General features: G+C 37.5%; 1 protein-coding gene across 4 annotated transcripts; it reads left to right on the forward strand.

Annotated features, from left to right (window-relative positions):
* The first annotated feature begins 21,416 nt into the window (after positions 1-21,416).
* LOC119806700 (solute carrier organic anion transporter family member 1A5-like) lies at positions 21,417-102,533 on the forward strand. Of its 4 annotated transcripts, none has more exons than XM_038318596.1 (15): positions 21,417-21,435; positions 29,278-29,387; positions 33,857-33,998; positions 37,037-37,169; positions 51,250-51,356; positions 55,760-55,906; positions 67,480-67,578; positions 70,923-71,144; positions 83,360-83,524; positions 87,479-87,680; positions 89,344-89,509; positions 93,011-93,183; positions 96,846-96,910; positions 97,957-98,074; positions 101,137-102,533. In XM_038318596.1, exons 2-15 carry the CDS (start codon positions 29,328-29,330, stop codon positions 101,354-101,356), a joined length of 2,019 nt encoding a protein of 672 aa, XP_038174524.1. In that variant the 5' UTR covers positions 21,417-21,435; positions 29,278-29,327; the 3' UTR covers positions 101,357-102,533. The 4 variants fall into 4 exon arrangements, with proteins under 4 accessions (XP_038174524.1, XP_038174522.1, XP_038174523.1 ...); XM_038318594.1 differs by lacking the exon at positions 21,417-21,435 and adding an exon at positions 27,763-27,938; XM_038318595.1 differs by lacking the exon at positions 21,417-21,435 and adding an exon at positions 27,763-27,938 and having other exon boundaries at positions 29,282-29,387.
* The last annotated feature ends 34,532 nt before the right edge of the window (positions 102,534-137,065 follow it).

Below are 137,065 nucleotides of genomic sequence, written 5' to 3' on the forward strand. Positions count from 1 at the left end.
ATTTGGTAATTTCTGAGAAATATTTTGAAATACATTATCTGGATTTATGCAAGAGTTAGTGACTACATCTCTTCCACTTAGATGATACCAACTCTAACCAAATAATTAGTTGGGTATGTCTAATGTGGAACTTCCCTGCTTCCTAAGAAGTTAAAAGAAGGTATATTTACTTATATATACTCCTAACTGTTTTAAACTTGGAAGACTCTGAGATGTTTCATCACAGATTCAAGATTAAATAAAAATAGGTTTGGGAGAATTTTATATCAATATTGATGAGACATTTTCTTCATGATTCATTAGTGTTTAAAAAATAGAGTTTATCATCCTGTGAGCAGGAGTATCCACCTTAAACAAAGGAAACAGCTTTGTAAATAAGGTTTAAGGGTGTTGCCACTTCAATGGCCTTGTAGAACATTTGTCTTCCTTCTATAAACAAGTAGGTATTATGCTATTTAAGAATGTAATGAAATCCCCTGTAGGAAAATTAACTACAAAGTTAAAGTATTTGGCTCATACTACATCCTGGCCTCATGGGATGTTCACTGGGGAAGAAGCATAGCAAATTCTTTGATACAGGAAAAGGAAGGAATAAACATTGAAGAAGGTGAAAAATAAGCCTTTCATCTGAAATGTGGGAAAAGAAATTATGCAAGAGGAGAGTTGAAAGACAGACAAACATGCTGTCTAAACTGTGGGCACATTTTACTTTTGTTTTGTAAGTATTTTTATTTAAAGGAAACTGAAAATAAATTTTCTTTAAACTTATTAATGCCCATGTAGGAAGCACTGTGGTACTAAATATTCACATATCTTTGTTAGAACACAGGTGTTTAGACTATCAGTGGACTTACAAAGCAAGTGGACAAAATGTGTTTTATGGAACTTGCAAGGTGGCTCACTGGAGAAGGCATTTGCTGTCAAGCTTGAGGAACAGAGTTTGAGCTTTGATGTTAGGAAAAAACTGATTCCTGCAAGTTGTCTTTGGATCTCTACCTAGTAACATAAACACATGAAGGAAGGAAGGAAGCAAGGATGAAAAGAATGAAGGAAAGAATTTTAAAAGATACTTGTTTTTAAAAAGATGGGAATTTTAGGTGAGAATTTAACTGTTTTGTGCCTATCTGTGTCTTGTGCAGTTTGAAAGACACTGTGGACTCATGCCAGACTCATGCTTAAGGAATCCTGACTAGAGCTTGGGTCTGGACACTAGCTCTGTTGGTGGAGTACTTGCCTAGCGTGCCGGGAGCCCTGAATTGGAATCCCAGCACAACAGAAAATTGCTCACCTATACTTAAAATAAAACTAATCTGTAAATCTTAGTTAAAGAAGTTCAAAGTTGTCCTCAGATAATGAGTTTGAAGCCATCCTATTAATAAAAAGTAGATATGACTGATCAGGTGAAATGAAGAGGAATAGATTCAGTTTTAAGATTTTAATTTTTTATGTGTGCATTATTTATTTATTGTTTATTTTTTTATTTTGTGACAATGGGTATTTTACCCACATGCTTGTCTATGTCCCAAATGTTTGCATATAGAGGTCAGAAGAGGATGTTGGATCCTTTAGGACTGGTGTAGCCACAAGTTTCCTGTCTCAGAGCCACATGGTCCCAAATACTCTGTATTCGCTTTCCAAATTACCACACAGAGGCTTAATATAAATTATAAATTCTCAACCAATAGCTTATGTTTATTATTAACTAACTCTTACATTTTAATTCAACCCAATTGCTTATTTAGACTCTGCCATGTGTCAGTATGGTGTGCCCATCTTTGATAACAGCCCACGTTGGGCATCATTTTCTGTATCCCATGTCAACTACCTGGACCCATCTGGTTTATTTGTTCATGCTTGGTGGGAAGCATGAGGATTAAGAAGAGATAGAAAGAGGCAAATGATAGAATCAGGAGAGAATCTAGTAAATTCTGAGATTCAACTCATGTTTATTTTTCATAGGCTTTCTATACCCCAATTTAGAAAGGAGGGGGAAGGCAAAAGGCTTCTTTATCAAGATACAAAGAACAAATGAAGTATTTACCTTCTTAATAACCAAAAGATCAAGTAACCTCACTAGGTAAAAACACCCTGTTAGTAGCCACACCATATGTCAAACCTCCTGTCATATAACCTTGAGGGAGCAAGAATAGGTCTGAAGTCTCTGACCTTTGTCAAAGTGAATTGGATCCACTTCTGTGGGTTCCCACACTGTAACATGTGGGGCTGGCTTGTCAGGGTTTCTGTCCTGTTTAGTTCCCAAAGCCTTTGAATCTATCTTTCTGTATATCTCTCTCTTTTTCTGACCACATGAGTCTTTAGTTTTCTAGGCAATATGGGTAGGATTAAAGCCATGGCTTTGCTGGCTGGATCCAGCCTATTCCTTAGCTTTGTGAGATATCACCCTCATGGTGGAGGTACTGGCTGTAGCCACATTTATTGTCACAACTCTATGGTGTTTCAATGTCTCTGCCAGGAAGCAAGCTGCAGCAGTGTGCTTACAAACCACACTCAAATAATCTGTATTCGGACCACCTGCTTGAAAGTCAGAGTTTGCCCTGGCAGGATGGCCCAGAAAGCCGGCATTTTGAAATGGTGCAATTTTTTTATGTTATGGCTGAAAACTGAAAAACATACGGTCAGCTTTTTATCAACACTGTTTAAGTGTTCATGGCAGAACCTCTTAAAAGAGCTACAAGGTTTTACAGCTAAAGCTGAGTCAGGAAGCCTCTCTTAGATGACAGTGCTTGCTTGCCTCTAGCAAGTAGAACAGACCCAAGAAATTGCTGCTACCAAGAAAACATGTTTTACTCTATTCTTTTCTGTCTAGAATTACTTCCCAAGCTCTATCAGGCTTTAAGTGGATGCAGTTGTCTATGTTGGCGCCATTCTGTAACATGAAGTCCTGTTTGTTGGGGTTTATGTCCTGCCCAGTTCCTGCAGCCAGTAAGCCCCCAAAGAAAATCACACAAAGAGTCTGCATTAAATATAAACTGATTGGCCCATTAGCTCAGGCTTTTTATTAGCCCTTGTAGCTTATATTAACCTATTATCCTTAACTATGCTAGCCACATTGCTCAGTACCTTTCTCATTGAGGCAGGTCATATCTTGCTTCTTCTGTGATCTGGGCAGAACTGGGAGGAATGGGTTTCTTCCTTCCTAGAATTCTCCTGTTCTCATTGCCCCACCTCTACTTCCTGTCTGGTTGACCCACCTATACTTCCTTCCTGGACAATCACCATTTATTTAAAACATGATTGACAGAATACAGACAATTCTCCCATACCACCACACATCTTGCTCTCTCTACATCTGGCCAGTGTCTTCTGACTCCACCCTTCTTCTTCCCATCATCCTTAGTTTAGTTGGCCCAGCTATACAGTTGATCAGTCACTCAAGGTTCCCCTGTAATGTTGGGGCACCCATATTCAGTCTGCATGTCTAAAATATCTGACAGACTTTTTATGAAGTTGGAATTCTGAAGGAATTTTGTAGTGATAATGCATTTGTATTTTAATAAATAAAGCTAGCCAGAAGTTCAGAGGGTAAAACAGACCATGCAGTGGTGACACACAACTTTCACACTGTTTTGCCATATAATCTGGGTGGTAGTGGCACACATCTTTAATCCCAGCACTAGAGAGAAGTATAAGATGGAAAGAGACAGATCTCACATACAGTCTTATTGTGAGATACCTACAGCCAGGACCACCATTTCAGACTGAGGAAGAGGTAAGAGCCCATGGCTGGCTGTTTTGCTTTTCTGACCATCAGGTTGAAACCCAATTTCTGTCTCTAGGTTTTTATTAATCATGCTACATATTGTACCTTGTCATGTCAGATTTCAGCAATCACATTTTTGTGTGTCGTTCTTGTTCAATTTAGACAGCAGATTTTCAGTCACATGGCAAAGGAAGCTTCTTGCCTAGTGGCTAACTTTTGCCAACAAGAAAGTTAATTCTATAAGTAGTTTCTTCAATGCCCATCATCTACTCTGAGGTATATTGGATCTACCAGAACAGACATGTCTCATTGTCATAAGAAAACCTTATGTTATAAAACATCTTAAATGCAGTATTCTGTAGATCGCTAAAGTGTTTGAAAACCATCTCCATATTGAAAATATAGTGTTGTAGGGAATGGGGTTTCTTGTTCCAGCTGCCCAGCTAGCTTACACCTGAAATAATCACACAGAAACTGTATTAATTAAAACACTGCTTGGAAATTAGCTCTAGCCTCCTATTGGCTAGCTCTCACATCTTGATTTAACCCATTTCTATTAATCTGTGTTCACCACGAGGTCATGGCTTACTGAGAAAGATTTAACATATCTGACCTGGCATCTCCATGGCAGCTCTCCATCTGCCCTTCTTCCCAGCATTCAGTTCTGTCTTTTCTGCCTACCTAAGTTTTGCCCTATCAGGCCAAGCAGTTTCTTTATTGATTAACCAATGAAAGCAACACATAAACAGAAGGACCTCCTACACCAATATATCTCTGTTTGACCTAGCAAACATACCTAACAAGTTTGATTGTAATAGGTAACTATTAACCTGCATTTCTATATTATCCTAAATAGTTTGTAATAATAACATTTAAGGACTAGAAATTTACATTACAGTGTTAAATGAGCTGTATAGGTATAATGCCTTGAATAAGAGTAAAAACATATATACAGTATGTTATAACAGAAATAGCCTCCACAAAATAACTTCAAGCTGTATCAATATATAAAAAAACATATCACTGTAAAATTTTTACAACTATTAGTTGCTTTATTGATTAAAAACAGATTCAATAATCTACTTTTTTGTCCTATTATTTTATAGCCCCTTTTCTTTTTAGAACAAGAACCATGAATCTAATCTTCTTTTTTCCTATTTTTTCTTACCATTACTAACAACAACCTGTAACCAATCCCCCTAAAAAATGACAAATATCCATAACCAGCTGAACAAGTTAAAACTGCCCACCATATCTCTTGTGAGTATGGGTGTTACATTCTTTAAATTACTTCATGTTGCCTGGGTGATGCCCTCTTTAACTGACCTGAAAAAATTTGGAATAATTGTCAAGTCTTGGGAGAGTTACCTGTATCATTTGTTGTCCAGTCTCCATGTAATAGGAAAGTGCAGGGCTTATCTCAAGTCCCAGCTAAAGTAGTCTGTGAGGCTGGACCACAGCTAGCCACCTTGAAATTGTCTTGAGCAGTTTAAAATCTAAAGTTGATATGTAAGTGTTCTTTTTCTGCTTATTGACATTACTGCAATCCAGGTGAAATTGTAGTTGTGGGGCTCCATTTTCCTTTCAGATACTTCAAAAAGTTCTCTCTTAGGCATGGCCATGGTTTACTGCAGAAAATGTATGCATTTTAAATGTCTTATATAGCAGATCTTGAAGAAGTTAAAGGGTTATAATATATGTTCATCCATAAATTCTACTACCCGATAGACACTCAAACGCAAAATTATGTACAGGAAGGTAGATGAAGCCGTTTTCTAGAATTAGTATTCTCTATAAATTTACAGATAATATTCATACCTTAAAAAAAGTTGTAGTAAGGAGCAGGGCCCCTTGTTTGTCCTGGCAGCTCTGCTAGCTTACACACAAATTAACCACACAGAAATTGTATTAATTAAAACACTGCCTGGTTCATTCGCTCTAGACTCTTACTGGCTAACTCTCACATCTTGATCTCTCCCATTTCCATTAATCTGTGTATCACCACAAGGTCATGTCTTACTGGGAAACATTCAGCGTCTCTGACCTGGCAACTTCAGGGTGGCTCTCTGCCTCTGCTTTCTTCCGCCCAGCATTCAGTCCTCTTTTCCATGCCTACCTAAACTCTTCCCTATCAAAAGGCCAAGACAGTTTTCTTTATTCAACCAGTCAAAGCAACACAAATACAGAAGGACCTCCTACACCAAAAGTTTTAAGGAGTCAAACTAAAACCAAACACTTATGAGATTAGTGGCAATAAAATAGCCCTTAATTTTGATTTTTCTTCAGTCTCATATCAGGTGGCTTCTCTGATAGGAGACAGAGATTTGGGATTTTCTTTAACAAGCATGCTTGGGTTTAGAGAAGGAGACAGCCATGTTCCAACTTCAGAGTCAGCTTTAATTTTAATTGAACTGGAGCTCCAAAAAATTGCATTTTATGTATGTAAAGAACAATAGAAAAAAATTGAAATTTTTTTAAATAAAAATTATCCTGTTGAAAGTGTGATATACCAATAGGCCATGCTACTTCTTTTCTTAGGGTATTTTCTCTGGATGACTTATTCTTTCTCTTGAGATGTTTTATTTGTCCTGCAGTCTTCAGATTCCTTATTTGAATGCCTTTGTTCTCCTGAGGGATAAGAACAAAACCTGGCACAAACCCTAACTTTTGGGAGTTTCCCTTTTGGCAAGTTATATCTGATCAAGTGAAAAGAATTTGTTAGACTTATAAGTTAGTTTAGATTGAATGGTCATGCTGCTTGATGAACTATTGCCTCTTCTAATCAAAAGGTCTTTCTTGTTTGAATCTATTTTTTAAATCAATTTTGATGGTTTCCATAGCTTTTCTTCACCTGTGGAAACAAAAGCAAAACCTCTTCCTTAACATAATGCATACCCTAGTTTCCATTCTGAGGTCAACACATCTTTATTGTATAGAGGTTGATTTAATACAGTAGCTTTTTGCATTATCCAATGTCCCTCAATAGCTGTTGTTCTTTTCTTATTAGAATTTAGAAATTTTAAAGTTAATAAAGCATTGTGCATTCTGTCTCTGGGGAGGTCTTTAATGTTCCATTCTCTTTATTAAGCACATCTTTTAGAGTTTGATTAGATATTTCTATAATTCCTTGACCTGTAGAATAGTGTGGTGTACTCATAATATGTTTTACATTGTAATAAGCAAAAACCTGTTTCACTTTATTACAAACATGCATTGTCAGTTTTAGTTCTTATAGGTATTCCCATGTTAGTCAGAACTTCTAATGTATGTATAATTACAAAATTTGCCATTTTAGAACTCAAAGCAGCTGACCTTTGAAAACCTGAATATGTATCTATGGTATGGTGTATACTAATTTTCCAAACTTTACCAAATGAAACACTCTCAGCTGCCAAATTTCATTTATTTGAGTAGCCTTTGGATTACTTCCTACAGGTAGAAGTACTTGATTCTAAAAAGAACAAGTAGGACATTGCCTTGTAAATTCCTTGGCTTATTGCCAAGTGCACATGGCTTTTTTCCTTGGTGGTTGGTTGGCATCTTTATCCTTTAACAACTACATGGTGTCCTCAAGTGTATATAATTAATATTAAACCTCAGACTGGATATTTCATAACTGACTTTGGGAATGGGTGGGCAGAGAAAACCTTGTCTAGGGGACCAGTGGAATGAAGAATATGTGTAGCTACAAGGATGATTTCTAGTTCTTATAAGCAAATAATTAACAAAATCAATTCTGAATTATACAGAATAAATTCAGCAGTTTCAATATGTAAAACAACTCTTTCTGAATACTGAGAGTCAGTATCTATAGTAAGAGGTTCTGAAAAATCCAATAGTATCATAAAATAGCATAGAATTCTGACTTTTGAGTAGAATAATAAAGATTTGAGCCATTCTGCTTAAATTTTCTGACTTGTAATTGCCTTTCCTTTTTTTTGCATCAGCATGGAATGTTGTTCCAGAAATTGTGTTCCTATACATTGTAAAGAAGGGTCCAATTATAAACTGAGTTCTTTTGCTTTTGTAATACTTGTTACTAATCTCTACCAAAAATCACTTCAAGCTCTTTGTCAATGTCTATTTTCTGCCCCAAAAGAGGAAATTTCATCCTTAGTAAATGCTCCTACAATTTCTGATGGGTCTATTCCTGATAATTGACAAAGCCTTAATTTTTCCATTCAGAGTCAACTCAGAAACATTTTCTACTTAGTTCTTTAATTTTTGATTCTTTTGTGTGGTAAAATATCCATTGTAAGATATGGTCTTCTCTATGAATTAAACTTCCTGAAGGACAAATCATAGATACTAAAATAATCAGAGTACAATCAAGCTCTGGATCCAAACAATCCACATGAGCATCTTTTAATTTCTTTTCTACCAGAGATAATTATCCCTCAGCTTCATCTGATAATTTTCTTAGACTATTTAAGTCCTTGTCACATTGGAAGATTTAAAATAAATTACTTAATTACTTAATAAATACCAATTGTTGACCATAACTAGTTAATGTCTCCCAGCAAATTTAAAAGTCATTAAGAATTTACAATTGATCTCTCCTAATTTGTACCTTTTGGGGTTGAACTTTTTGTAAACCTGTCTTATATCCTGCTAATAGGATACCATCTTTGTATTTTTATGGACCAATTTGTAATACCCTAATAAGGCAAACTCTTTTTACTTATTCAAATATATACCCTAAGTTATTTATATTGAATCATCTAGTTAGATAATGTCTGTATAATGGAAAATTATAGATTAAGTAAACTGTTTATAAGTTGTTTCCAATGGTTGTTGTGCAAAATTCTGCAACAGGGTTTGGCAGTTTAACATCTCTTGTGGGAGAACATTTCCTGATATCTTTTAACAGGGTGCAGATTATTTTAAGTAGGCACTGTAAAGACAAACTTTTCTTTATCCTGTTCTTGTAAAGGTATGATGAATAAACAGTCTTTTAAATCAATCACTCTAATAGACCATCCTTTCAGTAACAGAGAACTCAGAAGATGTTTCAGGCTATAGATAGCTCATTAGCTGAATTATGGTATTTATGACTCTCAAATCTGTTAACATTCTCCATTTTCCCAGATTTTGTTTCAGTGACAAATATAGGAGAATTCCAAGGGTGAGTCAATCCTTTAATATGTCGAGCATTTAGTTGTACTTGTACCCACTGCTCTAAAGCCTGCAATTTTTCTGATGTCAAAGTCCATTTTTCCAGCTAGAGATGGTTGTCAGTTAACCATTTTAAAGGAAGGGATGTTGGTACATTTTAAAAATCAATAACTTTGTTCCCATTTATGTACAATGTTAATGGTCAGTTGAAGCACAATTAATAAAAACTCAGAGACAGAAATTGGGGTTAAACCTGAAGGTCAGAAAAACAAAACAGCCAATCACTGTCTTTTACCTCTACCTCAGTCCAAAGTTACAATATTTATATCTACTTTATCTTTTATCATAAGGAAAACTATAAATATAACAATCTATTCTTCAACTCCATCAAAGACTCCAGAAGGATATAATATTAGCCAAATAAAGAGCAAATGCATTGTAAGCTGTGGCGAACCCCCCTGACCAGCAGGGAAGAAACACCACCAGTTGAGGATTCTTCTCAAATCACTCTTTATTGGAGCCTCTTGGTTAAAGGGAGAGCAGGAAGCAAGGGGCCCCGAGAACGAAGTGGCAGCTGCTTATATAGGGGGAATGGACACAGGTCGTGCCTGCAGGAGGTTCTTTCTAGAGCCTTGCCTAGTATGGAGTTGTTTACTTGGCGCTGCAGGGGCTCAGCGCCATCTTGTGATGGTGGCTGGCAAATCGGCTCCCTGCAGTTCCCCCTTTTTGTTTTTATAGCAAAGTAGGCAACAAGGGGTCTTATTCCCATTCTGGCTCCCACCTCATGATGTGGGGGCCGATCAAGGGAGGCCCAGGCTTGTGGTACTCCTTCTCCTGTGTAATGGGCCAAACCCCTAGGAGGTGCAAAGGCAGTACCTCAAGCGTTGTCTCAGCATATCTTCCCTGGTGCAATGGGAACTAGCCCTACAGGGGTGCAAAGGCTATGCAGGACAAATGCCTACTGGTTCTTAAGAACTGATAACCATATTTTGGGGAGAGTCACCACACTCCAAAGTGGCTAGGGCCTGTAGGACAGCAACCTTATCTCTATTTGTTTGGGCTCGAAGATGGCAAATCAGCCACAAGCAGACCATGCATTTTCCCAGACAGCATGCCAGAAATATCCCAATCCCCACCCATTCTTTAAAAAGGAGAAAGCAGAATATAGCCAGTCAGAAAACTGTTCAAGGGTGATGGGCTGGACACGAGTATTGTTCAGGATAGTGATCTGAAACAATTGATTCTGGAGTAACAGCTCCGCTTCCCGGGACCAGTTCCCTGCCAGATACTCCCCAATTCTTCGTGACTCATTCCTGGAATTGTTAAAGACAAGAGAAGTAATGCACACATGTTTCTGATAGGAGACACATCCGATCTGGACCAGACGAGTCAATTCATCCACCTGGGTCTGTACATAATCTATCCTCTGATTGGCAGCTATTATGCCAGAAAGGATATGACTGTTGATTTTATTCAGGGTTTCTAATGCATCAGCTGTTCTTGAAACCACATCGTTAATTGTGGTCGCCGTTTGCACCTGATTAGCCATGGCTATGAAGTCTTATATTTTTGGTTGTGAGCCTAGCCTTTAACAGCTGAGCCATCTCTCCAGCCCCGTGACTCTGATATGCTACCAGAAACATTAAGGAGCCAAGTCCTAGTTAATTGTAGCATCGCCAGGGCTGAGATATCTGCAGTGGCTCCCATCTCATTAGAGAGCAGCCATTGATACCAGGACCATCCTGACCCGATAGTAGAATTTTGATTAGACTGATTATAAAGGTATTGGTGATGCCCTAAAATGAGTGGCATTTTTAGGGATGGATGTACCACCCAATGGTACCATGGACTCTATACTCATGGCCAAGGTGGTAGCATTGATGGATGTAGCATTACTGGGCCCTCCTGACCCTGAGGTGGCAACCTGAGTCACCTGGGCTAATGCTGTGCCCAGGGACCCTATCCCAACTTTACTCTGCATCAGGGGATCCATCCAATTGGTCAAGTTTTTGCATAAAAGCCTTATGCAGGGTCCCTTCTCCTCAAGGGAGAAGCACATAGTCCCATTTAGGGCTATCTTTGTAGCATTAAACAACTCCTGCTTAGCGTCTGAGTTAGGGAGACAGGGTGCCTCCAGATTGCAGGAGGTGGAAAACAATGTGGGCAATATGGAGGGGTTAGCATGAACAGGCATAGGCATGGGCCAGGCCCTCGTTACCGCGCATAACGTCATTGGACTCGTGTTCAGCAGGGCTGTCTCCATTGCCAGCATCAGCATCCATGTCGTTGGAGCCCTCATCTTCAGTTTTTGGTCTCAGGCACCCAATGAGGAACTTCTTGACTCTGTGGGAAAACACAAACAGCTCCCCTGGATCCTGCAATGACTGGATCCGGTCCATATCATTTATTATCCAACATATCTTTTCACATAATAGACACTCCCTTATCTTTGGGGGTCCTGTTAGCATGTCTATCAGCCACTGTTCGGCCTTGACCATCAAAAATTAAAAAAATAAATGTAAAAAGTGCCAAGGCAATTATATCCCTGGGAGATGCTGTTTCTGCTATTCCCTGTTTTTGTTAGAATATCTTTGAGGCTTCTGTTAGACTTTTCAATGATCCCCTGGCCTTGGGGATTATATTTCTTATAATATATATTATATTTATATATTTTATTATATATTATATTATATTATATTATATTTTTTTGTCCAAGGGCTATCTTTGGCCCTTTTCCCTGGGCTTAACTTTTGGATCCTTTTTCTTTTCCTTTTTCTTTTAGGCCTGTCCAAGTCTCCCCCTTTTGATTTTGATTCTGGTAAGCTGTACTGGTGTGTCATTAATGCCTCTCTACCTTTTCTAATTAGATCTGTATAATCACCCTCCCGTAAGCAGTTCCTCACTAGTTGCTATAGTGGCATAGTGCCGTGGCCTATTTTGTCCTCATGTTTAACTCTTTTTAAGTCCCATCCTAATTTTTCCCATGAGGGCAAGGTGAAATCCCCAGAGACCGAGAACCACGGTGCGTTCTGGTCAATGTCCCTCACAACCGCATCAATTGTGTTCTGAGAAACCTTCAGGCCACGCTATTTAATCAGTGCCTGCAAGGGGTTAATCAGGTCGATGGTACCAGGACCAGCACCATGAGTGTTGTCCATAATGCGCACTTATGCACGGGTGCCCTATCGGGAAGCAGCTTAATTTATGGCGGTCTTACTTCCCTCTTAGAGAAAAGCCGCTTTACCTATAAGGGACTTACTTTCGATTCTAGCTAGGGGGTGGTCGCAATAACAAAGGCACTCTCCTGAACAGGCTTATGGCAGCGCAACCAAAAGCAACACAGGAACACACAGATCACAATCACCACAAAAGTGAGGCAGAACACTCCAGGGCTCAACTCCAGCAATCATTATATCTGGGGGACTTGCTTACCTACACTGCCACTCTGTGTGTCGAGTTCTGAATCCTCCTACGGCCCCTCGCCCAGTGACCGAAAGATGTCCCGGCGTCCCGGGATTCTGGCACCAGTTGCAGCGAACCCCCCTGACCAGCAGGGAAGAAACACCACCAGTTGAGGATTCTTCTCAAATCACTCTTTATTGGAGCCTCTTGGTTAAAGGGAGAGCAGGAAGCAAGGGGCCCCGTGGACGAAGCGGCAGCTGCTTATATAGGGGGAATGGACACAGGTCGTGCCTGCAGGAGGTTCTCTCTAGAGCCTTGCCTAATATGGAGTTGTTTACTTGGCGCTGCAGGGGCTCAGTGCCATCTTGTGATGGTGGCCGGCAAATCAGCTCCCTGCAGTAAGCAACTTCCAAAACTCTAGAATTGACAGAAGCATCTTGCTGCCTGGAGTCACCCAAAGTTCTTCTGTATCACTTGTGCATCCATATCTGGCCTACCAACCCATAGTAAGTACCCAGCAAACTTTTCCATGAAGCATGAAATTTCACCATTTTTCAGGACACAATCAAAATATCATATAAAAGGACATATTGTATGTATGTATATAAGTATGTATGTATACATGTATGTATGTATGTATGTATGTATGTATGTATGTATGTATGTGTGATCATTCCATATTCCTTATCCTGGAATGTTTTTTTATGTGATTAAAATGTTCTATAAAGCTATTAAACAACATCTGAGGTAATGTTATGAAAAACCCAGTAGAAGACTCTTATCTCTGTGTGGTATATCCTTTTTATGTCCCAGTGACAAATCATTTCTTTGTGTGTGTCTGGTCTCTAGTCTGTAAATACTTGTGCTAAATAAAAATAGTTGCTATGGTTATTTAATATTTCAATTCATCATGCATTATAGTGTCAGGAATGTATGCTTTCATTAATATAGCTTTGATTCTATTAAAAGTGTTTTTTCTATATTTGCATAAAAAATAACATATATGCATTAAGGAAGGGCTCAGATATCAGACCATTTTCCATGTATTAGGCAGTACACTGACCATTCACCAGCATTCATAAGACTTTTCTGAGTCTACAGTGACAGTTCAGTTGGCAATGTGCTCACTTTCAAACAGGAAGATCAGAGTTTGGTCCTCACAGTCTGTGTAGAAAAGATTCAAATGTGGTGGAATAGATTTGTCATCCAGGGTTGGAGTGGTGAGGTTGTATGCACCCTGAAATGAACAAGCCAGCATTTCTTGTCTACTTGTGAGCTCAAGTCAAAGAGATACTGATGTGGGATTTTCCTTTGTATGCTATGAACACCATTGGTTAATAAAGAAACTACCATGGTCTGATAGGGTAGAGTAGAGCCAGGCATGGAAAACTAAACTGAATGCTAGGATAAAGGAAGCAGCGTCAAGGAGAAACCATGTAGTTGCTGCTGGAAACAGACATGCTGAAACTTTGCTGGTAGGCCATGATCTCATGGTAATACACAGATTAATGGAGATTGGTTAAATTAAAATGTAAGAGTTAGGAAATAAGAAGCTAGAGATAATGGGCTAAGCAGTGATTTAAATAATATGGTTTCTGTGTGATTATTTCAGGAGAAAAATGAACAAGCAGCTTCCTTACTACAAATTGGTACAGCAATGTGGTTGACTAAATCCACGTAAAACCTTAGAAAGCTTGGAAAGGAATTCTAGCCACTAAAAAGCAAAGGTTAGCCACATTCTTTTCCTGGATGGGCTCTGCTTGCTGGTGGTATACTGCAGCTCTTTTAAGAGAGGTCTTCCTGATTCAGAGGTAGCAGAAAAATACCATGCTATTTTGAAATGGCAGCTTCCTGGTCTGTGCTTCCAGCACAAACTCTGCTTTTTTTTTGGGGGGGGGGGTTAATGCCCACCACCCACTTCAGGTTCGGATGCTTATGTGACCAGTCAGGGTTGGGAGGAAAGTAGTTGAGTCCATGCCCAAGCTCAGCACTACCCACCTGGTCAGTTGTTGGGATCAAGTCTGCTAGGAGTACACAGGGAGGAAAGCAAGGCAGATTCCTGCTACCATACACAGAGATATATTCAGGCTGTGCACTATGCTACATGGTAAATTTAGCTTTTACTCAGATAAAAAGGATTTATATGTTGCACAATGATACCAGGAGTTGAGGTAGTGAGGATGGCTCCCACCCAGAGGTCCTAGAACCCGTGGTGAACTACCTCCACCATATTTAAAGCCTAAGATAGGCAAAGCCAGCACCCAGGGCTGCTGATACCAAGATGCTGAGCATTTTAAAAATACTTTTGGGCAGAAAATGATTTCAGATACAAAATAAGACAGGAATGGTGGGAAAGAACTCTTCCCTATTAGCTTTCCATGAATAAAATTATCTTTGGGTACATATGAATATTGAGTAGGGAGAGTGTACTATAAATAATAAAGTAAAACAATCAATTGAGTACATTGCAGAATCTGCCATGAAGTAACTAATGATTAACTATTCATTGTATTATTCTTGTTGAAATTATTTCTTGTAGTATTCATTTGAAAAAAATCTCTAATATTTTATGAAAGATCTCAAATATCACTTAGACTTAATATATTTACCTTTTTGGCTTTGAGAATGTTAAAATTATGAACACTGGGGAACCAGTCCTATTAATTAAAAAAAGGAAAAAAAAATCTTAAAATTAAGAAGTTGGAGGAATATTAGTTAGAATTTAGTAATTAGGTGATCTTGCTGGCAACTAGAGTAGATCATTACAGGGAAGGCTGAAGACAATGGGTCAGGTGGAGGGCACTGTGTTTCAAATACTCAGAAACACTGTAGTCTATGGAGTGGTGCATACATCTGTGGTATTATGCTTCTTTTCATCTTATTGATGTATGACAACTCCTCCTCAAAACCAGCATAAATAATTTTTTAGTACCTAAGTCATTTGTTGATGTTTTTGATTAACTTCTTTGCAAGCACCTCTCATTCATATTCTCAGAGTAAAGAGATCAGTTGGAGTCAGTTATTTCTCACTCACTTCTCTTTAACTTCTGTTTTTTTATCTTCATTGAGATCATATTTAGTTTTTTGTTCTACTTGAGCAGTTCATGATGCCTTCATCACTTGGATTTCTGTAGGCCCCATTGTTCCCTTCAGTGAATGAATGATGGCCACATACATGTTCTATTACATCCTTTTAACTCAACATTTCTTAAATTTAACTTACTTATCTTTTAAAAATTATTATTTATTTTATATGTGTTGGCATTTGGCCTGCTTGTATTTCTCTGTGCCATGTGAATATAGCAAACTCAGAGGACAGAAGAGGATGTTGGGTACCTGAATCTGGAGTTAAGTGTAGAAATGAACTGTGGTATTGAGAACTGAACATGAGTCCTCGGTAAGCACAGGTAAACCCTTAATTTCTGAGTTATCTCTCTAGGCCCCACTTTTCCTTTCTCTGACAAAGCCCACTATCCCTTCTTTTTTTTTTGTTTTTTTTTTTTTTGTTTTTCGAGACAGGGTTTCTCTGTGGCTTTGGAGCTTGTCCTGGAACTAGCTCTTGTAGACTAGGCTGGTCTCGAACTCACAGAGATCCGCCTGCCTCTGCCTCCCGAGTGCTGGGATTAAAGGCGTGCGCCACCACCGCCCGGCTCCACTATCTCTTCTTATACAAGGACTATGCACACAAAACAGGATATAAATGTACATGGCCAGTATATCTTACTAGCAGGTGAAAGGGATAAACATCAAACTGTTCATGGATGTTCCCAGAATGGGTGTTGAATACCTGGGGAGCATACAAGAGTGTCCATGTTTCTGTTAAGTGCAAGGATAGCATTTTATTGATCTCAATCTAGTTAAAGTTCTGGCTAAATGCAAAGAGGAAAACATGACAAAAATCCCACAAGCAAATTGCCATCAAGCAATCAGTTAAAAGATGATATTTTTTTTTCATTGCTGTAGTCTAATGAGCACAGAAACAATCAGCCAGAGGGTAAAGTTCTCAGAGAAGATAAACAGAATCAAACCCCAAGGCAATCACAAATACAAATAGGTACTGTCCTTGGCAAAAAAAATATGTGGCAAAAATTCAGTCAGAAGTTCAGGTTTACTTCAATGAACTAAGAGATGTCACACACTTATTGTTTGATGCAGCAATAATAATAATCTGGCACTGTTTCAGATTTCAGTCAAACATATTAGAAGAAAGCAAGATATTGAAGTAAGTCAGATTTTTAAAAGTAACCCAAATATGATAATAAATAGGAATAATAAAATAAATATTTTCTGTAATGTAGAAAAATTATTTTAATGCAGATCAGTGTGATTCATGGAGAAAGGTAGATGAGTGAAACAATCTCAGGTTCATGGTCCATGAGGACCAATGAAGGAACTATGTTGTGCTGACTAAGGACTTCTCTCTTTATTAAAACTCTTACTTTTTTCTGTGCAATTGCTATCTTAATCTTGTGTAAACAGCTTACAACTTACTGAATGTGTACTTTGTAGAGTGCTATGCCTTTCTTTAAAATTTATTCTTTTTATTGTGTTGAAGGGTACCGATGTGTACAGTGTGTGGTATGTTTTGTCTGTGTGTTACATGGCATGTGATCCATGGTATGAGTGAGAGTATGTGTGTTGTGTTGTGGGGCAAATGTTTGGAGTAGATTCTCTCCTGTCACCTTTATGCGGGTTCTGGGGCTCAAACGCAGATCACAATGCCATATGCTGTCATTTTTAGCTTATTTTTTTGCTTTCTAAAGTGGTAATTCATTCTCTTTATATTATTTAAGATATGCACTAAGATGAAAATGATATTAGCATTCAAAATCAGATTGTCCACGAGAAACCTCTGTCTCAGGGGGTAAATTTTCTGTACATTGAGAGGATTGTGAGCTGCACAGGTGTATTTCATTGGTTACTATGCTTCACAATTTATGTTTCATTACATATTAAGCTACAAGAAAATGTTAAATTCTTAGTTGGTTGGCTACTTAAGATGATATTTACCAGCAATTCTGAAAATTATTACCTGTGTATCATATGCTAGAGTAGATAGCATATAGAATGCAGATAATGGGTATCTATTTACAATGATGAAAATGAAGTCTACAAGTACAGAAAGAAAGACCACTACTGGATCAGAACTGGAAGCATCAGTGTGTCCTCACTTTTATTGTTTTTATATTTATGTAAATATATATGAACACATACATCTATTTTCTATCTATGTATGACCATCTCTACATCTCTGTTTAAGTCTTGGCTCCTATATATTATTTTTTAGTGATGAAAATCAATTTTCTGCAGGAAAGTTTGAGTTGAGAGCTCTGCTGGGGAAAGGAAGAATAAATAAAACTAGATCTGTTGCAGGAGCCGCTTGTTCGTTCCCAGCTGCTCAGCCCAAAAATAATCACACAGAAACTGTCTTAATTAAATCACTGCTTGGACTATTAGCTCTATTTTCTTACTGGCTAACTCTTAAATATTACCTTAACCCATCTCCATTAATTTGTATATCACCATGTGGCTGTGGCTTACCAGCAAAGTTTTGGCATGCCTGACTCTAGTGGCAGCTCCATTGCTTCTCTCTCTCCACTTTACTTCTCCCAGCATTCAGTCCAATTTTCCCCACCTACCTAAGTTCCGTTCTATCAACAGGCCAAGGCAGTTTCTTTATTTATTAACTAAAAAGAGCAACATATACAAAAGGACCTCCCACACCATAGATCATCTATTGATATGAAGTGAAGAAGCTGCCAGTGGTGGGGACAGAAAATGAAGAAGTAGCCATCAATAGGAACAATGAATAAACAACTGGACAGTAATAGCAACTTTCAAAATGATATAAGAATATTTGAGGGTGCAGCTTCTGACACAAGGGCTTCTTTACATGTAGGAATTAAATTGAAATAACTTCTACTAGAAAAAGTTGAACATGACTTTGATATAGTAATGGCTAATCTTCATTGTCCACTATACTGAATTTGAAACTTCATGGAAACATGTACCTATGGGACAATATGTGGAAAGTCAACTGAGGTAGGAAAAGTGTGGGTGGCCCTACCTTATGGCTTGGGTCTCCCAGAATAAGTCCAAAAGAGAAAGTGAGCTAAACACTAGCTTCACAACAGTGGATGCAATAAGACCCCTCTCAACCCTCTTACCTTTCCCTCTCTGCCATGATGGACTACATCCTCAAGGTGTGATCCAAAATAGTTTCTTCCTTATATAGATTATATCTGTCATAGCAGGATCTTGAACTGCTCACTACCAAATCATCACACATAGACTTTTTAAATTCATTATGAATGTTCAGTCTTATTTTTGTTTTTCCAACTAGCTCTTATAACGTACATTTATCTCTTCCTCATCATCTGTGTTTTGTTTCAGAGATTTTTACTTTTCTTTTATTCTATATGTCATGCTTTTTTTTCCCTATATTTTCCTGCTTCTTCCATGGCTGCTTGGTTGGCTGGACCCAAGTGGTGTCTTCCTCTCTTTCTCCCTCGGTCTTTCTTCTCTTTCAGTCTAAATTCTTCCTCTTATTTATTCTCTGTCCACCAACCATGGATATTTCTCCATTGCCTTGCTATTGACAATTTAACTTTTTACTAGACTGATAAGGTGATTTAGACAGGCAAAGCAACACATATTTATATTATTAAGAAGCACAAACAAATGTAACACATCTTTCCATAGATAAAGAAATTCAGTACACCTTTACATAGTTAAAGTAACATTCCACAACATAAACACAACAAAAACAAATGCAACACATCTTTGTATAGTTAAAGTAATATTCCACACTTTATCCTTTTTGTCTAAATTAAATGAAAGACTTTAGCTTTAACATAGAAAAATAATATACGATAAGAACTATTATCAATAATCACATTTACAATATCTAGTCCATTTGTATCTGGCAAGTTCAGAGAGAAAATACTCCATTCTTTATTTTATCTTGATTAGTACTTTAGCTAATTTATCTTCTATTATAACTAAGTAAAACTGTATAGATAACTATCTAGTTTTCAACTTCATAAAATATCCCAAGAAGATTTATATTACTTGAGTAAATAGGAAGTACAGAGCAAGTCACTGCCATTTCCAAAACTGTAGGAATGGCAGACATCTTGCCACTTGTAGTGCAACCCAAACTTCCTTTGTAATATTGGGGCATCCAACTTCACCATACAGGCCAAGCATATCTGGCAAAATTTTCTATGAAGCAGGAATTTTAAATGACTGTACCACCTGTTTTGGTAAAGTCCTGCTGCCTTTTTTCATTTGTATCCTGCTTGTCGAGTTTGGATGGAATACTGTCACCAGTTGAAGCAAGGGCAGATCCTTGCCCAAATGAATAGCTTTGCCACAATGAAAGCAAACTTCATATGCAGTTTCTTTGATGTCTATTGTCCTTTTATGAAGTAGATTGGTGATTCCAGGAACAGATATTCTCACTGCCATGAAAAGACTTAGGTCATTAAACATCTTAAATGTTATATTCTGTAGGTCTCTGAAACATTTGACAATCACCTATTTATTCAAAATATATCTGTTTGACCTTGAAAAGATACCTAATATGACTACAATTTTGATTATTATATAATTAAATTATATAGCTAACATACTAATAATCTGTATTTCTGAAGTATGTTACATTTTAAAATGAACCTAATGAACACAATACCCCAAATAGCAGTAGAAACATATATACAGTATATAAAAAATAGTTTTAAATTTTTATCAATATACAAAAACTAACCAATGTAAAATATTTGACATTAATAGCTATCTTTACATATTATATCTATATACCCCCAAATGATGAAAAACATCCATAACCCATAAAATGACTGAAAACCACCCACCTCCCCTCTTGGGAATCTGAGCCCTGTGTTCTCAATAGTGCTTCCTGTTGTCTGTGGGTGACAGCATCCCCAGGGAACCATGAGAAAATGGAGACAATGGTCAAGTCCTGGGAAAACTAGTTGTAACCTTTGTTGTGCAGTTGAGAACTCTTCACATAAGTATATATGTCACCTTTCTTGTAGTTTTTGTTTTTTATTTCTTGATGTCTGTAGTCAAGATTTTCAGCAGGTCTCCTCTCATCAAACCTGATTTTTATTAACCTTGAGGGAATTCACAGGCTTTTGTTTCCACAAGAATGAAAGCATAACCTCTCTCCCAATGCTATTACATTTCTTGAATTCCATTTTAAAGTCAAGACAGCTGTAAGGTATCCAGGCTGGTTTTATTCAGCAGTCCCTTTTCAAATCCCATGTCTCTCAGCAGCTGATGTTTGGAAATAAGGGAAACAGTCTCCTATCACAGAATATCAGCTGCTGCATTTAACACAAATAATGGAATTTTAAATTGCCACCGAGTGCTAAAACTAGTGAATTAATGATATCCAAGAGACTGTGTGATCTGTAGAACTCCACACAAATGTCCTACGATTAAAATGGGGAAAATACCTTGATACTAAGAGAACTGGAAGCTACACATGGACCGCATAACCAATGCTCCTTTTACCAATACTGGGACAAATGAGCATTATGTACCTGGGCACATTGGAAAGGCATCAAATCATACCCACAATATTCCCACACTAGCAGTGTAATGACAGCCTTATCATGAAGGGACTTTAGATAGAATAGTATTGGAAGGTATTTTAAACAGCTGGCATTTTTAGAAATTTTAATTAAAAAACTGATGTGTGTGAGTATGTTTGTCTGTTACATGGGTTTTGGTGCCAAAGGAGGCTAAAAGAGGGTATTGAATTTCCATGAGCTGGAGTTAACGGTATTTCTGAACCACCTGATGTGTGCTCTGGGAAGAACAGCAAGTGCTCTTAACCAACAAATCATCTCTCAGGTCCATGATGTTCTTTTTAAATGGTTAAGAATCTCCCTCTTTCCAAGAAAAGACCAAGGCACCGGTTCTTACCCATAAACTACAGATAATCACCTAAACACAATGTCTGACATTGGATTTGTGCTGTGGGAGGTCCTTCTGTATATGTGTTGCTTTTATTGGTTAATGAATAAAGAATCTGGCTTGGTCTATAATAGGGAAAAGTACAGCTAGGCAGGGAAAACTAAACTAAATACTGAGAGAAAGAAGGCAGAGTTGTGAGAAGTCAAGGAGTCATCAGAGGAGAAAGACACGAGCTGCTCACTGGAACCTTGCTGGTAGGCCACAAGCCTCATGGTAAAATATGAAATAATGGAAATGTGTTAATTTAAGATATATGAATAAGCCAGAAATATGCTTAAGCTATTGGCCAAACAGTATTGCAAATATTATAGTTTCTGTGTGATTATTTCATGTCAGGGCAGTATGGAAATGAACAAGTAACCTCTAACAACAGGGTCTTGGGACAATGCTAAGAAATAATATAAAACAGCCTTTTCAGTGGTTCAGTGTGTAAAAGTCAGCTGTTGCCTGGGACCTACACCTGAATCACATCCCCAAAACCCATGTGGTGGAAGGAGAGTACTGACTCTTGCAAGATTCCTTCTGACCTATGCACAAATTCAACACACACACATACACACATACAAAATAAATTGTGATTTTTTTCTAAAAACTATAAAATGTATTTTTAGTACAATGGGTCTAAATGACATATAAAAAGTATACTATGTATTAGCTATTAAATTAATGTTAAATCTAAAATTTTAATGATCTTAATAAAACATTATGGAACAACACTGCTGTCTAAAACAGTTTAGATAGAGCTCTTCTTCATATAAATTCTCTTCATATAAATTCTCTTCATATAAATTCTCTTCATATAAATTCTCTTCAAAGTTGTCAGATTGTCTTATGTAAACAGGCATAAAGGCAAGCATTCAGCTAGATAGTGAATATATGCATCTTCTTAAAGAACAGGTATTTTAGTGTTTAACATGTGTGTTGGAGTGCCCTAGTCGGCCTCTGTATGCAAGGCCTGCTAGAGTATTGGGGCTTCCATAGTTACAAAAGGAGATTGTAGTTGGACCAATGCTGTCAATTCCTTTTGACCTGTAAACCCCTCTTAAAGCTTGCCATTACAATAGAGCTAGATGCACTGAGTCCACTAATTAATTTTTACTTCCATCTTTGTGCTTTTAAGGTCATTCAGTTAGGGGCTTCTGGGTTATTGTTTTGTGGTAGCTTCCAAAGAATTCACAATTTGGATTTTGGACTTCAAATATGTTGTGATGATGCATTGAGATGAAAATATTGGTCCAGTCTATTCGGATAAAATATTTTGAATGACACATTGTAATGAACAAATTTGCTTCTGAATTCCATTAAGACAAGAAAAGGATTGAACAGTCTCCTCATTGTTGGTGTCTGTTAAGTTTGAGAAACCATAGAAACTTCATCTGGCGTTGGATGGAGATAGTGACAGAGACCCATATTGGAGCACTGGACTGAGCTCCCAAGGTCCAAATGAGGAGCTGAAGGAGGGAGAACATGAGCAAGGAAGTCAGGCCTGCGAGGGGTGCGCCCACCCACTGAGACGGTGGGGCTGATCTAATGGGAGCTCACCAAGGCCAGCTGGACTGGGACTGAAAAAGCATGGGATCAAACCAGACTCTCTGAATGTGGCGGACAATGAGGGCTGACTGAGAAGCTAAGGACAATGGCACTGGGTTTTGATCCTACTGCATGTACTGGCTTTGAGGGAGCCTAGTATGTTTAGATGAGAACCTTCCTGGACCTGGATGGAGGGGGGAGGACCTTGGACTTCCCACAGGGCAGGGAACCCTAACTCCTCTTTGGACTGGAGAGGGAGGGGGAGGGGAATGGAGGAGGTGGAAAATTTTAATAATAAAAAAAAATTAAAAAAATTAAAAAACTGAGTATAATACAGTGACCCAGAAAGACTCCCAATGTCAACTTTAGTCTGCCACATGAATGCACAAAGACACATGCAGGATTACCTGCATACATACATGAGAACACATTTATGCTGATTTTTGACTATTTGCATGCTTTAATTTCTAGAGTACATAAACTCTTTGTCATATATTAATTCTATTATCTTTAATATTTGAAATTTGAAACTAGAATATTATTTGAAGGATTAAAGAAAAAGGTCTGATTATGGATAGAAGTAGAGGCAATTAGACTATAGTGTTTTAAATAAATTTTTAATAAATATCTAGAAGTATTAAAAAACTTTTCTTATGTACTGTCACTCAACGAACAACACACATCACACATACTACTAGTCCAAAATACTACTGAGCACTAAATAAGCAGATATTTCACAATTGGTGGCTTGTCTCAGTTGGCAAATGGACTTCTTGTCAGTAAGCCTCCAAATAGTTGGTCATTTCCTTGTGGAAACAACATACTCTGTGAAGACCTAGTGATTATTGCTCTTTTTGCAGTGATGGAGAAGGGATAAGCCCATGTGTTTGAGTCAATAAAAAAGTCAGTTGACTTGATGGCAACCCTTCTGTTTACTGTGGCTCAGAGATGTGAGTATAGGAAGTGAGTACTGCTGAAATATTCAAGGAACTGTCTCCTGACACAGTTGAAACAGCACTGTAGACTTTAAATCTACCCTGCAGCAGCAAACAACCTACCATTATCTGACTCTTGCTTGTGTGGTCATTTTATAATATGTGTTAAGATATTGAATTTGCTCCTCATCAGGATGAGGAGCAGAAGGAGGGAGAACATGAGAAAGAAAGTCAAGACCTTGAAGGGTGCGTTCACCCACTGAGATGGTGGGACAGAACTAACGGGTGATCACCAAGTCCAGTTGGAATGGGACTGATGGAACATGTGACCAAACCGGACTCTCTGAATGTGGCTGACGGTGGAGGCTGACTGAGAAGCCAAGGACAATGGGGATGGGCTCGGACTCTACGGCATGGACGGGCTCTGTGTGAGCCTTGTCAGTTTGGTTGCTCACCTTCCTGGACCTGGGGGGAGTTGGGAGGACCTTGGACTTAACATAGAGTAGGGAACCCTGATGGCTATTTGGCCTGGAGAGGGAGGGAGTGGGGGTATGGGTAGAGGGGAGGGGAGGGAAGGGGGAGGAGGAAGGGAGGAGATGGAAATTTTTAATAAAAAAAGATATTGAATTTGGCAGTGAGGATTATGGTTTTGTTTTGGTTAGTTTTTATCTGTTTTCACATCCGTTCTCTCCCATGCTCTGTTCATTCTGTATCCCAGACTGAAGACTAAGGTTTACTGTCTATCATATTCTGTTAGTATGTTTTACTAGTAAATATGTGTGACATTGCAATTGTGGAGAAGGGGGAAATGCCAGGGCTTTCCTAGCTTCCAGTGGTGGCTTTCTGACTTTGAGATCTCCAGCCTGTGCATTTCAGCTCTTTCACTTCCTGATTTAACTTGCTTCCCAGTTTGACTCTTCTTGAGCCTTGTGAATGTTTTTTTTCACATTAAATTATTTTGGTTTCAGTCACAAACTCTGTTTTCTTTTCTGTACTTTGAGGACAATAGATGCTGTTTTTATTTATGGTTAGAGAAACTGAGTGGTCTGTCCCAAAACATGCAGATAGTTTGCAAACAAATCTTCAAACCTGTACTTATTTCAAAGCACAAGCAGTTATGCTATTATACTGCACTCAGAGGACACAGGCATGAGAATGTTTCTCATTAATCTTCTCCCTCTGACACTAACTGCATCATGGCAATAGCTATCCATTACTAGTTAATGATCTGTCTCTCATAGCTTCTGAGACCTCTTGACGGTAAACACAAGCTTCATCTTCTTCATCTTCAATACCTAACAACTATAGCTGTGCTGGGAATTTAGTAAAGTCACAAACTGGCAAGATTGCTGGTGATGGGTTTGTCCAAGTTCCAGACTTGTTTTGCATGGTAGAATCACATGAATGGTTAATGTGCTTGATGTCTGGTTAAGGTTTCTCTAGAGAAGTACATTCCAGATACCTTGAATGTAGGATATAAAAGTTTACCCGTATGTGTTCGGCTCAATAATTGGAATTCAGTATTGTTTGATTTTACTCCTGACTAGAAAAGCTGACCAAGGTAAAATATTTTTTGGACTCAAACAAGTCACTGTTGATTCTCTATGCCCTTTCTTGGTTTGTATTGGTTGAAAGCATTTCAGCTGGACAACACCCAATAGGCTGTCCCTAGCAGTTAAGCACAATTTGAGGATTTCAGGGAAAAGTGAATTTCATAAGATTTGGCTGCTATGACTTTTTCATTTTCCTCAGCAGGAAGAGGACCATCTCCTAAGGCTTCTTCATGTATGTATTATTTGCTTTGCCATAGTAAACCAAATCCTTTAACTCATTAATTTAATAGTACAGAGTTAGGTGGAATGAACAGAAAGTATGTACTGATAACTACAAACTTCATGGATCTGAGTATGAGTGAGTGTGTTTATTCACTTCTATAGAGTTGTATTCCCCTGGGATTGAGATATTGTTAAGGGTTATCAACCAAAGGGTTCCCCCTCCTAGAGTTCCTGTTCAGTGTATATACAGTGTCAGTACTGCAAGGTAGTTACTGTTCTAGAGATCTGCTTTGTAGTATGCTCACCCACCAAATTTGCAATTCTGCACTGTGTTCTTAAAAATGTTTGAGAGAGAAGACATTCTGTCATACACTTTAACATGAAACAAACAATGAAAAATGTTTCAGAGCTGTAGACTCTTTTGCTCTAGAACAACAGTGGTATGTTCCTATGCTTCATTTGTGTGCTAAAGAAGGGGAGACTTGACAGTGTTGTCTGCTTAATAAAAGTGGAACATCCTGTTTTCATGAGCACTGATGAGTGAAACATATTTGTCTGTGATACTGCTTGATCTTGGGATCAGAAGCATTGTTTAAACACTTGAGCTAACAAAGGCACACTGTTCATGTGACTCCCACTTACTTGGTACACATTTCTCATTTAAGATCAATGTGCAAAACAGGGGCCTGTGACATGATTCAGTATTGGATTACACAGCTTTTACTGAATAAATGAAACATGTTTGCTTTGCCTCATTTTCTCTATAGACATGTTTGAAATACATCTGAAAAGATTAATGTTTTTCACAAAAGCATTGGCACAGTAGAGGAAGGTGTGTGTTAGTCTATTTACATTGAATCTTTTTTCAAGAGCTTGGCTTTGCACACTTTATTTACAGTCAAGACACTTGCTTGTAAAACTTCTCTGACAGAGCAAAAGCGTTTGGAAAATAATCTCAAGGTGGTGATAAAAACTACCTCAATGATTACTTAGTGTGTGTGGGAAAAGCCATCCAAAGATCTGGATGACACCTCCAGTTCCTCTTGGCTAAAATAATGAAAAGTAGATATAGAGAATGGTTACATTTTAAGACACTAAGGAAAGAGAAGACAGCTTTGATATGGGAGAGGAGTAAGCTTTCTTAGCGATGTTCATGGAGACCATCCTGGACTCAGAACAGGCAAGAAGGAAGAGAAGCTAGAAAAAAACTGATGAGAGTTTGCACTAGGATGAGGAGAAGGGGCAGGGAGGAGAGTCCAGAGGTTGATGTTTCATCTGTATTTGGTATAGATTTAAATCATGAGTCTTTTCTCTACTGAATATTGCCACTTTCTGCAATTCTTTTCTCAGTATGAGGTCCTCTCAGGAAGTTAAGTGGACCTGAAATTTTACGTGGGAGCCTTGAGTCTGGGATTTCATTCCTATGTCTGTTCATGACTGCCAATACAGTCACTATAATTTTCATTTATATCTTATGAATTTTCTTTCTTACTTGTACAATATGTGAGTTGTACCTCAGCCTATGTGACCCCAATCTATCCCAATGTACCTCTATTTTTTTTAAAAGAAATTGTATCTTCTTCAGAAGAAGCGTATGTTCCTAGGCATTTGAGACAAACAACTTTGGTGACTGAGGTGTCTCAAACTACTTCACTCCTCTATAGAATAGCAAGTTTGTCTTGTTCTTTGTTCAGTCTTGATGCATCATGAACATAGTACATGTTCAGTAAATATTTTTTTATAAATTCAAGGCAGTAAAGAGATCTAGTGTCATACATAATTATTCAGTTGTGAATGGGATTTGAAACTATGGTAAATGTTTTAAATGTTTTATAAACTTAGAATCATTCTGAATTACATGCTGAATGCTGTTCACAGGATTTTCATAAATTAGTTTTGTCGATATGGGTGAGAAATAATATTGTTAAGTTGAAATGAACATTCTAGAATAAGTATAAAATTAAAATGGTGATGAAAACATCCTACTTTCAAGACACAAAATAGATTGATGAGGCTGATACAGTAAAATAGACCTCAAGTTACCTTTCTGCATTGCATATTAATACTTGCACCTGCATAAAACCTATACAGAGAGGTGTATGTTTGTCCATACATAAGATGTAGTGATAAACAACCGTGCAAGATGTTTCTTTGGGTTTCTGGTATTTTCATATACCTACATTTTAACACTTTGAATCTTTAGTTTTCCCCCCAGATCATAGATGTATCTGTTGTTTATATTTATATTGTTTTCTTGATTAAAATTTTATGTCTCCCTTGGTTTCTGTGAATCAATATTGCCACAGAAAGTTTTTCTCATATTGAGACTCCAGGGAAGTTTAGAATGTAAAGAACTCAAGAAGGAAGCCTGGAAAGGAGCCTTTGTGAACTCAGTTAGGCAGAGGTTGAGAACAAACCAAGAGATATCTTTGAGTTCTTAAAGGCAGCAGCCTTCAAGTAAGTTCAAAGAGCATCATCTGGGTTTCTTTTGCTTTGCTAAAGTATTGAAAATTTATTTTAACCATATTGTCATTAGCTTAACGTCAGAGCCTAACAAGCTCTGAGACATGCTTTAATAACACCAAAGTCTAAGTACAGTAATTTGCATTGGATTTTTCAGTGGAAATCAACAAACCAATGTAGATTGAAGATATAAAGTAGTCTCACACTAGCACAGAGTTGAATATAATAAGAGATTCTTTATTTAGGTGTATTTTTACAGAACTTAGTCTTTTATACAAACAGGGAACAGGAACCAAATTCAGCCACCACAGCAGCAGCAACAGGAAAGAGAGAGACAGAGACAGAGACAGACAGAGAGAGAGAGATTGAAAGAGAAAGAGAGATATTTATGGCTACATTTATAGTATAAGAGTCCAAGCCCAAGTGGGCTGGTATCTTAAAGGCTATTGACTGAAGAAGTTCTCACAGCAATCCAAACCTTCTCTTATTGCATTATTTTCAAGATCAGACAGAATAAAAAACTTCCTATATAATTTTATAATATCCAAGGTATTAGATAAAGTGGTTATATGTACATGTATGTGAATGCAGTGAATATGTACATATGGATATGTATGTACATGTATGTGTGCAGGTGCAGGTGCACATATACAGATGTGTATATTATAGAGACCACAAGTCAATACTGAATGTCTTCCTCTAGAATGCTTTATCTTAGGTTTTATAATGGAGTCTTTTTACAAATTTGTTAATTGTTCATTTGGTTAATGTACCAGATCAGCACATTACAGTGATCCTGCTGTCTGGGTCCTCCCAGTGTTGGGGATACAGGCAGGTGCAGAGAAGTCCAGGTTTTCACTTGATTGCTAAGAATTCAAACTGAGGTTCTCAATCATAAGAGTCAAACACATTACCGACTGAACCACCTCCACAGCTGTGCTGAACAGTTTCATATCAACTTGACACAGGCTAGGGACGTTTGGGAAGGGGGACTATTAATTGAGAAAATGTGCCCAAAAGACATGGTCTTTTCTGTGGTACATTTTCTTGATTGAAGATTAATGTGGAAGGGTCTGGCTCACTGTGGGTGTACCATACCTGGGCAGGCAGTCCTGGGTTGTTTAAGAAAGCAGGCAGTGCAAGCCATGAGGATCAAAGCAGGAAACAGTGTTTTTGAGTTAAAATAAAATCTTTCCACTTAAGTTGATTTTTGTCCTGGTATTTTATCACAACAATGGTAATCATGACTAAGAAACCTATGATTGCTTTTATTATTTTTATTATTATAGTTCAGTAAATAATTTAATTAACAACTGTTTGCTTTTTTGAAAAGGCAGCAGTAAGACATTTAAATCATAAACATCTGGAAACCATCAGAAGAACATGGGAGAACCTGGGAAAAGGGTTGCAACCAATGGGGTGACATGCTTTTCAAAAATTAAGGTATGAATTGTTTAGATATATGTGCATGTAAACATTGAAAATTCTTGTAACATTGCTCAGTTTATATGAAATTTTAAACAAAAACTATTTTTCTTAATGTGTTCTTAATATTGCCTTAAAGAAGTTGACTTATTTAATATGGTTGTCTAACAAAAATTATTTAACTAAAAAGATTTTTCAGACTAACTTAGAGGACAAATTCTCAACATATGATTTCACTTCCCTTGGGGGGAGGTTGAGAACCCTTTCACAGGGGTCACCTAAGAACATTGGAAAACACAGCTATTTACTTTACAATTCATAACAGTAGGAAAATTAAAGCTATGAAGTATTAAATAAAATAATTTTATGGGCCGGGCGGTGGTGGCGCACGCCTTTAATCCCAGCACTCAGGAGGCAGAGGCAGGTGGATCTCTGAGTTCGAGACCAGCCTGGTCTACAAGAGCTAGATCCAGGACAGGCTCTAGAAACTACAGGGAAACCCTGTCTCGAAAAACCAAAAAAAAAAAAAAATAATAATTTTATGGTTGGGCCAACAGAACATGAGGAACTGATTAAAGGGTGCATCAGTAGGAAGGTTGAGAATCACTATTTTAGGGGTTTGAAGGCATAAATCACAAGAAAATCTCACACCAATATGGAATTATGATTAAAAAAGGGTTAATTATTTAAGGGGAAAACTTACAGATCACCGCCCTAGACAACAGCCCTCTTCGCGACAGGAATGGAGTCTAGTAGCTGGAAGCATAGCCAGAAGTGAGAGAGTGCACAGCTACCAATGAGTTTTAAAGCAAGAGTCTATACACAAGTGGGTTGGTATCTTAAAGGCTATTGGCTGAAGGAATAGAAGGGCTCCCGCAGCAGGGTGTCTTAAAGGAGCATGAAGCTTAACATGTTTTATATGTGTATTATACTGTGCTGGAACTTGGCCTGAGGTCAGAGGTCCAGCCAGTGCTCAGTTCTCAGGGGTTTTGGACAAAAGATTAGGGGTCAGAGCTAGGAAGCAGTTCCTGAATAGAAGTGCTGTGTTGATTAATATACAGAGATGAGCTCATGATCTAGTTAGATGAATATAGTCTATGAGTTTTGACAATATTACAATTATTTTGTAAGAAAAATATCCATTCTCTTTACTATTTGTGTGGTTTTCAGTAGTTTTGAGATAGTTGTCCTTCTCACAGTTCTAAAGACATCTCTGTGTGATCACCAAATATAAATGTGCATTAATGCAGGGAATCTGAGCACTGCCCTAGTCTCTGCAGAGCCCATCCCAGGCTCCTCTCTAAGCTGCTGCCTCCTAAGTCATCCAATCACAAGCTCATTTACCTTATTCACTTGTAGTAGACTCCATACACTAATGTAAAGAGAGGAGGCCTCAGACTCAGTCCTGGAAAGTGTTTTTTACCTGCAGTGATTCAGGAATTATTGAAACCCAACCCCTCATGTTATCCTTCAGTTCTCACATTCTGAGGAGCCCAGGGCCCCTGGATCTTAACCTTTAAAAGATGTCTACTAGATGTGTCACTTTGGACAGTTTGTGCAACGTGTCTGTACATCATCAGTAAAGGATAGTGGTACTCCTACATTTTAAGACAAAACCACCATTCCGAGACCTCAATGTGTATGTGTATCCCTCTCTGTGTCTGTCTCTGTATGTGTGTGAGTGTTCATCATTCACTGACATTTTATTAAAGTAGTATGGGGAATTAAACCCAGATGTTCAACACAATGGGCAATTCTTCTGACACTGATCTATACCTCCTTCTCCACTGTTAAATATGTTAATTACTTTCAATTTATGTTTTTTATGCTTATGGTTGTATTGCCCCCATGTATGTTGGTGTACCACTTGTGTGTCTGGCATCCTTGGGGGACAGAAGAAGTTGTTGAATTGCTGGAACTGATGATACAGGTAGTTTTAAAACACAATGTGGGTGCTAAGAACTGAATCCAGGTCCTCACAAAGAGCAGCCAGTGGACTTAACTGCTGAGCCACATCTCCATCTCTAAAGCTAAGGATAAGGATGGGTATTCTGATTATCAGTTGCTAACATTAGTAGCATTTATAGAGAAATATCATCTGGTATCATAAACATTTCCCAACACTAATCTTTGATTACTCTCTTTGGGTTCCTATTACTGTGAAGAGACACAATAATTACTGTAATTCCTATAAAGGAAAACATTTTTGGGGCTGGCTTACAACTTCTGAGGTTTAGTCCATAACTATCATGGTAGAAAGCATAGAAGGCCAAGGAAGATACAGTTGTTGAGAAGGATCCAAATGTTCTACACCCAGATCAACAGGCAACAGGAATAGGAGTCTCACTGATCCCACCTGGAACTTCTGAAACTTCAGACACTTTCATTGACACTTCTCCCAACAAGGCCAGAGCTCCTAATAATGCCACTACATGGTTGCCAGGCATTCAAATCTACAAGCTTATGGGGCCATTCCCAATCAAGACACCACAGTTACTTTGGAGTTCAACAAAGTAGACACTGGTGTGGAGGTTATAGGAAAATGTTAAAACCATGAGTTTACAAGTCAAAATTTAAAGGTGATTAAAAATGAATTAGATTTCTCTGACTTTATAACTGTCTAGAATGTTAGGGTGGTCAAACAGTCTACAGTGCCAGACAAGCTTAAAAAACAATCATTAAGTATAGTTTTCCAGGACAGGGAAAATGATGGCCTTAATGACCTTCAATCGTGCACACACTGAGGACCTCACTAGATACCAGTGTTTACTTCTAAACCAGTGTCTACATAGATAGCCCTGGTTAAGCTACTTGGAACAAAATCTAACCCAAAACTTATGAAACTTGAAAAGGGAATTCTAGGAGTGAGAGAATTGATTGAAATGTCAATGGGGAGAAGAGGAAGAAAGTGTTAATCAGATGATCCTACATATGTACGAAATCACCAAATCATATATTTATTCAATAAAATTCATTAGAGAAAAGAATGGGAAATTTCTCAAGGCTGTGGGGAGATATCTCAATCAGTGAAATACTTACCTTGGAAGTAGGATGATCTGAGTTCAGTCTCCAAGCATCCATAGAAATGAGGGACAGTGAAACATAACTATCATCCCAGGGTGGGCAGATGGAGTCAGCAGATCCTTGGTGCTCACTGACTCCCAGCCTTGGCTCCTGGATGAATTCCACATGTGAGAGTCTCTGCTATAAAACGTGTATCAGGCTTGAGGAATTAAACCTGCAATAGTTTTTTGTCTCCCATTATACATATACATACAGGAACTCATTCACACAAACATGCATACTGATACACAAAGACAAAGGATGAAAAAAAAAAGAAAAAGGAGGACTCCTTTAATAGGAGCAAAAGAATTGCTATGAAAGCATTTTCTTCAGACTCTGGAATGCTGAGAAGAACAGTCAGCAGGATTGACTTTATAAATACAGACATTATGTAGCAGTAGCCCCGAGCCAGTATGGACACTGGTTTCTTTTATATTGTGCACAGAACCAAATACTTTAGAGAAAGAGCAATGTGCTCACTTCCTGCTTATCTTTCTTCTTCAAAATATAAACCAAATAAATGCTCTTCCACAGTCTGATTTTTTTAAATTTGATAGGTCTTGCCCTTAAATAAAGACCTGAATTATAAAACTCATGTGAGAGGATTAATTATCAATTGCATCCTCTGAAATATTTGTAATAGGAAGAGGGAATAACTCTGCAAATACTGTTTAGTGCTAGACAAACTTCTAGAATACTGTTATACAATACTGAACTTGGTGCTAACTTTTGCAATTTTATTTATTTTTGTGTAAGTTACTGATGGGATCATCTTTATGTAAGCTCTAAATTTCTTTTGGATAGATACAATCTCATATAGCCCAGTAGTCATGAATGTACAGAGATCTGTCTGCCTCTGTCTCCCAAGACCTGGGATTAAAGGTGTGTGCCATGACTACCTGGTCTCTATGACTGACTAGTGGCTTAATTCTGCACTCTGGTCTTCAGGTAAATTTATTTATTATATTACATCAAAATATCACTGTAGTCAAGGACATCCAGAGATTAGTCATTCCTGAAAACGAGCAGAAATATGCTTTGGTTTAATTCTGTGTTCTGTTTCTTACCTTCCTTAAAGTGGTCAGCACTTGTCTTGGAGATAACCATATAATATAGAAGACCCATCAATGACTGTGTCTTACATTGAATAGCTCCATGTCTTTCTGTATGAATAATGTACACTGATAGAAAAGCAAAGACATACCTTTCTACAAAATTCACCGCTGCTAACCTACTATTCTAACTGCATTTTGAGGGTTAGGACATTATGGTAGAAGAGAGATTACATTTTAAAGTTTCTTCCATGTTTAAGGACTGTTTAATTTGGAAACAAACCTAATGGTAGAGGTTGTTTTGTCAGTAGGTGGCAGATATATAATTGGAAAACAAAGTTCTCACTTTTTCTTAAATGCTTTTCTTCCTAGATGTTTCTGTTGGCATTAACAATGGCATATCTATCCCAAGCACTATCACGAAATTATATGGTTTCCATGCTCACACAAATAGAGAGACGATTCAATATCCCCACATCTGTGGTCGGATTTATCAATGGGAGTTTTGAGATTGGTGAGTTACATTTACTTATTATTGTTTATTGATATTCTCTCCTAATTTCCTGCATAAGATTTTCTAAACTGATGGAATTACATGCTTTCTGATGCGATTGAAAGGCCTGGTCTGGGTGTGGAGTAACCATTTATTTAAATGTCCCCATGATAATATGTATTCTTTACCATATACCCTGATATAGCCTCTTTTTTCTGATGATTGAAATAAGATTTAGAGTATTAATATCTAATTCCATTACTAGATACCTCAGGCATACACTAAGGCCTTTTTTACAGCATTTTAGAAGGTTGCTGTGGGAGCCTGGAGGAACTGGTGTTCTGGAGGAAGGAGCAAATGATTCTCTGCTCCCACTCTGCCTGTGAAGTTGTCAGCTCTCCACTTGTATATACTGAGGAAGATGAGGATGCTTTCCTGTGTCTGAGTTGTGTCAGACACAATTTCAAAGATTTGGGTACTGAGGGTAATGAGCTGGAATATGACAGTACAGAGGGTGAAGGAGGGAAAGATGCCTTCTTTAAGCAAAGTGACTTGGAAGCCTTTTGTTCTTAGTTTTTATTTCCTTCAAAGTGAAATTGTTTTTAATGTATTCAACTGAAACAGCCATGAAAATCAGGACTGTGAAGTAACTAACCCACATTGAGGTTGTTCCATCTTGTCTCCAAGGATAAAATGTCTTACATGTGTCCTAGGTTTGCCCAGTGCACTCAAGTTGAATGTCTTACATAAACTTTTTATAGATTCAGTCATGTTCTAGTGTGTTAGATGAAGCAAATGCTGTCTATTCATTATCCAAGGTCCTAAGGAAGACATTGAGCTAGGGAAGACAGTATCCTGAAGGGGCAAAGATGATCCGGGAGGATAAATGGACAGGTAAATGTGATGGGGAGATGTGTACAGGGGTGAACCATCAAATAGTTTGTGTTTGGATCAAGTCAGCCCTGTGTTATGGGAAGGTGTAAGTTGTTAGAACATGGACCTGAAGAAGTGTGCAGGGATGAAAATTGGGTAGAGAGTATGGCCTACTCTGAAATGTGTCTTTTATCCTTCTGGTGCCAGAGAGCCAGTATGCAGTTGGAAAAGGGTCATGATCTTTCTATGTTAAGGACTCCTATTGAAAACCCAATACCACCTCATTTTACAATATTTTAATTGCACAAAATGAAACTATATAGATCAAAAGGAGTGCAGTTACACTAAAATACAATTATCAGAACATTTAAACATCCTGCCAAGAAGAACTATTCATTCATTTTAACAAGGCAAAGATTATCTACATCTGATTTTCTAGTAATTATTGGCTTAATGGCCTTTTTGCAGTATTTACAACAACTACAAGGTTATAAGCATTTTGGAGACAGAATGATGACCTCTCAAGTCACTATTACTTTCTACACTGCCATGAACACAAATGTTAATGTCCAGTTAATGATTATTGAAAACAATTCCTACCCAAGTTCATGGAAAACTCTAATGTATGTGAAATCTAATTTAAACTAAAGGTAAAAAAAATCCTACCCATTATGGTAGAAACTGAAGATACCACCACTGACTGGCAGGTGACTTAAATGAAGTCTTAAATGTAATCGTTGACCAGTGAATGCAGCATTTGTTAGGCTTTTCCTACCAAATAGTAGTTTTGGTAGTTTTGCAAGCAACCTTCCCAGGGTCTAGACAGCACCTTACCTCTTCCCCCACACCTTCCCACAAATTATTTGAGGGGGATAACAAGGCAATGTGAAGGCCATCTAAGCCTAATGTGAAGAAGGGAGGCTTTTCCTTTCAAACAATAGAGATTTCAGACAAGATTCTGTTCATTCATGGTTGTTCATCAATAGACTAGAAAGATGCTCAGAGTTCAAACAATTGGTGTCCTGGGACATTATCTTCTGCATGATGATCTCAATTACAGGTCTTGGAGAGACAGCATAATAAATATACGCAGGTAGGGCACATACCATACAAAATAATGTACAATCTCTTCTATGTAGATAGCAGACTAGAGAAATAGAATTCAGAGAAAAACAGTCTTTAAATATCTTTGATATATTTAAGATCACTGATATATTTTCTAAGCCATTAAATAAGTGTGTTTGAGTTTTCTGATCGTTCCTTTATATATAGTATGAGCACAGTAAATATTCACCAAACTAAAAGTATGAGATTTATAGAGTGCTTATTTATATATTTGTTTCTTTTTAATTCCCTTTTCTTCTGTGAATAATACTGACTAATGGAAAGTCTCACACTTATTAGACAAATATTCAACCAATTTATCTCCAGCCCATTTATTTACTTTTTATTTTTAGGAAGTTCACAGTAAGATTCCCAGACTGGTCTTGATCTCACTCTGTAGCCCAGGGCACCTTTGATCTTTCATTCTTTCTGTCTTACCACCCCCTGTGACTGGGAATGGCAGGTCTGTGCCACCAGGCCACACTTTTTCTTTCATTTCTTTACCATGTTTTTCAAGGGCCCCTAAGTCAGAATGGGGTTTCCCACTGAGTTTTAAACCTAACCTTTCTCCTAAACCACAGAGATGAATTTTTGGTTTGAACTTTTGACTCCCACAATCCAGACCTGAGACACAGTTGTAGGGTTAGGACTCTGACCTCTCTGTTAATAGTATTGCTTAGTCTAAGGAAAGATTTGACAATAAAAGCAGACATCCAGATTGGCCATGATGAGCAATTAAGGAGTTTTTGAATACTAAGTTAAAAAACATGAATCCATTTGATTCTGCATAGAGTTAGACTAGGCATGAGAAAAGAGGTCACAGGTGATGTGTAGGCTGACACCTGCTTTTTTATGCTTTACCAAGAGCTGGATACTCCTGAATTTAATATTCTTCAGAATGGAAGAGAACTTTTCATCAGGGTCACAATTGATATATATGTTACAGTGAATATACATATATATATATATATATATATATATATATATCATATTCATAAGGTGGTTATTTAAACAATGAAGAGACTGTTGACTATGATCTGCTAATACTTTACTAAAACAACATTCTCATTCCTCTTTCCTAGGAACCCTTTTTTTGATTATATTCGTGAGTTATTTTGGAAGAAAACTGCACAGGCCTATCATGATTGGTGCTGGTTGTGTGGTTACGGGCCTAGGGTGTTTCTTAATATCACTACCTCATTTCTTGATGGGACGGTGAGTATTCCAGTCTTTGATTAAATTTTAGGTTCCATTATTCTCAGAATTTCCTCCCTGGGAAGAGGAATGCTCCTCCAAAGTACAGAAGGCAAAAATCGAAATTAGAAGATATGGTCTCCACTCTACCAATATGATTTGTGAATTTTATGATCTTCAGTCTCCTTAAGGTCCAATCCAGTTCACTATGAAGTGGGGATTTGAATCACTGCTTTCAGGAAGTTGAGACACCTGAATGGATCCTCTGAATCTGCCTAAACTTGTGCTTCCTCATTCAGCAGTACTATTTAGATACTCCAGTTACAAGGAGTCTACTGTTTGAAATAAGCACATATGAGCAAGAGATAGAATAATGTAAATATTGATTTTTATTTTCATGTTTACCAAAGTGTCTTATATAGAAAATTGTAAAATTTAAATTATGTTCAACTATTTCTGCTTTCTAGGGATAGTTTTCAGTTCTTCCTTTGCTTGTCTGTGTGTCAGAATGAATTTGTTTGGCTTCTTTCACTTATTCTCCTCTTCTGCCTGCCTCCCCTCCACTATTTTTATTGTTGGAATTTCTGTTCTGCCCAGTTCTTACAACTGTTAAGTCCCAAAGCAATCACATAGAGGGCTACATTCATTCTAAACTGATTGGCTCATTAGCTCAGGCTTCTTCTTAACTCATAACTTATATTAGCCCATTATTCTCATCTTTTATAGCCACATGGCTCAGTTCCTTTTTCAGCAAGGCAGTCACATCTTAACTTCTGTGGTCAGGTTAGGACTGCAGAGGAATGGACTTTTTTCTTCCCAGAATGCTCCTGTTCTCATTGACCCACCTCTACTTCCTGTCTGGTTGCCCCACCTATGCTTCCTGCTTGGCTACTGGCCAATCAACATTTATTTAAAATATAATTGACAGAATATAGACCATTCTCCCACACCACTTTCTCCTCTTTTTTATATAAACAAAGGAAAATATCTATAGTCCATTTTTTGGGACTGTGGGCATAGTTTTCTAGGCTATTTTTTGCTGGTATGGGCATTGATAATCTTATTGGAACCTAAAGACAATTCAGAATTATCATCAAGTCCTGACTGGAGTATCTTCTAAGTCATAGCCCACCTGAGAAAATGCTGCTATCAATAAGCTGTGCTTAACTCTATTCTTTTTTGTCTATAATTACATCCAAAGCTCTATCAGGCTTTAAATGGATGCAGTTGTTCACACATTGGGAACCATTTGTTGTTGGTATTTCTGTCCTGCCCGGTTCCTGCAATCATTAAGTCCCAAAGAAATCATACAGAGGGCTACATTAGTTATAAACTGATTGGCCCATTAGTTCAGGCTTCTTCTTAACTCTTATAACTTATATTAGCCCATTATTTTTATCTTTGTTAACCACAGTATGTTTTTCAGCAAGGCAGTCACATCTTGCTTCTGTGGTCAGATCAGGACTGCAGAGGAATGGGCTTCCTTCTTTCCAGAATGCTCCTGTTTTTATTGACCTGCCTCTACTTCCTTTCTGGTTGTCTCACCTATACATCCTGCCTGGCTACTGGCCAATCAGGGTTTATTTAAAATACAAGTGACAAAATTCAGACCATTCTCCCACACCAGTTTTTCATTATTTCTTTTTTCATTTGATTTTTAAGATCTTTAATCAATTATATTTGTGTGAGTGATTTACCTGCATGTATATCTGCACACTATATGTGTGTCTGGTAAGCAAGGTTATCAGAAGAGTATATGTTTTTCCAAGAACTGGAGTTATGGATGGTTGTCTGCTACTCTGTGGGTGCTAGAAAATGAACCTAAATCCCCTCCAAGTGCTCTTAAACACTGAGTCATCTTCCTAGTGCTGCTCTGTTTTTCTTTTTGTGATAAGATCTTGTTATGAAGTCCAGGTTAGAATTCAGTTCCCTACAGCCTTTGGAGACATTGCATCAAAGTTTGTGCATTTTGAAATCAGAATTGGTATTCTAACTATTTTAACTCATTTTTCTTTTATCTCCACAGTTTGACACTGATGATGAATGATTTATTTCCTTTCTCACTTCCATCAGTTGCTTTTGGCCAGAACATTTAGTAAAGTTGTTTTTATTCTTTCCTCTCTGATGATTTCTTCCTCCTCTTCTACAGCCACTATTTGATCACTGGAATCCTAGATTTCATTCATATCTTGCCAAATTTCTAACTTTATGTCTTTACATCTCTTAGCTACTTTCTGGGAAATTTAGCTTTATCAACCTGGCTCTTCAATCCATGGTGGGTCACTGGCATTAGGTTATTTCTAAATTTTTTATTGTCAAGGACACCTCTCTACCTTGAATATTTCCTCTGAGGAAATATCTTGTTAGTTTCTCAAGAACTCTTTTTCTATGTGATCCTCTTCTTCTTTATGTGTGTCTCCGGCTTCTTCAAGTATAGCTTTTGTTTGTCTTTGACTTATTGTAATAATGTCTCCCATAGATGACATTTTATTATTTGTAAATACTTAAGAAAGAATAACAACAGAATGCTAAATAGAAATGTTGTAAGGAGAGAGGGGCCCTTTGTCTGTCCCAGCTGCCCAGCTAGCTTACAGCTGAAATAACCATACAGAAATTATATTTATTAAACTATTGCTTGGCTGTTAGCTCTAACTTCTTATTGGCTAACCCTTCCATATTAGTTTAACCCATCTCCATTGATCTGTGTATTGCCACATGGCAGTGGCTTACTGGAGATTCTAACCAGCATCCATCTCAAGCAGAGGATCCATGGCTTTTCTGTGACTCTGCCCTTCTTCCTCCCAGAATTCAGTTCTGTTTGTCTGCTCACCTAAGTTCCACCCTATCAACTAAGCCAAAGCAGTTTCTTTATCATTAACCAATGAAAACAACACATGGACAGAAGGATCTCCCACACCATTTCCCCTTTTCTGTTTAAACAAAAAGGAAGGCTTTAAAATAGTAAAATTACATATCACAAAACAGTTATCAAGCAAGAATTACAGTTACATTATTTATATCTATCTTTTATCATAACTAAGGAAAACTATAACTATAAATTTTTTAACTCCATCAAACCTCAGAAGGATATAATATTACCAAGTAAACAGGAAGTACGTTGTAAGCAACTTCCAGAATTCCAGAATTGGCAGAGACATCTAGCTGCCTGGAAAGTCACCCAAAGTTTTTCTGTAGTATTGGGGCATCCATCTTCAGCCTACAGGCCCATAGTATCTAGCAGACTTTTCTATGAAGCAGGAAATTTCAAAGACAGTTCAGTCACTGTCTTCTGTATCCTGAAGAATGCCTTGTACTCTGTTTCATGAAGCATGAACTCCGAAAGTTCATCTCACCTTTAAGCAAGTTCTCTGTGGGTACTGCATTTCCAGTAAAGCCATCCAGGCAAAAGCAGTTTCTTGTCCAAATGGCTAAGGAGCTTCTTTGATGCCCGTCTTCCTCTCAAAGTAGCTTGGTGCTGCCAGGAGTAGATATGTCTCACTGTTATGAAAAGTCCTAAATTATTAAAACATTTAAATGCCATATTCTGTAGTTTTTGAAAGATATGAAGTATGCCTATCTGAAGTATATCTATGCACATCTAGAAAATCTAACTAACATGCCTATAAACTTGACTATTATAGATGATTATCTATTAACCTATATTTCTTAATTATATATTACATTTTTAAATAAGCTATACACTCACAATACCTTAATCAAGAGCAGAAATATACATATAACAAGATTGACATTAAATTTGTATCAATAAACCAAGATCCATACCAATGCAGATTATTCATATCTATATCATATCTTCCTTTAAATTTAAAAGAACATTTATAAACAATATTTGGGAATATGAGCATAGATTTATCCATACTGCTTCATGCTCATGTGGGGCACTATTAATCAGGTTTTCCATGGTGTATCCTGTGTGCTAGGTTTATCTCAGTCAGTGGTTGGGCGAGGTAATTTTTTGAGGGTGTTCATGACATTTCAGGAGACCTTGGTTCATAAAATCATATTTGCCTGGACGCAATCCAAAAGAAAAAAGAACCTCTTTTCCAATGCAACTTATACTTAGACTCCAATTTGGAAGTCATGTTACCTTTATAATATACATGCTGCTTTAGTTTAGCAGCCCATACACTGAAATGTCTCTCTGTACTTAGCTCCTTCACAGTAAAAAATTTAAAGAAAACACAATAATATACATAATCCAGATTCTGTGATTTTTTCATTTTTATGTGGCTTATATTTCTTATTCCGTTTAATCTATGACTATCTTATTGTCTCTTTTTTATTACTTTATTAATAATGCCATTCAAATTTTCCACTTACTCCCCTCCTCCTGTTCCCTCCTGCTCCTCCCTCTCCCACTTTCCCTCTCTCCCTTGTTCTCCAGTCATAAGAGAGGGGAGGTTAGCCTGCCCTGTGGGAAGTTCAAGGCCCTCCCCCTTCATTCAGGCTTAGGAAGGTATACATCCAAATAGACAAGGATCCCAAAAGGCCAGTACATGAAGTAGAAACAAATACCAATGCCATTATCATTGGCTTCTCAGTTTGCCCCAATTGTCAGCCATATTCAGAGGGTCCAGTTTGATCCCATGCTCATTCAGTCCCAGTCCAGCTGGATTTGGTGAGCTCCCATTAGATCAGGCACACTGTCTCAGTGGGTGGATCAACCCCTCATGATCCTGACTTCCTTGATCATATTCTCCCTCCTTCTGCTCTTCAACTGGACCTTAGGAGTTCAGTCTAGTGCTCCAATGTGGGTCTCTGTCTCTATCTCCATCTGTTGCTGAACAAAGGTTCTATGGTGACATTCAAGATAGTCATCAGTCTGATTATGGGACAAGGCCAGTTCAGGAACCCTCTTCCCCACTGCCTAGGGTCATAGCTGGGGACATACCAGTGGATGCCTGGGAACCCCTCTAGAGCCAAGTCTCTTGTCAACTCCAAAATGGCTCCCTTAATTAAGACATCATCTTCTCCTGCTCCCATATCCATTCTTTAACCCTCTCAATCTCCCCCAAGCTCCCCACTCCCCCAAGCTCTCCTGAACCATCCTCTCTCTCCCTTCTCTCTTTCCTCTCTCCTTCCCTTCACCCCCATGCTCCCAACTTTTACCTAGAGATCTTATCTGCTTCCAATTTCCAGGAGGATTTATATATGTATTTCTTTGAGTTTATCTTATTACTTAACTTCTGTAGGATTGTGAACTATAGGCTCAATGTCCTTTGTTTATGGCTAGAATCCAGTAATGAGTGAGTGTATACCATATCACTCAGAATAGTGTTTTCTATTTTCATCAATTTGCATGCAAAATTCATGACATCATTGTTTTTTTACCACTGAATAGTACTCTAATGTGTATATGTGCCACACTTTCTTTTTCCCTTCTTCCATTGAGGGGCATATAGGTTGTTTTCAGGTTCTTGCTATTACAAATAATTCTTCTATGAACAGTGTTGAACAAATGTTTTTGTATTATGATTGGGCATCTCTTGGGTATAATCCTAAAAGTGGTATAGTTGGATCTCGAGATAGGTTGATGCCCAATTTTCTAAGAAACCACCACACTGATTTCCAAAGTGCTTGCACAAGTTTGCATTCCCACCAGCAATGGATGAGTGTTCACCTTACTCCACATACTCTCCAACATAGGTAGGTTATCATTGGTGTTTTTGACTTTAGCTATTCTGAAAGGTTTTAGATGGTCTCTCAAAGTTGTTTTGATTTGCATTTCCCTGATAGCTAAGGAATTTGACCATGTCCTTATCTATCTTTTGGCCATTTGAAATTCTTCTGTTGAGAATTCTCTGTTTATTTCTGTACTCCATTTTTATTGGGTTATTTAGAGTTTTAATGTCTAGTTTCTTGAGTTCTTTATACACTTTGGAGATTAGACCTTTGTCTGATGTGGGGTTGGTGAAGATCTTCTCCCATTCAGTAGGTTGCCTCTTTGTCTTAATGACAGTGTCCTTTACTTTACAAAAGCTTCTCAGTTTCAGGAGGTCCCAATTACTCATCGTTGCTCTTATTGTCTGTGTTTCTGGTGTTATACATAGGAAGTGATCTCTTGTGCCCATGTATTGCAGGCTACTTCCCACTTTATCTTCTATCAGGTTCCGCATGGACAGATTTATATTGAGTCTTTAATCCATTTGGACTTGAATTTTGTGCATGGTGATAGATATGGATCTATTTTCATTCTTCTACAGGTTGATATCCAGTTATGCCAGCACCATTTGTTGAAGATCTCTTCTTTCTTCCATTGTATAATTTTAGCTTCTTTGACAAAAATCAGGTGTTGATAGGTTTGTGGATTAATATCGGGGTCTTCAATACAATTCCATTGGACAATGTGTCTGTTTTTATGCCAATACCAAGCGTTTTCATTACTTTTGCTCTATAATAGTGTTTGATGTCAGGGTTGTTAATGCCTCCGGATGTTCTTTTTTCTGTATAGCATTGTTTTGGCTATCCTGGGATTTTTGTTTTTCCTTATTGTTCTCTCAATGTCTGTGAAGAATTTTGTTGGGATTTTGATTGGGATTGCATTGAATCTATAGACTGTCTTTGGTAGAATAGCCATTTTTATTATGTTGATTCTACCAATTCAAGAGCATAGGAAATGCTTCCATTTTCTGGTATCCTCTTAAATTTCTTTCTTCAAATAATTAAAGTTCTTGTCAAATAGTTCTTTTACTTTCATGGTTAGTGGTACACCAAGATATTTTATGCTATTTGTGGCTATTATGAATGGTGATGTTTCTTTGATTTCCCTCTCTGCTTATTTATTCTTTGTGTATAAGATGGCTACTGATTTTTTTCAAGTTGATCTTGTATCCTGCCACATCACTGAAGTTATTCATCAGCTCGAGGGGTTCTCTGGTAGAGTTTTTTAGGTTGTTTATCTACACTATCAAATCATCTGCAAATAATGAAATTTGACTTATTCCTTTTCAATTTGAATCCCTTTGATCTCCTAATGTTGTCTTATTGTTATTGCTAGAACTTCAAGCACTGTATTGAAGAGATATGGAGAGAGTGGACAGCCTTATCTTGTTCCTAATTTTAGTGGAATTACTTTGAGTTTTTCTCTATTTAATTTGATGTTAGCTGTTGACTTGCTGTTTATTGCTTTTATTATATTTAGATATGATCCTTGTATCCCTAATCTCTCTTAAGTCCTTTATCATAAAGGAGTGTTGAATTTATTAAATGCTTTATTGGCATCTAATGAAATGATCATATGTTTTTTTCAGTTTATTTATATGATGGATTGCACTGATAGATTTTCATATGTTGAACCAGCCCTGTATCTCTTGGATGAAGCCTACTTGATCATAATGGATGATGTTTTTTGATGTGTTCTTGAATTCGGTTTGCTAGAATTTTATTGAGAATTTTTGCATTGATGTTCATGTGTGTGATTGGTCTATAAATTCTCTTTCTTGTTTGAGTCTTTGTGTGGTTTTGGTATCAGGGTGACTGTAGCTTCATAAAAGGACTTTGGCAGTGACTCTTGTGTTTCTACTTTGTGAAACACATTAAGGAGTATAGATATTAGCTCTTCTTAGAAGTTCTGGTAGAATTCTGCACTAAAACCATCTGGTCCTGGGCTCTTTTTGGTTGTGAGGTTTACAACTTATAGGTCTATTTAAATTATTCACCTGGTCTAGATTTAATTTTGGTATATGGTATTTATCTAAAACATGTCCTTTTCTTTTACATTTTGGGTATGTTTTGTCTTCATTTTTATTGAATTCAAGGAAGACTTTAATTTCTTTTTTTATTTCTTACTTGACTCAGTGGTGGTTCAGTAGTTGACTGTTCAGTTTCTACTAGTTTGTAGGCTTTCTGGGGGTGGAGTTGTTGTTAAATTCTATCTTTACTCCATGGTAAACTAATAAGACACAGTTACTCCAATTTTTTTGTATCTGTGGATGTTTGCTTTGTTACCGAGTATGTGATCAATTTTTGAGAAGGTTTCATGAGATGCTGTTCTTGGGTGGAATGTTCTATAGATATCTGTTAAGTACATTTGGTTCATAACATATCTGTTAGTTCTCTTATTTCTCTATTAAATTTCTGTTTGGTTGACCTGCTCATTGGTGATAGAGGAGTGTTAAAATCTTCTAGTAGTAGAGTGTGGTGTTTGATATGTGCTTTGAGTTCTAGTAATGTTTCTTTTACATATGTGGGTGCTTTTATAATAGGGTTTGTGGATACATACTGTTTAAATCTGCTTTTTTCATGCAATATCTTGTTTTCTCCATTGATGGTAAAAGAAAGCTTTGCTGGGTATAATAGTCTGGGCTTGCTTCCATTGTCTCTTAGTGTCTGCAGCACATCTATCCATGACATTCTGGCTCTCAAGGTTTCCATTGAGAAGTCAGGTGTAATTCTGATAGGTTTCCCTTTATATGTTACTTGATCTTTTTTTGCAGCTCTTAATATCCTTTCTTTATTCTGTATATTTTGTGTTTTTATTATTATATTGAGAGGGGATATTTTTTGGATCCAGTCTATTTGGTGTTCTGTAAACTTCTTGTACCTTCATAGGAATATCCTTCTTTAGATTGGGAAAGTTTTCTTCTATAATTTTGTTGAATATATTTTCTGTGGCTTTCAGCTGGAATCTTTCTCCTTCTTCTACCTCTATTATTCTTATATTTGGTCTTGTCATGGTGTTCCTGATTTCCTGGATGTTTTGTGTTAAGAATTTGTTGGATTTGCTGTTTCCTTTAATCAATGAGTCTGTTTCCTCTATTGTATCTTCAGTGCCTGAGGTTCTTTCTTTTATCTCTTGTATTCTGTTGGTTATACTTGTCTGTGTAGTTCATGTTCGTTCACCCAGATTTTCCATATCTAGCCTTCCCTCGGTTTGTGCTTCTTTTTAACTTCATTTCAGTTTCAACTCTTGAACTATTTCCTTTACCTGTTTGATTGCTTTTTCTTGGTTTTCTTGGGTATCTTTGAGGGATTTATTAATTTCTTCTAACTTTTTGTTTGTCTTCTCTTCCATTTCTTTAAGGGAGTTTTTCACTTCCTGTTTAAGGGTCTCCATCATTTTTATAAGGTTACATTTAAAGTTGATTTTTTCTACTTCTTTTTGGTTATGGTGTTCAAATCTTCCTATTGCATGTTTGCTGGATTCTGATATTATAATGTTGCTTTTCATGTTGTTGGAGGAATCCTTGCATTGTTGCCTGCCCATCTCTTCCTTCAAATGAGGCTAGCAAAGTCTTGACATCTTGTTCCAATCTTTGTTGTTGCTGACTGTGTACTTGAGAGTTTTCTTGCTCTCTCTTAGGTCCCCTCAGCACTGGAGCTGGCTCTCAGATCCTCTTCACTGTGAAACAGGCTGTGCTTGTGGAATTTAATAACCCCACAGATGAAAAAGAGTGCTTGGGAGCAAGGTGGAATGGAGTAAAGAAAGCTAGTGTCCAGGAACACGCCCCTGGATGGTCAGAAAAGCTTAGGGAATTGGAGTGGGCCTGGACTCAGTTCCCCAAGGCCATCTGGCTGTGGGGCCACTCACTCACCACTCCAGATCTTCTCAGCATGGGAGCAGGGCCTCTTCTTGGCTCCAAAGACCTCACAGACAAAAAGGCAGGCATTGGGGGCAGGGTGGTATGGTATAAAGAAGCCCCAGCAGCAGGACCACTCCCCACTGCCTCCCTGGACATCTCAGCCCCAAAGTAGGCTGAGTTGGGGGATCTAAGGACCCCACAAAAGAAAAGACATGTTTGTGAGCTTGATAGGATGGGGTAAAGAAAGCCAGTATCCAGGAACATGCCCTGCTGGATGGCCAGGAAAGTGTAGGGAATTGGAAGGGGCCTGGACTCAGTTTCCTGGGACTGTCTGCCTGGGTGGCCACTCACTCACCACTCAAGATCTCCTCAGAACAGCAGCAGAGCCTCTTTCTTGGCTCCAAGGACCTCACAGATAAAGGCGGAATTGGGTGGCAAGGTGGTATAGTAAAAAGAAGCCTCAGTGGCAGGACCACTTTCGGCTGGCTCCTCTGATGTTACATCCCTGAAACTGCCTGAGTTGGGGGATTCAAGGACACCATAGATGAAAAGGAGTGCTTGAGGGCAAGATGGGATGGGATAAAAAAGCCAGTATCTGGGAATACACCCTGCTGGATGGCCAGAAAAATTTAGGGAAATGGAGGGGGCCTGGATTTCATTCCCTGGGACTGACCAGCTGGGTGGCCATTCACTCACCAGTCCGGATCTCTCTGCACTGTTTCTTGAAAGACTTTACCCTTTTTAAAAAAAAAAGCATTAACTTTATTTTATAACTCTCTATATTCTTTCCCTTTTCTCTCCCAAGCTTAGGTACATTTATCCATCACTGTGACACATTTAATGTTCTTTTATTTCTGAATCTGTCCTATTGTAAATCTGTAATTCTTTACTGTCCAGGAACACTTTTGCTTTGTGCTTTCAACATTATAAGCACTTAAGAATCTAAGCTTTGACATTCCTAGGTCAAGTAGAGTTACCGTAGGCTTTCCTCACCCAGTCCAGCATGACTGAGCTGCTCATGCCTCTGAGAGCCAAACACACCATCCCACTTCCAGGTACAAAGCTGGTCCACATTGCCATCAAGTGAGCTGTAGCAATCTGCTCACAAATGCCATCCAAATGTTCTGTCTCCTGCAAGAGACAGAGGTTGTGCTATCAGCATAGCTCCAAAAACCTGCATTTTAAAACTGCCACTTTTTTTCTGCTGTGGCTACTGAGTCAGGAAATTCTCTCTTAAAGAAGTTATGGCACCTGGACAGCAAACAGCAAAAAGCTGTGCTAAACTGTATATTTGTGTCTGGAATTTATTTTCAAACCCTCTCAGGTTTTACATGGAGTTAGTTGACCACGCTGAAGTGCTAATTGCTGTAAGGAGAGAGGGGCCCTTTGTTTTTTCCTGGGCACCCACATAGCTTACACCCAAAATAACCACACAGAAATTGTATTAATTAAATTACTGCTTTGCCATTAGCTCTAACTTCTTATTGGCTAACTCTTACATATTAGTATAACTCATCTGTTATATTAATCTGTGTATGGCTTTGTGGCAGTGGCTTACCAGATATAATAACCAGAATACATCTCAGATAGAGGATCCATGGCTTCTCTGTGACTCTGCCCTTCTTTCTCCCAGGATTCAGGTCTGTTTTCTCTCCCTGCCTAAGTTCTGCCCTATCAACTAGGCCAAAACAGTTTCGTTATTCATTAACCAATGAAAGCAACAGATGAACAGAAGAACTGACTACACCAGAAATTCTGTATAAAGAGTAGACTTGGTTAATGTGAGTTCATCTTTTTCAAAAGGATGAGTCAACAGGTGATTGAGACAGGACTGAATGGTGATTGAGCTGGACTGGGTGATGACTGAGATGGGTTGTTCTTGTGATTTATTTGAACTGGGTGGTAATTGATCTGGACTAGGTGGTGACTGATCTGGACTGGGTGGTGATTAATATGGACTGGGTTGTCTCTGAGTTGGACTAGCAGGTGAATGAGTTGGACTGGCTGATGTTAAGCTATCTCAGAAACATGTATAAATTGTGATCCTAGGCAGAAATTCTTTGCACTTTCTAAACAGGTGGCTACGAACTAGAAAGGAATGGGAGCATCATCTTTTAGTGCATGGAGCTTAAAACAAGATGATTCTTCTTTTTGTCCTGTGTCCTCATCGTAGCAGTTTGGATCTTTTCCTACCGGAGAGATTGAGGATGAATCTGAAGATCTTTATATTCCTTATGTACACTTTACCCCTCACTTTAGACTTTGCTTCATGTACTCAGCTGGGCTCTGAGCTCAGCATCTCTTCATGAAGTTTTCAGTAGAGACCTAAAACATTCCCTATTGTTTCCTGAAACATGATAGTTATATTTCCCTTGCCTTCTGATTCAGGGGCCATTCTTACATCCATATCCCAATCTCAAGATTTTATTGAGCTTAAGTGACCACATTTTCAATCCCTCATTCACAGTTTTTTTTCACCTATTTTGTTCTGGTGTGGGAGTGTGTGTGCTCTCATAAGAGGTCAGGAAACAACTTCTAGGAGTAGTGTCTCTCTGCCTACTCTGTGGGACCTGACATGCAGTCTAGGTTGTCAGGTTTGCACACAGGCATCTGTACCCATGGAGACATCTGATATTTTACAAGTTGGTATTTTTTTATTTCTTTCATTTTTGAAAAAAAAAATCTCATGTAGCTCAGACTGGCCATGAATTTACTCTGTACATGAGGACAAACATGAACTTCTGATCTTTTTGTCTCTATCTCCTGAGTGCTAGAATTAAAGGCCTGATCCATTATGTTTGGTTTTATTGAGTGCTTAGGATCAAACACCAGGATTGGTGTTTGCCAGGCACTAATGTACTAACTGAACTAGATCCTCATCTCTAGATTTCTCTATCTGTGAGACAATTGCCATTCCCCCTTTTAATTTTGACATTTTTTCTGCCTTTTTATTGTCAGTTGGGAATAAATAGATGTTGAGTGCACAACCTCATGTTAAGTGGATAATGAATGAAATGAAGGATATTTTCACCTCTCAGTGTTTTTGTGGGGAACTGAAAGTATGCACATGGAATTAAAATTATTTTTCTTTCTATTTTATTCAAATTAATGTCAAGCTACATTTGACTATTATTAACTATTCCTACTTTCTGTCAAAGGTGGTAATTCTTTGAAGCTGACCTGTCCTCACTGGGTCATGAGAAGGGAGACACAGGCTCCTGTCTACAATTCGCTGGCAAGCTCTGTGGGGACATCCAGGCAGCAGTTCTGGGGGTAGCTGGTCTGACTTCTGTGCTATAGTATGGATCTTAAAAATTAGAATGTTGAACACTTATATCTAAATAAATAAAAATAAACAAAGAAAATCCAGCATGCATACAATTGGAAGAGTCTTAGCTGGACACATTCTCCTCTACTGTTGCAGTCTGTCATTTTCTTTCTAGGACAAGCTGATCATAGGTGATTTGCTCAAGTTAAATTACCAAAGTTCATTAGCACTTTTTTTCTCATGACAGTGACTTGTCAGGAGATGGATTCTGTGACCTCTTGTCGTGACACATGAACTCCTTTTCCTGTTGAAATTAATGAGTACATTGTGAAAACTATTGTTTGAATTCTAAGAAAGGGAGGATATGGCCACAGCTCAGAAAATGCAGAGCAACTGTCTTTATTTGTTGTGTTGTTTTGTGTCTCTCTAAAACTTTTATCTTCTCAATGATACTTTAGTGAGTCTCTTTCTTTTTCTTGCTTTTGTTCTTTATCTTTCTCATAAAGAACAAATTTCTAGGAAATAGTCATTTCCTAAACTAGAAATATGGTTGGTATTAGAGAATCTGAAAGCTATATCACCTACATGTAGAGGCTTGAGAACTAGCTATAAAGAAGGGGCACTTTTTTGGTGATAATCAATTTCTTTAATGATATTTATTATTTTTATTCATTCAAGTTTTTAATGTTGAGATTTGATTTTTGTTTGCTTGTTTGTGTTTATTGTATTTTGTTTTTAATTCAGATAGGCTCTTGTGAAGCCCTGTCTCACCTCAAACTAGCTGTATTGCTGAGAGGGACCTTGAGCTTCCACCTTTTCAGTGCTAGGATGGCAGGCAAGGACCACCACACCCTGCTAATGCATTATGGAGTTCAGCCCTACAACTACATGCCCAGCTTCATGACACAGATTTCTGTTTCTATTTACTTATTTGTGTGTGTGTGTGTGTGTGTGTGTGTGTGTGTGTGTGTGCCTGTGTCTGCGGATATCTGACTGGTATAGATATTCACATGTAGAGATCAGAGGACCATTTTATGGAGTCATTCCTCTTCCTTCACCTCTATGTGAATTCCAGCAATGAGCTCAGGTCATCAGGCTGTGCAGAGACTTCTTTACCTGCTGAGTCATCTCTCTGGTCCAGCAATGGGATTCATGATGGTCATAATTACTGCTGCAAACACATCTGCACAGCCTCTGAATACTATGTTTTTAGGGAAGCAGGAGTCAGTGATCTGTAGAAGCTCTCATTGCCCCAACGTCCTCATGGTGAATGCTTTATGTGTCCACACAGATATGAATATGAGAAAATGATCTCACCTTTAAGAAACTTGTCTTCAAACAGCTTGTTGTGTTTGGGAAATAGAAGCCAGACCCTAACACCAACACCAGACCCAGGAGGTAATGAATACTTCTTATTGCTTTCTTCTCAGAGACTTAGGCACAGAACACTCTTTTATGAAAGACTTTGAATTTGACACTGGGTTTAGTAGGCACCTAAGACAAATGAACACTCTTTATTTCCCTCTTCAGGGGAGAGAGCTGTGCAATAACATGAAATACTCTGCTCCCCGAGTTTGAATATATTCAATAAGACTCCTTTGTTTCTTAATGTGGGTATTTTAAAAACAAGCAAAATATATCTACTCCAGCACCATTGTAGAATTAGTTCTACAAGGGAAAATGATTTATAAGGACAGATCTAGACTTATGATGTGATCTCTGTGATTTTTTCTAGTTTGGTTTTCTGTTGCTGTAATAAAACATGGACTAAAACCAACTAAGGTAGGAAAGAGGTTATCTAGCTTACAAATTGTACCCAATCATGAGGGAATCTGGAGGGAGAGAACAAAGCAGAGAGCACTAAGGAGTGCCTCATACTGGATAGGTTCTCTGGCTTCTCAGCTACCTCTCTTATACAGCCTAGACCCAGCTAACCAAGGATGGTACCACCCACAGTGTTCTGTAAAATCTCACATCAATTAGCGAGGTAGAAAATGTATAACACATATGCCCAAAGCCAATCTGGTGGAGGCAGTTCCTCAACTGAGATACGTTCTTTTTTTAAGATTTATTTATTTATTATGTATACAGTATTCTTCCAGTAGTGGACACCAGATCTCATTACAGATAGTTATCAGCCACCATGTGGTTGCTGGGAATTGAACTCAGGACCTCTGAAAGAGCAGTCAGTGCTTTCAACCTCTGAGCCACATCTCTAGCCTGAGATACCTTCTTTCAGGTATATCTAGATTTGTGTCAAGTTGATAAAAAGTAGCCATCACAGTGATTATACAATAAGATATACAGACAGAAACTTTACCAGATCTGTACTGTGCGCCTGAAGCACCATGGAAAAGCAGGTGCATTGTCACTGTTCACAACTCATTGACTACACAGGAACTTGTCTTTCCGTCTCTTTTCCCTCTTTAAGAGAAGCATGGCTTTACAGTTCAACCAAACAGTAGTGGTTCCCTTAATTCCTATGAACTCATCACTGTGGTCCTGGCTTCTGCCATTCGTAAGCTGTTGTAGTAACTTTCACTCCACTGTGATCAAAATTTCAAACAACTCAAGGGAAGACAAGTGTGTTTTCACTTACTGTTTTGGAGGGCTCATTTCATGGTCACTTTCCCCATGTTTATGAGCAGAATTTCATGGTGAGATGAGCTTTGGTTCATACTGTTCTTCACTTCTTGGTGGGCAGGAAGAATGGTAAACAAGATACAGGAATTGGTGAGATATAACCTCTGTAACCATACCAACATGATGACCAACTTCCTTCACCTCTTGTTACCTGTCAGTTCTTCTCAATACTGAAAGTCTATGACTCTATCAACAGATCTTATGACTCTTTTAACAGATCAATCCATTTGAATATGTCAAAGCCATGGTGACTGGTCCCTATACATGCTCCACAGACACAGCCAGATGCCATATTAAAGTATTTATTGCATTTATTATTTTTTCTTTTAGTTTGATATATTACCATGGGCAAGGTACCTTATACACATGAGAATAAATTTATGCTTATGATTCTAAAGTCTAGTAAGACTAGCGGCAGTGGGCTGTGTCCCGGCCGCCTGGCTATCTTACATCCAAAATAATTACATATGGAGATCTGTATTAATTAAATTACTGCCTGGATCTTTATTTCTAGCCTCTTATTGGCTAACTCTTACATCTTGATTCAACCCATTTCTAATAATCTGTATGTCACCATGGGGTCATGCCTTACTGGGAAAGATTCAGCATGTCTGACCTGGTGTCTGGCTTCATGGTGGCTCTCTGCCTGCCTTCTTCCTCCCAGAATTCTGTTCTGTCTACTCCACCCATCTAAGGGCTGCCCTATCAAAAGGCCAAGGCAGTCTCTTTATTTAACCAATGATAGCAACAGAAATGAAGATGGTTTAACCCTTTAAAAGTGGGGACCACCAACCATAAAATTGTTTTGTTACTCCTCTTAGCTATAATTTTGCTACAGTTATGAATCATATGTATATATACATTGTCAAGTAGTCTTCACCTCTGTGAAAGTGTCATCCCCAAAAGAGTCACAACCCACAGGTATAGAATCTATAGTGTAGGAGAAAGTCCTGGCTGCCTAGATCCTAAATAATCACACAGAAATCATACTCATTAAAACACTGCTTGGCCCATTAACTCTAGCTTTTTATTGGATAACACTTATATTAATTTAACCCATTTCTATTAAGCTGTATATTGCCACATGGCAGTGGCTTACCGGCAAAGATTCAGCATGTCTGACTCGGGCACCTCCATGGTTTCTCTCTGACTCCACCCTTCTTTCTCCCAGCATTCAATTCTGTCCTCACCACTACCTAAGTTCTGCCCTATCAACAGGCCAAGGCAGTTTCTTTATTAATTAATGGTAACGACAGCACACCAAGGGGACTCCCACATCACCAGAGGAATGAGAATCAATCATGGCAGGGAAAGTGGCAGGAGGAGTCTGAAATTAGGAGCTCACATCTTAACTGTAAATATAAGGAAGAGGGAACAAACTGGAAGTAGATTGAGGCTCCAAACTCTTTAAGGCTATCTTCCTCCACCTACCTAAATACCACTTCCTCCACCTACCTAAATACCACTTCCTCCACCTACCTAAATACCACTTACTAGAGACTAACTATTTGATATCCTAGCTTCTAAAGGGGGGCATTTCCATTCAGAGGACCACACCATGCTTACAGAGGGCCTGATTTGTTCCCAGCACTGTCATCAGATATTTCTCAAACCCCTGTCATTCCAATTCTGGGGAATTGAATGCCTTCTGTCCTTCTTGGGCATCTGCACATACATGGTGCACATATGCTCCTTAAGGTATCATGTTTTAAAGAGTATTTTTAAAGTCACGTATGCTAAAAGTCCTAACATGTTTAGTGGACACATAGTCTGATACTGTCTCAACAAAATCGACTCAGGCCAAAACTCCTTCTTCTTATGCTAGATCCATGCCACAGAATTTGCAGCAGTCTCCAAAGCTTGGAATGTTGTAACATGAGGACCTGCTTGTTGGGGTTTCTGTCCTGCCTGGTTTCTGTCCTCCTACCAGGCCCCATAGGCATTTAGCCCCAAAGAAATCACACAGGGGTCATGTCACTACTCCCAGGATTCTGTGAAGATCAAAATAATTTGAGAGTCAAAGAGCAGCCATCTCTGAAGCTCTGAACTACAGAAATCTTCTAAGCAAGATGAAATAGTGACCCCAATGCTAGCTCATTTTCATCTCCTGAAATGACCTTTGAAAATGACCCATTGTGGTCATTGCATTTTGGTCAATAAGTTAAAATCTTCCCTGTGCAGTGCCCTAGGAAATCACTTGAGCCTCCAATGTCTGATACTTTAGTTCTGCCCTATAAGAGGGTTGAGACTCATCCTGTGATCTGTAGACAGAAATCATCATGATAAGAATTTGAATCCATAGATATGGAAATGGATTTTACTTTAATCAGGAATAAGTAAGAGTTAGAGCTTAGGACCCATTTGTGCTTAGGACATTTATGGGCATCCACTGATCAATCCAAAGGAAAGAGTATTTTTCTAATTCCCTGAAAACAACAAGTCAAGCTTCCCTACAGAGTGTCAGTTAATTTAGCTTGAAACAAACGTGAAAGGTGCATGAATGCACTTAATTATTTCACCTTTGACTTTTCCTGTACATTTGGCCTTATTTATCTTATTCCCGTGTTCACCAATTGTTGGAGTATTATGTTGATAGTAAAAGATAAAATCTATAGGAAAAATACATTTACTATTCAGGTAAATATTTATTTTCTACAAAGAAATTGAGGCTGTGGAGAATTCAAACTTCCATCAGTATTCTCTCTGTATTATATCAATACAACATGAATTTTTAGAGACATAAGCACATGTGTGCTTCTTTTTCCATCCTTAAAGTTGTTTGGAAATTATGCAGTGTACATATTAGCTAACTGGGTCTACTAGTTGGTGGAAAACTGAGTCCCTCGAGGTGAGCAAAATCCTGGGTTTTACTGCTTGTTTATTTTTGGTGTAAATTCTTAAAAGCAATGTGTTGTCACTAAACACTGAATTGGGAAGAGATATAAAGTCATCTCTTCTGTAAAGTGGTAATTAGCATAGATAAGTATTTCAAAATATGAAATAGAGGTGATTCAATGATTCATAGCTAACATAGTTATGTAAGTTACTTGATGGTCATCATAGGTTTTTGGCCTCAAGAAACAAAAACAAATTTGAATTAACTGTCAGTAACACTTGACTGTCAAATGCTCATGTAATTTTCTGTTGTTTTAATGTAGACTGTGAAAAAGAAATTAAATCCTTAATGTGGATATATGTAATGGTAGGAAATCTTATTCGTGGAATTGGTGAAACTCCCATCATACCATTGGGCATTTCCTACATAGAAGATTTTGCCAAACCTGAAAACTCCCCTTTATACATTGGTAAGTTTAAAAATCAGACTTGGGATCATTTTTAACAAAGCAAATTCTAGGATGTTTGAAAACAGTTATTTGAATACTTGTGGTTTCCAGAACCATGAACAGAGTGCTATGGAACCATTGGCTGTAAAATTGTTCAGTGGGGGAATTAAGCAGCAGTTCCAGACAAGCAGCTTCAGCAAACAGCTTCTTACATTGGAGATCCTTCTTATCTGCTGATCCTACACTCCCCTGATGCTGTCACATTAACTCTAAACCCTTAGAGATTCACCCTTATTTCTTGGAAAATGTTCTAGGATGCAATTTTTTTTCTATTTTTCTGCTTAGTTTATTATTCTTTCATCTATAAGTTATTACAAATTCATTATTGGCTGTTTTATGTCTTTAGTATTTTTAAATAGCTTACTTTTTCTCTCTCTGTCTCTCTCTCTGTCTCTCTCTCTCTCTCTCTGTATGTCTCTATGTGTGTGTGCATTTTCTTGATAATGTGGTGGTCATAGTACAGTTATTGAGAGTTGGATTTGAGACTGAACTCTGGTCCTTGGGCAAATGCGTTTACACATTGAGCCTCCTGTCTGACCTCTAGTGTTTTCTTTTGCTGCTTTCTTGTAAACATACTTGTGGGATAAGCCTTACCAAGCCCTGTTTCAATCATGTCTATCATGTTCACCAAATGGCTTTTTATTTACTCTCTGCTCTCTTTTATTACTTGAGGTTCTTTACCCTGCCTCATTCCAAAGTTAATGTTATCATTCCCATACTTAGATCTCCTCAGCCTAGACAGATGGGTTTCATTTTCATAGATATAATAACTATCAAAGTTGATTATTTTGTTTATATTACATGAAAATATCTTTAAAAATTCTATGCATCTCCCAGGCAAGAGTCAAGTTAGTGTATACCTTCTTACATTTTCTTACAAATTATCTTAATTTATTGGGAATAATTTGTTTATGCTCTTAAGTCAATCCATCTGTAGTTGATTATTAGTCTATAACTTTGTATATAGAGATATTTTTCAATTAGTGTACATATATTACATAAAATAAATGAACAAAAATAAAAGTGCATAAGAGAAGACAAGAAAGGGATTAGAATTAATCAAGATTAATTCAATTAAAAATAACATTCTTTGGAGACTTATTAATTTGGCAATATTTTTCTTGTAAAAGTAGTTATTATTTTCAGATACCTTCACAGCTATATAAGAAAAATAATATAGGAACTTTCATGCAATAAATTTTTAGAATATGGATATCTTTTTCAAAATTCTAGAGACAAATTACATATAAATATGTAAAATACATTTATATAATAACTCTATTGATGTGACTCAGAATCATGACTCATGTATCTTGAAACACACATAGCCCAGTTCTATAAATCAATGTCTATTTAAGTATATAAATATTATATATGAATGCTTAAGTATAATCAATTAAGTATAAACAAAAATTATAAATATAGATGCATTGTGACTCTGTATCACAATAGATATAGAAACCAAATGTTAAAATTGAGAGTTGTCTATGGTCGACAATATGTTAAATCAAGAATAAATGGCACTGTCTTAGGAAGACATGTATGTACTGAGAATCCATAGAGCAGAACACTGGCAGATTCTTCTCCCTAGTGGGTTAAGTGAGAGAAAGAAAAGTCAAACAGTTTCTCCATGGGAATAAAGTGAACAATAAACAGTTTGGAGAAGGTGTTAGGAGGAAGCAGGCAGATTGACGAGTTGGCCAACAATGTCAAATAAGTTATGAGAATAAAGATCAAAACTGGAAAAAGTTATCCATGATGGAGGTCACTGGTACCAAGAAAGTATCTTAAAATCAGGAAACACGTGAGCACAATGAAAGTTGAGGAGTCATGGAGCATCATGAAGGGCAGGAAGGAAGAATGGAGGTTGGAGATCTTGTATGAATCATTACCCACAGGGCATCAAACAGCAGGAAGTGTTTGACAGAACAAGAAAAAAAAAAACAGAAGAGTTTGGTATTGAGAGATCAGTCAAATATAAGAGGACTAACCCATCGAACCACCCAGAAAGAGGAAAACAAAAATGTAAAGTATGGAAATATAGGGAAGCTGAAGTTCATATCTGTTTTTTCTGTGAGTAGGGATGGCTCAGAAAAATTGAAAGATGCTGTTGTTGGAGTCAAAGAAACCAGATGATATTGAAAGAGACAAAGAAAATGAAAATAATAATAAGAAAAGAAAGATGATCAGGAAAACATTAAAGAGAAGCTCCATTATGAGGACACATTCTTTCTTTGGAAGGAAGTTTCGAGTGAAAGTCTGTGGTGAAGACATATTACAAGAAATCCATCACAGCACACACTGTTTTTGAGATGGTTCTAGTTTTATTCCTGTTTCTGTGAGGAAATGCAACCTTGGAGAGAGGACTTATAATTTATTTGTCATATAATTCCATCACAACAGAAAAGTCAAGTAGCAGGATTTTGAATCCACTGGTCACACCGAGAAGAGCAGAGATAGTAAATCTATGCATGCTTATGTCTTTGCTTATATGGTTGTGCTCAGCTCCTTTTCAACTCTTACACAGCTGATGACTCCCTACCTAGGGAATGGTGGTGCCCACAGTGGGCTGGGTCTTCTCACATCAATTAACTTAATTAAGACAGTCTTCTATGGACATGTCCAAAGGTAAACCCAGTATAGACAATATTTCATTAAGACTCTTTTCTTGGGAGTTCTAGGTTGTATCAAGTTGACAATCAAAGATAACCATCACAGAGTTGATGCGGCGAAGATTGGAAATAACTAAAAATAGTCCTTTTATAATTACTCAATTTTAATACAAGGGGAGATAAGGGAACTTACAGAACCAAGGGTCCAGCGGAGCTGAAGGTGAGCGCGGGGCAGCGCAAAAGAACGGGGCGCCTTCCGGCTCCCCAATCCTATTTAAGGGGAATGCTACCCCGCTGGAGCAGCCACGCCCCTGAACGCAGGGATTGGGCCAGCTGCCCCAACATCTCCCCCTTTTGTCTAAATAAGACAGATTCAGAAACCAAATACAACTATATACAATGGGAACAGATCATATAAAATTACAAAAAGTAAACAATATCAGGCGAGAAGTATATAACGAAGAATTTTTCTAATCACTCTACTTTGGGAAGTCTAAATAATCTAGAAGGTAGCTACCATTATCTAATCTTCAACCCCATCAAAGATCTGAGAAGGAGAGTAAAATTACCAAAGCAACCAGGAAGCACAAACGAGAAACTTCCAAAATGTGCAACACAAGACAGAGACAATTGACTACCTGGGCAACCACACGAAGTCTTGATAGCAATGTTGAGGCAACCAACTTTGGCTGAGGCCTGAAAAAACCTGACATACCATTATACAATGGCAAGGAACCTTTAGTAGAACTATCATATCCTGTCTTGGCAAGATAGGACAATTCTGTTTTATCCACTTATGGATATTTCATACTTTAGTCAGTAATGGAGGTATGGGCTTTTCTTTGCCCCAAGGCCAGTTCTGCCAAGTAGAAGACAAACTCCCAGTGGAGTGTCTTTGTGCTCAACGTTCTCTCGGGAGTAGAGCATTGTTGCCAGGAGTGATTGTGTCTCATAAATACAAAACTGTAGGTTAGATTAAAGGCCATGTTCTACAGTTCTTCAAAGAGGTTGAAGATTATGCTATCTATACTAAATACAACCTCTATGTGTCTAAAAAACCTGATTGTCCTAAATATAAATATGACCAACATATAATTCTCAACACTTATGTAACTGTATGACTAATAGAATAGACAACTGTGCAAAAAATGAAGACAATGATTTCCAAATGTAAACAGGGTCCTTACATAAATAATATCTGAGGTAGAAATGTACAGTGCAATATGGTAAACAATGTCATTACATAAATAATATCAGGTAGAGATGTACATTGCAATATAGTAAACAATGTCATTACATAAATAGTATCAGAGGTAGAGATGTACATTGCAATATAGTAAGCAATGTCAATATAACAATTGTTTCAAACAGAGGTAGTATCATACTCTCATACAATGTTCAATATATCAATATACAAGAATCAACACTCATATAGTTTTTTTTAAAAAACAATAACTCACAAAAATCAATTATTCCTTCAGATCACCAGTTAATCCCTCCCTCCCCCATATATATATATATATATATATATATATATATATATATATATATATACACATAATTTATACCCCTGAGTCCATATAAAGCCTTACACAACCCGACCACCATATACCAGCCACCAATTAGTGTCCCTAAATCTGAGGGTAAACTTTGTTGGGTGGGGGGTGTCGTCATCCAAGATTGCTTCCAGCTGACATAGGGGCGACTTTTCTTCCCAGGGGTTCCTGTGAAAGCAAATGATGGTAGAATTCCAGGGTAACATTTCATCTAGGAAAAATGTGTCCAGCCTCTGAATTTTTTTAGAAAATGAGGCCAGAATGTTGTCAAAAATGTGCACCATTCAAAAGTGTTCTGTGCAATTGGTACCAAAAAACAGGCCAAATATTAGCGCTACAAAAACATGACGTCATAATAACCAGTTGGAGTTGATGTTGCGGGGCCCCGTCTTCATTCTGGAAACTGCAAAGATTACTGAAGAAAAAAAATTTTGTCGTTTGTTGCGAGAGAGATAAGCATTATCTACAAGGACACATACAGACGTATACGTGCATATCTTCAATGAAAGGTGCATTAAAAACAACCATAGATATGAATGAAGGCAAAGAAGGCAAATATATTGGTACCATTATCAACATTATTGTTATTAATATTCTGTCTCATAATTTTACTCCTAACCTGAGACAGAAACTCTGAGAAATCTTTTATAAACAAGCTTGTAATTGGAGAGGGACTGGGCCAGAGTCCAACTCCAAGAAACCAGCTCTAAATATCTATGAAGAAATGCATATTGACACACATACAAAAATTGTTTTTTATACTCACAGAGCTTACCCAATGTTAATGCTGATCCTAGTTGGGTTGCAATTGGTTCCAAATCATCAATATCCAAGGTATCCAGGGTCCCTCAGGTCCTTTGAAGGTGAGCGTCTTCCTGTGGGGATAAGAAAAGAACCCTGCCCCCGAACTATAGGTCTCTTACCATCAGTATGTTCACCATCCTTGTGCATGAATTGTTATTTTTCTTTTCCAAGGGGCTTCTCCTCTTCAAACCGAACCTTTATTAACTTTGATGGTATCCACGATTTTTCTTCTCCTGTGGAGACAAGAGCAAAACCCCTTCCCCAACGCAGCACATCCCCTGGCTTCCATTGTGAGGTTAGCACATCCTTGAAATAAACTGGTTGATTTAATTCAACAGACTTTTCCATTATCCAATGTCTCTCTGCAGCCGTTGTCCCCTTTTCATTAGCGTTGAGAAAATTCAAAGTTAGTAAAGCATTATGTAATCTATTTCTGGGGGTATTCTCCATCCCTTTTTGCTTGTTTAACATTTCCTTTATCATCCTATTTGATCTTTCAATGACTGCTTGACCTGTAGGATTGTAGGGTATGCCTGTAACATGCTTAATATTGTAATAGGCAAAAAACCGTTTCATTTTTCTAGAGACATAAGCTGGACCATTATCCGTCTTTATTTGCACAGGTATACCCATGATGGCCATGACTTCTAATAAGTGAGTGATTACTGAATCGGCCTTTTCTGAGCTTAAAGCAGTTGCCCATTGGAATCCTGAATAAGTGTCAATGGTATGGTGTACATATTTTAATTTTCCAAATTCTGCAAAATGGAACACATCCATCTGCCAAATTTCATTCCTTTTGGTGCCCTTTGGATTAGTCCCTGCAGGCAGTGGTGCTTGGTTATAGAAAGAGCAAGTAGGGCATTTCTTTACAATCTCCTTAGCTTGTTGCCATGTAATAGAAAACTCTTTTTTCAAGCCTTTGCTATTGACATGATGCTTTTCATGAAATTCGGAAGCCTGCAGCACACTACCAATCAATAGCTGATCAATATCTGCATTGCCACGTGCTAAAGGACCTGGCAGACCCGTATGGGATCAGATGTGTGTTATATACATAGGGCAAAGTCTGTTCCTGATCATTTCTTGTACCTGGATAAACAATGAGGTTAGCTCAGTATCATCAGGTATGAATTTGGCAGTTTCAATATGTAAGATAACTCTTTCTGCATAATGTGAGTCTGCCTTCCCTGATTTATTAGCATCAGTATAAAACGTGCGGGCTCCAGTTATCGGAGCATCACAGACAATTCGAGGAAGAATCCAAGAAGTTCTCTTTATAAAGTTAAGCCTTTTGCTTTTTGGATAGTTGTTATTAATTTCTCCTAAAAAGTTAGCACAAGCTCTTTGCCATGGTTCATTATCTTCCCACAATTTTCGTATCTCATCAGTGGTGAAAGGCACTATGATTTCTGCTGGGTCTATGCCTGCTAGTTGGCGAAGTCTCAATTTACCTTTTATGATTAGTTCAGAAACCTTTTCCACATAGGTTTTTAATTTCTTACTTGGCTTATGAGGTAGAAAGAGCCACTCTAAAATAATATCATATCTTTGCATTAGAATTCCTGTAGGAGAAATTTTTGAAGGCAAAATAACGAGAATACAACTGAGTTCTGGATTCACCCTATCCACATGTGCTTCTTGCAATCTTTCTTCAATCATTGTCAGTCCTTTTTCTGCTTCAGCTGTTAATTCTCTGGGACTGTTTAGGTCTCTTCCCCCATCTAAGGTTTTGTTTAAGTGAATTATCATATCAGGTGTTATCCCAACAGCCGGTCGAAGGCTGGAAATGTCTCCCAACAACCTTTGAAAGTCATTAAGAGTATGCAGCTGATCTCTCCTAATTTGTGCCTTTTGTGTCTTAATTTTTTGTAAACCTATTCTATAACCTAGATAATCAACAGAATCTCCTCTCTGAATTTTTTCGGGAGCAATCTGTAATCCCCATTTAGGTAGAACTGTTTTTACCTCTTCAAACAGTTTCTCTAAGGTATCCATGTTTGAATCAGACAATAATATGTCATCCATATAATGATAAACAACGGATTTGGGAAACATCTTGCGTATTATTTGTAATGGTTGATTCACAAAGTATTGGCACAGGGTAGGAGAGTTCAACAAGCCCTGTGGGAGGACGGTCCACTGGTATCTCTTGGTAGGTTGAGAGTTATTATAAGTAGGCACAGTGAAGGCAAACTTTTCTCTATCTTTTTCCTGTAAAGGTATTGTGAAGAAACAGTCCTTCAAATCAATAACTATGAGAGGCCATCCTTTTGGTAATAAAGAAGGCAAAGGAAGTCCAGATTGCAGAGAGCCCATAGGTTGAATAATCCTGTTTATAGCTCTGAGATCTGTCACCATTCTCCATTTACCAGATTTTTTCTTAACCACAAATACAGAATTCCAAGGGCTGGTAGATTCTTCTATATGTTGAGCATCCAATTGCTCTTGTACTAGCTGTTCTAAAGCTTGCAACTTTTCCTCAGATAAAGGCCATTGTTTTGTCCATATTGGTTTCTCAGTCAACCATTTTAGAGGTAGGGCCGTTGGTGGTTCTGGAGGGGCATCCATTGGTTTGTGTTCTTGTACAGCCCGAATGGCTGGTTTTCGCCATCTGTAATACCTTTTGATGTTTTCCTCAGAAATATATGCTCTAGAGGCAGCAGGAATGTTAATTTGAGTATTCCATTGCTGCAATAGGTCACGACCCCATAAATTTACTGCAATATTAGCTACATATGGCCTTAATTTTCCTATCTGTCCCTCAGGACCGATGCATTCGACCCATCTAGTGCTTTGCCTTACTCGAGATAGGGTCCCAATTCCCAAAAGTCGAACATTTACATCCTGTAGTGGCCAATACGGATGCCAAGATTCTGGAGTAATGATACTAACATCCGCTCCTGTGTCCAGCAGGCCAGTAATGAAAATGCCATTTACACACACTCTTAACTTTGGTCTTTGATCACTTATAGAAGTTTGCCAAAATACACGTAATTCATCTTTTGGGCTATTTTCGCTTCCAACAGCAGACATGGGGATTTCTAATTGTCCTGACAAGGCATGTTCTCCGTTGTAACGGGAAATGACTGGACCACATTCGCCATGGGGGCCTGCGAGAGGCCCCCCATGGCGTTTCCCGCCTGCAACAGATTTCCTTGCCTATCTCTTGATGATTTGCATTCGCTGTCCCAGTGCCTACCTTTCCCACATCTCCTACATAACCCTGAAGGCTGAGGCCTTCTATTCCTGTTATTCCTGGCAAAGGCATTATTATTATTATTATTTCTGTAAGTCCTTTGTCTGCAATTCCGTTTCATATGTCCCATTCTGCCACAATTAAAACATTTGGTATTCTGATATCTTCTTGTACCGTTGGCAATGGCGTTTTCTACCCACTTATCGGCGTGATGGGCGTGAAGCTCATTCGATTCAATATTCATTGTATGTAAGACCCATTCCTCCAGGGGTGCTGATCTGATCTTTAGGGGCGTCAAAACCCTTTTGCACTCTACATTGGCATTCTCATAAGCCAAGGACTCAATTATTACCTGCCTTGCTTCTGGGTCAGATATCCCTATTTGTACAGCTTTAGTTAGTCTATGTAAAAAGTCCACAAATGGTTCTCTCGGATCTTGTTTAACTCTGATATATGATTCTGTTCTCTGTCTTGGGTCTTGAACCCTGTCCCAAGCCTTCAAGGCTGCGGTAGTACATATGGATAGAGTGTGTTCATCATAATTAGCTTGTTCTAGAGGATCAGAATAAAGTCCTTCACCCATAATTTGATCTAGGGTGATGTCAACTCCCTTTGATCTTTCCTGCTGTTCTAAAAGCCTAGCCTCTTGTCTAAACATGCACTTCCAGCTCAACTGATGACCGTTCTCTAAAACAGCTGAGACCAGGTCCAACCAGTCCCTAGGGATTGGGTTAATTGTAAGGGACCAAGACTTTAGCATCTCCTTAACAAAGGAGCTATGCATCCCAAAATTCATGACAGCTTGTTTAATTTCTTTCAGATCATTCATACGGATAGGTTCCCATGTGTATTCCTTGGTGATCTTAGGGTTTTTAGAACCAGTCACCTTTTCTGTAGTTATCACTGGGAAAATAGGTAGAGTTCTATTGAAGCTATCCCGGAGAGTTCTATTCGATGGGGTTGGGACTTTCTTTTGTACTATTTGCTCCTGTTCATGAGAGTCCATAATTTCCTCGATCTTTTCAAATCTATTTACCATTGCCTTCTGCAATGTCTCAATCTCTTGTCCAGTATTATGTTCCAAGGCTTTCATAGAGGATTCAAGGGTATGAAGTTTGTCCAATACCGACAACGTCTCATCCTTGGACAGAATTTTCATGGCATGAAAGGTGCCATCTTGTATTGAAATTCTGTCCAGCAATCTTTCATAGCTCTTTGATAAAGTCTTGTTAATACATTTAACGGTTCGAATCTCCTCAGATAATGTTTCAGTTCCTACCGACAGGGATTGTAACTTATGATTCAGATCCGTTGTTCCTGACTCCATACCTTGCATTTTCCTCTCAAGTGATAAAGCCATCTCAGAGAGAGATCTGTTATTCCTTTCCTCATGAAATTCAAACTTCTCCTCGAAAGTTCCAAATTTCTCAAGTAACAAAGCCATCTCAGAGGAAAGTCTATTATTCCTTTCCTCGAGAGCTGCAACCGTCTTTTCAAGCTGTTTATTAGTGGCCATCTCAGAGGAAAGTCTATTATTCCTTTCCTCGAGAGCTGCAACCATCTTTTCAAGCTGTTTATTAGTGTTTTCCAAACCAGTTATGTCCTTGTTTAGTTTTTTAGCTCCTGCCTGTAAGGACTCTATCTCCTTTTAATTTTCCAACCACGTTGTAATGAAACAAACAAAAATAAAGAAGATACCAAGCCCTGTAAATATCCAGCCAAAGGAAACCACATCTGTATCGCTCAAAAATTCAGTCATCGTGTAATTGAACAAATTATAGAATCCGTTAATAGTGATATTGTCAGACATTGTTAATCCAAACGGTTGATTTTTAATCAAATGAAAAATTAACTGTAATTACCGTTGTCTGCCACTAGATGGCGCAGGGCACCGAGTTTCACGTGTTTTGGGAAACCAAAGATGGCGTCGCGCAGAGCACAATAGCTGGGGAAGCTGGCGAGGCTTCGGTTCCCTGCAAGAACTTCACAAACGATTTGGCGGGCGACTTGGCGCCCTGAGGTGGGGGGAGGGGGAGTGCGGCGGGAGGGAAGAGCTCCCGGGCAGAGCAAAGCAGCAGGCCTGGTTTCAGGTGGCTTGGCGGGCCAGAGCAAGCCGCGGTTTCGTCTGGGAGGGAGGGGGAACACGCGCTTCACACTACACAGAGTCCCTTTCAAAACATGGCTATGGAAGCATCAAAAGGCAGTTGCTAAGACCATGGCTTTGATGAGATTGTGTGTGATGGTGCAGGATTTGATCTAAACTCAGAATAAAAGAGAATTTGAAATGTGGCTTTAAGTAATAAAACTTCTTTGTCAGTCTGTTTTTTATAACTTGAATAAACTTTTATAACTGATATAATGGTCGATAAATAGAAAAAAATAGTTTGTGGCTCTGGAAGTTTTTTCTTTGCTGCTGGATTGTATGTTTTAGAAGCCTGACATAGGCAGCTCTTTATCACAGAAGGATGAGTGAAGTGAAACTATTCATCCTGAGACTGGGAAACAAAATAGAATGAGGAAAAGGTGATGATTAGACTCCAGATGACCTGAAGACCCAGATCCATGCCCTGCCTCAGTAGGGTCCCATCAGACTCCAGTGGTGCCCCCTGAGAAGCAAGTCTGTCACACATGAGCTTCTGGGAAACATTCTATATTGAAACAATGGGAGCTTCCTTCTTAATATTATAGAAACCAGTGCATGTACATGCAACACACATATGTACATGCAACATATATGTACATATACATACAAAGTTTAATTTTTATTATGTTGAATATATAAGAATATCTAAAGTAGTAGGGTATAACTCAGTTATTGAGGACTTATCTGTTGACAGAGGCTTCTGTCCTGCCTAGTTCTGCAGCCATTTGGTTCCAAAGAAACACACAAAGACTTACATTAATTATAAACTGTTTGGCCTATTAACTCAGGCTTTTTATTAACTAACTTATACATCCTAAATTACCCCATAATTCTTGTCTGTGTTAGCTATGAGGCTTGGCAAATTTTATCAGTGAGGCATTCTCATCTTGCTTCCTCTTTGTTTGGGTGATGACTGTAGTCTGAACCTTTCCTCTTCTATTCTGCTCAACCTGCCTATATATCCTTCCTGGTCACCCCACCTTCTTGCCTAGCTAGTGGCCAATCAGTGTTTTACTAAAGCATTACAAGTGACAAATCTTTACAGGGTATAAGACCATTGTCCCACAGCACTTACAACTTTGCCAGATATGATACCAAGCTCTACAAAGGAAGGAAAAAAAATCTAATGTTAAAAATAATTAATTCTCAAGGCTTCCTTTATTGTGCAAGCACACTCTTTTTGTGGTTGTGTAACTTCTTATTTTTTTGTTTATTTCCAGGGATTTTAGAAGCAGGAAAGATTGCTGGCCCTTTTATTGGACTGTTGTTGGCTTCTTTCTGTGCAAACATCTATGTAGACATTGGGTCTGTGAATACAGGTAAAATACATTTTATTGATAGAGTATAGTCTCTAGAGTATAGGAGACTGCTCCAGATTGCTATACTGCTGGCTCCTTTGATCCTTAGTTAGGCATATTAGCACTGCTCACAGTCTGTAGATCTCAGAGGAGCAGAGGTAAGGATAAAATGTCACCTTCTAATCAAGAATTCACCATTCTCCCACCACATTGCAGCTGCACCTTTGGTATCAGAGGATTTACTCACATAGATTTTTCTCAATGAGTGAGTCACTGTGAATAATGAAAGATATCTTTCTGTTATATTATAAGCACCAATTTCAAAGGTTTTACATAGCAGATTCATTAACTGCTAGAAAATATATTTCTGCAAGGGGCCTAGCCCCAGAAGGACAGAAAAACTACCGGGGAGCTATAGAGGAGGTGAACTATGGGACATATGCACAGACACCCATGGGCACTTTATGGGAGGTCCAAAGCTTAGTTTTTTTGTTTTTCTATCTGCTGGTTGCTCTGACTTAGTTCATGTCTGTTCAGTTCTTTTACCCTGTTATTTTTTCTCTTCTTTCAGTTGTTCTCCTGCTGTTTTGTTCTTCCTGTTACACTTTTATTTATTCCCTGATGTTTTCATTCTCTTTCCTGATGCTTTTCCTTCTATATGTCCCTTTCTCCTATGTCTTATGTTTTTGTTATCCATCTTATACCTCATAATAAAAAGGATATCCATACAAGGAAAGATTACCTCACTAACCACATGTCACATATTTTCTAAAACCCAGTCAAATTATTTATAGAAGAATAAATTACATTAAGATCACAAGTTACAAGTTTTCATCAGAAGCCCACAACTAAACAATTTTCTTTGTATTAATTTTCCTATCAGAACATGTTCACCCCAAAGCAATGACATTTTTATTTTGGAATAACTAACATTTAAGCAAGTTAAGCATATTTCAGCTAGTACCTTTTATACTGTCAGGCTCCTGTTTGTGGTTTCAGTGTAGTGAATTTCTATTTTTAACTCTACTCTGGAGAAACTGTAAATGAGATGTCAGCTAACCACACACACACATACACACACACACACACACACACACACACACACATTTCCATTCAAAAATACCCTCTGACTCCACCTCTCACCCTCCTCTCTCCCCCTCCAGTCTTAACAGATGGCATGTTACCCTACCCTGTGGGAAGTTCAAGGCTCTCCCCTTTCCATCCAGGCCTAGGAAGCTGTGCATCCAAATAGACTAGGGTCCCAAAAAGCCAGTACATGTGGTAGAAACAAGTCCCAGTGCCATTATAAATGATTTCTCAGTCAGCCCCCATTCAGCCATATTCAGATTGTCCAGTTTGATCACATGCTCGTTCAGTCCCAGTCCAAATGGATTTGATGAGCTCCCATTAGATCAGGCACACTGTCTCAGTGGGTGGAACAACCCTGTGTGGTCCTGATTTCCTTGTTCATCTTCTCCCTACTTCTGGCTTCAACTGGACCTTGGGAGCTCAGTCCAGTGCTCTGTTGTGGGTTTCTGTCTCTATCTCCATCCATCACTGAATGAAGGTTCTATGGTGACATTCAAGATATTCATCAGTGTGATTATGGGACAAGGCCAGTTCAGACACTCTCTTCTGCTTTCTAAGGACCTAGTCAGAATGGACTCTAGCCATAAACAAAGGAAATTGAGCCTATAGCTCATACGCCTAAAGAAACCAAATAAGGTGAACCCAAAGAAAAACATATATAGATCCTCCTGGAAATTGGAAGCAGACAAAATTGCCAGGCAAAAGTTGGGAGCATGGGGGTCAGGTGGGGTGGGGAGAAAGGGAGAGGGAGTGAGCAGGGAGAATGGAAGGATTGGGGAGAGGTTGGGGGAGTGGGAGGGTTGAGATGGAGGAAGGGCAGATATAGAATCAGGGATGAAGATATCTTCATTAAGGGAACCATTTTAGGTCTGGCAAGAGACTTGGCTCTAGAGGGGATCCCAGGTGACCATCTATTTTTCTTTACACACAACAGCGTCAATTAATTTCTTTTCACAACTTTGTTTTTTCAAGGTACATATGGGCTCTATGATTAATTCTGTAACATATATTACCTGTACATTGGGTGCAGGAACATAATTATTTTCTTTAATCATCTGTTTTTACACAGGAGACTTTATGGGTCTATAATGCATGAAGCTTTCCTGCTCTTATTTTCCTTCTCCTGAAAATCTCTTATCTAACAAAATTCAAGGTAGCTACTAGACTATATTTGTTCTTTTTGTATGTTTTATTGGAACAACTGGCAGAATAACTTAAATCATGTCCCTAATCATCTTTATTAATAGTCCTAACTACATGCATCTTTTATGCTAACTCAAAGACAATCAAATCATTGATTCAACTAAGCACCATTACTCTGATGAAAATCATCTTTATTATTATCTACAAATAAGTTGCCCAGTGAGGAGTGGGATTTTTTTCAAGAAACAATCACAGTATACTAGTTATAGTGAAGTCCCTTCATACAAATTATACCATGCCAAATACAGCAGAAACATGGCAGCAGCAAACATAATGAAGCACAGAAAATATAATTGGCATTCTGCAAACAATCCTTAGGGGTTCTGCCTCTCCAGTATGTACCCAGGTAGCTTTGCTATCCTCTGGGCTGTATTCCATAAGATTCATTTCTGTATGCTGCTCCTATGACATGGCCTCTGGCAATATATCACCACATATGATTAGATCAAACTGGTTAAGTTTCTTAATGAATACACAATACAAAAATAATGCATGTCATGTGATGTTTTATTACCTTAATTTTTGTACATGTGTATACCTATGCACTATGTGTATGGGTGCCTACTGAGTTTGGAAGAGGGTTTCAGATGTTGTAAAATCAGGGTTACAGACAATAGTAAGGTTTCATGAGTGTGCTGGGAATAGAACCCTGGGCATCTGCAAGAGAAGCACCAACTCTTAGTCACTGAACTGTCTCTCCACTTCCCTTTCTCCCTCAATGTGATGCTTTAAGAGATGAACACATTAGGTTAAAACTGGTTCCTTAAATGTCTCAAATCATTTTTATGTCATTTTGCAGTAAAGTTTTAACTACTATGCTTTATAGAAATCCAGAAACTTTCTCAGATAATTTTTTCTCCACCCAATTGATCAAACTCAGACAGTTTATTTGCCCACAGAAGTGTAATCATAGCATTTAGGAGTAGAGGCAGGTTTCCCAGTAAATAAACATGAATAATTTACAAACAATACACAAATGTTGTGTTTAGATGAGATTATGATTCTTAACAATTTTCTACAATTTACATGGAAAGAATGAATCAAGCTAACAAAATATCTGTGTTTCTCCACAGATGACCTGACCATAACTCCCACTGATATGCGCTGGGTCGGTGCTTGGTGGGTCGGCTTTTTGATCTGTGCAGGAGTGAATGTTCTGATCAGCATCCCCTTTTTCTTTCTTCCCAAAACGCTCCCAAGGGAAGGACAAGAGGATAATGCAGATGTGACTAACAGCAACGAAGAAGAGAAACACCAAGGAAAAGCCAAAAAGGAAAAACGTGGAATCACTAAAGGCAAACAGACAAACCTTAACCCCTGTATTTGGTTTAGATGGGTCTGCAGATAGTGGAGCATGTGTCTGCTGTGCTGAGTTAGGATGGTTTGTCACTAAGGGTCCCTACTCAGATGCCTTAAATTTCTTCCCAAGTTATCACATGGAAACAACTCACATAATTTGTAAACAGCGCATTTTAGATTACACTTTATGGAAAATTCATCAATCTGGACACTCAATGAGAAAATATATTTTCCTACCTCTTTTTAAAAGTCTATTTTATAGAAAATATTATGCCAAGTTAAAAATAATCAGAAACTCAAGTGAAAGACAATGGGAGATAATTATCTGTACTAAGGTAACTGTATAGATTGATAAGAAAAATGACAGTTTAGTTGTGAGCATGCTTGAAGTTAATGTTGGAGGAGAAAACCTGAGAGGTGAGATAATGTTCTGCATTTGAAGGTGTGTGGTAGTTTACAGGAGAACTGTTTCCCATGGAGCAGATGCTGTAAAACAAGCAGGAATGTTATCAACCTCTGGTGCAGAGCAGTGGCGCATCTGTGAGAAGCTGAGTGGTCAACACCGCCCATTATTTTATGTATGTATGTATGTATGTATGTATGTATGTATGTATGTTTGTATGTTTGTATGTTTGTGTGTATGTTTGTGTGTATGTTTGTGTGTATGTTTGTGTGTATGTATGAATCAATCCTTTTTTATTTTACATACGAATCCCAGTTCCCAATTCCTCCTCTCCTCCTCCACCCCTGACCTCCTTTCTACTCTATGCCCATTCACTCCTCAAAGAGGATAAGGCTCCCTATGTAGAATCAATAAATTTTATTAATTTGAGGCATGAACAAGGCCCTTCTTCCTATATCTAGGCCATCCAAGGTATCCCTCCATAGAGAATGGGTTCCAAAAATTCAGTGCAAGTACTAGGGATAAATTCTGGTCCCACTACCAGTGGCCTCACAGACTGCCCAAGCCACACAATTGTTACCCACATTCAGGGGGCCTACTTTGGTGCTATGAAGGTCCCCCACTGCCAATCCAGAGTCAGTGAGTTACCACTAGCTCAGGCCAGCTGTTTCTGGTATTGACCTCTTTGCTCATGTTATCTCTCATCCCTCTCTTCAACTGTACTCTCAGCGTTCAGTCCAGTGCTTCACTGTGGATCTCTGTATCTGCTTCCGTCAGTTGGTGGATGAAAGTTCTATGATGATGATTAAGAAACTCATCAATCTAATTACAGGGGGAAGCCAGTTCAGGCACCCTCTCCACTATTGCTTAGGGTCTTAGCTGAGGTCAACCATATGAATTCCTGGGAATTTCCCTACTGCTAGGTTTCTTGCTAGTGACTCCTTCAATCAAGACATCTCTCCTTGCTTTACCTCTCTGTCCCCTTTCTTGACCATTCTGTTCTCTCATGTTTTCCTCTTCCCCTTTGTTATTCTACCTTCCCATCTTCTTTCATTTATCTCCCTGTCCACTCTTCACCCAACTCAACCATCCCCTTCCTTTATGTTCTCATCCCTCATCCGCTCTCCTCTACTGCCCCCTCCCAGTTTACCCAGGAGATCTCATCTATTTCCTCAGGAGATCCTATTTTCCCTTCCTAGGGGGATTCATGTATGTCTTTCTTAGGGTTGTTCTTGTTACCTAGTTTCTCTGGGGTAATGGACTATAGATTCAGTTTCCTTTTCACTACATCTAATATCCGCTAATGGGTGAGTGCATACCATGTTTGTCTTCCGGGGTCTGGGTTACATAAGTGAGGTAACCAGCTATGACTTTTTTCCTAGTTCAATCCATTTGTCTGCAAATTTCAAGATGATATTTTTTTATTGCTGAGTAGTACTCCATTTGTAAATGTAACAAACTTTCTCTATCCATTCTTTTTTGGAGATACATCTATGTTGTAATAATGCTGCTGTGAACACAGTTGAACAAATGTCCTTGTGGTATGAGTGTGAATCCTTTGTGTATAGGCCCAAGAGTAGTTTTAGTGGGTCTCGACTTAGATTGATTCCCAATTATTCTATCATCTGCAAATAATGAAAGTTTGACTTCTTCCTTTCTAATTTGTATTTCCTTGATCTGTTTTTATTGTTTAATTGTTCTAGCTAGAACTTCACGTAATATATTGAATAGATATGGAGGGAATGGACTGCATTGTCTTGTTCCTGATTTTTGTGTAATCACTTTGAGTTTCTTTCCATTTAATTTGATGTTGGCTGTTGACTTGCTATATATTGCTTTTATTATGTTAGGTAAGTTCATTGTATCCCTGATTACTCCAAGGCCTTTATCATGAAGGGGTGTTGGATTTTGTCAAATGTAATTTTAGTATCTAATGAGATGATTATATTTTTTCAATTTATTTATGTGGTAGATTACATTGACAGAACTTTATATGTTGAACTGTCCCTCCACTCTGGGATGAAGCCAACTTGATCATGGGCATAATTTCTTGATGTATTTTAGGGTTCAGTTTGCCAGTTTATTGAGTATTTTTGCATCAATGTTCATGAGGGAGATTGGTATATAATTCTCCTTTTTATTGAGTGTGGCTTGGGTATCCATGTAGCTATAGTAAAAAAGTGTCTGGTAAAGTTCCTTTTTTTCTATTGTGTGGAACAATTTGAAGAGTATTGGTATTAGCTCTTCTTTGAAGTTCTGACCAAATTCTACATTGAAACTAACCAGCCCTGGACTTTTTTTTTAGGGGAGAAGAGGTAGTGAGACACTTTTGATGAAAGCTTCTATTTCTTTAGGGGCTATAGTTCTATTTAAATTGTTTATGTGTTTTTGATTTGTGGCACCAGGCTAGCTTTACCCAAAATAATTACACGGAAACAGTATTCTTATAAATACCGCCTGGCCCATTAGTTTCAGCCTCTTACTCACATCTTGATTAACCCATATTTAGTAATCCATGTAGCACCATGAGGTGGATCGCTTACCAGGAGAGGTCTTAACCTGCGTCCATCTCAGAAAGGAGAAGCATGGTGACTAAATATGGCAACTGCCTGAAGCGTCTCCCCAACTCTGCTTCCTTTCTCCCACAATTCTGTTCTGTCTACTCCATCTACCTAATTTTCTGTCTCTTAAAGGGCCAAGGCAGTTTCTTTATTAATAATGAAAGTAACACATAGACACTCCTCCATCATTTCCCCCTTTTCTGTTTAAACAGAAAAGAAAGGCTTTAACTTTAACATAGTAAAATTACATGTAACAAAACAGTTATCAAGCAAGAATTACAGTTACAATATTTAGATCTATTTTATCTTTTATCATAACTAAGGAAAACTATAACTATTTATTCTTCAACTCCATAAAAGACTCCAGAAGGATATAATATTACCTAAGTAAACAAGAAATATACAACTTTCAAACTCTAGAAATGACAGAGACAACTCGCTGCCTGGACAGTCACCAAAAGTTCCTCTGTACCGTTGGGGCATCCATCTTTGACCTTCAGGCCCATAGTGTCCAGCAGACATTTCCGTGAAGCAGGAAATTCCAAAGACAGTTCAGTCACTTTCTGCTGTGTCCTGCAGCATGTCTCACAGACTCTTTCACGAATCAGGAACCCTGAAAGACCATCTCACCTTTAGGCAAGTTCAGCAGTCCTCTCTCTGTGGGTTCTTTGTGTCTAGTTTATGCAACAGTCCAGGCAAGAGCAGTTTCTTGCCCAAATGGCTATCAAACTTCATAAGGAGCCTCTTCAATGCCCATCTTCCTCTTGAAGTAGATTGGTGCTGCCAGGAGCAGATGTGTCTCATTGTCATGAAAAACCTTAAGTTATTAAAACATTAAATACCATATTCTGCAGTCTTTGAAAGATATGAAGAATATCTATCTAACTGAAATATATCTCTATATATCTAGAAAATCTAACTAACATGACTACAAGCTTGAATATTATTGATGATTATCCATTAACAACCTATATTTCCTAATTATACATTACATTCTTAAATGAACTACACAATCACAATACCTTAATCAAGAGCAGAAGTACATATACATATAACAAAATTGACCTTAAGTTTAAATCACTAAAGCAAAATCCATTATTAATGCAAATTATTCATATCTATATCATATCCCCCTTTAAGTGTAAAAGAACATTTATAAACAATATTTGGGAACATGGGCACAGTTATTTCTCTCCAAACTGCTTCCTGCTGAATGGGGATGCTGCTAATCAGGTCTTTCATCTCAGTCATCAGTTGAGTGAAGTAATTTTTTGAGGGTGTTTACAGCAACCTTTAGGAGGGCACGGTCTATCATACCATATTGGGATAGAAGCAATCCACAGGGTCTCATTTTCTGTAAAAACAAAAGAAGATTCTCTTTTCCAAAGCATCCTATCCTTAGATCCAAATTCTGATGTCAAGGTATTTTCAAAATATCTATTCTGGAATAGTTTATCAGCATTTATAAACAAATATATTTTAGCAGCTGTTGCTCCTTCTTCAGCATTTAAACTATTCAAAGAGAGCATAATAGCATACAATATCAAGATTTTCTGTATATTTTCCATCTTTGTGCGGCTTTATTTTAACTTCTATTTCATTTACTTTTACTTTTTGAGACAGGTTCTCTGTATATCTTTGTCCTGGAATAACTTTGTAGACCAGTCTGTCCTTGAACTCAAAGGTCTACTTGCCTCAGCCTCCCTGGTGTTGGGATTAAAGTGTGTGCCACAACACCTTGAACTCACAGAGATCTGTCTGTCTTTGCCTCCCAGGCATTCGGAATAAAGGTGTGTGCTACCATTTTCTCTTCTTCCTTTTTTACCCTAAGAACTTTAACCTTTAGCATGCATATATTTTTAACACATTGTAAACCATTTTGACGTTTTCTTCAACTTTGAATCTTTCTTTTACTATATATCTCTCTTTTTGTGATTACATGAGTCTTCAATTTACCAAACAATATAAGTAGGATTAAAGCTGTGACTTTGGCGACTGGATCCAGCCAATTCCCTAGCTTTCCAGCCTCATGGCAGAGGTACTGGCTGTAGCCATGTTTATCACCACAACTGTGCGGCCGTTCAAGGTCCCTGCCAGCAAGCAAGCTGCAACAGTGTTAAACAACAATCAAAAGCTCCATACTCAGGACCGCCTGCTTGAAAGAGTCAGAGTTTGCCCTTGCAGGATGGCCCAGAAAGTTGGCATTTTAAAATGGCAGAGTTTTTATCCTGCTACGGCTGAAAACCAAAAAGCATGCATTCAGCTTTTCATCAACACCGTTTAAGTGTTTCACGGCAGGACCTCTTAAAAGAGCTGCAGGGTTTCACAGCTGAAGCTGAGTCAGAAAGCCTCTCTTAGATGAGAGCGCTTCCTTGCCTCTTGCAAGCAGAGCCAGACACGAGAAATTGCTGCTATCAAGAAAACATGCTTTACTCGATTCTTCCCCAAGCTTTCTCAGTCTTTCTGTGGATTCAGCCATCCACGTGGGCACCATTCTGTAGTGATGAGCTGAGGGCCGGCTTCCTGCAGCCTGCTCCCAGCTGCCTGCTAGCTTATGTCCCGAAATAACAACACACAAATTGTATTCTTTTAAACACTGCCTGGCCCATTAATTTCAGCCTCTTTCTCATATATTGACTAACCCATATCTAATAATCCGCTTAGCACCACGAGTGATGTCTTACCAGGAAAGATTCAGCATGTCTGACCTGGTGGCTGGCTTCATCGCATCTCTCCATGAAGAGAGGCACAGCAGTCTCTCTCACTTAGGAGAGGTGTGACATCTGACTGAACCATCTACCTCACTTCCTTCTTCCTATTCTGTCTACTCCACCTATCTAATCTTTACCTATCAAAATGCCAAGGCAGTTTGTTTATTAGCCAATGAGAATGGTTGGGCGCCAATCTGTAGATGGAGTGGCAGGGCTGCGCCACCCGGCTAGCTTTATTCAAAATAATTACACGGAAACAGTATTCTTATAAATACCGCCTGGCCCATTAGTTTCAGCCTCTTACTCACATCTTGATTAACCCATATTTAGTAATCCATGTAGCACCATGAGGTGGATCGCTTACCAGGAGAGGTCTTAACTTGCGTCCATCTCAGAGAGGAGAAGCATGGTGACTAAATATGGCAACTGCCAATAGCGTCTCCCCAACTCTGCTTCCTTTCTCCCACAATTCTGTTCTGTCTACTCCGCCTACCTAATTTTCTGTCTCTTAAAGGGCCAAGGCAGTTTCTTTATTAATAATGAAAGTAACACATAGACACTCCTCCATCAGCACCTATCCAGAAATTTGTCCATTTCTTGTATTTTTTTCCAATTTTGTGGAATATAGGATTTCAAATTATGAGCTAACGATCTTCTGTATTTCCTCAGTGTCTGTTGTTATATTCCCCCTTTTTCTGATTTTTCAAATTTTAATATTCTTTCTCTGCCTTTGGGTCATTTGGATAAAGGTTTGTCTATTTTGTTGATTTTTTTTGAACCAGTTCTTTATTTCATTGTTTTTTGGTATTGTTTCATTTGTTTCGATTTTATTGTTTTCAGCTCTCAATTTTATTATTTTTGTCATCTACTCCACCTGGGTGAGACTGCTTCTTTTTGTTACATAGCAATCAGGTGTGGTATTAAGTCACTAGTATGAGATTCCTTCTTTTTCTTTATGTAGGCACTAGTGCGATGAACTTTCCTCTTAGCACTGCTGTCATAGTTTCCCACAGGTTTTGGTATGTTGTGTATTCATTTTTTTTTTGAATTCTAGGAAGTCTTTAAGTTCTTTCTTTTTTTCTCTTCATTTACTTAGGGTTGATTTAGTTGAGCATCGTTCAATTTCAATGAATCTGTAGGCTTTCTGAAATTAGTGTTGTTGAATGCTGACTTTAAGCCATAGTGATCTGATAAGATATAGGAGGTTATTCCAATTATTTTGTATCTGTTGAGGTTTGCTTTGTTACTGATCATGTGGTCAATTTTAGAGAAGGTTCCATGAGGTGTTGAGAAGCAAGTACATTCTTTTGTGTTTGGTTTAAATGTGCTGTAGATATCTGTTAAGTCCATTTGAATAATGACATCTATTAGTTTTCTTATGATCTGTTAAGTTTCCATCTGACAGACATGTCCATTGGTGAAAGGTTTTGAAGTCCTCTACAATTAGTTTGTGGGGTTTGATGTGCAATTTAAGCTTTAGTAATTTTTTTTTTTTTACATATGTGGGCGCTCTTGTAATTGGGGTTTAATCTTGATGGATTTCCTGTGATGCATATGAAGTATCTTTCGCCATCTCTTTTTGTTGCTTTTAGTTTCAAGTCTATTTTTTCTAGATATTAGGATAGCTACACCAGCTTCTTTCTTAGGTCCATTTCAGTAGAAATCCTTTTTCAACCCTTACTCTAAGGTAATGTCTGTTTTGGAGGTTGAGGTGTGTTTCTTGTATGCAGCAGAAGGATGGGTCCTGATTTGTATTCATTCTGTTAGCCTATGTCTTTTTATGGGTGAGTTGAGTCCATTGATATTAAGAGATATTAATGAACAGTGATTGTTAATTTTTGTTATTTTTCAGTTGTAGTATTTGTGTGTCTCCCTTCTTAAGGATTTGCTTGTGTGAGGTCATTTGTTGCCTCTGTTTTTGTGGGTACAGATAATTTCCTTTTGTTGGAGTTTTTCTTTTTTATTTATTTATTCATTAAAAGTTTCCTCCTCTTCCTCTCTTCCCATTTCCCTCCCATTTCCCCCACTCCTCCTCCCCCTCCCTCTCAAGTCCTAAGAGAAATAAGGGTGCCCTGCCCTGTGGGAAGTCTAAGGCCCTTCTCCTTCCATCCAGGTCTAGGAAGATGTGCATCCAAGCATACTAGGCTCCCCAAAAGCCAGTACATGCAGTAGAATCAAAACCCAGTGCCATTGTCATTGGCTTCTCAGTCAGCCCTCATTGTCAGCCATATTCAGAGAGTCCAGTTTGATCACATGCTCATTCAGTCCCAGTCCAACTGGCCTTGGTGAACTCCCATTAGAATAGACCCATCATCTCCATGGGTATGTGGACCCCTCTTAGTCCTGACTTCCTTCTCATGTTTTCCTTCCTTCTGCTCTTCTGGACCTTGGGAGCTCAATCCAGTGCTCCAATGCTGGTCTCTGTCTCCATACATCTCCAGGTGAAGTTTCTATGGTGATATGCAAGATATTCATCAGTGTGGCTATGGGATAAGGCCAGTTCAGGCTCCCTCTCCTTTGCTGCCCAAGGACCTAGCTGGGGACATCACCTTGGACACCTGGGAACCCCTCTAGAGCCAAGTCTCTTGCCAACAGTAAAGTGGCTCCCTTAATTCTGATATCTTCCTTCCCTGCTCCTATATCCACTCTTCCTCCATCCCAGCCATCCCATTCCCCCAAGCTCTCCCCAATCCTCCTTTTCTCCCTTCTCTCTCCCCATCTCCCCTTACCCCCACCCCATCCCCTCCCCGTGCTCCCAACTTTTGCCTGGAGATCTTATCTACTTCCAATATCCAGGAAAATAAATATATGTTTTTCTTTGGGTTGACCTTCTTATTTAGCTTCTCTAGGATGACAAATTATAGGCTCAATGTCCTTTGTTTATGGCTAGAATCCACTTATGAGTGAGTACATACCATATTCCTTTTTTTGGGTCTGGGTTACCTCACTCAGTAAAGTGTTTTCTATTTCCATCCATTTGCATGCAAAATTCAAGATGTCATTGTTTTTTTTTACCACTGAGTAGAACTCTAAAGTGTATATGTGCCACACATTCTTTACCCATTCTTCTATTGAGGGGCACCTAGGTTGTTTCCAGGTTCTGTCTATTACAAATAGTACTGCTATGAACATAGTTAAACAAATGTCTTTGTAGTATAATTGGGCATCTCTTGGATATATTCCTAAGAGTGGAATTGCTGGGTCCTGAGGTAGGTTGACTCATAGTTTCCTGAGAAACCGCCACACTGATTTCCAAAGTGGTTGTGCAAGTTTGCATTCTCACCAACAATGGATGAGCGTTCCCCTTACTCCACATCCTCTCCAGCATAGGCTGTCATTGGTGTTTTTTATTTTAGCCATTCTGACAAGTGTAAGATGGTATCTCAGAGTTGTTTTTGATTTGCGTTTCTGTGAGGATGTCACAATGCTGAATATCTACACCCCTAATAGAAAAGCACCCACATATGTAAAAGAAACATAACTACAACTCATAGCGCACATCAAACCCCGCACTCTGATAGTAGGAGATTTCAACACTCCTCTCTCACCAATGGACAGTTCAAACAGACAGAAACTTAACAGAGAATTAAGAGAACTAACAGATGTAATGAACCAAATTGACTTAACAGACATCTATAGAACATTCCACCCACACAGAAAAGAATATACATTTTTCTCATTATCTCATTGAACCTTCTCAAAAATTGATCACATAATTAGTAACAAAGCAAACATCCAGAGATACTAAGAAATTGTAGTAACCACCTGTGTATTATCCTATCACCATGGAATAAAGTTACAATTAAACAAAAATTCTATCTCCAGAAAACCTACAAACACATGGAGTTTTTCTTATAGCATTTTTTGTAAGGCTGGATTTGTGGATAGGTATTGTTTAAATCTGGTTTTGTCATAGAATATCTTGTTTTTTTTTCTATCAGTGGTGATTGAAAGCTTTGCCAAGCATAAAAGCCTGGGTTTGAATCCATGGTTTCTTAGAGTCTTCTGCATATCTGTCTGTAACATGAACTGGGGCCAGGCCTGTTTGTGTTTCTGTCCCTTCTGGTACCTCACAACTGTTTAGCCCCCAAGAAAATCACAGAAAGATCTCTGTAAGTTATAATGCTGATTGGCCCATTAGCTCTAACTTCTCACTTGCAACTTTCACATCTTAATTAACCTATGTTTCTGATCTATGTTAGCTATGTGGCTCAGTACCTTTTTTCAGTGGGGCAGATCACATCCTGCTGCTTCGGTGATCTGGGCAGGAGTTGGAAGAATCAGCTTCCTCCATCCCAGAATTCTCCTGTTCTCATTACATCATTTCTAATTCCTGTCTGGCTTTCCCACCTTTACCTACTGCCTGGCTAATCAGTGTTTATTTAAAACATGATTAACAGAATATAGACAATACTCCTACACCATCTGTCCATAATATACTGGCTTTAAGAGTTTCCATTAAGAATTCAGTTTAATTCTGATAGGTCTGCTTTTATTTGGTACTTGGCCTTTTCTCTTGCAGCTCTTAATATTCTTTCTTTTTCTGGTTTCCTTATTGCCTCAGTTTCAATTTTCGAGTCTTGAACTGTTCACTACACCTGTTTAATTGTTTTTTTCTGATTTTCTTTAAGAGATTTATTGATTTATGCCATTTTTGGTCATTTCCTTCACATATTTAATGGATCTTTTTCATTTCCTCTTTAAGAGTCTCTATCATCTTCATAAAGTTATATTTTTCTGTGTTAGGATACTAGGTTTTGTAGTTGCCATATTGCTCTTTAGGTTTTTGAATGTATTCTTTCTTTGGTGCCTGTCCACGTCTTTCTGGAATTGATTTATGCAGTATTTGGCATCTCTGTCCAATCCTTGTAGGTGGTGTCTGTGTCACTTGGATCCTGTCTTGGTCTGATTATTGTAGTTGTTTTCTGTGTCAGGGAGCTGCTCTTGATCTGCTTTGTACAGTTCATGTCTGTGTCTTAGGGAGTCACTGAGGTCATGGTTGTTGGGTGGGTTTGGGAGCAGAGTGGAACTTGGAGATAACTGGGTTTGATAAGGGTTTCTGAAGCAGCCTCCCTGCAGGAGGTCTGGCTTAGGAAGGTGGAAAAGGGGTCCAGGGTTTTGCCTCAGGGCCTAGGGTCTAAAGACTGAAGTCTTCTTTTTATTAAACCTTAGCACCAACTTCACAATTGTGTGGGGGAACAAGGCTTGGTCTCTGAAATTCTGGAAACTTATAGTTGGAAGATAGGAAAGGACTATTTCTTTACAGTGAAAATGAGCATAAAATCACATTGTCTTCTTGGGTTTCTGTGCTATTCTGGTCCAGAGTACTTTTAGGAGAACTTTTTCAATGATGTATCTATTTCTCCATCACTCATAACTTTTAAAACCATCATGCACTGAATAACACACATCTACCTTATACACTGTTAACCATAACTTGGCAGACAGTCACACCAAGACAAATTTTGAGGCTTAAACACTCTTAGATTTGTGATCATGTTAATGATTCTCCTAAAAGGGATAATACTGATTGTTATGTGTGATTGTGTGGTCTCCTACGTCAACCTGATATTCAAAACTAGGAAAGAACTTAGCATAGTATAAGACACAGAAAAATCAGTGTGAAATGTGGAGAGTCATTTAGGAGAACAGGGATATCCACAAACATGAATCCAAAAGCTTCTGGAAATTCTGGTTGCAACCCTCACATTCATAAAGGTGGATTTTGCTACTATTTGCTCTATCTATTGTTCTAAATTATTTTTTAATATTTTGCTCTTCAAAAAGTTTAGAAATTTTATTAAGGATAGTATAAAATTAGAAAAAATGAAGACAAGAAAAGAGATTATTAAGTGTGGTGTTCTGTGAAATTATTTTTGTAAGATTCCATCTATTTACCAGAAAGAGGCTGAAAACTTGAGTCACAGCCTGTTAAACAGGAAAAGGTTCTAGTTAAGTCATTGGAAGGTCTACACCAAGTGAGTTAGCATTCCTTGCAGTGAAACCCTTCTGTTGAGAAATTTAAAAATATTACTAATTCTTCTAATAAATGTTCAGTTTGAAAGTGCTGCAGGGATACTCTGGTTGGCTGAATCACAGAGAGATTTCTGGAGCCATCCTAAGTGTTTTGCTTCTCTGTTCTTGCACAATGGTGTGTTAACATGAGTATCTGAGCTCAAACTTCATAAAAGAGGGTCTTTTGAAGATTCCAGAGAACAAACTAGTCACCCTCTAGTTAATTCAGAATATTAATAGAAGGGAAAGAGGAAAAAAATAAAAGGTGTGGCCATAGATATGATTTCATCTTTTTATAGTTTGGCTTGAGGGCACAATTAGGTTCTGATTCTTATAAAGCCAGTTTTGTTACTAACTTTCAAAAACTCCTTAAAAGTTGATATAGAACTTTAGTCCATAAAGGTAAAGATTTATCAAATGCATTTCTGTAACACTACAGAATCTGTGAGAAGATTTTAGTTTACTAGACACAAAATGCAAGACTGGGTTATCTTGATGGTATAGATATTCTCTTGTTTCAGATTTTTTACCATTCATGAAGAGCCTCTTCTGCAACCGGATTTATGTGCTTTTTGTCCTTGTAAGTGTGCTTCACGTCAGTTCATTGAACACAGTATTTGTCTTCCTTCCTAAGTACCTGGAACAACAATTTGGAAAATCAACTGCAGATATAGTATTTCTCATGGGTATGTAATTTTATTATTTCTTTAGTAGCATTTTCCTTTTCCTCAAGGACATGATAAAAAGTGTCTTCAAAAACATGAAAAACAATGTAATAATGTGACTGAGAAACTATAAGGAAATTGATGTCTGTTAGTATTTTTGTAAATTTCTTCTTTCTAGTTTCCAGGAAAATAAACCAAATATTAATAAAGAAAGGAAGAAGCCAGAAATACCATCTCTGTTCTCTCTCTAATTATAATGAAATTATCATCATTATGAAAATCTTTAGGGATGTTCATATTAGTCAATTTTCAGATAGGGAACATATTAATTCAAAGAGGAATATAGATTTAACTCACTGGGATTCATCTTACTGCAAGATTTTACTTCTTAACTTCAAGTCATGCCTTTCACATTACTCCTAATTCAGTTGCTTTGTCTTCTGGTATTGTGTGGTGCCTGTGCAGTCTCATCTGCTTTTCTTGTTAGTACATTAAACCTCGGGATCCTACCAAACTTTGACTTGTTCCTGGTTTCATTTATATAGATGGAAGTTTCAGTCCTTCCAGAAACTCCCAAATAAAGACACCAAGGCTTATATTAATTACAAATCCTCAGTCAATCACTCAGGTTTATTGCTAACCACCTCAAACATTTTAAATTAACGTGTAATCCTTATTGCATTCTGCCACATGGTGGCATCTTTATTAGCATGGCACATTAATTTCCTGCTCCCTCAGCTTCTGTTGGTGATTCCTCTGACTCTACACTTCTTCTTTTCCTCATTCTTAGTTTCACCCTCGCACCTATCTCTTTCTTGTTCAGCTATTAGTCAATCAACTTCTTTATTAAATCTATGAGAGTAATACATTTACAGCATACAGAAGGATTATTCCACAGTACTTCCCACCTTTGTCTAATTAAAATGAAAGGCTTTAACTTTAACATAGCAAGATTATAAACAACAAAAACAGTTATTAAGAATTAAAGTTGCAATATATAGTCAATTTTTATTTGGCAAAATTAGATAAAATATTCTTTCATCTATCTTATCTTGGTGATTCTAAAATTGTATACTTAAATTATTGTAACTGAGGAAATTTATAATTATGACTATTTAATCTACAACTCCATCAAAGATTATAGAAAGATGAAATATTACTTAATGATAGGACATCTTGCTGCCTGGACTCTCAGTCAAATTTCTCTGTAATATTCGGGCATCCATCTTCACTCTACCAACTTAGAGTATTTGGCAGACTTTTCTGTGATACAGGAAATTTGAAGGACCTTCCTGTCTTGTATTAGCAAATTTCATTAATTGTTTTCCTTTGTGTCCTACAGAATATCTGACAGATTTTTTTTATGAAGGAGGAATCTCAAAGGACTATCATGCCTTGTATTGGAAAAGTTCAACAATCATGTTCCTATCTGTTCTGCAGAATGTCTGTCAGACATTTCTATGAAGCAGGAATCTTGAAAGACTGTCCTGCCTTGTTTTGTCAAGTTCAGCAATCTTTTCCTATGGGTCTGGCATGTCCAGTATATAGAGCATGCAATGAAGGTTCAAGGCAAAAGTAGTTTCTTGCCAAAATGACTAATCATGCCAAAAAGAAAGCAAATACCAACAGAGTTGAATTGATGACTATTATCTTCTATGAAGTAAATTGGTGCTACCAGGAGAAGATGTGTCTCATTGTCATGAAAATTTTATGTTATCAAAACATTTAATGTTATATTCTGTAGCTATTTGAAGTGCTTGAAAATCATTGATCTATCTAAAATATATCTCTACATGATCTTGAAAACATACCTAATATTTCTACAAATATGATTGCTGTAAGTGACTAACTACTAAATTGTATTTGTTGATTACCCTAAATATTTATAATAACTTTCAATAACTAGAACTTTAGCTTTTATTTTAATGAACTGCAAAGGTAAAACAACTCAAATAACAGTAGAAACATATATGCCATGACACAATATTAACTTTAAACTTACATCAATATACAATATTCCCCTAATTGATAACAAACATCCATCAAATAACCAAAAGCCTCCCCCATATCTCTTAGGAATATGGGAATCATGTTCCCTAAACTGCTTTTTGTTGTCTGTTGTTGAAGGCATGTTTAGGGTGCCTGAAAAAATTTGAGATAATGACCAACTGCTAGGAAGATAAACAGTAAACTTATAGATATCATCTACAAGATTCATGAGGTCTCCCATGATCAAACCTGACAAGTATTATTCCTGAAAGGATGCATAGATTCTCATTTCCTGTGGGAACAAAAGCAAATACTCTTCTCCAAAACATTTTTGGTTTTTATTTGACAAGTATATTTTTATCTCATTTTTAAATTTAAGATAGCCCTAAAGTTAAAATTTGCAGTCCTGTTCACAATTTCATGTACCCTAGCAACTGAATTTGATCATGAGCATTCAAAAAAGGTTTTAAAATCAATACAATAACATACCTTATCCAGACTCCCTATGTATTCCCCATATATGCATGACTTATTATTTCTCATTATTGTACTTCTTTCTTTAAAGACTTTATTATTTTAAATTATTCTTTCTCAGTTTATTTTCTTTCTCAAGCTTGTATGTATTTTTACTACCATAGCACATTTAGACATTATTTTTCAATCTGATTCTCTTTTTATTGTGTATCTCTATCCTTTTCTAATGACACGAGTCAAATCTTAAACTGCTAAGTGGCTTTTCACTGGCAGCTCTCATGGCTGACTCCACATGCTTGGTTCCCTGGAACCTGAGTCTCATGGTTGAGGAATGTTTATCATCAGCTCTGGAAGATATACTACTGCCCTAAAACTGGGAAATTTCTGGGTTTATACAGCCACAAAGTAGCTCTCATATACCATTCATTACACCACTTAAGACTTTAGTAGCAGCTCCTCTCAAGAGAGCTGCCGATTTTTGCCATGCCAGGAAGCTGTCCCCTAAAGTAGTTGTACCTCTACTTATTACCAGCAAGCAGAACATACAGGAGGAAAGGCAGTTACCAATAAGTTGCTCTGGAATACATTTTTGTGCTCTTAAATAAACTCAGTGAGACTTATATTAATTGTAAATACTCAGTCAATAACCCAGGCTTATTACTGCCTTTTATATTAATCCATATTCTTTATTTATGCTTTGGCACATGAGGGTACCTTTATTAGCATGGCACATTCATCTCTTGCTCCCTCAGAGTCTGCAGGGGACTTTCCTGACTACACCCTTCTTCTTCCTTTCTCAGTTTGGCTTTTCTGCCTACTTCTATCCTGTTCAGCTATTGGCCAGTTGGATTTTTTTACTAGACCAATGAGAGTAATACATATTCACAGTAGATTATTCACAATATTTTTAGTCTTGAAAATTTTCAATCATAGGCTGACAGCATCCTCATTATCTAGAGTTCTCTAAAAGTCCAAATCCCAATGCCTACCCTCAGATGTATAAAATTAAATGCAATGGTATAGAGTTGAAAAAAAGCATAAATTCATCTGAGTATGGGGCTGATGTTACATGAATGCAACCTAGAAAGGATTTCCCCTTCTTTGTCTCATTTTTCTTTGATTTTTAAAAAAAAAACAGTGGAATTAGAGTCAGAAAGAAAGATTTGTGGGCAACATAAGCAATGCACAGAATGTTCTATATGTGATAAGCATGGGTTCAGTGATGACCTTCAAAATTACAGAGTGGAAAGAAGTACCTAAAATACCTAAATGTGTGTATGTGTCTGTGTGTGTGAGGGTTACAATGTGTTTATAACTTCTTTCAAATAATTAGGCAAATTCCAAGTGTCTTTTTAAAGGGACATTATGGGACATTTGAAATATGTGAATGAGTAGGGGTTAGGATGACTGTATATTAGAATTAAGTAATTTCCCAAATAAGATGTTTTTTAAAATTGATAACATTTATTTTTCTGCTGTGTTTTATAAATCCTATTCTATTTTCATTTATAGGTATTTATAGAATACCTCCAGCATTTTTTGGATATTTAATTGGTGGTTTGGTTATGAAAAAGTTCAAGTTTACTGTCAAGAAAGCTGCATATGTAGCTTTCTGCTTATCCCTGACTGAGTGGCTTTTATTTTTATTAAACTTTATGTTGACCTGTGATAATTATCCTGTTGCGGGCTTAACTACATCTTATGAGCATGAACGGTATGTTATTTCATAAGTAATATCATAATATTTTCACTATTGTTAATCCATTTTTCTTCAAGCACTGTATATGACCAGGTCATTTTATTACAACCTAAGACAATCAACCATATTTATCCTGTATTTTTCTTCCATCCATCCATAATATACAACTAAGCCTACTAAAGAGGCCTAGGGACTACCAATGAGTAAATTTATAATTCTATGTACATATGAGTAGTTGCCATAATGATATCCTAGTCTGCTTTAAAGTATAATGAAGAAAATAACCTAAATCTTTGTAACCTAAATTATCCATGTATTTTATGCTCCAGATTACTTTAAAAGTTGATATATAACAACAGATAGCTTTAAAACTTAACTATACATGCCAAGAAACCTTCATAGATTTCTACAATGAGCACAAATTTATCATAGTTGAGTCTAATACATGGTAAGTCAATATATGTGTATATTTATTTATGTCACCAGTATAATTATATCTCATATACTTTGTAGTCTTAGACTTTGTATTTTAAGGATTACCTGGTCATATTCTGTATTAGCATAGGAAATGTAAAGCTTAGTTTAGGTCAGAGTTATATATCATCCAATTAGTTAAAATGAAATAATCATATACATGAGTATTAATTTCAAGGTTCTGGGGAGACAACTCATTGGTAAGTATTTACCAAACAGGCAGAAGGACCTGAGTTCAGATCCCCAGAATGCATGTACAGTTTGGCATTGTATCTGTAATCCCAGCATTCTTACTGTGAGCTGAGAGGAATGGTCAGGAAAACCTGAAAGTCCATAAGCCTGCTAGTTTGCCATATGCATCAGTGAAAAACAGGGGACTAAATATCTAACAAGGTGGAAGTTTATCTTCTGTTCTTTACATGTATGGTGTTGTATATATGCTTACACACACACACAAACACACACACACACACACACACACACACGCACACACACACACACACACACACACACACATGAACCCAAGAGAGGAGGGAAAGAGAGTGAGACTCACGAAGGAAGAAGAGAGAAATGGGGTGGAGGGAAAAAAACACAATTCATCTTCTCCTTAAGAAAAACGACAGAAAACACCCAAATATCATTTTGTGATCTCTGGACCATGTCATTGGCATACAAGTCATCTATATAGCTGTTCTTTCAATTACTTCAAAAATAAATATTAATTACCTACCATGTAAGAAAATGCTGTACTATTAGAGCTAAAAATGAGGAGTATAATCTGTTACCGATTTGCACAGTGGGAAAAAAAGAAAAATGACTAGCTTGAGCAAAATCAGCAATTTCCATTTATGAAATTGATGCTTCATTTAATCCCTCAAAACAGTGGTTTGAGTAATCAGACATGCTCTTCTGCAATGGAAAGCACCTGCCCCAAATTTTATAATGGGTTTGAAAGAGGGTAACATGGGATTCTTGAGGCTGAATTTAAATCCTATCACTCAAACTCAGTGTGGAGTCGTCATGACTGGAGATGGAGTTATATGTGTAATTGTACTTTGGTATTATTGAGAACATTTTTTGAAAATGTACTGATTCATCCTGTTTCATTTTTTATGTTTGCACACACACAGGCTGAGCTGAGGAGAAGAAAATAAGTATCTTGGTGATTCTTCACAATCTGTAACATTATTTTAAATCATTTCAGAATTCAACAGCCATTATATGTGGAGAATAAGATTCTTGCTAACTGCAACACAAGGTGTAACTGTTTAACCAAAACATGGGATCCAGTGTGTGGAGACAATGGAATAGCATATATGTCAGCCTGCCTTGCAGGTTGTGAGAAATCTGTTGGAACAGGAATTAACATGGTAAACATCTTTTCAGTGTTGGAAGCTGATGTTTTGTTCACTGCATTCATATGTGTTATGACCTAAGCCTACATATTCTAAAAGGCAAAAATTAGTTCATGCTTAATATAGATATGAATATTTTTGTGAACAACTCACTTTACTTTGTATATGCATATTTGACCTTACAGTTCCAGATATAATGTAAAGCCTTGACAGAGTTTGGGAGTTATTTTGTAATTTAAAAGCAATTGAGACAATTTTTCAAATTATTAGAGTTAAAATCCTCAGAATGGGAGGTAGAGCTAGCTTAGCAGTAAGAGCAGTAGGTGTTCTTTCAGTGAACTTGTTTGATTCCAAGCAGCAACCAGATCAGCTCACAACTCCAGCTCCAGGCAATATGACACTCAATCTGACCTTCCTCAGGCATCACATGCACCTGCTTTAAGACACACAGACACAGAAGCACACACATAAACATTAAAATTAAAACTTTAAAATGCTTTGGACAAAGTCTGACCATTTTTGTGATAGAGACTCATGAGGTTGAGCCAAACTCAAATAAGTTATGCAGTTGAGGCAGGCAGAAATCTTATCTTTTCATATTAAAAACTTATTTATTTATTTATTTATTTATTTATTGCAGTTGAGTGTGGTGTGTGTGTGTGTGTGTGTGTGTGTGTGTTGGAGAAGTGAAGTCATTTGTTTGTCCTGGCCATCCAGAACTAAAATAACCACACAGAAACTATATTAATTAAAACACTGCTTGACCCATTAGCTCTAGCTTCTTATTAACTCTTATATTAATTTAACTCATTTATATTAATCTGTATATTGTCATAAGGTCATGGCCTTCCAGCAAAGTTTTAGCATGTCTATATCTGGTAGTAGCTCCATGGTGTCTCTCTCTTCTTTCCTTCTCTCAGCACTGAGTCCAGTTTTCCTCTACCTACCTAAGTTCATCCCTGTCTACAGGCCAAGGCAGTTTCTTTATTCATTTACCAATAAAAGCAACACATAAACAAAAGGACATCCCATACCAGTTCCCCTTTTCCATTTAAACAAAAAAGAAGGCTTTAACATAGTAAAATTACAATAACAAAAAAGTTATAAAGCAAGAATTACAATTAAAATACTTATATCTATTTTATCTTTATCATGACTAAGGAAAACTATTATATTCTTTAACCCCATCAAAGACTCCAGAAGGATATAATATTACCTAAGTGAACAGGAAATGCATTACAAGCAACTTTCAAAACTCAAGAATTGACAGAAACGTCTTGCAAACTGGACAGTCACCCAAAGTTCTTTTGTATCATTGAGCTATACATCTCCAGCCTACTGGGCGATAGTATCCAGCAGACTTTTCCATAAAGCAGGAAATTTTAAAGATTCTTCCACCTTAATGGCAGTTTGTCAGTAACTTTTTTCTGTGTCCTGCAGAAAGTCTAGCAGATTTTTTTCATGTAGCAGGAACATCAAAGGACCATCTCACCTTTAGGTAAGTTCAGCAATAATTTCTCTGTGGGTCCTGCATAGCTAGTTCATCATTCCAGGCCCTAGCAGTTTCTTGGCCAAAAGGCTAACCAGCTCCATAAAAAGCCTCTTTGATATCCATCATCCTATTGAAGTAGCTGGTGTTGCCAGGAACAGATGTGTCACACTGTCATGAAAAGTCTTAAGGTCTCTGAAAGATTTGAAGAATACCTAGGTAACTGAAATATACCTCTTTCCATCTAGGAAATCTAACTTACATGATTACAAGTTTGACTTTTATAGATGAGTATCTATTAGTTATATTGCTTAATTATACACTACATTTTAAAAGGAGGAGCTACACAAACATAATACCTTAATCAAGATCAGAAATACATATACATGTAACAAATTTGACATTAAATTTGTATCAATAAACCAAGATCCATACCAGTGCAAATTATTCATTTCTATATCATATCCTGCTTTAAATGTAAACAAACAATTAGAAACAATATTTGGAAATATAGGCATAGTTCTGTCCATACTGCTTACATCTGTTTTGGGTACTGTTATTTGGATCTCTCATAGTATATCCTATGTGCTAGGTTCATCTTAGTCAGCAGTTGGGGAAAGTAATTTTTTGAGGGTGTTCACACCAGCCTTTCAGGGGCTTATGCTCTTTCAAGTCATATTGGTCTGGAAGTGATGCACAGGTCCTCATATTCTGTGACAAGAGAAAAAGAACCTCTTTTCCAAAACAACATATCCTTAGACTCAACTTTTGGAATCAAGATACCTTTATGTTGGTTTAACTTAGCAGGCCATACAATGAAATATCTCCCTGTACTTAGCTCTTTCACAGTTAAAAATTCAAAGAAAACACAATAATATACATAATCAAGACTCTCTGTGAATTTTTCATCTTTATGTTGTTAATTTATTTTACTTCTTTTAATCTATGACTATCTGTACTCTGCCTTTTTAAAGACTTTACCCTTTTTAAAACATTAACTTTATTTTATGACTCTTTACACTCTTTTTCTTCTTTCTTCCAAGCCTATATACATTTATACAATACTATGACTTATCTGCATTTGTCTTTATTGCATATTTGTAATTATTTTCTGACCAGAAGTGCTTCTAAAATTGCTAAATGCTTAAGAATATAAGCTGTGACATTACTAGGCTACATAAGGTACTTCCTGCTTGCTATGCCCATTCCAACATGGGCACTGCTCATTGCTTCCAATAACCACACACACAGCCCCACTTCCAGGCATATAGCTGGTCCACATTGCCATTAAACAAGTCATAGCACGCTTCTCACAAACCACATCCAAATACTTGGTCTTCTGAAAGAGCCAGAGGTCATGCTGGCAGCAGGTCTCAGAAAGTCTGCATTTCAAAATGGCATGGCCTTTCTTCTTTTGCTACTGCTGAATCAGGAAATCCTCTCTCAAAGGAGCTATGCCTCCACTTGCATCTATCAAACAGAGCCCACCCAAGAAAATGCTGCTACCAAACTATGTTTAACTCAGTTCTTTTGTGTCCAGGATTCCCTTCTATGCTTTCTCAGGTTTTGCATGAATGAAGTTATCCATGCTGGTGCAAGTCTGTTGGAGAAGTGAGGCTGCTTGTTTTTCCTGACGGCCCAGAACCAAAATAACCACACAGAAACTATGTTAATTAAAACACTGCTTGGCCCATTAGGTCTAGCTTCTTATTGCCTAACTCTTATATTAATTTAACACATTTCTATTAATCTGTATAGTGTCATGAGGCCATGGCTTACCAGCAAAGTTTTAGCAGATCTATCTCTTGCAGCAGCTCCATGGCTTCTCTCTCTCTCCTTACTTCCTTCCTTCTCCCAGCCTCCAGTACAATTTTTCCTTCTTGTGAGTTGTACCATTGTACTCAACACTTTCCATTTTTATCTAATTGGCTATGTAGCAAATACTGAACATTTATACCCAATAGTTTTCTTCTGAAAATAGGACACTATTTTTATTTGTTTGTTTCATTTTGATTTTTTTTAAACAGGTGTTTCAAAATTGCAGCTGCATTCAGTCTTCAGGAAACTCATCTGCTGTTCTTGGGCTGTGTAAAAAAGGCCCCGACTGTACTATAAAGCTACAGTACTTTTTCATCAGGGCAGTAATTGGCGTTTTTGTCCACTCACTATCAGCAATACCTGGGTATATGGTCCTTTTGAGGTAATAAGTAACTTGTTCATTTATCTTTGTCTCTCTTCCTCATAGCAGTGTGTGCATAATGAGTGTATGATTGTGTTTTTTGTGTATGTTTGTGTGTGTGGCTAGCTGGCTCCTGTGTGCCACTGAGAACAGAGAAAGATCAAAGGACAATGTTGGGAATCAGTTCTCTCCATTTATCTTGCTTCTGAGGTAGAGTCTTTTTAATTTTTGCTACCATGTTGGTTGAGTACTCCAGCCTACCTGGCCTTCAAGTTCTAAATAATTCTGTTTTCTTCTGTTTCACTATAGGAATACTGGATTTACAGATGCATTCCACTGAATTGGGCTTTTATATTTTTATTTCTTTACATATGTCTCTGGGTTCTGGTTGTTGATCTCAGGTTATCTAGCCTTGTGGCAAGCCCCTTTACACAAAGAATACCCTACCAATGTCATTTAGATTTTTTTGGTCACTTTATTAAAATTCCTTTTCCCAAGAAAGACCCTTGGAGTAATGGTTCCCAGAACCCAAATGTTCTGAGTTACCTTTATCACGATTATTAATACAAAAATAGCATGGCTATATTTAAGAGTAATGTAAATTTTGCTGGAATTTTTCTTCTGGTTCTTTTCATTTTCTCCCTTTATATCTTAAGCCTACATTAAGGGACATCTCGTTTTGGAAGGAGATAGTATTTGCCTACACCCATTTCCTATGCTTAGCTAAGTGACTGGCAAAATGTGAAACTTTATGTGTAAAGTGACCAGGATCCCTTGACATCCTGAGCTCAATCTGTCTTTATCAAAAAGCACAAATTCAATAATATTATCTGACCAAGAGGCACATGAATGCAGTAGTGGATTCTCTCTAATGAGAAGATATAAGAATACAATAGTGATACTCTAATCTCTAATATAATGTGAGGAAGTTACAGTGCCAAGTTTCAGGTTACTTTCTTCTTCCACATGTTCTTTCTTTCTTTTTTCTTTTTTATTAAATTATATAATTATATTTACAAATTTTCACCTCCTCCCCTCCTCCCATTTCCCTTCTCCTGCCCCCACTTCTGCTATCCCTCCCCCTCCACTCCAAGGAACAGTCAGAGTTCCCTGCCCTGTGGGAAGTCCAAGGTCCTCCCCTCTCCATCCAGGTCTAGGAAGGTGAGGATCCAAACAGACTAGGTTCCCACAAAGCCAGTACATGCAGCAGAATCAAAACCCAGTGCCATTGTCCTTGGCTTCTCAGTCAGCTCTCCTTGTCAGTCACATTCAGAGAGTCTAGTTTGATCACATGCTCCATTAGTCCCAGTCCAGCTGGCCTTGGTGAGCTCCCATTATTAGATCAGTCCCATTGTCTCAGTGAATGGATGTACCCCTCGCGGTCCCTGACTTCCTTGTTCATGTTCTCCCTCCTTCTGTTCCTCATTTGGACCTTGGGAGCTCAGTCCAGTGCTCCAATGTGGGTCTCTGTCTCTATCTCCATCCAACGCCAGATGAAGGTTCTATGGTTTCACAAACTTAACAGATACCAACAATGGGGAGACTGTTCAATCCTTTTCTTGTCTTAATGGAATTCAGAAGCAAAGTTATTAATTAAAATGTGTCATTCAAAATATTTTATCTAAATAGACTGGACCAATGTTCTCAGTTCTCCATTATGAGCAAGTGTGCTTTTCTGTGTCCTTGTCCACATTCCCTTTTCATCCCCTCCCCTTCTCCTTCTGCTCCTTTTCCAAATCTCTTTCCCATTACTTTTCTATCACTTCATTCCTCTTCTCTCATGTTGCCTCTCCTGTCCTGTCCGGTCCTGTCCTGTCCTGTCCTGTCCTGTCCTGTCCTCTCCTCTCCTCTCCTCTCCTCTCCTCTCCTCTCCTCTCCTCTCCTCTCTTCTCCTCTCTTGTCCTCTCTTCTCCTCTCCTCTTCTTTCCTCCTCTCCTCTCCTCTTCACTCCTCTTCTTTCCTCATCTCCTGTTCTCTCCTGTTCTCTCCTCTCCTCTCCTCTCCTCTCCTCTCCTCTGGTCTTATCTCTTCTCCTCTTCCCTGATTTTGTCCCTTCCCCCTCTCCCCTACCTTTCTATTCCTTGACCTTGGTCCTTTTTTCCCTCTACTTCTACCCACCATAGCATTCACTGAAATAGACTAGATATATGTTCTTATGTATTCATTTTCAATGGTAAGATGTGATATTTTTATTTTCACACAAGTGGAGATGTGGTATATGCCTTGTTTTAGTTCATAGATTCATAGACAGATAAACACACCAAATACTACTAGTTCTGTAGACTTATTGTTGCTAGTGAGTGAGATTTGGCTGTGGCATCTGTCACCCCATCATGTTTCAGGCTTATTCAGCTGATGCGGCTACATGGTATCTCCTTTCTTCCTCAGTACTCCAAGTGCCTCTGTTCCAAAGCAGCATGCTCAGTTGATAAGGATAAGTACTTCTCATAGAGGAGGATGGCTCTAGGTAAAGGGAATATGAGTAGCTGAACTATCCCGTTGGATCCCCTAAACAATTCCCTGTTTGCACTTCCATGTCCCACTCACTTTTTCAATCCCCCTAATTTCTGAAATTGACTCTTCATCTGGATGTAAAAACTGTGGCACATTGATGTTTTAATGTGTGATTTTTTTAAAAAAAATTAGTCTCTCTCTCTCTGCATGTATGTGTATGTATGTATTTGTGCATGTGTGTTTGCATGCTATGTCATGCATGTTGAAATGAGAGGATACCTTGCAGCAATTGGTTCTCTTGCCACTGTGTCGACTTGCCTTATTGAACTCAGTTTTACAATCTTGATGGCATGTAACTGTACCCACTGAGCTATCTTGTACACCCTAGTGTTTGGCTTCTTGATGTAATGGGTTTAAGGTCTATTCAAATAAAAATTTTCATACTTCTTTGCTCTATTTTGCAACATAAATAATAGATGGCATAGTACTAATGTTTGTACACTATTGTTACCCTTCTGTTATGTTTTCTTCCATGAAATCACTTCCCAAATGAAATCCCAGCAGCTGCATTTTTTACACAGGGATGTATTTGGTGTGGGAAGACCACATTTTGAAAAGACTTCTGTGTTCCTAATTTATAAGAATATTTTTTATGTTTTATCCTGACTGCTTTATAAGCCTCCTCTTTGTATGTAATTCTCAAAACTATCTTATCTAATTTACCTCCATATAACAAAAGCTTTATCTTAATGTCATAGCCTACATAATGCAGTCTTTCTCTGTTTATGTGGGATCACTTTTACTATAACTTGAATTTTATATAATATGAGTTAATTTTTTTTATCATCAGGGCAAAATGCTCCCAAACAACTGAAGAGAAAAAAGATTTATTTGGTTTGTGGTCTCAAAGGTTTGGGTCCATTGTTTTGGAAATAAGAGTACTGCTTGCTCAACACCATGGTAACTTAGGTTATCTAGGTTAGCAGTCAATGATCAACTGTTAAAGGGTTTCCCCCTCAATCAGATTTGTGGATGTCACAGGAGAGCTATCAGAAGTCATTACTCTCCTCTCTTTGTGTATCTTTAACAGAGATAGAGCTGCATTGTCTTCTCTTCATGCTAAAAAGTTAACCATTAGGTTCATGAACTAAGATTATCATTGGAAGGATGCTAGGACAGATATTTGTTTGTATGGTGTACTTTTATTTATGTGAGTTATTGTTTTTCAGGTGTATCAAGTCTGAAGAGAAGTCACTTGGAGTTGGATTACATACATTTTTCATAAGAGTATTTGGTATGAAAAATTTTCCCAGCATATCAGATCAATATCAAATGCTTAGTAAACCAATTAATTTTTTTCTGAAGTAAAACATAGCAACTATATTTTTAAGTCAAATCACAACACTCACCATAAAGTAAATAAAAGGCTTCAATCTGAAATCAAACAAGCTTCACCATGAAGGTAACAGAGATTTAGACCCTCCAAGTATCAAGTTTCAACATGATGACTGTTAGTGATGTTTATAGTTGGAGAATAACAAGAATGTTGAACAAGGAGCTTCTCAAATATATCTAGGGGGATGGCCAGTAGGTTGGAGTCAGCACAAAATGGAATTCTCTGCTACAGGCTCAGATGCTGTTTGACAGCATCCTTAATGTTTGTTTGAGTAGAGGATAGCATCCTATTAACTCAATACATCCACAAAGGCTTCATGTGATAGATGCATGGATATATGGTTAGACACAGGGATGGCACAATAAATGATAAAAAGAGAGAACATGTAATTTGTCTCTGGATCTGTACTATCCCAGCTGTTCACATCCAGGAAGCTCCAATGACCTCATGGCTTCTCTAACATAGGTTTGCTCTGCCCATGTTACTCTGAATTTCATTTTGAAGCCCCTATGGTTAGAAATGGCTACTGTTAATTAGTCTGAGAATGAAGTAACTTCAGAGATGAAAAATGTTTCCCCTTGTCTTTAAAGAACTTATCTGACCTAATTACATTTTCATCTTTTAGATTCAGTAATAATATGAGAAGGAAACAGTTTTGTTTTTTAGGTGTATGTACAGAAAACTGAACAAGACATTTCAGAATATAAATGAGGTTCATATTTATGAATTCAGTGCATACTTCTTTAGCATTTTATACATAATTTTAATTTGTTTTGATCTAGAAATTTTACATTAACTGATAATTCCTTAAAGTAAGCATAGAGACTTTTATTCATTATTTTTATAGTCTTTATAAATAGAGAAGCAGAAATACTTCCAAATAACATATCTCTCTTTGCTTTCTTCTTTTCAACGGGCTGTTTTTCTTTCTCATTTTATTGCAGTGGGCATTCCAACACCCATTTACTTTGGTGCCTTAATAGACAGAACCTGTTTACACTGGGGAACTCGGAAATGTGGGAAGCCAGGGGCTTGCAGGATGTATGATATAAATAACTTCAGGTAATAATAATTTTGTGACATCTGATTTTAGTACAAAAAAGTTCCTATTCATATGTAACATTCTGAGTGGTAAGACGATACTTTTTTCACTTTTAGAATGCACATGAATGGTATAACTTCCTTATTTATGTATAGTAACATATTCCAATTATTTTAAAGTAGTTGATACATATAAATGTGAGTGGGCTTCTTAACCTAACCCTTCTAAATACTTTCAAAAGGGAACAGGGTGTCTATGTGGATACTCTGAAACAGTAGGGGGAGAGTTATCTTGAGCTGTGCCAACATGGCAAAACAACAGTGATAAACAGGAGAGCAAGATCCAGAGACCACAGACAATGGCACAGTAGGTGGGAACAAATCTCTCAGCTACTACCACCCAATACCTATGGACAAACAGGAGAACTCTTCCCTTTTGCAAGGAAAAGGATGACAGTCCCAGCACATTCAAGCAGCATGGATCCTGACATTCTAGATTCTGGAAAGTTCCCAACCCTCTCACACTTGCACACTGATATGTTAAGAGCTTCAAATCTGTGTGCTGCCTTTGCAGTTTAATAGAACATGTCAGGTGCCATAGCCAATGACTGTCTTGAGAAGGGACCTACCTGCAACCTGAATTTGACTGGTGGTCTCATCTCTGAAAACTTACAGATGCTCCACTGCACTTAGTGGCTGGCTGTCTCATAAACAAAAGGTGGCTCAGTAGAAGAGTGTGGTTTAAACCAGCTGAGAGTGTCACAAAGCAGGAGAATGTTGCCACACATAGAAATAACTGAAACCATTGTCATCAAGATTCAGCAGATTAGGGAGCCAGGCCTCTGAGAGATCCAGGTGCATCCAGTTGTGCTATTTTATGCCATAGATTCAACCAAAAGCAATACCTGCATGGTTCTCATTACTCTCAGTACTATGCAGGCACCTGCCACTAACAGTATAGTGAAATAGTTGTGGGTTCATTGCTCCACCTCCAGAGGTCATTCTGGGTTCATCTTAAACCAGATTTAGTTTGTTTCCTTGCTGGTCCTATTGGGCAGCAGGTCTAAGAAATCCCACAGAGAGGCTTTGCTTGCTACAGACTGCACTGGACTCCTTCTTGCTCCAAAAATTAGCAAAAATAGACGTAGATAATATCCATTCATTTGTTTCTGTGTGAGAAATATACTAAAAATTCTGGGAGAGAAAAGTGTGGGCCTGTCCTCAAAAATGTTTGCTGTGATCAGCTGACATGCCATTCCTAAGCTGATGCATCCACAGTTAACAGTGTGGAAGATCTCAATTACTTCTGTCACAGAAGTAATTTAATCTCTGTGGATTAAAGTTCCACTTACTTTGGTATCACATAATAGTGACGTGTAACCTAGATTTGTGAACTAAATTGACCCCTTCTTCCTTTAAGTCTATTTTAAATAGGGTCTTTTATAAAAGTGAAAGAAACATAAACTGATACTTTTTAATCTATTATCCCTCTAGAAAAATGTTTCTGAATTGTTATATCTGAAGTCTTAGGCATCTACACATATATACTATTTTTATGTTTTAAGACTGTAGAAATACGTAAGATTAATTTCTCAATCCTTTCGTGGTTCTGGGTATCCACGAAATAAGGAATGACCCTGTCCCATGACTCTATTGACAGGTCAACAAAATCCACACAGGCTTTCACTGAAAATTCCTTCTCAGGAGATTCTAGATGTGTTAAGTTGACAACACTATCCATCACACCAGATTTTCCCACAAATATGTTGAGAACATGAAAGAATGCTTTCATAGTTATTTAGAAATGTACATATAAAAGTACCTATTTTTCATACATATGAAGTCCAGAAATCTTAAGGCATATTTTATCAAATTTCTAAGAAAGGTGCTTATGATAGTATAAAAGTTATTCTCAGAAACGATGACAAGGAAAATTACCTAATTCTTTTTATGCTTAAACTGGACAAGTTCAGCAAATGTAAAGAATTTGGGGCTAAACATATAGCTCAGTGGTTAAGAGCACATATTGCTCTTGCAGAGAACATGAGTTCAATTCCCATAACCCACAGTAGCAGCTCAAAACTGCTGTTACTCCAACTGCAAGGCATCCAGGATTCCTGGACAAATGCACAGAGAGAGACCCAACACATAGACATAGCAAAACAATAAAAAGTAAATTCATCTTTATACATACAAAATTATGCATGGAATTTAACAGTTTAAAGCTATTAATATATAAAGTGACTAATAGGATTTATTTTAGATATACAAAAATTTGCATGGTATAACACATACAAATTCTTAGTAGGGGAGAAATCTTGAAAAGTCACTTTATCATGTTTTATTCATGTGTGATCAAACTCTGAGCAAACAAGACAGATGATCTCCCTTAAACTGACAGGGATATTATTCTCTCAATATTTAAGAAAACAGGCAATAATGGCAGGGGAAGCATAGTGACTTAGTGTGACGTAATTGCAGACACAGTTTGGCTAGGAGGCACTTCATGTTACTTGCTCTGACAAGAAGTGTTGAGAGCTACAAGCCCTGTGCATGTTATAAGGGACTTCAAACCTCAGCTAAACATTTATAAAAACATTCGGATAGCACATCAAGAGAGGTCTTTCTTTTCTTTCTTTTTTTTTTTTTTTTTTTTTTGGTTTTTCGAGACAGGGTTTCTCTGTAGCTTTGGAGCCTGTCCTGGAACTAGCTCTTGTAGACCAGGCTGGTCTCGAACTCACAGAGATCCACCTGCCTCTGCCTCCCGAGTGCTGGGATTAAAGGCGTGTGCCACCACCGCCCGGCTTAAGAGAGGTCTTTCTATAATCATCTTAAATCCAGTCAAGTTGACAAAGGAAACTAGGTATCACCAAACTTAAGAAATACATTCAAACTTTTATGCTGGATTTTTTTGATATTTTAACAAAAAGTATTAATAATTTAGCAAAGTAATTTATATAAAGTACATTCACAAAATAATCACCTGATGTTTTTATTTGAAGAATAAATGATCTGTATGAGTATACAAAATTAGATTTCACTGATAATGTTAAGATTTAATTCAGATTAGTTGTTTTCTATAGGAACATTTTTTTAGGGTTCACAGCAGCACTAAGAGGATCAAGCTTAATCCCAGCAATCTTCATTCTGATACTTTTGAGGAAGTTCCAACTCCCTGGGAAAACTGACTCTTCACGGACTGAATTTGCAGAGATGAAGCTCACAGAGAAGGAAAATGAGTGTATGGATGTGCCCAGAAGTTCTGAGTTTAAGAATGACAGAGAACTGAAAACCAGGCTGTAATGAGATTTCTATTGACCTACACAAGCATATGGACAGTGTGTATTTGGTTCTTTTGAATTATGGAAAGTATTATGGGAGCTATTTTCTTATCCTTGACCCCCAAAGTTATTTTTAATCAAGACAAAAAATATTTACTGATATTTCAGAAGCATTAGAGTGGCATGTAAGATTTTCCCAGGGAAGACTATGGTTACCCCACAACAATGAACTTCACAGCTGCCTTCATTGTTAAACAGCATTTTCTCTTTTAACTCAGTCAGAGCAAGTGCACCTTTCTTACCTATCTGCAAAAAGTTTTAAGACTTTCCCATGATTAAACACTATTCAATTTCATGGAATTATGCTGTGATGTTATATTTATTTAGAGCAAAACATTTTCATCTTGGTTGTATTACATTGAAATCATTTGTTTAAATTTATCCTTCCTATATGCAAAATTTTGGCATACTTATTTGCCTAGTTAGAAGTTCTTAATTTGCTTTTTAAAATTCTAGGTATGATGCTTCTAAAACTAGATTTCTTATTAAATGTCATCTGTTGTTTTCAATCCCCTGTTTTATTACTCATGTCACACATTTGATTACTTAGAGCACTGAAAATTTTAATCATGTTTTTAAAAATCATGAAGCAAAAATCTTTGAAACTTTTTTTCCTGAGCAATTCCAAGCTGGTCATAAAACTCACTCTTAAAGGCAAGAATTTGAGGAAACCTCTACTTTCATAGGCCTTCATAGAGACGAGGTTGTGTGTCAGTGGTACAGTGATTGTCTAGTACATGTGAGGCTCTGGGTTTAATGACTGAAAATAAAATAAAAGAAAATGAAAATAAATAAAGGCTGTATGCAGTATCAGATGTTCTTAAAAGACTAGTATCTCATATTCAGGTGGCCTATTTGACCTAGAATCCATTTTACTCATGTGTCCTTAGACATGCTGATGTATATTAATTTTCAAAATATTCTTAGAGTAAAATATTTAAAGAGAGATCAGTTTGATGGCTCAGTGGGAAGGAAAGTTTGCCACTAAACCTGAGAAGATGGGTTTGACCCCAGAGATCCACATGATGGTAGGAGAGATCCATATCTTGCAAGTTGTCCTATGTCATCTAATTCTGTACTATGGTGTACATGACCTACCTGTAAATAAATAAATTAATAAAAAGATGAAAAACTATAAATGTTTAGAGAGTAACTTATTCCATGAAAATGGGAATTGATAATATTGAAAGCACACATTAAAAACAAAATCAAGTTGTGGTAGTTTGAGTGAGAAATGTCTGTCCTAGGCTCAGACCATTAGACGTCTGCATTCCAGTTGATAACTGTTTATGAATAATTAGGGGTCCATCCTTAATGATGGAAGTGCATCATTGAGCTGGATGTTAAGAGTTAAAAGCATCACCTACTTTTAGTTCACTCTCTGCTTTGTGATTTGGTTGAGGAAGTGAGATATCAGCTTCCTGCTCCACTCATCATGCTTGTTGCTCCCTGTCATGCCTACTTGCTTTGAGGGGCTCTCATCCCTCTAGAATCAGAAGAAAAAACAAACTTTTTCTTCTTTTAGTTGCTTTATGATATTTTATTAGAGCAGAGAAAAGTAATTAATACAGAAATCACCTCATTTGTTGTTTGGTAAAGAATGAAGAGATTTTAAGGAACAACAAACCTGTCTGTCATTTCAGAAGTGGACTATTTGTTTCTGCTCCTCATATTTCTTCCCTTGGTAATGAAACGCATTGATATAAAAATCACATAAATCACTAAAGATAAGGAGGATGAAGGAAAGAAAGTTGAGGAGTTGAGGTCAATATAGTGTGCTTGTTTATATATAAGGAGAATGTTTATATGCAAGAGCAGAATAAAGGAAGGTAGTCTTATAACTCTTTGAGGAAACCAGCTGGTCCATGGAAGTGTTAAGTTTACAGTTGCATTACTTGAACTGAGCCCAGTCCACTTCCATGAAAGAAAGGCTTATGCTGTTCATTCTCTCAGAGGTCTTAGGACATGATCTCTCAGTCCTGCTGTTTGGAGCTGTCTCTTTGCAGCACATTGGGAAGATAAACCATAGGAAGGAATTTGTTGGCATCACTTCAACTGGGAATCAAAAAGAGATGTATGTAAGGAGTAAAGGGCCTAGTATCTCTTCCACATGTTTACCACCAAACTTCCTCCCTCTGTAACTCATGTCTTGGTGCTTCCACCTACTGATGTGGAATACCCTTCTGTATTGTGTGAATATGTTTTATTACCATTGGTTAATAAAGAATCTGAGTTGGCCACTAGCCAGGCAGAATAGTGTTAGGGGGAAAGCCAATCAAAGATAAAGGAAAAGGAAGGTGGAGTCTAGGATATACCATCAGTCCCATGGAAGCAAGATGTGAGGCAGCAAACCAAGAGCCTCATGATAAAATACGGAAAAATAGAATGGGTTGATTTAATTTGTAAGAGCTAGTTAATAATAAGGCTGAGCTAATAGACCAAACAGATTGCAATTATTATTAAGCCTCAGAGTTGTTATTTTATTTATTTTTTTGTTTTTTTTTGTTTGTTTTTTCGAGACAGGGTTTCCCTGTAGTTTCTAGAGTCTGTCCTGGAACTAGCTCTTGTAGACCAGGCTGGCCTTGAACTCAGAGATCCGCCTGCCTCTGCCTCCCGAGTGCTGGGATTAAAGGCGTGCGCCACCACCGCTAGGCCAGAGTTGTTATTTTAAAAGTGACTGTGGGACTTGGTAGAATGAGAAACTTAAGGCTACATTGCTAAACCAACATGAAATGCTCAAATATCCATATGGCCTGCATGATGGAGCTGGCCGATAGCTGGAATGAGCTAAGCTATGCAGTGTGTGGTGCTTTTGGCAGTCTCACATAGGCCTTGGTAGAGAGAGGCTAATCAGTCAAGCACTGTGTGACAGATTTTGCTTTGCTCATATGGACATAAGAAGTGTGTAGGCTGACTGTAAGCTACCCGATGGCAACATTGGGAGGAGGTAGCAAAAGAGTTGCTGAGAGACATGGATTGAAAGAGACCGACACATTACATCAACCTGAATATCGTAAAAATTCCTTAGCTTTCCTATCCTCCGGAAACCTTGGTGGAACTCTGAAACACAGCTTGCTCCAATACTGAAGGGACTGAAGAGTGAGTGAGTACCCACACAATGGGAAGCTCCACTCTCTAGGTCCTCCCTAGTGGGACAAATCTCAAGTCCCCTCCCCCAACTCCCTTAGCCTTTCTAGCCAGCAAGCATGGAGTTCCATGCTGCCAGGCTGCCCCAAAACACAAACCCATTCTGCCTACTACCACACCCTGCCAACAAACCTGCCTTTCTTCTTGCACCCTCAGTGGAATTCTGAAAAACAGCTTGCTCCAATACTGAAGAGACTTAAGAGGTTAGTGAACAGCAATACATTGGGACACCCCATTCTCTAGGTCCTCCCAACAAAACTCTGGGCCACTCCCCCAACTCCCTCAGCTTTTCTAGCCAGCCAGTAGGGAGTTTTCTGTGGCTAGGCTTCCCCCAAACCCAAACCCATCTACTGGACCCCAGAAGCTACTACCCACACCTTGCCTAAGAGCTGAGAGCTTGCTATAATACTGAGGGGATTAAGAGAGCACCAAGAGAGCAAACCAGGAGAGAAGGCCAAGAGAGCAGATGCAGACATTGACAGTACAGAGCAGACCAAGACTCAGATAACCACTGAAAAGTTTGGACCAAGATGCAAAAACACTGCAGGCCTTATTTGAAGGAAGAGATGGATAGGCAACAATGAAAGAATTCCTCCAACAACCTGAAAATCAACATGGTAACACCAGAACCCAGTGGTCACACAACAGGAAGACTTGAACATCCTAACCCAGAAGAAGCAGAAGAAAATGACTTTAAATGTAACTTTGTGAAATAATGGAGACCTTTAAAGAGGAAATAAAAAACTCCCTTAAAGAAATGGAGGAGACAAACAAAAAATTGGAAGAAATTAGTAAATCACTTGAAGAACCCCCCCCCCCCAAAACAAGAATAAAACAATCTAACAGTTAAAGAAAATAGTTCAAGGCTTGAAGACTAAATTAGAGGTAATAAAGAAAGCACAAACCAAGGAATTCTGTTTATGGAAAATCTGGGTAAATGAACAGAAACTACAGAGACCAGTATAACCAACAGAATACAAGATATTGAAAAAAGAATCTCAGGCACTGAAGATACTATAGAAAAAATAGACTCATTGGTCAAAGAAATCATTAAATCCAACAAATTCTTAACATAAGACATCCAGGAAATCTGGGACACCATGAAAATACCAAACCTAATAATAGGGTTAGAAGAAGGAGAAGAACTTTAGCTCAAATGCACAGAAAATATATTCAACAAAATCATAGAAAAAATTTTCCCAACCTACAAAGGATATCCCTATGAAGGTACAAGAAGCTTACAGACTACCAAATAGACTGGAACAAAAAAATTCTTAACCATATAATAATCAAAACAGAAAACATACTTTACAAAGAAAGATTATTAAGAGCTGCAAAGGAAAAGGGGCAAGCAACATAGAAAGGTGCACCAATTAGAATTACACCCGACTTCTTAGTGGAAACCATGAAAGCCAGAAGATCCTGGATAGATGTCCTGAAGACACTAGGAGAGCATTGATGCAAGCCCTGACTACTATACCCAGCAAGGCTTTAATTCACCATTGATGGAGAAAATAATATATTCCATGACAAAACAGATATAAACAATATGTATTCACAAACCCAGCCTTACAGAAAGTACTATAAGGAAAATCCCAACCCAAGAAAGCTAACCGTACCTACAAAAACACAGGCATCTGATAACCCCCTCACCACTACTACTGAAAAATATCTGGAATTGACAACCACTGGTCATTAATATTGCTTAATATCAATGGACTCAATTCATGTATAAAAAGACACAGGCTAAGAGTATGAATATAAAAACAGAATCTATCCTTCTGCTGTATATGAGATACACACCTCAACCTCAAAGACAGACACTACCTCAGAGTAAAGGGTTGGGAAGAGGTTTTCCAACCAAATGTACCTAAGAAAGAAATGGGTGTAGCTATCCTAATATCTAACAAAATTGATTTCAAACTAAAATCCATCAGAAAAGATGAAGAAGGACATTTTATAGTCATAACAGGAGAAATTCATCAAGGTGCATTCTCAATCCTGAACATATATGTCCCTGATACAAGAGTATCCACATATATTAAAGAAACATTACTAAAACTTAAATTGCACATCAAACCCCACACACTAATGGTATGAGACTTCAACACTCCACTCTTACCAATGGACAGGTCAATCAGAAAGAAACATAACAGAGAAATAAAAAAATAGCAGATGTCATGAAACAAATGGTCTTGGACATCTATAGAATACAAATACAAAAGAATATACCTTCTCAGCACCTCATGGAACTATCTCTAAAATTGATCAAATACTCAGTAACAAAGCAAACCTGCAAAAATACAAAAAATATTGGAGGAACCACTGTGTCTTCATGGATCACCAGGGATTAAAGTTAGAATTTAATAAAAGTACTAGTCACAGAAAGTTTAAAAACTCATGGAAATTGTACAGTCAAGTACTGAACCACACCTGGTTCATGCAAGAAATAAAGAAAGAAATTAAAGTCTTCCTTGAATTCAACAAAAATGAAGGCAAAACATATCCAAATCTATGGGACACTATGATAGCAGTGCTAAGAGGAAAGTTCATAGCACTAAGTACCCACATAAAGAAAAGAGAAAAAGCCCACATTAGTGACTTAACATCACAGCTGAAAGCTCTAGAACCAAAAGAAGCAAACTCACCCAGGAGGATTAGAAAACAGGAAATAATCAAATTAAGGGCTAAAATCAACAAAATAAAAACAAAGAAAACATTATAAAGAATCAATAAAACAACAATCTGGTTTTTTGAGAAAATCAACAAGATTGACAAACCTTATCCAAATTTATCAAAAGGTGGAGAGAAACCAACCAAATTAACAAAATCAGAAATGAAAAGGGGACATAACAACAGACACTGAAGAAATTCAGAGAATCATTAGACCATACTACAAAAACCTGTACTCCACAAAATTGGAAAATGTAAAAGAAATGAACAATTTTTACTAGATACCATACACCAAAATAAAATCCAGACCAAGTGAGTAATAGAAATAGACCTATAAGCTGTGAGGAAACAGAAGCTGTCATCAAAAATCTCCCAACCAAAACAAGCCCAGGGCCCAATGGTTTAGTGCAGAATTCTACCATAACTTTCAAGAAGAGCTAATACCTATACTCCTCAAAGTGTTACACATAATAAAAACAGAAGTGACATTGCCAAACACCTTTTATGAGGCTAGAGTTACCCTGACACCAAAACCACACAGACTCAACCAAAAAAGTGAATTACAGACCAATCTCATTCATGAACATGGATGAAAAAGTTCTTAATAAAATACTGGCAAACCAAATCCAAGAACACATAAAAAAATCATCCACCTTGATCAAGTTGACTTCATCTCAGAGTTGCAGGGCTGGTTCAACATATGAAATCTATTATCTATTAATGTAATCCATCTTATAAGTAAACTGAAAGGAAAAAAACATGACCATTTCATTAGATGCTGAAAAAGCATTTGACAAAATCCAAAACCCCTTCATGATAAAGGTCTTGGAGAGATCATGGATACAAGGAACATATCTAAACATAATAAAAATCAATATACAGCAACCTGATAACTAACATTAAATTAAATGGAGAGAAACTCAGGCGACTCCACTAAACTCGGGACCAAGACAAGACTGTCCACTCTCTCCATATCTCTTCAACATAGTCTTAAAATTCTAGCTATAGCAATAAGACAAGGAAAAAGATCAAGAAGATTTAAAATGGAAAGGAAGAAAGCAAACTTTCATTATTTGCAGATAATACTATAGTGTACATTAGTGACCCCAAAAATTTTACCAGAGAACTCTTACAGCTGATAAGTACCATCAGTGATGTGTCAGGATATAAAATCAACTAAAAAAAATCAGTATCTCTTCTATACACAAAAGATAAAGAAGCTGAGAGGGAAATCAGAGAAACATTTCACCTTTCATAATGGCCACAAATAACATAAAATATCTTGGGGTAACACTAACCAAAGAAGTGAAAGACTTATTTGACAAGAACTTTAAGTATTTGAGGAAAGAAATTGAAGAAGATACCAGAAAATGAAAAGATCTCTCATGCTATTGGATAGGAAGGATCAACATAGTAAAAATGGTGATCCTGTAGATTCATTCAAAAGCAATCTATAGATTCAATGCAATCCTCATCAAATTCCAACATAATGCTTCACATAACTTGAAAGAACAATAATCAACATCATACTGAAAAAAAAAAAACCCAGGATAGCAAAAACAATCCTGTATAATAAAGGAACTTCCAGAGGCACCAAATAATTAGTTGGGTATGTCTAATGTGGTACTTCCCTGCTGCCTAAGAATTTAAAAGAAAGTATATTTACTTTTGTAAATTCCTAACTTTTTTAAACCTGGAAGACTCTGAGATGCTTCAACACAGATTCAAGATTAAATAAAAATAGGTTTGGGAAAATTTTGTGTCAAGATTGATGAGACATTTTCTTCATGATTCATTTATGTTAAAAAAATGGAGTTTAACATCCTGTGAGCAGAAATATCCATCTTAAACAAAGGAAACAGCTTTGTAAATAAGATTTAATGGTGTTGCCACTTCAGAGGCCTTGTAGAACATTTGTCTTCCTTCTATAAGCACGTAGGTATTATGCTGTTTAAGAATGTAATGAAATCACCTGTAGGTAAATTAACTACAAAGTTAAAATATTTGGCTCATACTACATCCTGGCCTCTTGAAATATTCACTGGGGAAGTGGCAGAGCAAATTATTTGATATAGGGAAAGGAAGGAATGAACATTAAAGAAGGTGAGAAAGAAGCCTTTCATTTGAAATGTGGGAGAAGAAATTATGAAAGAGGAGAGTTGAAAGACAAACAAACATGCTCTCTAAACTATGGGCACATTTTACTTTTGTTTTATAAGTATTTTTATTTAAAGGAAACTGTAAATAAATTTTGTTAAACTTATTAATGCCCATGTAGAAAGCATTGTGGTAGTAAATATTCACATATTTTTGTTAGAACACAGGTTTTTTGACTATCAGTGGACCTACAAAGCAAATGGACAAAATTTGTTTTAGAGAACTATTAAGGTGGCTCACTGTAAAAGGCATTTGCTTTCAAGCTTGAGGAACAGAGTTTTAGCCTTGATGTAAGGAATCAACTGATTCCTGCAAATTGTCTTTGAATCTCTACCTAGAAACATAAGCAAGCAAGGAAGGAAGGAAGGAAGAAAGGAAGGGAGGGAGGGAGGGAGGGAGGGAGGGAGGGAGGGAGGGAGGGAGGGAGGAAGGAAGGAGAAAAGGAAAGAAAGAAGGAATTTTAAAAGATTTTTGATTTTTAAAGAGATGGAAATTTTTAGTGAGAATGGAACTGTTTTGTGCTCCTTGCTCCATGAGGCAATGGCAGTGTTCCTTCTCCCTAACTCAATCCCAGGAAGCAGGACTTTAAGAAGCTTACTTTAAGTGCCTATCTGCATCTCATGCAGTTTGAAAGACACTGGGGACTGATGTCAGACTCATGCTTACGGAATCCTTACCAAAGCTTGGTTCTGGACACCAGCTCTGTTGGGAGAATACTTGCCTAGCATGCAGAACTGTATTGGAATCCCAGAACTGCAAAAAATTGCTCACCTATACATAAAATAAAAATAATCAGTAAATCTTAGTTAAAGAAGTTCAAAGTCATCCTTAGCTAATGAGTGTAAAGCCATCCTATCATTAAAAAATGGATATGACTGATGCAGTCATCAGGTGAAATGAAGAGGAATAGATTCAGTTTTAAGATTTTAATTTTTTATGTATGCTTTTATTATTTATTTATTTATTGTTTATTTTGTGACAACAGGTGTTTTACCCACATGCATGTGTGTGCTCCAAATATTTGCATATAGAGGTGAGAAGAGAATGTTGGATTCTATAGAACTGATGTAGGCACAAATTTCCTGTCTCAGAGCTACTTGATCCCAAATTACCACACAGACGCTTAATATAAATTCTAAATTCTCAACCAATAACTCATGTTTATTATTAACTAACTCTTACATTTTAATTTAACCCACATTCCTTATTTGCACTCTGCCATATCGCAGTATTGTGTGTCTATCTTTGATGACAGCCCACATTGGGCATCATTTTCTGTATCCCATGTCAACTACCTGGTTCTGTCTGACTTATTCATTCATCCTTGGTGGGAAGCATGAGGATTGAGAAACAAATAGAAAGAGGCATCTGATAGAGTCAGGAGAAAAATCTAGTAAATTCTGAGATTCACATTGTGATTATTTTTTATAGACTTTCTATACCCCAATCCAGAAAGGTGGGGGAAGGCAAAAGGCTTCTTTACCAAGATACAAAGAATAAATGAAGTATTTACCTTCTTAATAACCAAAAGATCAAGTAACCACACTAGGTAAAAACACCCTGTTAGTAGCCACACCATATATCAAACCTCCTGTCATATAACTTTGAGGGAGCAAGAATAGTTCTGAAGTCTCTGACCATAGTCAAAATGAAATGGAGCCACTTCTGTGGGTTCCCACACATCTTACTCTCTCTACATCTGTCCCGAGCCTTCTGACTCCACCCTTCTTCTTCCCATCATCCTTAGTTTGGTTGGCCCAGCTATATAGTTGATCAGTCTCTCAAGGTTCCCCTGTAATGTTAGGGTACCAATATTCAGTCTTCATTCCTAAAATATTGGACAGACTTTTCTGTGAAGCAGGAATTTTGTAGTGATATTTCATTTATATTTTAATAAATAAAGCTATCCAGAAGTTCAGAGACTAAATCAGCTGCAGTTATCAGCCTTCGAGACCAGGCAGTGGTAACACACATCTTTCACACTGTTTTGCCATATAATATGGGTGGTAGTGGTGCAAACCTTTAATCCAAGCACTAGAGAGGAATATAAGATGGAAGGAGACAGATATCACAGTCTCATTATGAGATTCCTGGATGCAGGACCATCATTTTGGACTGAGGTAAAGGTACGTGCCAGTGACTGGCTGTTTTGATTTTCTGATCTTTAGGTTGAAACCCTATTTCTGTCTCTAGGTTTTTATTAATCATGTTACATATTGTACCTTGTCATGTCAAATTTTAGTAATCATGTTTTTGTGTGTTGTGCTTGTCCTATTTGGACAACATATTTTCAGTCACATGGCAAGGTAAGCTTCTTGCCTTGTGGCTAATTTTTGCCACCAAGAGAGTAAATTCCATAAGGACTTTCTTTGATGCCCATCATCTACTCTGAGGTATATATATGCTGCCAGGATCAGACATTTCTCATTGTCATAATAAAACCTTAATCTTATGTTTTTAAAACATCTTAAATGCAATATTCTGTAGATTTCTGAAGTGATTGAAAACCATCTCTCTATTGAAAACATAGTTCTATTTGACTTTGAAAACATACCTAACATGACTATAAATTTGATTGTAAAAGGTAACTTTTTATCTTCATTTCTATATTATCCTAAATAGTTTGTAATAATAACCTTTAAGGTCTAGAAATTCACATTACAGTGTCAATTGAGCTGTAGAGGTATAATGCCTTGAAAAAGAGTAAAAATATATGTACAGTATATTCTAACAGAAGTAGTCTTCAATATTCATAAATATACAGAAATATCTTAAATAAGGGCAAAAGTAAATATACACTATAACAAAATAACTTCAAGTCTGTATCAATATACAAAAATACATATCATTGTAAAATATTTAAAACTAATAGTTGCTTTATTGATTTAAAAACAGATTCAATAATCTACTCCTTTTGTCCTATTATTTTTATAGCCCCCCCTTTCTTTTAAGAATGAGAACTCTGACTCTAATCTTTTTTCATATTTTTTCTTACACTTACCAACAACAATCTGTAACCAATCCCCCTAAAAATGACAAATATCCATAACCTACTGAACAACCTAAAACTTCCCACTACATCTCTTGTGAGTGTGGGTTTTATATTCTTTAAATTACTTCATGTTGCTTGGGTTTGATGCCCAATTTAATGAACCCTTAAAAATGGGATAATTGTCAGGTCTTGGGAGAGCTACTGGTATCATTCGTTGTCCAGTCTCTGTGTAATAAGAAAGTGCAGGTTATTGCAATTCCTGGCTAAAGTAGTCTGTGAGAGTGGACCACGACTAGCCTCCTGGAGATTGTCCTGAGCAATTTAAAATCTAAAGCCGATATGTGAGTGTTGTTTTTCTGCTTAGTGACATTACTGCAATCCAAGTAAAATTGTAGTTGTGTGATGGAGGAGGGTCATCTGTCTATGTGTTACTTTCATTGGTTAATAAAGAAACTGCCTTGGACCTTTAATAGGAAAGAAAATTAGGTAGGTGGAGTAGACAGAACAGAATTGTGGGAGAAAGAAAGCAGAGTCAGACAGATGCCTTAGGCAGTCACCATGCCTCTCCTCTCTGAGACAGACGCAGGTTAAGATCTCTCCTGGTAAGCCACCTCTTGTGGTGCTACACAGATTACTAAATATGGGTTAAAGCAAGATGTGAGAATTAGCCAATAAGAGGCTGAAACTAATGGACCAGGCAGTGTTTAAAAGAATAGAGTTTCTTTGCAGTAATTATTTCAGGTAAAGCCAGCCCGGTGGTGGGAATCAGCCCTCCGCTCCCATCACTACAGCTGTGGGGCTCCATTCTTCTTTCAGATACTTCAAAAAAGTCTCTGTTAGGAAGAGTCATGGCTTACTGCAGAAAACATATACATTTTAAATGTCATATACATCAGATCTCAAAGAAGTTAAAGGGCCATAATATGTTATGTTCATCTAGAGTACAAAAACTTAAATTCTAGTACCCAACAGACATTCAAACCCCAAATTATCTACAGGATGTTAGATGAAGCCTTTTTCTAGAATTAGAATTTTCTATGACCATTAATATGACAAATGTTTAATATATATACATATATCCATTACTTTTATAAATTTACAAATAATATTCATAGCTAAGAAAAGTTTTAAGGAGTCTAAATAAAACCAAAACTTGTGATATTAGTGGCAATAAAATAGCCTTTAAATTTGGTTTGTCTTCAGTCTCATATCAGGTGGCTCTTCTGATATGATACAGAGATTTTAGATTTTTTTTAACAAGCATTCTTGGGTTATAGAAGGAGGCAGCCATGCTCCAACTTCAGAGTCAGCTTTAATTTTAATTGAACTGCAACTACAATAAAATGCATTTTATGTCTGTAAAGAACAACAAAAACAAACATTTGGAATTTTTTATATAAAAATTATCCTGTTGAAAATGTGATATACCAATAGGCCATGCTACTTTTTTTATTGGGACATTTTCTTTTGATGATTCATCCTTTTTTCTTGAGCGGTCTTATTTGTCCAGCAGTCTTCAGATTCCTTATTTGAATGCCTTCGTTCCTCTGAGAGATAAGAACAAAACCTGGCATCAACCCTAGCTTTTGGGAGTTTCCCTTTTGGTAGTTATATCTGATGAAGTGAAAAGAATTTGTTAGACTTATAAGTTAGTTTAGATTGAATGGTCATGCTGCTTGATGAACTATTGCCTCTTCTAATCAAGAGGTCTTTCTTGTTTGAATCTAATTTTTTAAATCAATTTTGATGGTTTCCATAGCTTTTCTTCTCCTGTGGAAATGAAAGCAAAACCTCTTCCCCAACATAATGCATACCCTAGTTTACATTCTGAGGTCAACACATCTTTAATGTATAGAGGTTGATGTAATACAGTAGTAGTTTTTTGCATTATCTAATGTCCTTCTATAGCTGTTTTTCCTTTCTTATTAGAATTTAGAAATTTTAAAGTTAATAAAGCATTGTGCATTCTGTCTCTGGGGAGGTCTTTAGTGCCCCATTCTCTTTACTAAGCACATCTTTTAGAGTTTGATTAGATATTTCTATAATTCTTTGCCCTGTAGAATAGTGTGGTGTACCTGTAATATGCTTTACATTTTAATATGAAGAAACCTGTTTCACTTTACTTCAAACATGCATTGTCAGTCTTAGCTCTTATAGGCATCCCCATGATGGACATAAATTCTAACATATGTATAATTACAAAATCAGCTATTTTATAATTCAAAGCATCTGGCCTTTGAAAACCTGAATATGTATCTATGGTATGATGTATACTAATTTTCCAAATTTTACCAAATGAAACACTTCCATTTGCCAAATTTCATTTCTTTGAATAGCCTTTGGGTTACTTCTTCCAGGGAGAAGTGCTTAATTCTAAAAAGAACAAGTAAGACATTGCCTTGTATATTTCTTGTCTTGTTGCCAAGTGATGGAAAAATTCTTTTTTAAAACCGTTGAATCATTATTTTGCAAAATTATCAGGCCCTTCAAATGCCTGATATGCCTGTATGAGACCTGATGTGCATTATACATAAGGGTTTGTAAAAGGAGAGTGTCCATTCATTTCTCAGCTACACAGACCTGAATAATCACAAAGAAACTATATTAGTTACAACATTTGCTAATGGCTCAGAAGTATGTATGAGCTAGTTCTTACATCTTAAATTAACCCATTTCTATTAATCTGTGTATCACCATGAGGCCATTGGTTTGCCTCATTTTCTACATGACCTGTTTCCTTGGTGGTTGGTTGGCATCTTTCTCCTTCGGCAACTACATGGTGTCCTCAAGTGTATATAATTAATATTAAGCTTCAGAGTTCTTATTTCATAAGTGACTTTGCAAAAGGGTGGGCAGAGAAAACCTGGTCTAGGGGACCAGTGGAATGGAGAATATTTGTAGCTACAAGGATGATTTCTATTTCTTGTAAGTAAATAAATAACAAAGTCAATTCTGAATTATACAGAATAAATTCAGCAGTTTTACTATGTAAAACAACTCTTTTTGCATATTGAGAGTCAGTATCTATATTAAGAGGTTCTGAAAAAAATCCAATTATCTTAAAAATAGGCTATGATTCTGACTTTTGAGTAGATTCATCAAGATTTGAGCAACTGTGCTTAAATTTTTTGATTTGTAAATTGTTTTCCTGATTTTTTGCATCAGCATAGAATGTAGTGGTTCCAGAAATTGTGTTCCCATACATTGTAGAGAAGTGTCCAATTATTTCTTTTCATAAATTGAGCTCTCTTGCTTTTGTACTACTTGTTACTAATCTCTATCAAAAATCACTGCAAGCTCTTTGTCAATGTCTATTTTCTGCCCCCAAAGAGGAAATTGCATCTTTAGTAAAAGATCCTCCAATTTCTGATGGGTCTATTCCTAATTGACAAAGCCTTAATTTTTCCCCTCAGAATCAACTCAAAAACATTTTCTACATAGTTCTTTAATTTTTTGACTCTTTTGTGTGGTAAAATATCCATTCTAAGATATGATCTTCTCTCTGAATTAAAATTGCTGAAGGACAAATCACAGAAAGTAAAATAATCCGAATACAATCAAGCTCTGGATCCAAACAATCCACATGAGCATCTTTTAATTTCTTTTCTACCAGAGATAATTATCTCTCAGCTTCATCTGATAATTTTCTTAGACTATTTAAGTCCTTGTCACATTGGAAGGTTTAAAGTAAATTACTAATTACTTACTATATACTAATTGTTGACCATAACTAGTTAATAATGTCTCCCAATAAATTTAAAAGTTATTAAGAATTCACATCTGATCTCTTCTAACTTGTACTTTTTGGGCTTCAATTTTTTGTAAACTTTCTTATGTCCTGCTAATAGAATACTTTTTTTTGTATTTTTATGGACAAATTTTTCATACACCTATAAGGCAAAATATTCTTTACTTATTCAAACATATACCCTAAGTTATTTATATTGAATCATCTAGTTAGATAATGTCCATAATATGGAAAATTATAGATTGAGTAAACTGTTTACAAATTGTTTCCAATGGTTGTTTTGCAAAATTCTGCCACAGGGTTAGGCAGTTTAACATCTCTTGTGGGAGAACATCCCCTGATATTTTTTAACAGGGTGCAGATTATTTTAAGTAAGCACTATAAAGACAGACTTTTCTTTTTCATGTTCTTTTAAAGAAATGATGAAAAAACAGTTTTTAAAATCAATCACTCTAATAGACCATCCTTCCAGTAACAGAGAAGACAAAGAAATTCCAGGCTGTAGATAGCTCATTAGCTGAATTAAGGTATTTATGACTCTCAAATCTGTTAACATTTTCCATTTCCCCAGGTTTCATTTTAGTGACAAATATAGGAGAATTCCAAGTGTGAGCCAATTCTTTAATATGTCACACATTTAGCTTCTCTTGTACCCACTGCTCTAAAGCCTGTAATTTTTCTGATGTCAAAGTCCATTGTTCCAGCTAGAGATGGTTGTCATTTAACTATTTTAAAGGAAGGAATGCTGATACATTTGATAAATCAATAACTTTGTTTTATGTACAATCTGAATGGCCAGTTGAAGCATAATTAGTAAAAACTCAGAGACAGAAATTAGGGTTCAACCTAAAGGTCAGAAAAGCAAAACAGCCAATCACTGTCTCTTACCTCTACCTAGGACAACATGAAAAGACCAAACTTAAGAATAATAAGGGCAGAAGAAGGAAAAGAATTACAGCTGAAAGGCCCATAAAATATATTCAACAAAATTAGAGAAGAAAACTTTCCCAACCTAAAGAAAGATATTCCTATGAAGGTACAAGAAGCATACAGAACACCAAATAGACTGGATCAAAAGAAAGTATCACAGCTCCATATAATAATCAAAATACAAAACATACAGAATAAAGAACAGATATTAAGAGCTGCAAAGGAAATGGTCAAGTAACATATAAAGGGAAACTTATCAGAATTACACCCGATTCTCAATGGAAACCATGAAAGCCAGAAGGTCTTGGATATATGTGCTGCAGACACTAAGAAAACATGGATGCAAGCCCAGTAAAGCTTGCATTCACCATTAATGGGGAAAACCAGATATTCTAGGACAAAATCAGATTTAAACAATACGTTGCCAACAACCCAGCCTTACAGAAAATACTAGAAGGAAAATCACAAACCAAGAAAGACAACAACACCCATAATAATACAAGCATCTGACAACTCTCCACCAGCATAACTCAAAGAAGGGAAACACACAAATTCTACCACCAAAAAAATAATAACCAGAGTCAACAACCAATGGTCATTAATATCACTTAATATCAATGGACTCAATTCACCTATAAAAAGGCACAGGTTAAGAGAATGGATACAAAATCAGGATCCAACATTCTGCTTTTTACAAGAAACACTTCTCAAACTCAAAGAAAGACACTACCTCAGAGTAAACCAATGGGAAAAGCTTTCCAATCAAAAGAACCAAAGAAACAAGTGGGTGTGGCTATACTAATATCTAACAAGATTGATTTCAAACTAAAATCAATCAGAAGAGATGGAGATGGACACTTTGTACTCATAACAGGAACAATTCATCAGGAGGAAGTCTCTATCCTGAAAAATCTATGCCCCTAATATAAAAGCACCTACATATGTAAAAGAAACATTATTAGAACTCAAAGCATACATCAAACCCCACACTCTAATAGTAGGAGATCTCAACACTCTGCTCTCACCAATGGACTGATCAACCAGACAGAAACTTAACAGAGAAATAAGAGAACAATCAGATATAATGAACCAAATGGACTTAATAGACATCTATAGAACATTCCACCCAAACAGGAAAGAATATACCTTCTTCTCAGCATCGAATGGAACCTTCTCAATAATTGATCACATAATTTTTGGTAACAAAGCAAACATCTATAGATACAAAGAAATTGTAGTACTATCAGATCACCATGGAATAAAGTTAGAATTTAATAACAATTCTAACCCCAGAAAGCCTCAACCTCATGGAAATTGAATAGTCAAGTACTGAACCACCCCTGGGTCAAGGAAGAAATAAAGAAAGAAATTAAAGTCTTCCTTTATTTCAATGAAAATAAAGACACATTATGCCCAAACCTATGGGACACTATGACAGCAGTGTTAAGAGAAAAGTTCATAGCACTAAGTGCCCACATAAGGGAAATGGAGAAAGCACACATTAGAGACTTAACAGCACAGCTAGAGCTGTAAGATCTAGAAAAAAAGAAGCAGATTCACCCAGGAGGAGTAGAAGACTGGAAATAATCAAACTGAGGGCTGAAATCAACAAAATAGAAACAGAGAACAATCCAAAGAATCAATGAAACAAAAAGCTGGATAGGAAGGTGAACCCAAACAAAAACATATAGTTATCCTCCTGGATATTGGAAGGAGACAAGATTTCCAGGCAAAAATTGAGAGCTTGGGGATGGGGGTAGTATGAGGGTACGGGGAGATGGGGAGAGAAAAGGGAGAAGGGGAGGATGGGGAGAGCTTGGGGGAATGGGACAGTTGGGATGGAGGAAGATTCGATATGGAATCAGGGAAGTTTATATCTTAATTAAGGGAGCCATTTGAAGGTAGGCAAGAGATTGTACTTTAGAGGGGTTCCCAGGTGTCCATGGAGATGTCCCCAGCTTGCTCCTTGAGCAGCTGAGGAGAGGGGGCCTGAACTGGCCCTTTACTATAGCCACACTGATGACTCTCTTGCATATCACCATAGAACCTTCATCTGATTTTGGATGGAGAAAGAGACAGGGACACACACTGGAGCACCGGACTGAACTCCCAAGGTCCAAAGAGGAGCAGAAGGAGGGAGAACATGAGCAAAGAAGTCAGGACCATGAGGGGTGCGTCCATTCACTGAGACAATGGGGCTGATCTAATTGGAGAGCACCAAGGCCAACTGGATTGGGACTGATATAGCATGTGATCAAGCTGGACTCTCTGAATGTTGTTGATGAAGAAGGCTGACTGAGAAGCCAAGGACAATGGCACTGGGTTTTGATTCTACTGTATGTACTGGCTTTGTGGGAAGGTAGTCTGTTTGGATCCTCACCTTCCTGACCTGGATGGATGGGGGAGGAAATTGGACTTCCCACAGGGCAGGGAACCCTGACTGCTCCTCAGACTGAAAATGGAGGGGGGTGGTGGGGGGATGGGAAGGGAAATGGGAGGAGGGGAGGAGGTGAAATTTTGTAAAATTATATAATTTAATAAAAAAAGAAAAAAGCTGGTTCATGGAGAAAATCAACAAGATTGACAAACCCCTATCCAAACTAATCAAATGTCAGAGAGAGAACACACAAATTAACAAGAACAGAAATGAAAAGGGGGACATAACCACAGATGCAGAAGAAATTCAGAGAATTATTAGATCTTATTACAAAAGTCTGTATGCCACAAAATTGGAAAATGTGAAAAAATGGAAACTTTTTTTAGATAAGTACTATATAACAAAAATAAATCAAGACCAGGTAAAAATTGTAAATAGACCTGTAAGTCGCAAGGAATTAGAAGCTGTCATCAGAAACCTCCCTACCAAAAAAAGCCCTGTACCAGATGGTTTCAATGCAGAATTCTACCAGAACTTCTAAGAAGAGCTAGCATCTATACTCCTTAATGTGTTTCACAAAATAGAAACAGAAGAGTCATTTCCAAAGTCCTTTTATGAAGCTACAGTCATCCTGACACCAAAACCACACAAAGACTTAACCAAGAAAGAGAATTACAGACCAATTTCACTAATGAACATCGATGTAAAATTTCTCAATAAAATACTGGCAAACCAAATCCAAGAACACATCCAAAAATTATACATTATGATCAAGTAGGCTTCATCCCAGAGAGGCAGGGCTGGTTCAACATACGGAAATCTATCAATGTAATCCATCATATAAATAAACTGAAGAGAAAAAAACCCATATGATCATTTCATTAAATGCTGAAAAAGCATTTGACAAAATACAACACCCCTTTATGATAAAGGACCTGGAAAGATTAGGGATAAAATGTTCATTCCTAAATATATTAAAAGCAATATATAGCAAGCTGACAGCTAACATTAAATTAAATGGAGAGAAACTCAAAGCCATTCCACTAAAATCAGGAACACGACAAGGCTTTACACTTTCTCCATACCTCATCAATACAGTGCTTGAAGTTCTAGCAATAGCAATAAGACAGCATAAGGAGATCAAGGGGATTCAAATTGGAAAGGAAGAAGTCAAACTTTTGTTATTTGCAGATGACATGATAGTATACATAAGCAACCCTAAAAACTCTACCAAAGAACCCCTACAGCTGATAAACACCTTTAATAATGTGGCAGGATACAAGATCAACTCCAAAAAATCAGTTGCCCTCCTATACATAAAGGATAAAGAAGCAGAGATGGAAATCAGAGAAGCAAAACCTTTCACGTTAGCCAAAAATATCATAAAATATCTTGGGGTAACTCTAACCAAGTAAGTGAAAGATCTATTTGACAAGAACTTTAAATCTTTATAAAAAAATTGAAGAGGATATCAGAAAATGGGAGGATCTCCCTTGCTCATGGATTGGGAGGATCAACATAGTAAAAATGGCAATTCTACCAAAAGCAATCTATAGATTCAATGCAATCCCCATCAAAATCCCAATAAAATTCTTCACAGACCTTAAAAGAACAACAATCAACTTTATATGGAAAAACAAAAAGCCCGGGATAGCCAAAACAATTCTATACAATAAAGGTACTTCTGGAGTCATTACCCTCCCTGACTTCAAACTCTATTACAGAGCTACAGTAATGAAAACAGCTTGGTATTGGCACAAAAACAGAGATGTTGACCAATGGAATCGAATTGAAGACCCAGATTTTAACCCACAAACCTATGAACACCTGATTTTCTACAAAGGAGCTAAAATTATACAATGGTAGAAGAAAAGCATCTTCAACAAATGGAGCTGGCATAACTGGATGTCAACCTGTAGAAGAATGATAATAGATCCATATCTATCACCATGCCCAAAACTCAAGTCCAAATGGATTAAAGACCACAATATCAATCTGAACACACTGAACCTGATAGAAGAGAAAGTGGGAAGTACTCCACAACTCATGGGCACAGGAGACCACTTCCTATGTATAACCCCAGTAGCACAGACAATAAGGGCAACATTGGATAAATGGGACCTCAGAAAACTGAGAAGCTTCTGTAAAGCAAAGGACACTGTCATTAAGGCAAAATTGCAACCTACTGACTGGGAGAAGATCTTCACCAACCCCACAACAGACAAAGGTCTGATTTCGAAAATATAAAAAGAACTCAAGAAACTAGACTTTAAAATGCTAATTAACCCAATTAAAAAATGGGGCATTAAACTGAACAGAGAATTCTCAAGAGAAGAACTTCAAATGGCCAAAAGACACTTAAGGTCATGTTCAACCTCCTTAGCGATCAGGGAAATGCAAATCAAAACAACTTTGAGATACCATCTTACACCTATTAGAATGGCAAAAATCAAAAACACCAATGATAGCCTTTTCTGGAGAGGATGTGGAGTAAGGGGAACACTCACCCATTGCTGGTGGGAATGCAAACTTGTGCAACCACTTTGGAAATCACTGTGGTAGTTTCTCAGGAAATTATGGATCAACGTACCATAGGATCCAGCAATATCACTCCTGGGAATATACCCAAGAGATGCCCTATCATACTACAAAAGCTTTGTTCATCTATGTTCACAGCAGCACAGCAGCATCATTTGATTATTTGTTTTTTGTTTTTTTTTTTTTGGTTTTTCGAGACAGAGTTTCTCTGTGGCTTTTGGAACCTGTCCTGGAACTAGCTCTTGTAGACCATTCTGGCCTTGAACTCACAGAGATCCATCTGCCTCTGCCTCCTGAGTGCTGGGATTAAAGGCGTGCGCCACCACCGCCCGGCAGCAGCATTATTTGTAATAAACAGAACCTGGAAACATCCTAGATACCCCTCAATGGAAGAATGAATAAAGAAACTTTGGAATATGTATGCATTAGAGTACTACTCAGTGGTAAAAAATAATGACATCTTGAATTTTGCATGGAAATGGATGGAAATAGAAAACACTATTCTGAGTGAGGTAACCCAGACCCAAAAAGATGAATATGGTATGTACTCACACATAAGTGGATTATAGCCATAAATAAAGGACATTGAGCCTATAATATGTGATCCTAGAGAAGTTAAATAAGAAGGTGAACCCAAAGAAAGACATATAGTTATCCTCCTGGATATTGGAAGGAGACAAGATTGCCAGGCAAAAATTGGAAACTTGGGGGTGGGGGTGGGGTGGGGATAAGGGGAGATGGGGAGAGAGAAGGGAGAAGGGGATGATGGGGAAAGCTTGGAGGAATGGGACGGCTGGGATGGAGGAGGGTGCATATGGGAGCAGGGAAGTATATATCTTAATTAAGGGAGCCGTTTGAGGTTTGGCAAGAGTTTTGACTATAGAGGTGTTCCCAGGTGTCCATGGAGATGTTCCCAGCTAGATCCTTGAGCAGCTGAGGAGAGGGTTCTTGAACTGGCCTTATCCTATAGCCATACTGATGAATATCTTGCATATCACCCTAGAATCTTCATCTGGCGCTAGATGAAGCTAGAGACAGAGACCCACATTGGAGCACTGGACTGAACTCCCAAGGTCCAAATGAGGAGCAGAAGGAGGAAGAACATGAGCAAGGAAGTCAGGACCATGAGGGGTGCGTCCACTCACTGAGACAATGGGACTGATCTAATGGGAGCTCACCAAGGCCAGCTGGACTGAGACTGATATAGCATGTGATCAAACCAGACTCTCTGAAACGTGGCTGACAAGGAGGGCTGACTGAGAAGCCAAGGACAATGGCACTGGGTTTTGATTATATTGCATGTACTTGCTTTGTGGGAGCTTAGTCTGTTTGGATGCTCACCTTCCTAGACCTGGATGGAGGGGGGATGACCTTGGACTTCCCACAGGGTAGGGAACCTTGACTGCTCTTTGGACTGGAGAGAGAGGTGGACGGGAAAGGGGAGGGGGAGGGAAATTGGAGGAGGGGAGGAGGTGGAAATTTTTAATAAAAATAAATAAATTTTAAAAAAGATATTCACAGATTTCCAAAGACACAGAATTCCTACCTGCCATATTTGATTTTACCCTACTTAAAACATTCTTAACTTCTTACACTCACTTTCATTTCAGTTTACTGATAATTTTACTTCAGGAAATTTATGGTATGTGTTTTACTCTAAAGGACAGCAGAGTAGATCTGGGCCACAGACTCACAACATTTACAGTCAGAATGGCTAATAATAGCATACCCCATAACCGATAATTTAGAGGTCTGGGTTTCTTTTTGTTTCTACTTCCTAGAGCAAAACTCTAGACCTTGGCCAGTAGAAACGGCAGCATCCGTGTGTGCTATCTGATCAAGAACTGATAGCTTTTTTTTATGTTTACATAGGTTGCCTCTATGTTTGCTGGGAGAAAAGAAGCAGCACACCCATTTAAACAACTCATGCCCTATTCATAATTATACTGAAAATAAACATATTAGTTCTTTTATCTACCATCTGAAGATATAATGTAGTGCACTAACTTTCCCCTATAGAACTCTATGATGATTTATTTCCTTTCTTAATTAACTTTGCCAATTAAGGAGTTCACTAGATATGTACTAGCCACTCCCATTGTTCTATGTGTGTGTGTGTATGTGTGTGTGTGTGTGTGTGTGTGTGTGTGTGTGTGAGAGAGAGAGAGAGAGAGAGAGAGAGAGAGAGAGAGAGAGAGAGAGAGAGAGAGAGAGAGAGAGAGCCCTTATCTGATTTCCTATGGTGCAACAAGAATTCCAGCCCTGGAACCTGATAGTGATGGGAATTGCTGATTTTAAGGGTATATATGACTGGGAATATTTGTAATAAGTAGAACAAGGAAGAACAAGAAAGAAGAATGAGAAATGATGAAGAGAGAAGAATTTAAAAAAACATGGTTAGACAGAACCTTTTGTGAGTAGACTTCTTTATCCTCAGATTTTTATGCCCCCTTATCTCCTCATGGTGCCTTCAATTGGGTTCTGAAAGATTAAATGCATGAACTGCCTGGTTTCTATGGAAAACTATTGTGGCTGTTGGGATTAAAGGTATGTGTTAATTCTCTCTGATCTGTAACACTGATCAGTAGGTATGTCTTACTGTCTGATCATTAACACACCACACAAACACACACACACTCAAATGGGAATAGACCATTAAAATCATTGACATTTTGGAAGGAAAATATATACTATGAGCAAACTTTTCAAAGTTGGAAATATATGTTTCTTAGGTTTAGTGTTTACCACCCTTTTTTCCAGTTTCTATTTGAAAAATATAAGATTGAAGAAAACCCTTGCATACTGTTGGAGCAATAACCAGTTTCTCAATACCCAGTTCTTCACAGTTTGCTTTAGGCAATATTTCTCATTAGAAGAGTAGAAAAATTCTCATTTTTCAGTCAGGTCATACTGGCACATACCTTTAATCCCAGCATCAATAAGCAGAGGCAGGGACATCACTGTGTTCAAGAACATCTGGTCTATGCTTTATTAATGAAGTTTCTGAGCTACCCAGTCCCATAGCCGTTTGGTCCCAAATAAACACAAATAGACTTATATTAATTATAAACTGTTTGACTTGTTAGCTCAGGCTTATTATTAGCTAGCTCTTATAACTTAAATTAACCATTCATTCTTGTCTATGTTTAGTCACATGGCTTGGCACCTTTCTCAGTGAGGCATTCTCATCTCACTTCCTCTGTGTCTGGCATGTGACTGACTCTCTGCCTCTTTTATTCCCAGAATTCTCTTAGTCTGGTTGTCCCACCTATACTTCTTGCTTTGCTACTGTTCAACCAGCATTTTATTAAACCAATGAGTGACAATTCTTTAAAATGTACCAAAGCATTATTCCATAGTGGTTCTCCTTTTTTATTTTCAAAATAAGTCCCTGAATCTAACCTCCTTTGTTTAGCTTTTTCTCTTATCATTATCCATAAGAACTTGTCATTAATACACTAAACAAAGAGAAACATCCATACTCCATTTTGAGAGAATGTCGGCATAGTTTTCTAGCCTTCTTCCTCCTGATTGGTGGTGATAGTAATGTTATGAGGACATAAAGAAAATTTAGGATTATGGTCAAGTTCTGACTGGAATATTCTCTGAGACTGGATCATCTCAGCCAGAAATCTTGAGGGTGTTCTGAATGTAGAATTCAGAGAACACTGGAGCAGAGGTGCTCTGAAATATTGGATCATCTTGGCCACCTGTTTCCATTGGAGATTTTTCAGGAGGATTTCCTTGATCAAACCTTGTTTTTCTTAACCAAGAATGAATCCACAGCCTGTCATTTCCTGAGGAAACAAAAGTAAAGCCTTTTTCCCAGAGTACCATATCTTAAATTGTCTTAAAATTTTAAGTCAAGGAATTTCATTTATAATCAAATGTCTTATAGCAGATGTTTTGACTTGCTCAGCAATCAAACAATTCAAAAATAACACAATAACATATAGTATCCAGATTCTCTGTATTTTCCATCTTTATGTATTTGTTTTTTAACTCTATTTTATTTTTATTCTTTAATTTTTGGTTTTTTGAGACAGAGTTTCATTGTGTATCTTTGCTCTTCTGGAGCTCACTCTGTAGGCCAGACTGACCTCATACTCACAGAGATTCACCTGCCTCTGCCTCCCAAGTACTGGGATTTAAGGTTTGTGCCACTATGCCTTTCTACTCTATTTCTTCTTCTTCTTCTTCTTCTTCTTCTTCTTCTTCTTCTTCTTCTTCTTCTTCTTCTTCTTCTTCTTCTTCTTATTATTATTATTATTATTATTATTATTATTATTCAATTTTCTGCCTCCCCCCACCTCCCATTTTCCTCCCCCTCCCTTAACTTCCCTCCTCCCTCTCCCTTTCCAGTCCAAGGAGCAGTCAGGGTTCCCTGCCTGCAGAAAGTCCAAGGTCCAACCTACTCCATCTAGGTCCAGGAAGGTGTTCATCTAAACAGACCAGGCTCCCTCAAAGCCAGTACATGCAGTAGGATCAAAACCCACTGCCATTGTTCTTGGCTTCTCAGGCAGCCTTCATTGTCTGCCATGTTCAGAGAATCTGGTTTGATCCCATGCTTTTTTAGTCCCAGTGGAGCTGGCCTTGGTGAGCTCCCATTAGACCAGCCCCACAGTCTCAGTGGGTGGGCGCACTCCTCACAGTCCTGACTTCCTTGCTCATATTCTCCCTCCTTCATCTCCTCATTTGGGTCTTGGGAGCTCAGTCCTGCACTCCATTGTGGGTCTCTGTCTCTATCTCCATCCATGGCCAGATGAAGCTTCTATGGTGATATGCAAGCTATTCATCAGTATGGCTATAGGAAAGGGCCATTTCAGGCTCCCTCTCCTCAGCTGCCCAAGGAACTAGCTGGGGACATCTCCATGGATACTTAGTACCTTCACTCTATTTCTTCTTAAAGACTTTATCTTTTTTTCTCTTCTCTCCCAAGCCTTAATTTATTTTTAAATACTGTAAACCATTTGGAATTTTGTTTGGATTTGTTTTGTTTTGTGTCTGAATATGTATTTAGTGTATATATCATTTTTTTCTTTGCACATGAGTATTTAATCTGATAAGTGATATAACTAAGATTAAAGCTGTAGTTTGATGGCTCAATCCACCCCATTCCTTATATTTTTGAGTGTCTAGCTTCATGTCAGAGGTACAGGCATGAGTCCCTTTATTGCCACAACTCTGTGAAGTATCTACATCCATGCTACCACCAAAAAAAAAAAAATCTAATGCTAACTTCTTACAAGCACTATTTAAGTCTTTGGTGTCAGGACTTCTTAAAAGAGATGTTAGGTTTTTACTGTTAATCCTGAGTCAGGAAGTCTCTCTTAATGGAGCTGTGCCTCTACTTGCCTCTAGCAAACTGAGTTCACCTGAGAAAATTATGCTATCAGGAAGCCATGTTTGACTTTGTTGTTTTGTGTCTAGAATCACTTCCCAAGCTCTCTCAAGTTCTATGTGGATGTAGTTGCTGAATGTTGGAAATCATTTGTTGATGGAAGTGTCTGTCCCACCTAGTCCAACAGCCATTAAGTACCAAATAAACATATAGAAGGTTATATTAATTATAAGCAGTTTGCCCTATTAGCTCAGACTTATTATTAACTACATATTACAAAACCTAAATTATCCCATAATTCTTGTCTATGTTTAATCACAAAGCTTGGTTTCTTTTCTCCATGAGGCATTCTTATCTTGTATCTTCTGTATCTGGTTGATGATTAATGTTCTGCCCCTCTGTCCCGCCCACACTTCCTATCCAATCAATGTTTTATTAAGCCAATATGGGTGACAAATCTTTACAGTGTACAATAGTGTTATCCCTTAGTAATGGAGCAAGTTTCAAGACAGTCAAATCTACACAGAGAAGCCATTTCTTGATAAGCCAAATATATATTTAAACTTGAGCCTTCCCATTCTGGGAGTGAATATCAGGCTCTTGTACACTAGGCAGCAGTCCTTCCCTGAGTGTTAGTCCTAACCCCAATATCTCTTTACTTTCATATACTGAGGTGCATAAGTGCTGGGGAGGCAACTTAGAGGTTAAGTGGTTTAAGTACCTGCTTGATGTAGCTTCAGGTCTATTTGGTTTAGAAGCATTCAACAGTAGCAATTGAAGGAGTGATGATGAAATACATTCTACAGGTATTACAGTGTAGGGTAGAATGGAGACAAGGGTTGCTGAAGTGACCATTCCAACTGAAGTCTGCCAAACCTGGAAGGCAGTACAGGCCAGCAAATAAAGGAAAACCTCATTATAAGGCAGAACTTGAGGAACTGTGGGAAAGAACTCTTCCCCATTAGCTTTCCATGAATAAAAATTATCTCTGGGTACATATGAATATTGAGTAGGGAGAGTGTGCTATATATAAGAACGTAAAGCAATCAATAGAATACATTGCAGAATCTGCCATGGAGTGACTAGTGATTAACTGTTCATTATATTCTTCTTATTCAAATTATTTTTGTAGTATTAATTTGAGAAAAACCTTTAATATTGTATGAAATCTCAAATATCACTTAGACTTAATATATTTATATCTTTGGCTTTGAGTATATTAAAATTATGAACAGTGGGGAACCAGTCCTTTTGATTAAAAAGAGGAAAAACAAACGCAAAATTAAGAAGTTGGAGGAATATTAGTTCGAATTTAGTAATTAGGTGATCTTGCTGGCAACTAGAGTAGATCATGAGAGGGAAGGCTGAAGACAATGGGTCAGATGGAGGGCACTGTGTTTCAAATACTCAGAAACACTGTAGTCTATAGAGTGGTACATAAATCTGTGGTATTATGCTTCTTTTCATCTTATTGATGTATGACAACTCCTCACAATCAGCACAAATAATATTTTAATACCTAAATCATTTGTTGATGCTTTTGATTAACTTCTTTGTAAGCATTTCTCATTCATATTTTCAGAGTAGAAAATCAGTTGGAGTCACTTATTCCTCACTTACTTCTCTTTAATTTCTGTTTTTAATCTTCACTGAGAACATACTTAGTGTTTTGTTCTACTTGGGCAGTCCATGATGCCTTGATCACTTTGATTTTTATAGGCCCCTTTCTTCCCTTCTGTAAAAGAATGATGGCCACATGCATGTTCTATTACATCCCTTTACCTCAACATTTCTTCAACTTACCCTTTTAAAAATTATTATTTTATATGTTTTGGCATTTGGCCTGCTTGCATTTCTCTGTGCCATGTGAATATAGCAAACTCAGAGGACAGAATAGGGTGTTGGGTACCTGGATCTGGAGTTAAGTGTAGAAATGAACTGTGGTATTGAGAACTGAACATGAGTCCTCGGTAAGCACAGGTAAACCCTTAATTTCTGAGTTATCTCTCTAGGCCCCACTTTTCCTTTCTCTGACATAGCCCACTATCCCTTCTTATACAAGGACTATGCACACAAAACAGGATATAAATTTACATGGACAGCATATCTTACTAACAGGTGAAAGGGATAAGCATCAAACTATTCATGGGTGTTCCCAGAATGGGTGTTGAATACCTGGGGGAGCATACACGAGTGTCCATGTTTCTATTAAATGCAAGGATAGTATTTTACTGATCTCAATCTAGCTAAAGTTCTGGCTAAATGCAAAGAGGAAAACATGACAAAAATCCCACAAGCAAATTGGCATCAAACAATAAGTTAAAAGAAATTTTTCATTGCTGTAGTCTAGTGAGCATAGAAACAATCAGCCAGGGGGTTAAGTTCTCAGAGAAGATAAACAGAATCAAACCCCAAGGCAATCAAAAATACAAGTTCTGTCCTTGGCAAAAACAAAAATATGTAGCAAAAATTCAGTCGGAAGTTCAGGTTTACTTCAATAAACTCAGAGATGTCACACACTTATTGGTTGATGCAGCAGTAATAATAATCTGGTACTGTTTTAGATTTCAGTCAAACATATTAGAAGAAAGCAAGATATTGAAGTAAGTCAGATTTTTAAAAGTTACCCAAATTTGATAATAAATAAGACATATTTTCTGTAATGCAGAAAATTATTTCAATGCAAATCAGTGTGATTCATGGAGAAAGGTAGATGAGTAAAACAATCTCAGAATCATGGTCCATGAGGACCAATGAAAGATTTATGTTGTGCTGACTAAGGACTTATCTCTTTATTAAAACTCTACTTATTTTCTGTTAAATTGCCATCTTAATCTTGCTGTAAACAGCTTACAACTAATTGAATATGTACTTTGTAGTGTGCTATGTCTTTCTTTAAAATTTATTCTCTTTATTCTGTTGAAGGGTACTGACATGTACAGTGTGTGGTATTTTTGTGTTTCATGGTAAGGGACACATGGTGTGAGTGAGAGTATGTATGTTATGGGGAAACTATTTGGAGTAGATTCTCTTTCACATTTATGTGGGTTTGGGGGCTCAAACTCAGATCATAATGACATACACTGTCATTCTTAGCTTATTTTTGCTTTCTAAAGTTGTAAATCATTCTCTTCATATTATTTAAAATATGCACTAAGAAGAAAATGATATTAGTATACAAAATCAGATGGTCCATGAGAAATCTTTCTTTCAGTATGTATATTTTCTGTACATTGAGAGGATTGTGAACTTCACAGGTATATTTCATTGGATACTATACTTAACAATTTGTGTTTCATTACATGATAAACTATAAGAAAATGTTGAATTCTTAATAGTTTGGCTACTTAAGATTCTGAAATTTATTCTGAAAATTATTACCTGTGTACCATATGCTGGAGTAGCCAAACATATAGATTACAAATAATGGGTATCTATTTATTATGATGAAAATAAAGCCTACAAGTACAGAAGGAAAGACCATGGCTGGGTCAGAACTGGAAGCATCAGTATGTCCTCACTTTTATTAATTTTATATTTATGTAAATATATATGGACACATATCTATTTCCTATCTGTGTTTGAACATCTATATATCTCTGTCTACGTCTTGGTTCCTATATTAATTTTTAGTGCTGAAAATCAAATTTCTCCAGGAAAGTTTGACTTGAGAGCTCTGCTGGGGAAAGTAAAAATTAATAAATAAACCTAGATCTGTTGCAGGAGCCACTTGTTTGTTCTCAGGTGCTTAATTCCAAAATAATCACACAGAAACTGCATTTATTAAAACGCTGTTTGGCCCATTAGCTCTAGTTTCTTATTAGCTAACTCTTACATATTAACTTAACCCATCTCCATTAATCTGTGTATCCCCACGTGGCTGTGGCTTGCCAGCAAAGTTTTGGCATGCTTGACTCTAGTGGCAGCTCCATTGCTTCTCTCTCTCTACCTTTCTTCTCCAAATATTCAGGCCAGTTTTCCCCACCTATCTAAGTTCTGTCCTATCAAAAGGCCAAACCAGTTCCTTTATTCATTAACCAATAAGAGCAACACATAGACAGAAGGACCTCTCATCTCATATATTATCTAATGATATGAAGAAGCTGCCAGGAATGTTGACAGAAAATGAAAAAGTAGCCATCAATAGGAACAAAAAATAAACAAGTGGACAGTAATAGCAACTTTCAAAATGATATAAGAACATTTGAAGGGGTAGCTTCAATTACAAGGGCTCCTTTACATGCAGAAATAAAATTGAAATAACTTCTCCTAGAAAAAGTTGAACATGACTTTGACATAGTAGTGGTTAATTTTTATTGTCAACTTGACTGGATTTGAAATTTCTATGGAAACTTGTACCAATGGGGCAATATGTGGAAAGTTTAACTGAGGTGGGAAAAGTATGGGTGGGACTATCTTATGGGCTTGGATCTCCCAAACTAAGTCAAAAAGAGAAAGTGAGCTTACACTACCTTCCCAACAGTGGCTGCATTAAGACACCTCTCAACCCTTTTACCCTTCCTTCTCTGCCATGATGGACTGCACCCTCAAGCTGTGTGACAAAATAATTTCTTCCTTATATAGTTTATATCTGTAGTAGCAGTATCTTGAACCGCTCACCATCGAATCATCACACAGAGACTTTTTAAAATTAATTATGAATGTTCAGTCTTATCTTAGTTTTCCCCACTAGCTTTTATAACTTACATTAACATCTTCCTTTTCATCTATGTTTTGCTTCAGAGCTTTTTACTTTTCTTTTATTCGGGATGTCCTATCTTTCCAGCTTCTTCTGTGGCTACTTGTTTGGCTGGACCCAGGTGTCTCCCTCTCTTTCTTCCATTGTCTCTCTTCTCTTTCAGTCTAAATTCTTCCTCTTATTTTTTCTCTATGTCCACCAGCCATGGATATTCCTTCATTGCCTTGCTATTGACCATTTAACTTTTTACTCGACTGATAAGGTGCTTTAGGCAGGCAAAGCACACATATTTACATCATTAAACAAATGAAGCATAAATAAATGTAACATATCTTTCCATAATTAAACAACTTCAATACACCTTTACATAATTAAAGTAACATTCCACAACATAAACAAATGCAGCACATCTTTGTATAGTTAAATATTCCACATTTTCTCCTTATTGTCTAAATAAAAAGAAAGGTTTTAGTTTTAACATAGAAAGACTATAGACAATAAGAACAATCATCAAGAATTACATTTAGAATATCTAGTCCATTTGTATCTGACAAGTTCAGAGAGAAAACACTCCATTCTTTATCCTATCTTGATTAGTACTGTACCTAATTTATCACCTATTATTACTAAGGAAAACTGTTTAGATAACTATCTAGTTTTCAACTTCATAAAATATCCCAAGAAGATTTATATTACTTGAGTAAATAGGAAGTACAGAGCAAGTCACTGCCATTTCCAAAACTGTAGAAATGACAGAGACATCTGGCTGCCTGGAGTACCACCCAAACTTCCTTTGTAATATTGGAACATCCAACTTCACCATACAGTCCAAGCATATCTGGCAGAATTTTCTATGAAACAGGAATTTTAAATGACTGTACCACCTGTCTTGGTAAAGTTCTGCTGCTTTTTTCATTTGTTTCCTGCTTATCCAGTTTGAATGGAATACTGTCACCAGTTGAAACAAGGACAGATTCTTGCCCAAATGGCTAACTTTGCCACAATGAATGCAAACTCCATATGCAGTTTCTTTGATGTCTATCATCCTTTTATGAAGTAGATTGGTGCTTCCAGGAGCAGATATTTTTCACCTTCATGAAAAGCCTTAGGTTAGTAAACATCTTAAATGTTATAATACCCCAAACAACAGTAGAAACATATATACAGTATAACAAAAATAGCTTTATATTTATATCAAAATACAAAAACCCTTACCAATGTAAAATATTTGACATTAATAGTTATTTTATATATTATATCCATATACTTCCAAATGATGACAAATATTTATAACCCATCAAATGACCAAAAACCACCCCCCCTTCTCTCTTGGGAATGTGAGTCCTATGTTCTCTATACTGCTTCCTGTTGTCTGTGGGTGACAGCATCTCCAGGGGACCATGAGAAAATGGAGACAATGGTAAAGTCCTGGGAAAACTAGTTGTAACCTTTGTTGTGCAGTTGAGAACTCTTCACATAAGTATATATGTCACCTTTCTTGTAGTTCTTGTTTTTTATTTCTTGATTCTGTAGTTGAGATTTTCAGCAGGTCTCCTCTCATCAAACCTGATCTTTATCAACCTTAAAGGAATCCACAGGATTTTGCTTCCACAAGCAGGAAAGCATAACCTCTCTCCCAAAGCAATTACGTTTCTTGAATTCCATTTTAAAGTTAAGACAGCTGTAAGGTATCTAGGCTGGTTTAATTCAGCAGTCCCTTTTACAATTCCATGTCTATCAACAACTGATGTTTACTCAGCATTCAGAAAATCAAAGTCAACACAACATACATACAGGATCCAGACTTCCTGTGTATTTCCCATCTTTACATGTCTTTTTTTACTTTATATTACTTTACTGTTTCTTTAAAGACTTTATTATATATAAATTACATATTTTCCTTATGAGTGTCTATATCCATTTTCTTTTCGTGCTTAAACCTATGCACATTTTAAACACACCGTGTTGTCAGAATTCATTCAGTCATTTACCTTTTGGAATACCGGCCCTTTGGGCATAGTCTGAGAGGCTATGTATGCACCATAAGCTGCAAGAAGAAGTATGCTCACTTTCTTGCTAAGCATGAGGAGAGACATAATATGGCAGAGAGACAGCACAGAATCAGTGGTAATTTCAGCCCTTTCTCTGTATTTGTGAGTTAATTTCTTTCCATTGGAACCCCTTAGTAAATATGTTTCATTTACCTCTGTGTGATTCTGCAATAACACTGTAACTTGTTACTGCATGTCTAAATCCTTTTCTGACTGCATGAGACAAACCTTAGCAGCACAGCTTCATGTTGGTGACTTGTTCCTCATTGATGAAGAGGTGCATTCGACTGAGTGCTGCTTTTCACCAGGAGTTCCATTCAACTGCCCCAGCTCTAGGAAGTTCGTGCTCATTTGTGAGCATTTTTACTTAGTTCACTGTTTTTATCTAATGTACGAGTTGCTCAAGTACCTGTTGTTTGGCAGAGTCTTTTAAAGGAACTGTATCCATTTTCTTTCTTTTTTAAGCTTTCTCAGACTTTATGTAGAAATTAGTTCCCCATGTTGGGCATCAAGTGTAGCAGGCTTTCTAGGACTGCCAGCCCCCAAATCTTGACATGGAGATTTATTATTTGTTATGAATGTACAGCCTTAACTTATGTTTTCTCCATTAAGAGTAGCTTGTTTCTCTTCATCTGTATTTTTCCTGGGGACATTTTACATAGTTAAATGTAGTCTGAGTTTTCTGTCCTGCCCAGTTCTTGCATTTGTGAAGTCCCAAAGAAATCACATACACGTCTACATTAGTCATAAACTGATTGGCCCATTGGCTCAGGCTTTTTATTAACTCATAACTTTTATTAACCCATTATTCTTATCTATGTTAGCCACATGGCTCAGTACCTTTTTCAGTGAGGCAGTCACATTTTCTTTCTCCTGTGGTTGGGTGAGGAGTGTATCCTCTTTCCAAAATTCTGTTCTTCTGGACCCAACTCTACCTCTTGCCTGATTGTCCTGTTTATACTTCCTACCTGGCTACTGGCCAATCAGTGTGTATTTAAAATATAGTTGACAGAATACAGACCATTCTCCCACACCACTCCCCCTCTTTTTTTTTAAACAAAGGAAAATATCCATAGTCCATTTCTTGGGGGGGCGAATATGGGCATAGTTTTCTAGGTTACTTACTGCTAATTGGAGGTGCTAATAATCTTATGGAGACCTAAAGAAAATTTAGAATTATGATCAAGTCCTAACTGGAGTATCTTGTGAGAATTGATCATCTGAGGCAGCATCTTGAATCTGTTCTGGATGTAGAACTCTTACATCTGGGCCATCTGTTCCTACTGGAGATTATTCAGGTGGTCTTCCTTGATCAAACCTGATTTTTCTCAACTCAGAGTAAATCCACAGCCTCACATTTTCTGTGGAAACAAAAGCAAAACCTCTTCTCCAGAGTAACATATCTTTTGAAATCAATTTTGAAGTCAAGGTATTCTCAAAATATCTATCTTGGATTAATTCAGAAGCATTTATCATCAAATATCTTTTAGCAGCTGTTGCTCCTTCCTCAGAATTCAAACAATTCATAGAGAACATAATAACATACAGTATCCAGAATCTCTGCATATTTTCATCTTTATTAGCTGTATATTAACCTCTATTTCTTTTATTTTTACTTTTAATTTTTGGCTTTTTGAAACAGGTTCTCTGTGTATCTTTGGCTGTCTTGAACCTCCCTATCTTTGGCTGTCTTGAAACTCCCTCTGTAGACCAGGCTGTCTTTGAACTCACAGAGATTCACCTGCCTCTGCCTTCCAAGTGCTGAGATTAAAGGTGTTTGCCATTGCACCTTGAACTCATAGAGGTCTGCCTGTCTCTGTCTCCCAAGTGTTGGGATTAAAGGCATGTGCCTCCACACCTTGAACTCACAGAGGTATACTTGCCTGTGTCTCTCAAGTGTTGGGATTAAAAGCATGAACCATTATGCCTTGAACTCACAGACTTCTGCCTGCTTCTGTCTTCCAAGTGTTGGGATTAAAGGTGTGCACCACCACACCCAACTATTCTCTTTCCTTTTTTAAGGACTTTACCCTTTTTCTTTTTTCTCCCAAGCCTACATATATTTTTAACACACTGTAAAACATTTAGATGTTTTATTTATCATTGAATCTCTCTTTTTATCTCTCTTTTTCTGACCAGATGAGTCTTTAATTTGCTAAGCAATATGGCTAGAATTAAAGCCGTGGCTTTGACAGCTGATTCAGCCCATTCCTTAGCTTTCTGAGATTCCAGCCTCACAGCTGAGGTACCGGTTGGAACCATGTTTATTGCCACAATTGTATGGTGTTTCAAGGTTCCTGCCACCAACAGAAATTGTGTGGTCAGCTTTTCATCAACACCATTTAAGTGTTTTGTGGCAAGACCTTTTTAAAGATCTGCAAGGTTTTGCATCTAAAGCTAAACCAGGAAGACTCTATTAAATGAGAACACTTGCCTCTAGCAAGCAGAGTCAACCTGAGAAAATGCTGTTATCAGTCAGCTATTCTTAACTCTATTCTTTTCTTTCTAGAATTACTTTCAAAGCTCTGTCAGGCTTTATGTGAATGCAGTCATCCACATGTTGGGCACCATTTGTTTTCTGAGTTTTCTGTCTTGCCTGGTTCCCACATTCATTAGGTCCCAAAGAAATCACACAGAGGTATACATTAATCATAAACTGATCGGCCCATTAGCTCAGGCTTCTTTTTAACTCTTATAACTTATAGTAACCCATTATTCTTATCTATTTTAGCCTCATGACTCAGTACCTTTTTCAGCGAGGCACTCTCATCTGACAGAATATGTGGGAGGTCCTGTGGTGTAGGAGAATGGTCTGTATTCTGTCATTTATATTTTAAATAAATGCTGATTGGCCAGTCACCAAGCAGGAAGTATATGTGGGATAACCAGGAGAAAGTAGAGGTGGGTCAAAGAAAACAGGAGAATTCTGGAAAGAGGATACAGTCCTTGCCCATCCGTAGGAAAAGGAAGATGTGACTGCCTTGCTGAAAAGGTACTGAGGCATGTGGCTAACATAGA

The sequence above is a fragment of the Arvicola amphibius genome, chromosome 2 (genome assembly GCF_903992535.2).
Source record: "Arvicola amphibius chromosome 2, mArvAmp1.2, whole genome shotgun sequence".
Classification (NCBI taxonomy): Eukaryota; Metazoa; Chordata; class Mammalia; order Rodentia; family Cricetidae; genus Arvicola; species Arvicola amphibius.

Bases quoted from the DNA above. Each gene is read 5' to 3' on its own strand.
- LOC119806700 (XM_038318596.1), top strand. From the start codon at position 29,328: ATGGGAGAACCTGGGAAAAGGGTTGCAACCAATGGGGTGACATGCTTT. The intron at 33,999-37,036 runs GTGAGTTACATT...CCTCTTTCCTAG, and splicing joins CAATGGGAGTTTTGAGATTG to GAACCCTTTTTTTGATTATA. The intron at 51,357-55,759 runs GTAATGAATACT...GTTTTAATGTAG, and splicing joins ACCAACACCAGACCCAGGAG to ACTGTGAAAAAGAAATTAAA.